The sequence below is a fragment of the Akebia trifoliata genome, chromosome 1, assembly GCF_017979445.1.
Source record: "Akebia trifoliata isolate Shusen 1 chromosome 1, ASM1797944v1, whole genome shotgun sequence".
NCBI classification, from domain to species: Eukaryota; Viridiplantae; Streptophyta; class Magnoliopsida; order Ranunculales; family Lardizabalaceae; genus Akebia; species Akebia trifoliata.
This window is the reverse complement of record NC_141375.1, coordinates 1,017,242-1,160,929: the sequence shown is the minus strand read 5'-3', so window position 1 is coordinate 1,160,929 and position 143,688 is coordinate 1,017,242. Positions and strand designations below refer to the sequence as shown.

The 143,688-nt window shown below is 34.7% G+C and overlaps 11 protein-coding genes and 1 pseudogene across 14 annotated transcripts; 6 read left to right on the top strand and 6 right to left on the bottom strand.

The window, feature by feature from the left end:
* Positions 1-24,947: 24,947 nt before the first annotated feature.
* LOC147410276 (auxin-responsive protein SAUR78 pseudogene) lies at positions 24,948-25,813 on the bottom strand (annotated as a pseudogene).
* A 9,162-nt stretch (positions 25,814-34,975) lies between these two features.
* LOC147410275 (HSP20-like chaperones superfamily protein) lies at positions 34,976-37,493 on the top strand. Its single transcript, XM_086433458.1, has 3 exons — positions 34,976-35,136; positions 35,870-36,089; positions 37,074-37,493. The coding sequence occupies exons 2-3, from the start codon at positions 35,871-35,873 to the stop codon at positions 37,332-37,334; spliced, it is 480 nt and encodes a 159-aa protein (XP_086289584.1). The 5' UTR covers positions 34,976-35,136; position 35,870; the 3' UTR covers positions 37,335-37,493.
* A 95-nt stretch (positions 37,494-37,588) lies between these two features.
* On the bottom strand, positions 37,589-46,644 carry LOC147410274 (initiation factor 4F subunit (DUF1350)). The gene is made up of 10 exons (XM_086433449.1): positions 46,489-46,644; positions 43,780-44,188; positions 42,672-42,875; positions 41,654-41,711; positions 41,385-41,447; positions 41,226-41,301; positions 39,710-39,825; positions 38,955-39,044; positions 38,728-38,859; positions 37,589-38,017 (listed from the first exon to the last, which is right to left on the bottom strand). Exons 2-10 carry the CDS (start codon positions 44,154-44,156, stop codon positions 37,880-37,882), a joined length of 1,254 nt encoding a protein of 417 aa, XP_086289575.1. The 5' UTR covers positions 44,157-44,188; positions 46,489-46,644; the 3' UTR covers positions 37,589-37,879.
* A 1,613-nt stretch (positions 46,645-48,257) lies between these two features.
* LOC147410273 (pectinesterase-like) lies at positions 48,258-53,958 on the bottom strand. The gene is made up of 3 exons (XM_086433438.1): positions 53,820-53,958; positions 50,324-53,184; positions 48,258-49,253 (listed from the first exon to the last, which is right to left on the bottom strand). The coding sequence occupies exons 2-3, from the start codon at positions 51,387-51,389 to the stop codon at positions 48,556-48,558; spliced, it is 1,764 nt and encodes a 587-aa protein (XP_086289564.1). The 5' UTR covers positions 51,390-53,184; positions 53,820-53,958; the 3' UTR covers positions 48,258-48,555.
* Positions 53,757-60,908, bottom strand: LOC147410272 (sucrose synthase-like). 2 transcript variants are annotated; one of them, XM_086433428.1, is made up of 13 exons: positions 59,507-60,907; positions 59,130-59,256; positions 58,907-59,058; positions 58,604-58,796; positions 57,654-57,989; positions 57,427-57,522; positions 57,156-57,329; positions 56,941-57,057; positions 55,826-55,992; positions 55,505-55,726; positions 54,857-55,420; positions 54,623-54,761; positions 53,757-54,032 (listed from the first exon to the last, which is right to left on the bottom strand). In XM_086433428.1, the coding sequence occupies exons 1-13, from the start codon at positions 59,602-59,604 to the stop codon at positions 54,000-54,002; spliced, it is 2,418 nt and encodes an 805-aa protein (XP_086289554.1). In that variant the 5' UTR covers positions 59,605-60,907; the 3' UTR covers positions 53,757-53,999. The 2 variants fall into 2 exon arrangements, with proteins under 2 accessions (XP_086289554.1, XP_086289555.1); XM_086433429.1 differs by lacking the exon at positions 53,757-54,032 and adding an exon at positions 54,105-54,444 and having other exon boundaries at positions 59,507-60,908.
* A 4,831-nt stretch (positions 60,909-65,739) lies between these two features.
* LOC147410271 (kinesin-like protein NACK2) lies at positions 65,740-75,885 on the top strand. The gene is made up of 15 exons (XM_086433427.1): positions 65,740-66,037; positions 66,997-67,250; positions 67,419-67,508; positions 67,620-67,720; positions 68,275-68,388; positions 68,469-68,550; positions 68,986-69,053; positions 69,439-69,498; positions 69,584-69,708; positions 70,035-70,233; positions 72,214-72,351; positions 72,565-72,654; positions 72,728-73,645; positions 74,185-74,486; positions 75,509-75,885. Exons 2-15 carry the CDS (start codon positions 67,019-67,021, stop codon positions 75,834-75,836), a joined length of 2,847 nt encoding a protein of 948 aa, XP_086289553.1. The 5' UTR covers positions 65,740-66,037; positions 66,997-67,018; the 3' UTR covers positions 75,837-75,885.
* A 2,975-nt stretch (positions 75,886-78,860) lies between these two features.
* Positions 78,861-93,121, top strand: LOC147410270 (eukaryotic translation initiation factor 3 subunit K-like). The gene is made up of 8 exons (XM_086433423.1): positions 78,861-79,090; positions 80,342-80,398; positions 80,550-80,600; positions 81,645-81,707; positions 89,733-89,783; positions 89,866-89,932; positions 91,670-91,752; positions 92,690-93,121. Exons 1-8 carry the CDS (start codon positions 78,971-78,973, stop codon positions 92,891-92,893), a joined length of 696 nt encoding a protein of 231 aa, XP_086289549.1. The 5' UTR covers positions 78,861-78,970; the 3' UTR covers positions 92,894-93,121.
* A 3,812-nt stretch (positions 93,122-96,933) lies between these two features.
* LOC147410269 (uncharacterized) lies at positions 96,934-101,215 on the top strand. Its single transcript, XM_086443691.1, has 3 exons — positions 96,934-97,844; positions 99,048-99,617; positions 99,733-101,215. The coding sequence occupies exons 1-3, from the start codon at positions 96,934-96,936 to the stop codon at positions 101,213-101,215; spliced, it is 2,964 nt and encodes a 987-aa protein (XP_086299817.1).
* A 1,004-nt stretch (positions 101,216-102,219) lies between these two features.
* On the top strand, positions 102,220-106,857 carry LOC147410268 (small ribosomal subunit protein uS2y-like). Its single transcript, XM_086433413.1, has 5 exons — positions 102,220-102,495; positions 103,847-104,109; positions 104,753-104,950; positions 105,184-105,403; positions 106,520-106,857. The coding sequence occupies exons 1-5, from the start codon at positions 102,369-102,371 to the stop codon at positions 106,642-106,644; spliced, it is 933 nt and encodes a 310-aa protein (XP_086289539.1). The 5' UTR covers positions 102,220-102,368; the 3' UTR covers positions 106,645-106,857.
* A 1,798-nt stretch (positions 106,858-108,655) lies between these two features.
* Positions 108,656-111,550, bottom strand: LOC147410267 (phosphoinositide phosphatase SAC3-like). The gene is made up of 4 exons (XM_086438965.1): positions 110,979-111,550; positions 109,945-110,097; positions 109,620-109,728; positions 108,656-109,284 (listed from the first exon to the last, which is right to left on the bottom strand). The coding sequence occupies exons 1-4, from the start codon at positions 111,110-111,112 to the stop codon at positions 109,057-109,059; spliced, it is 624 nt and encodes a 207-aa protein (XP_086295091.1). The 5' UTR covers positions 111,113-111,550; the 3' UTR covers positions 108,656-109,056.
* Positions 111,551-115,220: 3,670 nt separating this feature from the next.
* Positions 115,221-119,592, top strand: LOC147410266 (small ribosomal subunit protein uS2-like). The gene is made up of 5 exons (XM_086433401.1): positions 115,221-115,457; positions 116,653-116,915; positions 117,568-117,765; positions 118,000-118,219; positions 119,332-119,592. Exons 1-5 carry the CDS (start codon positions 115,322-115,324, stop codon positions 119,442-119,444), a joined length of 930 nt encoding a protein of 309 aa, XP_086289527.1. The 5' UTR covers positions 115,221-115,321; the 3' UTR covers positions 119,445-119,592.
* A 2,491-nt stretch (positions 119,593-122,083) lies between these two features.
* Positions 122,084-134,770, bottom strand: LOC147410265 (phosphoinositide phosphatase SAC2-like). Of its 3 annotated transcripts, none has more exons than XM_086433375.1 (16): positions 134,269-134,769; positions 132,839-133,043; positions 132,579-132,744; positions 131,829-132,051; positions 131,412-131,488; positions 130,937-131,124; positions 130,762-130,859; positions 130,467-130,600; positions 130,232-130,360; positions 129,564-129,927; positions 127,691-127,812; positions 126,776-126,889; positions 125,965-126,156; positions 123,300-123,452; positions 122,985-123,087; positions 122,084-122,574 (listed from the first exon to the last, which is right to left on the bottom strand). In XM_086433375.1, the coding sequence occupies exons 1-16, from the start codon at positions 134,362-134,364 to the stop codon at positions 122,455-122,457; spliced, it is 2,484 nt and encodes an 827-aa protein (XP_086289501.1). In that variant the 5' UTR covers positions 134,365-134,769; the 3' UTR covers positions 122,084-122,454. The 3 variants fall into 3 exon arrangements, with proteins under 3 accessions (XP_086289501.1, XP_086289509.1, XP_086289515.1); XM_086433383.1 differs by having other exon boundaries at positions 130,232-130,357; XM_086433389.1 differs by lacking the exon at positions 123,300-123,452 and having other exon boundaries at positions 134,269-134,770.
* Positions 134,771-143,688: the final 8,918 nt, after the last annotated feature.

The window sequence follows — 143,688 nt, the reverse complement described above, 5'->3', positions numbered from 1 at the left end:
TCCAACTTGCTTCTTTTAATAGACTTGTTGTTATATTAAGGTGCAATGTACACTAAATATATAAGGATTTTGTTAACATGTGCTCGTCGGATACGTGTTTAACCGCATTAAATACACCTTGGAAATTGAAGTTTATTCAACCTGACAGTGGCCAAGGTGGACAAATGTTACCAAGTGGACCCTATACAATAAAGATTAAAATGTGTTTGATAAATCTGAGCATGATTCTTCTGGACAATAAATAAATGAGAGATTTACTTGATAGACCCAACTGTTGCATTTTTATTATAAAAACTCCTTCAGAGCTCTGACAACTTCAAGGGAACCTTACTTTATCAAGTTTATTACCAAGTAAACCCTGGAATAGAGATCTACGTCATAAATTTCAAATTAATGGGTTATAAATGATAGAATTCTAAAAATTTTAAAAAGAAATTTCAAAAAAAAAAAAAAATATATATAATTTTCACTATTAAATTTTAAATTTAAATTTAGGAGTTTGGTAGTCATCTATTTTCAATACCTAGGATCAAGATTAAAAAGAATCTTTTTTTTATTATTATGAATTATTTTCATTTTAATATGATTTTTTTCATGAAATTTAGAAAGTATGTGATGTGGATTGCCAATTTTATAATATGTATGGGCACAAAGACCCTCTCTGCAAAGTTGTCAAATCCAATAATTAGCATTTAGAAACAGTCGATTGGGCTGACTTCTTGTGTGATGGACTGATGGTTCACCAACGATTTGAACCGAAAGTCCTTGACCCACGTGGATCAGAAGACAAAGATATGGACAGTATCGGCATGGGCCCAAAGGGAAATAATTTAAAAATACCACTCCATAATTAGGTAAATATTTGAGATACCCCTATTTTTTAAACTAGTTACGGATTATATATTAAAAGGGAAAAAACTTTGAAAGGGATGGGTGACTTCAAAATTTTGAAGAAACCCTCTTCGTAGTATGACATGTGACGTCTTCAAGGAGGTATCCCAAATATTGATGAAAAAATAAGAATATGAATTAAATATTATGAAAAACCACGTGTCATAGTTCCTTCTAAAATTTTGAAACAGGCTACTTGCTTTAAAGTCGAACTCTATAAAAGATGACATTACCTTTTACTTTTATCTAAAAATCTTTGAAATTTCATCTCAAAAGATCTATCATCTTTAATCTTTAGGTTAAACATATTGTTTTATCTGAAAATTTTTATTTTTTTTATTACTTTTTTTTTTCCCTAATAATTCATTGTGGAGAATATTTTTCGTAAGGCATCAAAAGATGACATGTGGCATATTGGGATCAGGAAAAATTAAAGGATGTCGAGCCTTCGTATCTGAGTCTGATAAAGAGAGGACTCTCGGGTAAGTTAGATTGCATCTCTCGAAAGGGGTTGAACCTCAGATGGTTAGGTAAATAGAATTGAAATATGATAGAGAGATTTGATCAATCAAATCTCTAAAGATCAAAGACGTGGTAGAGATGAATTCAAAAGATCTCTACTTTAGGGGAGAACCCCTAGATAGAAAGAAAGAATAAAAGTGAAATCTTAATTAGGTATATTCTTTATTAGAAACAACCTATTAAAACGATTTAAGATGGAATTGAATACATAGTCAAAAGGGATCCTAGGGTTGGAATCCTACAAATACATGTGAAAACACATCTAAAAGTACATTTTGGCATCCCTTATATTGTAACTATTTTTTTTTCTTTGATTTATCTGACTTGCATGTCGGAGGGATTGTACTGCAAGAACTCCAACACACCTAAGAGCACAAGAAGTTAACATTATCATCAGTTGTTGCAGATCCCAAAGTAATGCAAGTTTTTTGCATCTATATTCATCATTTTCAATCTTTAATTTATTTCGTAAAGTCATGTTAGACAAAAAAAAAATTATTCTCATAATTTGTATGATTGTAGGACAGTGCTTAAAATTAAATAAATGGTATCATTGAAGGAAAAAAAATCGTTTTAAACCAAAAAATGATTTTTCATGAAAAATGTGCAATCAAATACTTCAAGTTTATCTTTTACGGATATCCACTTTCTCGCCTATTTTTCATGTACAGTCATATAGACTCTCTTTAATTTTAAAGATGAATTAAGTAATTCATCAAATTGTCATTAAGAGCAAATGGCCCTCCAGATGATGTAAATTCTTGTAAAATCCGAAAGGATTGTTTCCAATGGGTTGAAGATAAGGGTATTGGAGTAATGTTCGGCTAGTTCACTTGTAAAGACCACAGTCAAGGGTATGTTATCAGTTTGGAAACATAGGGGTATCTCAAGTATTGGTCGAAATCCCGAGGCCTATGCCTTAATTTTCTGACACTTTGTCAGCAAACATCTATCTGAGTTTGCTCTGCTCATAATAAATAGGCAGAAATTGTTCCAATTTCCCAAAACATGTCCTTTCTGCGCCCAAGGTCCACTCATCGATGGGATGGGAGAGAAAATAACCGATACGATACTCCACACGAGTGTCGGCACTCACTTAAATACAAAATCGAAACGACACGACACGTGATGTCCCGACAATGAAACTCCTACTCATTCCATCAAATAGTCGGGTAAAGGCTTTTCCTTTGACATATTTAAGGCCACTAAATAAATATATATATATGAGAAATGTTTATCAACAAACATTTTGGAAAAACATTTTTCAAAACATGGGTTAGAGGTTTTGGAATGGGCTGATTTTTGGTGAGGATGATCTCTACAGTAAGGAGATCATCATCACCAAAAATCAGCACATTCCAAAACTTCTAACCCCATCAAAAATGATTTACAAAAATGGACGGTTCACGATTTTTTCAACTTGTAAACTGGGGCTAGAAGTTTTGGAATGGGCTGATTTTTGGTGAGGATGATCTCCTCACCGTAGAGATCCTACTCACCAAAAATCAGCCCATTCCAAAACCTCTAACCCATGTTTTGAAAAATGTTTTGCCAAAATGTTTGTCAAAATGTTTGTTGCTGAACGGGACCCTATATATATATAGGGGCGTTTAATGGCAAACTTTTTAGCAAACTTTTTGGCAAAACATTTTCAAAACATGAGTTAGAGGTTTTGGAATGGGCTGGTTTTTGGTGAGGATGATCTCTACGGTGAGGAGATCATCCTCACCAAAAATCAGCCCATTCCAAAACTTCTAACCCATGTTTACAAGCTGAAAAATCGTGGACCGTCCATTTTTGTAAATTGTTTTTAATGGGGTTAGAAGTTTTGGAATTGGCTGATTTTGGGTGATGATGATCTCCTCACCGTAGAGATCATCCTCACCAAAAATCAACCTATTCCAAAACCTCTAACTCATGTTTTGAAAAATGTTTTGCCAAAAAGTTTGCCCTTGAACGCTACCCATATATATATATGTGTGTGTGTGTGTGGGTCAAGTTATGTAGACACATAAAGTTACTCATAAAATTATAACATTTTTATCTTATATGGGCAAAAAGGTTTGGACTGGGCTGATTTTTTGTAAGGATGATCTTTTTGGTGAGGGAATCATCCTTGTAAAAAATTATTCCATTCCAAAATTTCTAACCCCATCAAAATTAATTTACGAAAATTGGACAATCTAAAAATTTTCAACTTGTAAACATGACTAGAAGTTTCATAATGAGTTGATTTTTGGCAAGGATGATCTCCTCACCATAGAGATCATCCTCACAAAAAATTAGTCCATTCCAAACATTTTTGCCCATATAAGACAAAACACGTTGTAGCTTTATGAGTAACTTTATGTGTATACGGATCCTAATCATATATATATAGACAATGTGTTTTGTCTTATATGGGCAAAAATGTTTGGAATGGGCTGATTTTTTGTGAGGATGATCTCTGTGGTGAGGAGATCATCTTTGCCAAAAATCAGCTCATTATGAAACTTTTAGACCGTCAATTTTTGTAAATCAATTTTGATGGGGTTACAAGTTTTTGAATGAGATGATTTTTTGCTAGGATGATCCCCTCATCACAGAGATCATCCTCACAAAAAATCAGCCCATTCCAAACATTTTTGCCCATATAAGACAAATACGTTGTCTATATGTGTGTCGTAATGTGTGTTGCAGGAACCCGACCCATATATATATATATAGGATTAGGATCCGTATACACATAAAGTTACTTATAAAGCTACAACGTGTTTTGTCTTATATGGGCAAAAATGTTTGGAATGGGCTGATTTTTTGTGAGGATGATCTCTATGGTGAGGAGATCATCTTTGCCAAAAATCAGCTCATTATGAAACTTCTAGCCCCATATTTACAAGTTGAAAATTTTTAAACCATCCAATTTTTGTAAATCACTTTTGATGGGGTTAGAAGTTTTGGAATGGACTGATTTTTTGCAAGGATGGTCCTCTCACCACAGAGATCATCATCACAAAAAATCAGCCCATTCCGAACCTTTTTACTCATATAAGACAAAAACATTATAACTTTATGAGTAGCTTTGTGTGTCTACGGAATCCGACCCTCTATATATATATATATATATATATATATATATATAGGGTCCCGTTCGCCACCCTTAGTTTTACCACACACTTTAACAAACGCGTTTTGTCTTACATGGGTTAGAAGTTTCGGAATGAGCTGATTTTTGGTGAGGATGATCTCTATGGAGAGGAGATCATCCTCACCAAAAATCAGCTCATTCCAAAACTTCTAACCCCATCAAAATTGATTTACAAAAAATGGACGGTCCACGATTTTTCAACGTGTAAACATGGGGCTAAACATTTCGGAATGGGCTGATTTTTGGGGAGGATGATCTTCTAATCATAGAGATCATCCTCACCAAAAATCAACTCATTCCAATACTTCTAACCCATGTAGGACAAAAAACGTTTGTTAAAGTGTGTGGTAAAACTTAGGGTGCTGAACATTTCCCATATATATATATATATATATATGGGTCCCGTTCAGCACCCTAAGTTTTACCACACACTTTAACAAACGCGTTTTGTCCTACATGGGTTAGAAGTTTCGGAATGGGTTGATTTTTGGTGAGGATGATCTCTATGGTGAGGAGATCATCCTCATCAAAAATCAGCTCATTCCAAAACTTCTAACCCCATCAAAATTGATTTACAAAAAATGGACGGTCCACGATTTTTCAATGTGTAAACATGGGGTTAAACATTTCGGAATGGGCTGATTTTTGGGGAGGATGATCTTCTAATCATAGAGATCATCCTCACCAAAAATTAACTCATTCCAAAACTTCTAACCCATGTAGGACAAAAAATGTTTGTTAAAGTGTGTGGTAAAACTTAGGGTGCTGAACATTTCCCTATATATATATAGAGGAAAGTAAACGCTGCAGAAACATTGAAATTGACATTGTTTTAAACATTGTTGACATGTATGTGTAGGCGTTTTCACATGGTTCTGCGCACGCCAATGTGCATTTCAATGTTACGCTAGCACACTCATATATAGATGTCCAAAACAAAATAAAATTATCTTTAAGAATTTAAAATTCTCTTCTTTCAACACCAATGAGACTTCGACATATGGAATCAAAAGTCACATATTATTATTAATTTTTTAAATCTTTCATTATAAAATAAAAATGAGCAGTGATAATATGACTCCCCCATGTGATCTACTCAATCGACTCTCCTAACACATGTGTCAGGACCATAGACTTTTTGCATCAAGATACACATGTGTAATTCTGTCTCCCGATGAAAGGAAATATATGATACTGACGCACACCCCACATCAGGGGAGTCCGGTTATCACTACTCAATAAAAATATAAAATAGATGGTAGATAATAGGCAAGCATTATTTTAAGTGTATGAAATCTAATACAATTTTATAATATATATTTTTATCAAATCAAAGAAGATTTATGCAAATTAGCATGCTAATTTAAAAAAGCAAGATTTCTATTGGGGGTAAAAATCCTCCCCACACCTCAAGATCTATAATATGAGATATGCGGGGTTTTAGAACTTCTAATAAAATTTACTTTTTTTTTTTTTCTCACTCTGATAGGGTGCTGGTAAATTACATTATGATATTCAAGTCAATTTTTTATTTAACAGCGTTTCTGCTTAGGATGTTGAGACATGGCAACATTTCTCAATGCATCAATCTGTTTTGCCCTTGGTAATGTATTTCCTTAGAACTAGGCGTGCAACTTGGTACAATTCAAATAAAAAATCGAACAAAACCAATAGTTTTGGGATGGTTCGAAACAAATTGTGGTTCAGTTCCGAGTTACAAAATTGGAGAATCAATAAATTTGATTCGATTCTCGGATCAAGCTTGTATAGAACCGAACTCCTATGCAATAAATAAATATATATGTATATAATTATTATTATGAATTATTTTAAGAGTTAGGACATAGATTGATGATCTTTTATAGATAAACTAATGACTTTTTATAGATAGATTTGTCATTTATTGTATGAAATTTTATGTTTGTTTTTTTTATAAAAAAATATTATTTACAATTTATAGAATATTGACAATCCATAGAATCAAACCGAACCAAACTGGCCGTAATTCAATTTGGGTTGATTTGGCTCCAATGAAATTTGGTTCAGTTCTGATTCTTATTTAGTGAAATCGACCTATGTCAGTTCGGTTCCAGTTTAACCTAAACCAAATCAAAATCGAACTAAGTTGCACACTTACTTAGAACTGCATGCACATAGGCGTGTTGTGGTGTTGGTGTAGGGATCCATCATGACTTCTCTACATGGATGTCATAATGTTGAAGTTTCTTTTAGTTATCGTCCTCCCATTTCAAAAAATATTATTTTTCATCTTTATATCTTACTTTCAAATTTGGTAGTTTAGTGACCATCATTTTTAAAAACCTATGGTAAGCCCAAAAAAGATTTTTTTTTTTTTTTTTAATATTTTATTAAAATCTCATTTATACCATGAAGCCTAAGGGCTGTGGTGTTGGATTGACATGTAACAATCCATGTGGACCCAACAACTCTAAGTAATATTTGAAATTTTACAAAGTTAGTCAGACTAAACGTACTCTTATTTTAATGACAGCTGTTACTTTGGTGAACCAAAGGGCACGACTTTGTCAAATCAGATTTTATTCTTCAAAGTATTTATTTTGCAAACGAAAATCTAGAAAGAATCTCATGGGCGGGACCATCCACGGAGCCCAAGTAAGATTTGTAGGGCAACTTCTCACATGGTGGGCCGGTCTAAGGCTCACATTATCCCTAATTTCAAGGATTGTTTTAGTAAAATGTTGTAAATTTCTGTGAAGAGTAACACTGGTGGGGTGCAAGGCAAGGTTGTGAATATTAATTAATTGTTTTTAAAATTGATTTTATATTCCTTGGTAAGATTAAATTTGTGCATCATTAATTCCATATGTCGATATTAATGTCATGAAAATCTACAACTCATTTTACATAAAAGATAGAGATAAGTTAAGGATAACAACATGGTTTTAGAACTCATTTTGACGTCTTGTCCATGAACGAGATCGAGTTGTCTCGGACGAGTTTTTTAATACATTTGACTCGTCTCTATCAACAATGAGACAAATGAACCATGGTTTTAAGTCTCGTATAATATGTTTGATTTGTCTATCTGTCTTGTTTGGTGGACGATACCGAGACATATCAGATGAGTCATCTTAGTGTCGGACTTGATTTAAAACAATTGATAACAAAGATAAATTAGAAAAAAAAAAAAAAAGAAGGTCCACAATGGTAGAAAGGAACGAAGCTAAGGTACAATTGATGGTGAGGCTACCTCCCTCCATTAGGACCAATGGCAAACATGAGTGGAGGTCAATGGCACACAGGTTGTTTGATGACCCATTCTAATACCATGTGATTAAAAAAAAAGTCATTTAAATTTTGGACACGATGACATTAATCTTATTGAAATATATAGACACAAAAGAGTCCAATAACATTAAAAAAAATGTCCAATCAATCTTATCTAATACAATCAATTGATCATTAAGATATGTGACTTTGCAAACATAATAACATTTTTTTTCTAACAGGTAAGCTGGACTTTAACCCACGACCTTAAAGTTGTTTTGCAATGTGTCAAACCAGCTGAACACCTCGCACACACGTTACAATGCATCTAATTTATCTCTATCCTCCGTAACTTATGCATATTAAGTTGATTGATGTTGCAAAGAATATGCAAGTCAATTTGAAGAATAATATCAAATCATTGAGACAATAAAATGAATAGAGATTTGTTGTTTTGAAAGTTATGTGCGAAGCCGATGAACCAATGGTATGAAGCCATGTGTATTGAAAAGTTACAAAAAATAAAGCACTTAAATTGATCCCAAATTTTCTCTCAGTAACCAATCACTTTTGCTCGTTTAATACACATGGCGTCATGCCATTGGTTCATCAATTTAGCGCATAACTTTCAAAACAACAAATCTTAGTTCCACTAAAATGATGGATTTGGTTAACGTGTGTCCTAAGGGCACATGTTAAGGTGTAATAAATACACTTTGGAAATTGGAATCTAAGGGTATTTTGATAAAAAAAATAATTATTTTAAGGTCATTTTCGATATAAAATTCAATTTTCAAACTGTATTTATAGCACTTTAATGCGTGGCACACATTAACAAGGCTCTAAAATGCTAGGGTAGAAGTTAAAGTAAAACACTATCTCAGGTTTTTTGTGCAACTTGAGATTTCCTTTATCTAAAAAATATTGAGTGAATCAGAAATAGCTTATGTTAAATTAGACAGTAAAAATAGTTGGAATGAACTTATCGATTTGATTGAGTAACTGAGGCACGGAGAAGCCGTTGTCCTTAAAATCAATTTCGCCCCCTTAGGATGATATCCACCGTGTAATCGATCCCAGGCAATCGGTTTTCAAGATTCATCAGTCACATGTCTTTTAACCGTACACTCGAAAATAATAGATATTCAATGAACTTGATTGAATTAGTCGATGTACGAGCAATGAAAATGAGAAGAATAAAAGAGAGGGAGTTCAGGCCAATATTTCTATTTACAATCTATATTTTTTACGTACAAAACTTTAGGGCACACATCTCTTTTATAATAGTTAAAGTCCATCGATTGAAATGAGATCTTTAAGTAAAAATGGATCAAACAAATTTGAGTAAAAGTAAGCTTTTCATGGGCACTCATGTGAGGATCCAAGATTTACACCCCTTCTGCGCACGCATCGCACGCACAACTGCGCACTAAGGGCTTTCAATGGGTTAGCCCTAAACATAATGAACTGCAGTCCCTTGGTGCCTTAGGCCCCCATTTGGGCACAGGCCTAGTCTCTTTCCCACTCACACTCAAACAAGTAGGAAAGTGGGAACATTTATAAGTTGAGCACAAATCTTATATTTACCCGATGTGGGACTAAATATTTAAAGAGTTATCTTTATAACTCTCGAGAGAAAGAAAATAAAAAATTCTTTGACTTTTTAACTATCATGAATCAGGAAAATGTTCTCTTAGCTAAGACTTCACCAAAGATAGAAAAACTCTACACCAACCACACTAAAAAGAAAATAAGGTCTTGAGTTCAAATCTTACTCCCAACAAAATTCAATAAATAATATTAACCATGAATCTTACAACAATCCCCCATAGATTCATAGTAAGAAGGAATAGGAAAGACTTCTCGTACAAGGTGAAATACCAAATATCTAATGTCGATATATTTTAGACTTAATCAACACTCAATCTAGATAAGTAAAACTTATTGGGATTTTGTGTAATTAGGTTACTTAATCTTTTCTTTGTTGGAGTAAGTTAATTACCATATCATACATATATATATTTTTTTCTTAGACTGATCGAGACCTTATGGTTTGACATTTTTCAACCATGTGTTGAATCTTGGTTCTTTTCATGACTGCTTTAGAATACTTGCCTACAATACTCATAAGGAACGGCCCTACTCCTACATTCATGTAGGTAATTCCATCAAATGTGTTATATGACTATTACACACTACTCAAGTATAGGTTATGGAATTTATTAAGAGTTTTTGCTCATTCTCACATCGTCATAGAATAACACTACTCAACACCATAGGAAGAGGACGAAGAGTTAAAATTCTTTTTCACTTATGCTTACCTATTAGTTTAGTGACTTGTTAGTACCTATTACATCTACTTATTGGAATCTCTATTCACATAGATTGGGTTTCTATCACAGACTAATTATTTACATAGACTTAAGTTCCATTCCCCTCGATGTATTACTTACTAATCCTTTAGTTAGTGGTTTCGTTAACGGGTCTTCTAGATTTCTTTCTGACCTCACAAAGTTAACAACAATCACACCATCCATCATTAGTTGTCTTACTATACTGTGTCTTAGACCAATGTGTCTACTTTTACCATTATATATTAAGACATGAATTTTTTGTTGAATACTCAATCTCTACCTGGATTTGGAGTCCTCGTCATTCTTTTTTAGAATAAGTTGTGAATGGGCACTTGAAAGATAGTTTTAAAAAAATTGATTTTCGTTGTAGTGAATCTTGTATGGATAGGGTACTAATCTACCTAAGATCTAGGTAAGGGGAGTCCATTTTAGGAAATAGGAAAGGTGTTAGCCACCCTATTTCCTCCACCTCTGGTAACTTATGCATTAATCATTTTTTTATTTTTTAAAAAAATTTAAAAGAGAAAGTTGATGAAAATAAAACTTGTACCCTTAATCTTTAAGGGATTTTATTTTAGACATCAATCATGGGGGTCACCTTATTAATAGATGGACCCCATTGTGCTTAGACCTCAAAGACTGACATTTTTAATGGAGATGAACCAAAATAAAGAAAAGTGAAATGGGGATATATGCGAAGGGAGAGAAGGAAAAATAAAAATAAAATTCTTATTCTAAACTTATCTTGAAGGTTGAATTTATTTATTTTTCTTTTCTTTGAGTTCTTGGTATTCTTATTTTAGATGGTGTATTTGTGTTAAACTTTTGGATAAGATAATATATATATATATATATATATATATATATATATAATATATATATATATATATATATATATATAGAGAGAGAGAGAGAGAGAGAGAGAGAGAGAGAGAGTTGAATGAGATTGATGAGAGTTTTTAGACTTTTGAGAGGGTTTGAGAGCATGTGAGGTGGGAGTGTTGAGGTTTGAGAGAGGGTTCAAGTCTTGCGGGGAGGGGTTGTGAGAGAGGGGTGGGTTTTTATAGATTTTTGAAGGACTTTTTAGGGTTAGAATGGGGTAAAAATAGGAAATGATGGTAAATAATTTGGGATTTGTGAATGAGGTGTGGAAAATTTGTAGTTAAGAGAAGGTAAACTTGGTAAAAAATGGTTGAAATGGATTACTTGAGCTATATAGGTTGGATCTCTCAACCCATATAGATTGAGTGTTAGGTGAGGTTAAAGGGTGTGGGTGTTGGTTGGAAGAATGATTATGTAAGGGAATAAGTATTTTGATTTTGAAAGGGTGAAGGGTATGATGACAATGGAAAAATGGTATGGAGGTGTATGGGTTAAGTGAGTTGATTAAGGAAATTGGGGTATGGAGATAATTTGTGAAATGTTTTGAGAAGAATGTGATGGAATTAAGTAGTGGCATGTGGTATAATGTGGGAATAATGATAGGGTGATGAGAATGATTTCTTTTGAGAGGTTAGTTATGGGGGTGATATATATCCACCTTGATAATTAAAGGTTGTATGAATTTTAATTGATTATGATCATGGACATGGGTATGGATTTGAGTTAGAGTATGTGTTTTAATTCGAATGGGTTTTTGTATGTTGGGTTTGAAATTGAGTTGTGAGTAGGTTAAGGATTAAATTTGAATTAAGGTGGGATCAAGATAAGATTTGGGTTTGATGGGTTTAAGGTTTTGTAAGCTTTTAAGAGATGTTAAAATGATAATGGGTTGAGAAGATGATGGGGTTTTGTAAGCCTTATTGTGGGGTTCATAGGACTATTGAGAGTCTTAAGGCCTTTGATTTAAACAAAAATGTTGAAATTTGAAGATTTGAGCACTTAGGCTCATTGACGATTTTTTGACAAAAATATAATTTTTTAACCCATTTTCAAGTGGGACCTATTCAAATTGGGGTGTCTACAATATATATGATTTTTAGCATTGCTTATAGTTGCTTGGTTATCACAATGAATGGATACTAAAGGTATTGATTTTTCTTATAAAAAAAATATCTAGTAAAAGATTTTTCAACCATTCTACTTCAGTTCCTGCCAATTCCAAAGCAATGAATTCTGATTTCATTGTTAATTTGGCTATATATGTTTGTTTAGAAGATTTCCAAAAGACAACTTCTATATCAAGTGTAAAGACATAACCACTGGTGGACTTAGCTTTATCGGATTCTGATATCCAAATAGCATCACTGTATCTTTCAAGTACATTTGGACTTCCATTAAAATGTAAGTCCAAATCCATGGTTCCCCTAAAAAAATCTAAGAACCCTCACTAAAATTGTCTAATAATTGCTCGTGTATCTACTTAACACCCCCACAACAAAAACAATGTCTGGGCGAGTATAGTTCATCAAATACAATAAACTTCCTACGATATTAATATATTCATTTTGTGACACACTATCACCTTTATTTTTCTTTAATTTCATGTTAATATCAAAAGGAGTTAAAATGAGTATACTATCAAAATGTTCAAACTTCTTAAGTATTATTCTTACATAATGACTTTGAGATAGGACATACCCTTCATCCTTTTTGTGATTTTAATTCCAAGCATGATATCAACTTCTCCTAAGTTTTTCATGACAAACTTAGACTTTAAAAAAATTTGGTATTTTCAACTAATTTAAGATTAGTTCTCATGATCAACATATCATCTACATACAAACAAATGATCATACTAGTCTTACCTTTAAATTTGTCACAAATACATTTATCACAGTCATTGAAGACATACCCACTAGATTTAAGCGCAAAATCAAATTTTTGATGCCATTGCTTGGATGTTTGTTTTAATTGCTTAGATGTATGTTTTAGTCCATATAAATATTTTACAAAGTTATAAACTTTATTCTCTTAACCATGTACCATATACTTTTTTGGTTGGTTCATATATATTTCTTCTTCTAAATCACCATTTAAGAATGTCATTTTAACATCCATTTGGTGAATAACTAGCTTATAGTCAAATCAACTAAGACTATAATTATACTAATTCTAGAGATTGGAGAATAAGTTTTAAAGAAATCTATCTTATCTTTTTGTTTAAAGCCTTTAGCTACTAACCTTGCTTTAAATTTATCTATGAATTTATCTACTCATAATTTCTTTCTAAAAATCCATTTGCAACCAATAGATTTGGTTCCTTAAGGTAAATCAACCAACTTTCAAGTATGGTTCAACATAATTGACTCTAGTTTACTATTGATAACTTATTTCTAAACGACTGCATCAGAAAAAGTCACAGCCTCTTGGTAAATCACAACTTCATCATCCACTAAGTATAAAACCCATCTCCTAAATTAGTTTCTTTTCTAACTCTCTTACTTCTTCTAGGTTATATTTTTTCTACTACCTTAGTGTGATCTTGTGAAGAAGATTCAATTATTTATTTTTCACTAATGTTTTCAACAGGAATATTTCTCTCTTTGGTATCCAAAGATGTTTTATCCTTCATTGGAAAAATATTTTCAATTTTTTTTTGCATCTCTAACTTCAATTATAACATTAACTTCATAATCATTTCCATTTGACCCTAGAGTTAAAAAATTTGTGTGAAGAACTGTTTTTGAAAATAATGCACAGTCAACGGTCTTAGGACCTATCTTTCTCTTTTTGATCTAGGAGTCCTACCTTACACAAACACCCCCACACTTTGAGGTAACTTAGGTTAGGTGCATAACCCTTTCATAACTCATAAGGAGTTTTTTAAATTTCTTATGAGGGATCCTATTAGTTATATGATAATCAGTTAAAATAGTCTCTTCCCACATGTTAATGGGCATTCCTAAATTTTTAAGTAAAGCATTCAACATCTTTTTAAGTGACATATTCTTTCTTTCTGCTATATCATTTGACTCGGGTGAATATATAGGAGTTACTTTATGAATAATTTCATTTTGTTCACAAAGTTGACTTAAAATATTTGACTCATATTCTTCTCCTCTATCTGATCTCAATTTCTTGATTTTCCTATTAAATTGTCTTATACTTAAAAAATATATCTTCTACTTCATTTTTTACTTCTAAGAAGATAAACTTACATATATCTAGAATAATCATCTATAAAGGTAATATAATACCTTTTACCTCCCCTAGACTCAAGGTTCTTAAAGTCTCCAAAATCACTATGTACAAGACTAAGAAGTTCTGACATGGTTTTAAATCCACTATAATGTGGTTTGTGGGTAAACTTTGATTCTACACAAACTTCACATTTTTTTTAATTCTTAAATTTTTAGATTTGGTAGAATTCTTAAATTTTTTAATTTCTTTAACTTTCTTATACTAGTGTGACATAGTCTAGCATGCCAAAGTGAAGTAGACTCGACAGGATACGCAGAAGAAATATGTTCATTCAGTACAAAAAGCCCCTGATTACAATATTCTTTTCCTAGAAATATCTCATTTTTAGTTAATACAAGTTTATCAAATTCAAAAACAAGTTTCACTCCTGTTTTATTCAAAAGAGAACTAGAAACTAAGCTTCTTCTCATAGTAAAGATGTGAAGAACATCAATAAGTGTCAATGTCTTTCCAGAAGTCAATTTGATTAGTACTTTACCTTTTCAGCAACTTGAGATGTCCTTGACTCTCTTAAATAGACTATCTCATCCCCTGGTAGATTGTAGGAGGTAAACATCTCTTTATTTCCACATATGTGCCTTGTAGCACCAGTGTCAATAGCCCAGTTCCTTATGTTTTTTATAAAGTTAACCTTTGAAAAAAATTGCCACTGTAGTGTCTTCGTCCGTCTCTATGAGGTTTACTACGTTCTGTTTTGACCTTTTTTTTGTCTTCTTGAACCTATACTCTGTAGAGAAATGTCCAAGCTTTCCATACGCATAACAATTTCCTTTGGGTTTCTTAAATCCACCAATGTTTTTTGCCTTAGTTCCATCCTTTTTGAATGTCTTTTTTAGCTTTAATAATGTGTAACATGTTCCTTCAATTTTTCTTTGCCTATTGGTTTCTTCTATATTGATGTAAACAATGAGATCTTCAAGGGTTTTATTTTTCTTTTTTCTACCTTAAATTTGTTTTGTACTCATTCTAACTCGGAGGTAATTTTTCAAATAAAGACTCCATAACAAATCGTTTAGGTAATTTAATACCTTCATAAATGATGTTCTGAAACTCGTTCACTTGGTCCATACCGACTTTCCATCTATAATGGTGAACTTTAAAAAATTATTGACTACTTATTTTTCATCCTGCAATTTTCAGTAACGTTATTCTTTTCTAAAGCATTTCACATTTCTTTAGCAGACTCATAAACATAGTAAATATCATAAAGTGTGTTCATAAGGCAAGACAGAATATAATTTAAGTAGATTCCATCTGCTATGTTCCAATTTTTTCAAATTAAGGTCGGTCTCTACAGGTTTTTCCATTTTATGTGCAAATACAACGTTCAAGGTTTTGAGAAAAAACAACATTTTTTGGCTCCACATACGGTAAAATTTTTCATTGAAAGGTTCTAGTTTTAGCATGTCTGGTCTAACGTGTTCAGGTTTGAAGTCCATGATTCAATATATGAACAATAGATAATGGAAAAAAAATTGGTTTTACGATTGTTGAACTTAATGTATAATCTGAATTAGAAATATGTTATGTTAAATCAAACAATAAGAATAATTGGAATGAATTTATCAGTTTGATTGAGTGATTGAAACACGAAGAATTCATTGTCCTTAAAACCAATTTCGCCCCCTTAGGATGATATCCACAGTGCAGTCAATTTTAGATGATCGATTTTCAAGATCCAACACTCACAAGTTTGTTAACTTCTCTTTTATAATAATTAAAATCCAATGGTACAAAGTAGCCCAATGATTGAGATGAGATCTTTAAGTAAAAATGATCAAACAAATTTGAGCAAAAGTGATTCTTTCACGCGCACTTACATGAGACTTAAATATGAGATTTGCAACCCTCCTACATGTGCATTAAGGATTTTCGATGGATTGGCCCCAAACACAATGGGTTGTAGTCCCATAGTGCATTGGCCCCCATGTGCACATGAGGCCTACACTCTTTCTCACTCACTCTAGAAAGTAAGAGAGTGGGAACATTTATAAATTGAGCACAAGTCTTATATTTATCCAGTGTGGGATTAGATATTTAGAGAGTTATCTCTACAATTCTCAAGAGAAAGAAAATCAAATAATCTTTAACTTTTCAACTATTACAGATAAGGAAAAAGTTATCTTAGCTAAAGTTTCATTAAAAATGAAAAAAAATCATACACCAACCACACTCAAGAGAAAATAAGGCCTTTAGTTCAAATCTTGCCCCCAACAAAATCTTATAAATAATATTAACTATGAATCCTACAACATAGGAAACTCTTGGGACTTATTGGTAGTAAAACCAACTTGAGCTTAATTACAACGATTAACATGAGTAATACACAGGCAATAGGTCATATTTCATGGTCAAAGAGTGTCAAATAGTCTTATACATTCATCTTCACACGCATATTATGACCTGAAATACTATATAATTTTTTTCTTGGCTACATTTGTCTAAAATATGGGGTTTTATTTTTACGTTTGGTTGTTTATAAATACATTACTATTGATGCATATGTTGCACATCTCATGTATCTTTTTAGGTATGTATAAACTATGTCAAGCAAATAAAGAGCATTAGAGACTACTAAAAGGTGGTATGTGCATTTACAAGAGTTACAAACATTTTATAGAAGAATAATGATTTTGTAACGCTTCCTCTAATATATGCTCTCTGGCGTGGCATGTGTTAGAACCAAAGATTTTCTTCAAGATACACAACTGCACATATTTATGGGGATGTACAGTTGTGTATACTGAGGAAAACTATGGTTCTAGCCCATGCCACTTCAGAAAGCACATGTCAAAGGGGGCGTCACAAAATCACGACTCTTTATAGAAAGGTTAGAAATGTTTTTATAACTAATTTAAGAGATTCTTTTAAAATTTTCAAATATATACCAGTATGTCATTTAATATAATGCAAGGACATTTTTTTAAAAATACTGACCCTACCCTAACCTTTATTATAATGGGTAAGGATGTTCCTTAAAAATGAAAGGATATGATTTCAACTCCAATAAACTAAGACATGTTTCTAACTAAATCAATCATTGCCTTATTCAATTTAAGAATTTTTTTTTTAATATCAAATAGATATTGTAAGCAAAAAAAAATTGCCTCACCCCCAATGTATTCCCAGAATGATATTCCTTCTATTTATCAAAAAGTCTCAAATAGATATTATGTGTTGATATCTTTATTTATAGAATTCAAGAGTCCTCATAATAAAAGCTTCATTTTTGAAGATCTTGTATATATTTATGTTAAACCAATGCTACAAGTTAAGCCATAATTCTCTCCACAAATTATGACTGGACTTATTTCCTTTTTTATTGTGTAATATTTTGTAATTACTCTACAAATATTTAGTTAACTTATTTAGATTAGGTTCTTGATTTGTATCTACTACAAACTTGTATAAATGTGTCTATTCTTAATGAAGATATATAACTTTTTTACATTCAATATTTGTGTAAAACCTTTATGGTATCAGAGCCCTGAAGCATACTCTTATTCTCCCAATTTCAACCATGACATAAACAAATAATGTCATGGTTATGTCTCGAAGTACAGCTACCTCCACTTCATCTCCATCTTCAGTCACCGCCTCTTCATCTCAAGTAATCTCTATCAACACTGCCACGTTAATTCTACGTAAGTTGTCCAAAGGTGGGAATTATTTGATGTGGTGTTCTCAAATGACTAATCTCTTTCTCGGTTATGATCTCATGGGATTCATAGATGGATTTAATCCTTGTCCTCCAGTTGATGATCAAGAACACAAACTTTGGATTCGACAAGATCGTCTCATTCTCCTCGCCATACAAACAACAGTCACAGGAACCGCTGCTCCTCTTATCTCTCATTACAAAAATTCTAAGGAAGCCTGGAACAAACTCAAGGCTACATATGCCAACAAGTCCAATACTCGAATGGTTGGTCTTTTTGATTCACTTACTAAGGTCAGTCAAGATAGGAAGAATATTTTTGAGTTTATGCAATCTGTCTATTATAGATGATCTTACAATGATTGGACATGAAACAAGCGATGGTGAGATTGTTGTACACACGTTCAACAGTCTCACGGATGATTACAAAGAAATCAAAGCTGTTTTACGAGCTTGAGAATCTCCTGTTGGCTTCGAAGAACTATTGGAAAAATTACTTGATTATGAAACTAGTCTTAAGCATAATAACTTAACGAAAGAATCATCTGTTGTCACTGCTCAGTATACTCAAAAGAACAAAAAAGGCTAAGGTGGAAAACATAACAATTCACAAGGACGACAAGGCAACACTAGCGAAAATCAAAATCAGTTCGAAAATCAAAATTAAGGCTTTGGACATCAACACTATCAATCCAATTAAGAAAATCTGTTCATTTCCAATACATACAATCAAAACTTCTCGTCAAAACAAACATGGAGACCCAATACTAATGGTGGACAACTATGGATAGTATGTCAGTTATGTGACAAAGTTGGTCACGTTGCTATGTTTTGCAGGTCTCGCCTTCTACCCTATGCTCCCTCTTGACCACAAGCAAATTTCACAACACATGACAATCTAGGAAATCAGTCAGGTTGGATTGTTGATTCTAGTGCATCACACCACATCACCTCAGACTTTCATAATCTATCTATCCATTCAGATTATGGTGGTAATGATGATGTTGTTGTCGAAGATGGTAAAAGCATTCCTATCACTCATATTGGATTTACTACTCTTACTTCTAATGACTCTATCTTTTAACTTAATAATGTTTTATGTGCTCTAAAAATTAAGCAAAATTTACTTTTTGTTTCTCAATTTTGTTCACAAAATGACACTTCCATTGAATTCTTTTTTGATTATTTTCTTGTGAAGGATCTAACTACGGGGGTATCTTTGGTGCGAGGCTGGAATAAAGGGCATGTGTATGAGTGGCCAAATTCAAAGAACCAGCTTGGTGATTCACGAACTCAAACACTCACGGCCACCTCCAACATGTCATCCTCTACAACTATCTCTTCTTGGCACCGTCGGTTTGGTCATCCGTCATCTAAAATTCTCCACAACATTATTGCTTCTCATAAATTACCTCTATCTAAGTCAAGTACTATTTCTTCTCATTGCAATTCTTGTTTATGTCATTAAAGCCATAAGCTTCCTTTTGACATTTCATTTTTAAGTTGTTCAAAACCTTTGGAGATTATCTTTATGAATGTTTGAGGACCAGCCCATATTATTTCTTTCAATAATTTATGCTATTATGTTGTTTTTGTAGATTACTTTAGCAAATATACATGGCTTTATACTCTCAAACACAATTCTGATGTAGTATTAGTTTTTAAACAATTTAAATCTTTAGTTGAATGTTACTTTACACTACCATTCAGACTGTCTATACAAATGGAAGTGGTGAAACAACAAGTCTTGGTCATTTTCAATCATAAAATGGCATTCAACATCTCAAATCACCTCCTTATACACCTGAACATGTAAGTACAACCGAACATAAACATCAACATATTGTTGAAACAGTGCTCACACTTCTTCACCATTCCTCAGTGCCTCTCAAATACTGGTCTTTAGCCTTTCAAACAGTAGTTTACCTTATCAATCGAATGTCATCACCCGTAACTCATAACCAATCACCTTTTTTCATTTATTTCATATGTCACCCAATTATTCCACCTTAAAAAAAATTAGTTGTCTATGCTACCCCTGGCTTCGACCCTACACCTCTCATAAATTGGAACCCAGGTCTGGTCCATGCATTTTTGTTGGGTACTCAGTTACTCACCATGCTTATATTTGTCTTGACCCAAACACCAGCAAGCTTTTTATCTCTCGTCATGTCCGCTTAGTAGAAAATATATTTCCTTTCCATTCACATAATTCTTCCAATATATCCACAGTCTTTCCAACTAGCAAAGATTGGATTTCTGATTCAACCATATCTCCTGTTATTAATTCTGATTATGAAAGTTCAACTCTCTCAACTGAAAAGTAATAAATTGTTACCATCTCCCTTAAAATATTTCCCTCTTCAGTCCACATCTTCCATACCAAATTCTTTCCAAAATGACACTTTAACATTACCTCTCTGTCACACAACCTTGTCAACTAGGTCAACATTTGGCTTCCTCAACTGCGACTTGCTTCGAGTCTCAATCCAAGGATGTTTTCTCTCTTTTACAAGAAAGTCACCAATCCTCTAACTCTAGTTTTTCCTCTTCATCACCTGAACCCCATCCTTATAACACCAGGTTAAGAAATAATATCATTAAGCCCGAACAAATTCTTGATCTTAACACCACAACAACTCCTTCACTTATTGAACGTTCCACCTACAAGCAAGCCCAAAAACATTCTACTTGGCATCAAGCCATGAGTGATGAATTTAATGCTCTTTTAACCAATAAAACTTGGGTCTTAATTCCTCGCATCCCTTCATAAAACATTATAGGTTGTAACTGTGTCTATAGAATTGAGAAAAATCCAAATGGGACTCTTGCTCGATATAAGGCCCGATTAGTCGCTAAAGGTTTTCATCAACGACCCGGGATCAATTTTTTTGAAACATACAGTCTCGTGGTTATGCCTGCTACTATTCATTTATTATTTGCACTTGCTATAACTAACAATTGGCATATCCATCAACTTGATGTAAATAATACTTTTTTATAGGGTTCCTCGTTTGATGAGGTACTCATGGATCAATCTCCGGGTTTAAAGATGCTACCTATCCCAACCATGTTTGCAAACTACAAAGATCAATCTATGGTCTTTGACAAGCCCCATGAGCATGGTACTATGAACTTTGAACCTTCCTTCTCTCTGTAAGCTTCACCAACTCTCACTCCAACGCTTCTCTTTTCATGTTTCATAGTGTAGACTCGATTCTTTATCTTCTTGTGTACATTGATGATATTATCATCACGGGGTCCTCTACTTCAGTTGTCAACAACTTTATTTCAGTACTTGCTTGACTTTTTTCACTCAAAGACCTTAGTACTCTCTCCCACTTCCTTGGAGTTGAAGCTCACTTTACTCCAATTGGTTTATATCTTTCTCAACGAAAGTATATTAGTCAGTGACCTTTTACATCGGGTGAACATTTCAAATGCTAAACTTGTTTCCACTCCCTTAGTTGTAGCTGGAACTTAAATTCTCGGATGGTAGCCCTCCCGTCGATGCTACTCTTTATCGACAAGTTCTTGGATCATTACAATATCTTTCCTTGACTCGTCCTGATGTGTCATTTGCAGTCAACAAATTGTCCCAATTTATGCACTTGCCCTCTATGCTTCATTGGTCTGTTGTAAAGCGTCTCCTTTGATATCTTGCAGGCACTCTTGACTTTGTTTTGATGCTTCGTAAGGGGTCTTCTTTAAATCTTCATGCTTTTACAGATACGGTTTGGGCAGGTGATCCCAATTATCGCACGTCTACTACTGCATATGTTGTGTTTCTTAGTTCCATTCCTATCTCATGGAGTTCCAAAAAGCAAAAAATTGTTGCTCACTCTTGTACCGAGGCTGAATATCGTACCATTGGTTTACTATTGCTGAAATCAATTGGTTGCTTAACTTACTCGGTGAATTACATATTGCTTTACCTTCCTCTCCGGTCATTTATTGTGAACCTATGTTTGTGCCAACCCGGTCTTTCATTCACGTATGAAACACATTGCCATCAATTTTCACTTTGTTCGAGATCAAGTTGCTACAGGTCGGTTACGAGTTTCTCATGTTCATACCTCCAATCAACTAGTTGATTCTCTCACCAAGCCCTTGCCACGTCTTCACTTTCACACTCATCAGTCCAAGATTGGAGTCCTCAATGGACACTCAATCTTACGGGAGCATGTTAAACCAATACCACAAGTCAAGCCATAATTCTCTCCACAAATTATGGTTGGACTTATTTCCTTCTTTATTGTGTAATATTTTGTAATTACTCTGCAAATATTTAGTTAACTTATTTCGATTAGATTCCTAATTTGTGTCTACTGCAAACATGTATAAATGTGTCTATTCTTAATGAAGATATATAGTTTTCTACATTCAATATTTGCATAAAACCTTTAATTTTAATATCCTATTTGAATTAGGGTCTTCCTATCTTGTATCTTATTGATTATGTATTGAATCACCATTCTTCCTTATGTTGATTTCCTAATTTGATCTATGACTTTTACGTTAATTAGAATCTTATGAAATCTTTGTAGAGATTTGCGCTGATTCTCTTGTTGATAACGTAACATTTCTTTAACGCACAAATGACTAACCACTCAGTCATGTCTAGTGAAGTTCAGTCATGTCTAGTGAAGTGCATTGGATTCTTCCATGCATTACTAAGGTTGAATCCTCTCAAGGAGTTGGTCGAGCTAACGTCTCGAATAGACAATTTACTTGTCTAGTGGGACGGTTTACTAACTTCAAAGATGTGTTACACATGACTCTATTGACTAAGTCTTACTTTATTTTTAGTAACCACGTCAAATCGTCTCATTGGTCTTTTTTTTTCTTATCAAACATAATTGTAGACCCACGGATATCTAATGTGTTAAGTGTTTAAGGTGATGCAAGGACATTTAAAAGAAAAAAAAAAAAAAAAATAGTGACCTAACCCTCAACCCCTACCTTCAGTATGATAGATAAAGATGTGTCCTTCCACCTTAAAAAGGAAAGGACATGATTTCAACCCCAATAAAATATAAACTGAGACATGTTTGTGAGTAAAACAATTATTGCCTTCATGAATCTTAAGTTATCACTGACATTTTTAAACTTTCAACTTCATTTTACCCTTTCTTTTTTTCCAATTTTGATTTCTTATAATGCTTAGGATCTCATAATTGGGGAGCGGATCCTCTGTAGTACTTTTTCTCTGTAGATTCCTATAGTGAATTTTCTCTATAGTGCCACACGTCATAAAGACGCAAAATCTAGTTATTAAAAAATCGAAGTTCAAGGACCACCCTTTTTCAAAACCTTAGATTAGGCTTAAAAAAATATTTTTTTTCAAATCTGATCTTCATCATAATCCTCACATGCCTAAAGTGTTTGATTTTCTTTTTATCCTTTAATTTTGTAGTATTTAACATTGACCACAAAGAACTATAGGAAATAGTACCAAGAGGATCCCTTCCTCTCATAATTGAACCCCATTTCTTCACTGTTGGGACAAAAATATAATTTTATCTTCCTCTCATAATTGAATCCCATGCCTTCACTGTTGGGACAAAAATATAATTTATCTTTAATATCATCGTACATGTGGCATCTTGAAATTAAAGATGATTTTGGGTGATTCAAACATTATCCTCCATATTTTGTTGAATATTTTGTGATCCTTAAGTTTTCAAACTAATGAGATACCTCTTAAGCTTGTTCTAGTCTTATAGACTTATAGAGAATGACTTAAACAATACCATCTTCAATTTCTAATCAAAACCCTAGATTTTTCTTCACAAATCTTCTGTGATCCGAAAATTTGCTCCCAATGGAGTTGATCTCAAATACTCATTCTTGAAATCATGTATGACTATGAATATTCATCTTATGGGGTGACAGATTCTTTACACAATCTTCCACTTTTTAAGCCGTGGCTTGGGACAAGCAACATAGTGTAATGCACCAAGTTATGATTCCTCATTTTGTTAATCATAAAAGGGCACTATAGCATTGTTACAAAATTCTTCGACCTTTACCTACCAAGGGGGTGGCTGAATGGTAGTAACATGGGGTCAAGGAATTTACTCTTTCTATGGTCTCAAGTTCAAATCCCACTACCCATAAAAAAATCTTGATGGTCACGCACCGCTCCACGTAGTGGGGTATAGCCTGAGTGCAGGGCGTAGGGACTAGTCTGGTGCGTGCAAGCTGGCCTGAATACCCTTTTTTATAAAAAAAAAAAAATTCTTCGACCTTTTCCAAAATTTCTCCGAATAAAAGACTAATTGATTAAATCACACTCAAAAATTTTATTTTTTTCAACATTCAAATGTGAAGATCACGATAGGGTTTCTAGGGAGGTTGAAGATTATGGATTTTGATAAGAAACCCAAAATAAGGACATTTGTATATCTTTCCAAAATATTTTCAATTTTTTATTTTTACAAAAATTTCCTATATTATCTGAATTAATCCAATTGCCCCCACCAAATAATACCGAATCCAACCTTTACTATGCAAGTCCGACTAGCCTTACTAAGTTAGTAAGGATTTCACCCTCACTAAAGGTCCTTGAGCTCCCGTTGTGGCATCCAAAAACACGATCCGCTATTTTCGGGTCATAGAGAGGACAAAATTCTATGAACTTCGAAAAAACAATCTATAAAAAGTTCCTTTTCACCAATGAATTTCAATTATAATCCTGAATAAAGTTCAAAAGATATATATATATATATATATATATTTTTTATATGAGCTTTTCAAAGAAACTTAGAGGGCTGTGATGTTGATCCATTTGAGGAATAACCGTTACTAAGTTAATAAGGAAAATGTTTCTCTTAATAGTCAGTATGCACACTAGTCTTTGTAGACTAAGGAGGTGCTTTGGCTGCAGAACTGATTCTAATCTGTTGTAGTTAATTGGGCATAAAGCCTATTAGAAGAGAAAACCATTAGAGAACAAAACCTGGTATCCAACCTCGACATTAGCCAAATTTCTAGAATATAATTATCAGATTACAAAATATAATATTAAATTAACAATATATAAAATATAACAATAAATTAAAATATTGACAAAAGAAGGGACAACAATAGTAAAAATCCCCATCGGGCCCACAAGATTAGCCGATGTGAAATGGGTTAATCCTCACCGTTCAAAGGGACTCTCCTCGTCTACCTTTCTACAATCTACATGGCTAATTAACCATTGGAGAGATTCTATAGACTCACAAACATTCACTTACAGCACACCAATTCTTTTCGAAATAAACTGTTGTTTTATACGTAAAATTGGTGTGTTATAAGTAAAAGTTGGTGTGTTAATAGAAGCTCTCAACCATTATTTCCTCCAAATTTTACAATTTTTTTACATACTGTAGAACTCGACGAGTTCTTCTAGAGATTCCGGTTGTGGGTCAGAATTCTGGAGCATCCAAAGCAAGTGTTCGAACAGTACAACTTCACATCCGACCGTTATTGCGTCAGATCCATCAGACCTGTCCACCAGTTCTCGGACGAGAGGGTGATCGATGATGTCAGACGTAATGAAGTAACGCCGACGAGATTTTCCGACGTAGATAGGGTGAAGTCCTCCAGGAATCTTATCTCCGGAGAAGAAGTCTTCTTCATCGGAAGGAGTTGCAGCGGCGATGGAGCTTCCTTGTGTACGGCCAAGACGACTCATGGACTGCCATTTCTTTAAAACCGATTTCAGCTTTGTTAGTTTACCGCTTTTTGCCATTTTTGAACAAAAAAAAATTTGTTTCTGGTTTCGAAGAGAAGTAGAATTAACGGAGTTATAACGGAGGAGAACTGAATGAGAAATAATGTGGACGGAAAACCAGAGAGAGAAAGAGAGGGGCTGAGAAAGGAGAGCGAAGGTTCGTTTATAAGGAGAAAGGATAGGGGTATTATTGGTATAAAAAAAAAGGTTGGTTACTTTTGGGTTCGAGAGCGGTTATTTTGAGCACGTGTGTGGGGCCCATTACAAAAGTTAAAAAGGAGGGAGATTTTGAGCAAAACCAGTTGGCTCTTACGTAGATCGGCGCAAAGTGATTGTAGGTAGTTAAGGACTTGTTTATGAGTTATTTACAAGCAGGCCATTAGGCATTTTTGAGAATTTCTATTGCCACACCAACCTGTTCTTATAATAAAATTAGAGAGATTCTATTGCCACACCCACTTTTGCTAATGTCATCCCAAGAAAAAGTTAGTGTATTTAATAGAATCTCTCTAAAATTATATTATATAATTTTCAAATTATTGAGATGTCCCTTCACTTCAATCTTCTCTTATAGTGTGATGAAAATGATCTCACTTCTCAGTCAAGTAGAGGTCTTGAGTTTGAACCCACCGGTTAGGATTTAAGGGCCACCCTAAATCCCAAAAATTACTTGGTGCATGTTGGGGAAGTGACTACATGTGCCCGACGATTAGTTTGGTGCTCTAAGGGGAGTGGATACCACAATTCCAACAAAAAAAAAAAATTATCTCAAAATTCTTGATTTTTCTTTTTGAAATAAGTTTTAGGGTGAATTACTATTTCATGAGCTGAAAATAAGTTATTTATGAATTTGGCCACTTTTCATTTTAACTATCAAAACGTGAACAATTACGTTTTTGTAAAAATAAAAAAATCAAAACGAAGTGACTATCTTACAATTTAAACTGACAATTTCGTAGGTTTAAAATAAATTCATTATCATTCACATTTTAGTGATTAATATGAACAGTGAGCCATAATCGTAAATTCGTCAAAAGTTGAACACTTTTTCGTAAATATCTCTAAGTTTTATAGATAAGACGGGGAGGACGAGGAGGACCTTAAGGTTACCTTTCATCAGTTTATACGAAGAAGATTGAAGTCAATGGGACGTGTCATCATTTTGTAAACATAAGGGGGTTTTCTCAAATATTCATAAAACTTATAAGGGCATGTCACTATTATGAAAACATAAGAGTATTTAAAATATTTATAAGGGGTCAGGATCAAGGGACGTATGAAAAAACATATGTAAAAACAATGTAACATTAATAAATTTTCAAAATATGGGTTAGAAGCATCGGATTGAGCTGATTTTTTGTGAGGATGATCTCTATGATGGGAAGATCATTCGAAAAAAAAAAGAAAAATCAATCCAATCTGAAACTTCTAACCCCATTAAAAATGATTTAGAATGTGGACTGTCGATTTTTTATCAATTTTTTCTAATAACTTGAAAATCACTTTTGATGGATTTAAAAGTTTTAGATTGAGTTGATTTTTTGTGAGGATGATCTTCTCATCATAGTGACCATCCTCGCAAAAAATCAGTTCAATCCAAAACCTCTAACCCGTAAATTGAAAAATCATTGTTTTTACATATGTCCCTTGAACCGCCCCATTTATAAGAAGTTCAATGTTCTCAAGAGAAGAGAGTTAGCTTAGAGAGAGGAAATAGATAGGAATAGAGGGAGAATGGGAAATGACTAAATAGAAGGGAAAGTAAGAAGGTTTGAGGAGAAGAACTATAGATAGTGAGAAAAAAGAGAGAACAAAAGAGAAAAAGAAATGGACAAAGAAGAAAAGTAGATCATTAAAATGGCTCATCTCTCTTTTCTCTTTCTCTCTATAACTTCTTAAAAAGTTCTAGACAAAAAAAAATTAGAGAAAAGTAGTGGGTATTTGTAATCTATATTTAGATACTATAAAAAGATAAGTTGGTGTGTCAATTAAATGTCTCCTCGGTATCTCCACCATATTTCTCCAAGTCTTCTTATTTCTTTTGATGCGTTTTAAGGAGAAGGGGAAAAGGAAAAAAATGTGGAGTGTAAGAATGAAAAATAAAGAATGGTTATCTACAACCAATAATTTTAGAGAGCTTCCATTCACACACCAATCTATATATAAACATTGATGTAATTTCAAAAGGATTGGTGTGTTGTGAGTAAGAGTTGGTGTGCCAATAGAATTTCTCTAATTTTATCATGGTTAATCTCCATTTTGTGCGTGAAATATGACAAAATTACAATTTCAATTCACTCTTCATTTTTACAGTGAATTCACTTTTATAATATATAAATTCATTGATTTTTATTAGCAATTTTATCTTAATAATGATATTATTGGTAATTTATCAACAAATTTGTTGATTATAAAAATGACGAATTCACTGGAAAAGTAAATTTTGAGAATTAAAATGAACAATGTGCCAAAATCGGAATTTGGACATATATTACGCACGTTTTGGGAAAAATGTTATCTTCATCGGTGTGGCAAGATAAGTTTGAAACAATTATGGATAACGTTGGTAAAAAAAATCACCAAACCAATTAAAGGCACTGTAATATTGAATAAGTTGAAGGGCATAGTAGTCCACACATAAATACCAAACCTTAAAAATTTACGGCGAAGTAATTTAATTTAGAAAAATGGTACTGAAAGCGACAGACATGTGCAAGCGTGTTTTAAAGGTCTCATTCTCAACTCTCAAACATATAAATTATCCAATTTATTTTTAGTTTTTTTTTTTAAATTTTAATATAATTAATAAAAGCTTATCTTAAAGAGGTTGAAAAGGTAAGAATAATAATAATAAAAGGAAGGCTCACCTTCCAGCATCTAGACCAACCAAAGGCCAATTAACTACCATTAATTGATAAAAAAAATACAATAATATGCATTATAATACTTTAATTATATTTTATTTTTAAATTATAATTTAATATTAATTTCAAGGTTAGGGTCAATTGACTTCTAAGAAAAATATGAAATACCAACCCTCAAAAAGGGTGAAATTCAACCATCAAGATTTATTATATGGATTCATGTTCTATCCCAATCATTGGATTTCACATTTAATTGGTTGGGAGTTCGTATTATTCTATATTTCTAACATTTTATTTTACCTTTGAAAAGATTCTAGCAATTTTTATTTTATTGTTTTGAAGACGGGAGTGTTCAGACTTACATCCGATGAAGGGGATTGAATGAGTCAGGACTGAAACCAAGGCATATGGGACCCTCCCTAGGCACGTGCAACACCCGCACATCACATGCATCAAGTAAGTGAGTGAACGCCCTTGTAGGTGGCCTCGAGGAAATATTTGGCATACTGGGTATCAAACACACAACCTACGGACTCTCACTACTTATTGGATTCAAAATTGCCATTGGATTCTGGCATTTCTAACTCATTAAGAATGCTTACACTAATCCCGAGTGGGTAGCTCAATGGTAATTTCGAATCCAATAAATAGTGAGAGTCTGTTGATTGTTTATTCGACACCCAGTATGAGCAATATTTCCTTGGGGCCACCTACAATGACGTTCCCTCACTTACCTAATGCGTGTGATATGTAGGCGTTGCATATGCCTGAGGGAGTCTCGTATGCCTTGATTTTGTCCCTAGCTCTTCTAATCCTCCCTAGTCGGACATAAGTCCGTACACCCCCGTTATATATATAAGAAAAAAAGAATATCTATGCTTTATTTTACTCGACAACTTAGAAAATGAATGACTTAGCCCCCTATATAAGTTTTCAAAATGTCAACATGCCCTCTTGATCTCAATTTTCCATTAAGAGATTTATAGAAAATGATTTAAATGTCTTCATCGTCAAATATTCATAAATAAGGTATCATTATTTATTTATTTTTAGCTTATTCAACTCGTCATGTTAGTCTATCCTGTTTTATCCTATTTGTGGAAATCTTTGCTTTTCTATAAAAAATAAAATAAAATAAATTTCGCCTTCCACATTTCCAAGATTTTTTTATTGAATTTTGAGAGATGGAATCTTGGGATTAAAGGGAGAGGGTCAAATAAAGATTGAAGATGATGGATTTAAACGTTTTGTTAATTACTTTCTGTATCGAGAATTGACTAGAGTGTCGTAATGCAGATAATAAGTAATATATGAATACAAGCCACATTTTTAAAAGTAGAACACGTCTTTGTGAAGTATAAGTTAAATGCAACCTTATTTTTTCCATGTTTTTTTTTTCCCCGATTTTTTTCAGATCATGTGGGCACAAAGCAGACTTACTATTGATGGGACGCGTGGGGGACCGATTAGTCTTTAGTTTATATTTAAGATCAACAATATATATGCGAGATTAATCATATAGCTTAATTTTGAATGATAATGATCAACTAAGTGTATGCTTGAAACTATTTTTATTTTGTTCATTTGTTCATTTCCTTTTGTTCCACATTGCTTTAGTAGAGACAAATCATGGGATTTTAAAAAAATTTAAAAAAAATGCGTTACTATTTTTTTTTCTAACAAAGTGTCCAGGCCAGCTTGCGCGCACCATGACTAATCTCGAAGAAGACTACCATAACAACTCACCGCCATGGTCCCCCAGTTAAATCATGAGAAAATTCCAAGAGGGGAATCAAACCCGAGATATGCGCCTAACCCACACTTCATGTGCTCGCCCTTACCACTTAAGCGTGACTATTGGTAAATTTATAATTAATATATAATGAGGGACCATGGTAACCACATGAGCACACTTACGTTGCATGTAAACTTTGTCGAATGATGAATTTTCTTTGTTATTTTTTAAAAAAAAGATGATTTTTTAAGAAAATTTCTAGTATGTATGTATCTTTTCAAATGCCCTTGTGTTAAAGAAGAGTAATTCTAACATTTTACCATTGAAATGCAATACTGAATTGAGAATATGCAGGTAGTTAATATAGTTAGAACCGTTCTACACTGCCTTTGTTAGATACTGTGTTCAACACTGAACTGACATGGCAATGTGCAGATAACCACATATTCCTTTGCTCAAGATGCAAATAAAGAAGTCTATGGTTCTTTATGCACTACCACATCATCTCAATGTTAACACAATGTCCAACGAAAGAAGTTCAATATTTTCCGTATAATTATGATTCATTTTCATTAAGAATAGTAATGGTGTATCACATGGGATCACAATGTGAAGAAAAATTCAAATTTGACGAACCAAGAGGTAGAATTGGTGTCGCATTTTTCATTGTTAATTTTTTTTTTTTCGATGGGCCGAAACTGTCAAATTAATAAAGGATGGGAGAATTTTAAAAACTCTAAGCCGTCAAATCTGAAAACATCAAGAATTTCAACGTCAAAATTCAGTTTCTAAAATTCGCGGGCTTTGGCCCATTAATTTTTTTTTTATCAAATTTTCTAGTTTTCAAATAATGGACATTTGTTAAACACAAGTTATGTGATTGTTAGGTCATTACAAATCTACATAAAAACACCGCTCCCTATTTTTAGGTTCGTATATAATATACAATGATTTTACTTTCTGACTCTTCACCTTAATTTCCCTCAATTGATTGAACATTCAATTACATGTATACGGAGGTTGTTTTCTTCCAATCTTTGTATTTTAATCTCTCATAGTATCTCATTCTCACGAAACTTCTAAATTTCTCATTTAAATAGTTATGATTGTAAAAAGATGAATCGTTGAATCATAAGAAGTAATTATTGATTTCAAACAACATCATCTCATAAATAAGTAAGGCACGAATCTAACAATTAGGAAAACAAGCCAAGCTCGATTAACCCTATTTGGATCTACAAATCGAAGAAAGTTGCATCTCAACATGTATTAGATATGTGATCTATATACATGAACACAAAATTAGTATTAATGGAAAATGGTATCTTCTTATAACCATATAAAGTTAAAATGTGATTTATATTAATCAAATAGTATCATGTATGTGTTTTGTTCCCCTAAAATTAAGGGCACCTACCTACTAAAAAAAATGTAAGAAAGTACAACAAAGAGATAAACATGATTATTAAAATTAAAATAAAGAAAAACTAAAAAAAAGGTATGAATGTGTAGTTTAATTAGTAAACATGAAGATGGGAAGACAAAATGAAGATTTTGAAGATTCTCTCTTTCTAGTCTAAGCTTGTCCTCCAATTATTTTTATATTTTAAGAAACTTTATAGGCTTTTTTTTTTTTTTAATTGAAAGAAAAAGTAGAAGTTGGGTTTGTGAAAATCCAACAGATGTTTTTCTTGGAAGCTAGTGCAATTTGATTCTCTCTTGACAACACAAAACAGTCCTCTCTCTCTCTCTCTCACAGGCCTTGAGGTTGAGAAGGAAAGAAAAGACATGTAAAGAAGAAGAATTAGGACTATAGACTGACAATGATACATAGAGCACATGGTCCTAAGTTATCCATATCTTAGAGAGATCTCTTGTGAGATCCTGAAGCACATGTTCCTACTCCTACAAATCCTACGTGAAAGATTTGTCCTACCAGAGTGAGAGAGATTGTGTTAAGTAATTAAATTAGAGAGCTATTATTGGAACTCCAACTTTTACTTCTTACGCACAAATTAAAATAAAAAAAATAAAAAACAATGGGTGAGAATTAGTAAAAGTTGGGGTGCTAATAGAAACTCTCTCTCTCTCTCTCTCTCTCAGATTTCTATTTGCAAGATTTGGAATTTTCTGTAATGTTTTCTAATGTTGAGGTAATTACTTGAACCTAACTTTTGTAATGTCCGAATGGTGTGTTCTAATTTTTTAATTAGTGTATGATAAATAATATAAGAAATTTGGGTGTAATAACTTATAAGTCAAAGTTGGGGTTCTAATAGCAGCTCTCTGAAAGTAATAGGTTCATTTTCTTTAAATTTTTTGTTTGCTGGAAAATCGAATTTTGGATTTAATTTAATTTTCCCTGGCTTGTTTTGGAAATTTGTAAGAAAATAATTTTTCCATAGAAATTTGTTTTTTCCAATAATAGAAATTATGTTTTTAAAACCTAGGGAAAATGATTTTTTTTCATGGGCAAGAAATTTTGAGTCTGATTCTCTGATATTGGCTAGCAAATAAATATTAATTCATTGGAATCCAATTTTCCAGATATAATCAAACTCGGGCGATCCATTTTTATGTCAAAATCATTGGTCACCAAATACTTTTCCTGGAAAAGTATTTTGTCAATGAAAATATATATTCTTTCTAGGGTAAATTTTTCTGCCAAGAAAATTTGTCGGCCCACCCGAAAAATAAATATTAGGGCCTCGAAAAATGGTTTCAAATCTTGATCGAGACCAAGATGACTCACTCAAGTCATCTTCGTATCATCGAGGAGCGAGACAGTTATCAAACGTTAGTCACAACTCATGTTGTCTCATTTAACAATCGAGTTGATCTTGGTATCATTGAGGAATGAGATGGATATCAAACGTGAATCATAATACATGTTCGTTTAATAATAGTGTTGATTCTGACGATATTTTGAAAATCTCAGTTGAACCAGTAAAACTCGATCGTATCGAACAAGATTTTGTATTTGTATTGAAATAATTAAAAAAAAAATTTTAATTTAATCTAAGTAAAAAAATATGATCCAGGGATTAGACATTCTAATCTTTCTTATCTTATAAAATAAATAAATAATTATTTGCACAAAAAATATTATTAAATAATTTTAAAATCTGAGTTAAATGGTTCATCTCATCCAAGAAGAGATTACTATTCCAAGATGGAACGAGACATCAAACCAAGATTTGAAACCATGGTTTCGCCCTCCCCCAAAGCTGTCATAAAGTTTCGTTGTTCATTTCACTGTTGACCTTATCTATGTTTATACGATGGCCCAAGAACACGCTCATTCTACAATCATAGAGAGACTTTTGAATTGCTCAGTATTGTTACGAGCTCAATATATACGAAGTTAATTCCGTGAAATAACTCGAGTTTCAAATCGTTTGCTATCCATTTTCCTTATATTGAATTGAAATACATCGGTAAAGGGACATGAAGATGAAAACAAAGAGCACTAATTTTTTAACTCAACTTGACAGAATAACTCAAAAACTCACTAACATGGCATGGGCAAGAACCATAGATTTTTCCCTCAAGATACACAACTTCACATGTTTTGTGGGAATGTGTAATTGAGTATCTCGATGGAAAAATCTACGGTTCTTGCACATGCCCTGTCAATGAGTTTTTGAGTTAGTTTGTCAGAGGTGAATTAGAAAATCATTACAAAAAAAAATTGACCATAAAGGTTTTAGGTAAAGATTGAAGTGGAGGGTATTTAGGTCATTTTCATTAATTTTATAAGAGAAGAATGAGGTCAAGGGAGCATGAGATCATTTAGAAAATTAATCACCATAGGGGTTAAGCCGTTAAGGGCGCAACTTAGATCAATTTGGGGTCAAATCAAAACTAAATTGACTTAAGTCAATTCCATTAAATGAGAATCGGAACTGAACCAAATTGCCATAGAACCAAATCAACTCAAACCAAGCTAAAGTCAGTTTGATTCGATTTTATGGGTTGTCAATATTTTAAAAATCTAATTGAATCAATATATTTTTAATAAAAATAAATAAATATGAATATAAAATCTCATATGATGAGTCATTAATCTATTCACCAATAATAATAATAATAATAATAAATCGTTAATGTATCCATTAAAAAAAAAAAGTCAATAGTTTTTCATCTATTAGAGAAAGTCATTAATCCATCCATCTAAAAAAATGTCATTAATCCATCCATTAAAAAAAAATATCAATTTATTCATAAAAATAGGTTTAATTTATAAAAATAAATTAATAATATTTATTTATAATTTTATTAATATAAAGATTTAGTTCTCGATTTGATTCGATTTTATACAAAACATGAATTAAGAATCGAATTAAATTGATCGGTTCTGTATTTTATTAACCGGGAATCAAAGCAAAATTCATTATCAACCGAACCAAATCAATTGAAAGCTCTCGGTTTGATGCGATTTTGGGTATGAAGCGGACCAAGGTGCACCCGTAGCAGGGGTAATGTTTAATTAACTGCTGATAAGTGTGGGGTCAGGATTCAGCGAAAGGATCTTATTTTGTCTTTCCAAGAAAATATATGGTTGGGTGGCTGTATCTTCACCACGTGTCTACGTATGGCCACGTGTCTAAATCTGATAAACTGTTGTGCATCTGGAGATAATAATTACACGTACGTGGATTCGACAACGCAACCCGTAGATTGTTCTGGATCTTTCTGGCGGGAAAGCGTTCCTCTCTCTCTCTCTCTCTCGAACTTTCTTCTTGAGCATTTAAATAAGATTCTCTCCTACAACTTTTTCAACAATTCGATTAGTTCTTCAGTTTAGCGTTAAGTTTGATTTTCCCTCCAATTTTACTGGCTTTTAACCTAAAGAACAAACAGAATTTTACAGGTAAGATTAGAAGCTTTTAATTTCAGTGTTTCTGAGTTGCCATTTGAGAATTTGTGTCAATTACCAGATTGTCTTTATTGGAGAAAAAAAAAGGAGAAATCTTTGTATTAAATTGGTTTTTTTTTGGGTAGTTTTGAGGTCTCTATTTGCTCAATTTCAAAGTCATCAAACACGTTACTGACTACTGAGGGGTCTTGTTTATTTGATTTCTTTCTTTCTACAATTTTATCGATTATTGGGTTTTCAGATGTTAGAATCTGTAGGTTTGCCCTTTGTTCCAATTTCTAGGTTAAGTTTTTTAGTCTTTAATTTTTTGCAAAAAAAGGAGAAATCTGTGTGAAATTGATTTTTTTTTTTTTTTTTTTTTTCCGGCAGTTTGATTTGGTTACAGAAATATTTTGTTCATTTGAGTTCTTTCTTTCAACGATTTTCGTGACTTAATAAGTTCTTAGAGTCTAGTTGTAGTTTTCCCCCAATTTCTAGGGTAAGTTTTCCAGTCCTCAATTTTTCGCAAAAATGATGAATTTTTTTTTAATGAAATTGAGTTTTTTGGTTGATTGAGATTTCCATTTGTTCGATTACAAGATCATCAAGCTCGCCTCTGAGAGATCATGTTCATTCGAGTTATTTCTTTCAACAATTCTAGAGATATTTGGGTTTTAAGATTCCCATTTCTAGGGTTTTTGCTCCAAATCTGTTTCTAGGGTCTAAAGAAATCTCTTTTGCTTCTCAGAATGAGCATCATTGCTGATGGAAACTTGGCTTCTGCCATTAATGGATTACTCCATTTCCCCGAAGGTATTGAGAAGATCGTGTTTCCTTCACGGAATCACGCTCACACTAGCACCCATGAAAGCAAGGAGATTTTGAGTGTCCCGGTCGACATTCTTGATACCCCAAAGGAGTACATCTTCTACCTAGATGTGCCTGGTCTCTCTAAGTCTGATATTCAGGTACCTTTCATTCTCCTCTTGAGCTTCAAATTCTCTCAATTTGAATGTTAATGTGGATGATAGTTTTATAATTGATTAATCTAAGTAGATGTCGGCCTCTTTCAAAGTGTAGAAAGAGCTACATTTTGGTTTATGATACCGGGTTGCAATCCATTGGCGCCTAATGACATGGGCCAACGCCTGTGCGGTACTTACGCTAATCCCACAGGCACATAAGCTAATCCCCTCAATGTAGCTCAAGTAGGTCTTTCCCCCAAGTTCCTTTGGAGTCACCCCAACCCAAATAAGGTGCACATACATTCAAGTGATTGCCCACACACTTATATTGAGCTTGAAAGTTATAGCTCTCAAGAGACTTTGGGGAAAGCTGGCTTGAGCTATGGATCATGGGGATTAGCTCGAGTGCCGCATAGGTCTTAGGTAACAAGGAATGTGCATTATCCGAATGTATCAGCTAATACGTATCAGTATCGGCCAAAACCGATATGAAACATTGACCCCAAAACATTTAAGGTTCTGGGTGTGTGTCAGTTTGTATCCAACGATACCATGTTGGTTTTTTCATTAAGTTGAATTGTTGCTCTGTACTACTACAAAGGGACTACGTGAATTGTTGCTCCTTTTTAGGACTCCTTGACCTACATTTCAGCCTTTAAGGTGTTGGGTTGTCATGAACAATGTGGGAGCGCTGTAATCACTAAGTCTTCTGTATAGGATCTGGAAATTTCATTTCTGATTTATCTATTCAGACACTGTAGCAATTCCCATGTAAACTAATAGTATCTATGGTTTCTGTTGAATTCTGATTTTCTTTCAAATTTTGATAGATTAGTGTGGTAATTACGCTCTTCTAGTTTGTACGAGTTGTGAACTCCATTCCCGTTTTATCAAACCTGTTACTGATCCCACGTACCCTTAAGAGTTAGTAGCTTTGTTTTTTTTTTTTTCTATGGAATTCTTATCTGATGTACAAATAAAACACAGGTGACTGTTGAGGATGAGAACACATTGGTGATCCGAAGTAGCAGTGGGAAGAGGAAGCGAGAGGATGGAGAGGAGGAAGGAGTGAAATACATAAGGCTGGAGAGGAGGGCATCACCCAAGTTTCTCAGGAAGTTTCGTTTGCCCGAGAATTCTAACTTGTCTGCAATATCTGCCAAATGTGAGAATGGGGTGTTGACTGTAACAATTGAAAAACTTCCTCCACCTCCCAAGGCCAAGACTGTTGAAGTCTCCATATCTTAAGAAGATAGAAAGGTTTCTAATCTTTTTTGTATCTTGTTTTGAGGAGGAACTACTTGGTAGACATAGAAGAAGGTGTTATAAGTTGTATTCTGTGGGCTGTTTTCAAGTTTATGTTGTGTAGATTCAAGTTATGGAAAAGATGGGTATTGTTCCTCAAAATATCTAGTATTTTTTCTCAATACTTACAGAAAGATCAAGCAGAGTACATCATAGATAGTTTTCAAATCTCGAAAACAAAAAATAAGTAGAATATATGAAGAGTAAACCACCGACTAAATATGTTAGACTACTAATATCAAACAATACATGCATTTTATACTTTCTGTTTTTGGTTTGCAATTACATTTTTGCTCAACAACTTTATGTTGTATATGTATATCACACTAGCTAGTCCAACACAACAAAATACCTTAACTGTTGTGGCATTACATAGTAACAGAAGAACACTGACAGCAGAGGGGTAACATAGGCTATCTGAGCTGAATTCGAGTTGTAAACCAGGACATATTGCAGGATCTGAGTCTGACCCATTATTTCTTCCAGTCTCACTGACTTTCAAGGCTTTTGAACCAGTCAGAAATGGTCCTGGCAAGCACCCTTGTATCGTTTAGTGAGAGAGCTTTTAATCCCTGAGCAATGGCATCTGCTGGAGTATATGCATAGCCCACTTGCCATCTCAGATCCTGCATTGCAGAAGAAAATACCTGATGGTTAGAGAACCGTCCAGCCGGGCATGCATGCAAGTCATAGTAAACGTAGAACCCGGTATCATACGTATGCAGGCAAAAATATGGATACAGACATGTAGCACTGAATGGTTGGAGATGACCCTGCTAAGCAAAATAAGAACTATCCAAGTCTCAACCCCATATATTAAGTTCAAAATTGATCCTGAAAATAGGGCATTCTCTTCTATTCAAGAGTAAACCAACAGATTGGTAGTTAATACGGATGAGTTGGCAAGCCTGGCATTCAATATAAATGTCTAGTTCATCAAGGAATGTGCACCTTAGTTCATGGGCCATGTCCTCTAGATGATCCTTTCTAGAACAGAGCAAATCTTGGGAGATACTTGTAAAATGCCGTATCTGTGCAGTATCAGAGCCATATCCCTAGAGTGGTGATATACATTTGAACTTTTCTCGGGCATTTTATCTCCCATTTTAATTATCCATTTGCCAAGAAAGTGAATAATTTCCAGCACTCATTACAAAGGTCATTAATAAAACCATGGAACTCATTTTCTTTGGAAACAGCTATACTCATAGTGGGTCAGCTACCACTGCCTCTCCACTTAGGTCTACGAATTTGTTCAACCGATAATAAATTCTCATTGAATGTACAACTAATTAAACGACAAAATATTGAGCAATGGAATCAACAGGGTTTATACCTGTACACATGGTGTGAGATGGTTCCCACTTAATGAGACTTTTTCTAGTGTTCCACCTATAGACTCCACACGAGGCTTCAAGATCTCTTCAACTATATCAGTATCATCAATGGCGTCTAAGTTGAATTTCACCTGAGAAGTGAAATGTAATCAATAAATCATAGGAGATTAACTACTGATAGCCTTCCCTTCTCGAAATATCAGAACAGAAAGATCCGTTTAAGTACCAGTAGTGTGTGAGGGATGTTATAAGAGTTCTTGAAATAATCACGGTTTTCAGACGGTGTTGGCCTGAACTCTGATATCCCTTGGGTGACCTGAAAATAGAAGTGCAGATCATTTATTCAAATTCATCTTTTTGGATAATATATTTAATAGAGCTCGCCTGTGTTCATCCTCTTTAAGGTTAAGAGAGGTAAAAATGAAAAAATAATAAAGTTGGAGGGGTATTATTAGAAAAAATTGAGGTTAAGGGGTCAAAAAAGAAAAATAATAAAATTGACATATAATATTAAGAAAGGGGGAGATGAGGAAAGACAATAGAGTAGGTTAAAAGGGTAAAAGAGGAAAGATAGCATAATTAGAGGGATATTATTGAAAAAATGAGAAAGAGGAGAGGTAAGACAGCAAAGTTGAAGAAGTGAAGAGGAAAGACAATAAAGTGAGGTAATATAGACCCCAATCTACTGCAGTTGGAGTAGGACATTTATCCTCACAAAATTATAGTAGAGTGGGACCCACAGTTGTTTTTTATTATATAGATGTGAACTAAAGAATTAAAAAAAAGGTAACAGATTGTTTGTGGGGATCAGTGTGTCATTGTAAACCGATGTTGACTCCAATCCATGTGTTGACTTTATCGTATATTTACCAACTATAAAATCCTATGTAATGAATTGGATGGTTTGGATTGTTGGGCAGTTAATTTTATTTTCCTTTATTATGTCTCGAAAAGATATATCATACAGTTACCAAAAATGACCTGATTCATAACAGAGGGCAACTGATCAACAAACTTTGTCAAAGAAACCATTGCTTCTCGATCGTATTCTTGTATCATTGCTCCAGCTGTACCAAGCAGTGTGTTCCATGCATCTCCTACAAAACAATTCCATGACAAAGCCAAACATAAACTGAAGCACATAGAATCTCATTGAGGAGTACATGTTTATGTAGAACCAATTTAACATATTTCTTAAGTTGCTTGATAATGAAATATATCAATTTCCCTACTAGTTTGATTTCTGTTCATTACTCCCTCTCCCCTCAAAACTTCCTCTTTCTTCCCTTCAGGATATTCTTTCAATTGCCTTCTTATTCCCCCGCCCTCTCGGACATGTTGTAAGAGAGTTGTGTTTCTAATAATTTTGAAGATCAATGCAACTCTATACCATTGGTCCATCATTGTCTCTGACTGCAAAGGAGTGTATTGTGAGGACTTCATTTTTAAATGGAGGGACCGGCGTAATCCATGTGAGTTTGGCCTTTTTGTTTTCTTTTGGGGTCTGTGAGTGAGATGCTTTCACACTCATTTCTTTGTATTTTTTACGTAATTGTACATAGGGCTTTGTCCCTCTACTCTATCTCTCAATATAATTTTCTATTTTACTAATCAAAACTGAAACTGACCTATTGAGATCTGTTTCTAAAGATAATAAATCCATGGTTAATGATAAGAAATGGTAGGGGAAGTCCCTACAACTGCAAATGAAAAGTTTCCCAGTTATATTGCATAGGGTTTTTTCCTGTAAACCAGAAACTGATAAAGGAAAAAAGCAATAATAGGAAATGAGTCTAAATGAAACAAGGTTCTTTGACAATAAGGAAACATTGACATGGAAGTTAAAGTATGAATGTGAGATCCAAACAGCAGAAAACCAAAATAAATACAATTTAATAAATATTAGGGTAAATTACACTTAGACCCCCTGTGGTTTGGCATATTTCATGTTGGCCCCCTAACATTTTGACAATTGCATTTACCTCCCCTCTCACATACGGTGTTAAAATTCAGATGTTATTTTATTATCTTACCCTCTTATTTATAATGTATATATATCTTTTTAAAAAAAAAACTATAAAAATGTCTGTGTCTAAGCATCTACACTCTCATGCGTAAACCCATTTATTCACAGGGATATTTTTGTTTATAAAAAAGATAACATTTTAAAAAGGGTAAAATTCTCTTTACAAAAAGTAAAAAAATCATTTTTTAACTGTTTGATTGACGAAAAGTAGACAAGAGGGAGGTAAGTGAGCCTGTTAGTTAAACTATGGGGGAGATAAGTGCAATTTTCAAAATGTTAGGGGACATAGAATTATGCCAAACCACAGGGGGTGAAAGTGTAATTTACCCTAAATATTAAAAGAGTAAACTATGGGGGAGATAAGTGCAATTTTCAAAACGTTAGGGGACATAGAATTATGCCAAACCACAGGGGGTGAAAGTGTAATTTACCCTAAATATTAAAAGTTGTTACTTAGATGCGACCAAGTACCTGAAGCACTTTGAGCCACTGAATAGATTGGAGATGACTCCATAATAGGCACCATCTGATTAACTAGAGGACCCAACTACACAATAGCTCTACAAACACTCAGAATGCACTAGTTAAATGAAATAAGAAAAGAAAATATATATCACAAATGATAAATACCTGCTCAAAGTATGGGACTGCCTCTGCTGCCGGCCTATTGTTGAACGAAATTATGGCATTAGCCTTCCACAACAGATACATGAAATTTCTTTGTTACACTCCAAGAATAGCTTCATTTATTCTATACTAAAGGGAACTTCGGAATCAGAATTCTGATTTCAGAAACTAAATAATGAGTTCCTCCTTGGTAAACCATTTAAAATGCCCCCCCCGCCTAAAAACAAAAGGTAGGTACTCCTGAAAACTGGATATGAAAAGTAAAACCAAACCTTTGGTATCTTCTCGGAAAAATTGCTTCCTATGAGCAGTTGGAGCAGAGCACCGTTGCTGTAATTTACCATTAATAATGAAAAAGAGAGTAAGAGATACTGGTGAACCACAGTTGAAGTCAGTAAAGACACAACATGGCCTGTACTATTGTGACAACAAAGACAAAGAATATAGCCATTGATCATTATAATTGTTTAAGCATGGGATACATTTCTATCAGCATCCTCAAAGTAGGAAAGTAGAATTGTGAGGGCTTAGGGCCACCTAACTTCATTGTTAACCAACTACTTCAAAAGATCGATCTGTTGGAGAGGGGGAGAACAATGAATATAAGAGGGTCGTGGGGATTAACTGGGATTATGACACTCCCGAGAGTGAAGGAAAATATACACTCAACACTCCCACTCATCCATAAGGTTGAAAACCTGTGACCTATATGAACCTAGTGCTCTGATACCATGTTAACCAACCAACTACTCCAAAAGACTGATCTGTTGAACAATGAATATGAGAGGGTCACGGGGCTTAACTGGGGTATGACACACCCAAGAGTGGAGGAAAATATACATTCAATACTCCCCCTCACCCATAAGGGTGGAAAGAATCGAACCCATGACTTATACGAACCTAGCACTCTGATACCATGTTAACCAACCAACTACTCCAAAATACCGATCTGGTGGAGAGGGGAAATTTTTCTTTCTAAACCCTCACCTTATAAACATTATATATGAAGCAATCTAGCATCTAAGAAAGATGTTCATGTGCTTCCATTTTTCTTTTTCACTTTTGTTTTGTTCTGGCAGAAGCACAAAAATTTTCCCTAGATGATGCAGACAGATCAAATTTGTGCCCATCCCACACCCAACGGCGGACAACAGGACTGCACATTTGTATGTTTTCTACTTTTACATCGTGCGGGTTCCACCATGAAATGATTAAATTGACAGAAACAGCTACATTATCGGCAAATGAAAAGCTCGAGATATTGTTTCAATGAAAAAGCTGTGAACTCACCTGTGACCAACGGAATAAATTGGAAGATGAGCAAGCTCTCCACCTGTTAGATTAGCATCGGGTAATCCAGATGTTAAAATCATATCCAAGCAAGCATTGAATCGCTCGTATACTTCCCTGGTAGCTTGCAAATGATCAAACGTCACATTGTACGGTACAGAAATTATAAGATAGCCTTCCTTCGCCAAAAGCTCTATTAAATGGCTACAAAAACAATAGAGATAAATGCAAAGTTAGGAAATGCAGTATACAACATTCAACAACTGATAAAATTTGGGTCCTATATGGAAGCTTAGAGAACTATTCGTTGGAAAAAATTTCCTAAAATACTTCCTTAAAAATAAATTTATTCTATTTTGAAAATAGCAGAAAATGAGAAATTTCTGTAAAAAAAATATTAAGGAAACATTTTCTAAGCCCCTCCATATAGGACCTCATTATGAATTAAGAAAATATATAACACTCAATAAGACAAGATTTACTTCTCATTTAATAAAATATAGAAACAAAAATTATGTTTAAAATTAACTTGATCATGAAATTACCTTGGAATCTTGATTAAATACTGGGGTCCTATAAGGAAGCTTAGAAAACTTTTCACTGGAAAAATTTTCCTAAAATACTTCCTTAAAAAAAAATTTCTTCTATTTTAAAAATACCAGAACAGGAGAAATTTCTGTTAAAAAAATATTAAGGAAACATTTTCTAAGCCTCCATATAGGGCTTCATTATGAATTAAGAAAATATAAAAAAACTCAATAAAACAAGATTTGCTTCTCATTTAATAAGATATAGCAACAAAAGTTATGTATATAATTAACTTGATCACGAAATTACCTTGGAATCATGATTAATGATTAAATACATGGAGACCCAAAATATTCTAATTTTGCAAAACTTGGATTAGCTATGAAAAAATTAAAAAGTTGTACTATCCATGCATAAAAATGAACAAAATTGAGGTGAAGAAAATATACTAACGAGTAAACTAAAAAGTTGTTAATTCCAATTGTTTCAATTCAGTTTTAAGTCCATATATAGTAACGATCGAATCCTTCACGGAATGTTCTAATGCGTATAATTTAAAATGAGAAAGGTATGTCTTTACCTATATGTAACTTCGGGAACTGCTCCGACAAATGCGCCTCCCAAGAATTTAATAATTGCACGAGGCTTCTTACCATTCAATGGGGGAATTACCAAACAAGAATCTTGTCTTCTATAAATTTTATTTTTGTATGCATCCCTCCCTACATATCCATTAGAAACCATCTTCCAGGAGGGACTTGTTGAAAGGGCTCTGTGTTTTACAAATGATGGAGAACCAGCCCAAGAGTATCTGCATAATTCCCGATTATGCAATCTAGGAGAAAGTCCATAGTAGATAAACTTGACATCAGAGCATTGATACCCACATACTGGGACATTCTTCATATAGGATCCCTTTACATCCATTTGTGGCATTAGTGAAGTAATCAGTGCCATATTATACCTTTTTAGAATGACTTTCCCAGTTTCTGCATTCAAAAACCATGAAAAAGAAGACATTTTCATCAGAAATTATATTTTCGACAGCACTTTTTCTTCTATTTCTCAAGGATATTATGGAAGGAGAAAGTAATTTCCTGCTTATTATATAAAAGTTTGACTGCAAGTTCACACATGCACACCAAACACCATTGCCTCTTTAGAAGAATTTATGCAAAATATAGGGTAGAATCTAATGTCTAAGCTCAACCTCTAACTAACTGTCCTTTGGCATAAAAAGTGGATGCATGGATGGCATACAAAAGTTTAGGGACTGAACTATTATTGGATCTCAACCAAGCTACATAGCATGGAATCTTCTGAAAAGTTAAGTACATGGATCATACTCATGTTGGATTCTGAAATTGAATCTAGTGCTACAATTCCATTTTTTCCCCTAGTTAAAATAAATAAAGTATTGAAATGCAAATATTTGCAGACATTATTATTACTCTATCCTAAACTATTTAAAATATGATGTTGAGCTCATGACCCCTATTTTTGGGGTTTTGTGCAAAAAATCAGCATGATTAGATCATCCCAACCACTCAATTATGTTCTGTTTCTTTGAAAAAAGAAAATCTGAAAAAACTTCAAGCAATTTCTACAGATCAGATCATTAAAAAATATGACTCCTAAGGAAAACTCCCCAATGGAACACAGTCAGTAGTGGGTGTTGACTTTATATAATGAGACGTGTTAAGACTTGGTTCTTAAGGATGGACATTTTGGGTCTAAGTACTCAAGGAAATAATCTCCGATAAGAAAATAGTAAAATGACTAAGGATTGTTTGAATCACCATTTTCACGCCAAAAGAAAGATTTAAGGAAATTAATACTCTATCCTATCATGAAGGGAATAACTTTGGACCAAACAGACCTTAAATCTAATGCAACAGGTGCTTCATCTGTACATAAGAAGAAGAGCAATTTCAAACAAAATAAAACAAAACAAATACAATCAGTAGCTTTGGAGGCCAAATGGAATGACGCTAGTCAAAAGCATTTGATGGAATCAAGTCTTCTATCCTAAACCCAACAGTAGTCTCACCCCCTGTCCAAGGGGCGAGAGTATTGTATCGATTTCTATCAGATAAGGCAATGGACACACAACATGATGGAGGAAAGAAAGAGAAAATCGTTTATTACCAAAGAAAATCCTTCTTGGAATATGAAAATCAATATATTGCTACGAAGAAAACATGCCTGAGGAACTTGTGTGGGCTACTCAGAAGCTAAGGCATTCTTTTTAATCCCATCCTATGAAAATTCTTAGCTCGAATATTACTCTTGGAAATGTGGGAGTATCCAATCCCAATGTAAAATCATCCGTGCATTCAAATATCTTGTTAAAATCTATCTAAAAATTAAAATATTCCAATAACTATAGTAGATAGCCATCCATGGCGGCCCTAATGGTGCCTATGATGACTCCAATGGTGTCGTCTCTATAGGCATAACTAAAAGACCATGCTTGACATAGACACCCCAAGAGAAAAGGATGTTATTTAACCTTTGTAGTAAGCACACTAGACCTATGTTACCTGGTTCGTCGGTTCATTCAATTCAAATTCGGGTTCACGGTTTGCCAGTCTAGAACGAACTTGGTTCGTAGAGTTAGTTTTGTAGAGGAAACTTATGCCATTTACGTTAGTCTCACAGAAGAAGACCTAGGTCAAGGGAGCAATGTCATCAGTTTGAAAACATAGGGTATCTCACTATCTCTAATATTGACCAAAACCTAAAACCAAGGATATCTCTATTATTGACCCAAAAACATGGGGGGGATCTAGTGTTGACCAAAACAACTAGTTCATAGTTTTTCATGAACCCAATACAAATCAAATACGAATTGGTTTGCTTTGTATCAATTTGTGGTTCAGCATGGTAGGAGCGAATTTGGTAACGCAACACTAGTACACTATATAAAATTTTCCAGAATAAAACAATCTTGAATTGTGAATTTAAACATTCAAATAAGAAATATTTCCGAATATTCTTCTTTGGTTGATTAAAAAAAACTAGAATTTCATCACCAAACAAAAAATATCACTGAATAAGAAAATTTAACATAATTAACTATTTAACTACCAATAATTTACATCACAAGTAATCACAGACAAGATTTCCAAGATAGATTTTTTCCATCACTGAAACTCTAAACTAAAAAGAAAGTAACAGATTGTAAGCTACAGATCAAAAGCAGTTTCTCGAATATTTTCATTTCGATTATAATGAGAGAATCAAGAACACAGTCACTATTACATCAAAAGAAAGAACAGAGACTTACAGAGATTTTTAGGGTTCAAAGAAACTTTGTTCGGAGAGGTTTAGTTTTCTTCGATTTATATGCAGATCTCAGAGAACTAAAACATAAGCTAATGGTTTCGCCACGATTACGGATTACAGCATTGCAGCTTTGTCTTTTATCTTTCTTCTTAGTATTTTATTTAGATATATACCCCTAAGATTTTGAAAACTATTTTTTATTTTTTTTCCTTTTTTTAACCCAAAAGTCTGTAATTTTGGAAACTTTCGTTTTCAAGGAAAATGAATTCTGCTGGAAAATGAATTCTTTTAATTGATTGAAACAAGGAAAATGTCAAAAGGAGAGTTGGTTATTAGTTTTTGGGCACAAGAGTTATCAAGGTAGAAAATCATAAGGAGACAAGAAAATTAATTTTCCTTTGGGTTGATACTTTTCCTCCAAAGGTGGAAAATTGTTTTAACCAAAAAAACTAAATTTAAGGAAAATAGGCAATTAGGGCTATCGATGGGTGGGTTCAAGCCTGTCTTGGTTGAGCCCTAACTTGTCGTAAAGAGACGGGCAATACCTTAGACCAACCTTGTCCTACGCCCTTTTTTGTAAATCACTTTTGATGGGGTTAGAAGTTTTAGAATAGACTGATCTCCTCACCATAGAGATCATCCTCATAAAAAAATCAACTCATTCCGAAACTTTCCAACCCATATAGGACAAAAACTTTGGCTATGGTGTGAGTGCCCTGGCTAAATTGCTAGGCGCCTTTAATACACACCAAAAAAATAAATCAAAACCTAACCTACTTGGATTTGGGCCTAGAGTTAGAAGTTTCGAAATAGGCTGATTTTTAGTGAGATGACCTCCTCACCAAAAATCAGCAATCCATTCTAAAACTTTTAACTCATATAAGACAAAAACATTAGTATATGGTGTGGGCTCCTTTACTAAGAACTAGACTGCCTTTAACACGTGCCTTATTTTTTAGATTTTATATTAAAAAATAATAATAAAATTTATATTGGACTCATGGTTTTTAAACTCATTTTTGACGTCTTGTCTCGTCCATGATCGGACGAGTTTTCTGATAAGTTTGAGTCATCTCGTTCAACAATGAGAAAAAATTAACAGTGGTTTTAAATCTCGTCCGATACGTTTGACTTGATATTTGTCTCGTTTGTGAATGATATCGAGACATATCGGACAAGTCTTCTCGGTCTCGGTCTCGGATGAGATTTTAAAATATGATTGGATTATAATCCATGTTCTTTTGTTTGTTATGATATATTGAACCAAATATGTAAACTTCAACTAAATTTTCCCTTTTTTATAATATACTTTGTGTAACCAAGTAATCAAGTGATAAAACATTTCACAAGTTCTCAAATCATTTCTATTAATATATTTTTTTGCTTGTATCAAACATTGAACCAAACTCGTAACGTTCAATGAGTTTCCTTTTTGTTTTTTCCACTACATATTGTGCTAAATACACAATCAGTAATAATGTGTGATGTTATATATCAGATAATATTTTTCAGTTAAGGAGGGAAAATCATTTCCTAAGGAGAATTGATTTTCCTGCAAAAATGAGAAATCATACATTAACAAATCCCAATTTTCTGCCTACTTTGCCTTTCAAGCATACAGATCCTTAGTTCAAGTTTGTCACCCAAAGAAAATATGAAAAAAGAAAAAAAAAAAAAAAAGTCACGATCGAGAATGGTGCCCCGTTCCTATAGTAAAATATGGTGTCTAAGTGGCAAGGGTGCGTGCCATACAAAAAACAGCTTGGTTAGGAGTCCAATGTGTCTTAAACTCCTACCGAAACACGTCACGTAGACACCATTTTTACGCTATAGGAATGAGACACCGTTCTGGATCCTAAATCCAAGAAGAAAAAAAATTAATGTCAAAGAAAGTTCTGATGCAAACCACAATTGTATACAATGGAAGAGAAATTTACAAAACCCAAATTTTACTCTCTACAATCACTCATAACCATCCAAATTTCTGCAAACTTTTGCTGTTTGTGTAAGATATGAACAAGTCTTCTCCACAGACATATAGATGTTTCCGTTTCATTTAACTAATTTCTTAAGCAGCATAAGAGGAGGAAAGAAAACCAGTAGACTCAAGCCAATCACCAGCTCCATGTAAGAACATACCCACTGTAAACTGATTAACTATCTCCTCACTACAATTCCTTTTGTACCCTCCCCATGTCACTCTCCCTCTAGTATCCGATCCCGGCCCCACATTCATGTACTCGATGTACTCGACCGTGTCCAATGAACTATATTGATTCCACTTATACCACCCTTGGGGATGTATAAGATCCCCCAAATAACTCTTCATAACAATAGTCCTTGAATAGTTCCTCCACGGTCGACCCAAGAACGTAGAAAAGCTTCCCATCCTAGCCATCTTGAGTTCGGGTGCAGCCACAATGCTGCAATTTTGTAATGAGATGCCAGTGTTTTGATTTGGGTCTTCTCTACCTTGAGCTGTGATCATGTTTTTTTGACCCGGGTTTGGTTTACGAACGAGGATAAGGCAGTTTTGGAAAACTGCGGCGGCGTTCCCGAAGATGAAATCTATTGTGCCTTGGATGGTGCATTCGCGGTAGAATTGGCGAAGAGAGTGAGCGTATAGGGTGTCCTGATAAGAGGTGAAGTTGCATTTGTAGAATGCGGAGTTTGAGGTTACTCGAAGAGCGACTGCTTGGTGCTTTTGTGGACCTGATGTGTTGATAATGGCTAGGTCTCTTGCTAAGAATTTGTCACCAATTACAGCTGCAAATATCGAATTAGCCTCGAGTATTAGATAGTCTATAAAGAAAAACTTCAGGAAAATGAATACAAGGGAAGAACCAAAGAACACATAAAAACCAAGGTATTAAATTTCAATTTCGATTAGTTTGGAAATGAAATATTTCGATCAATGAGAAAATTAATACAATTTTTGGAAATGATGGAAATGACAAAAATATTGAAGAAGTTTTCATTGACCTTGTAGAAAATGATAAAATAGGCATTAAAACACATTCCTTAAGTCATCGACATATAATAAATTACCATATGGAGTGTGAAATTGAAGATCAATAACATTTTGCTACATAAACGCGCAAATATTCAGAGTTCAACAATGAAAATAAGAATAATAATGTTGCATTAACTACATAAAACTTAATATGTAAAACAATAAAAGGAAAAAAATATTAAGTGTTGCATTCATGTACTATTATATTTCTTTGATCTTTTGAGTAAGTATAAATAAATTGCTAATGTATCCAACTAATAAAAATATGTATGATTGTATGCGTGCTTATATAAACATACTAATATGATTAGAACACATTAAAATAAAATGAAATAAATAAATAACTAATCATAATACTTATACTAATAGAAGAATGTTATATGCAATTTTTTATTAGTAACTATCACATGTAATTTACAAGTTCTTTTAAAAGAAATTATATTTTTTTAAAGAATATTTCGGTTGAAAGTTACTATTCATCAAAATATTTCCACTGAAATATTCCATTTTTTATACCTAAAATTTGATAATTTCGATCAAATTCACTATTCATCAAAATATTTTGTGAAATGGACAGTGATTTCCACCGAAAAATATACAAAAAAGAAATTATCGGTTAAATTTTCTGTTGGAACTTGTAGAAATATATTTCCACGAAATACATCGAAATTTAATACTGAGAAAAGAAGGAACATGTAGAACAAGAGATACAAAGGTCGAAAACCCATCAAAAGATTTATTGGGGAAGATAACACATGAAAAGTTGTCTAAAAATTAAAAAAGATAAGCAAAAGAAAGAAGGAAAATGTAGAACAAAACATACTTAAGGTAGCCGAATTGAAGGTTGAATAGCCATCATTGAAGTTTCTGGAACCTGTGATCACTGTTGAATCCATCCCGTCTCCGACCAACATAATATTAGTCTTCTCCCTTGATATCTCCACGTTCTCCTTGTATATCCCTGCCTTTACTCTGATTATGAACCTGTTCATACTCATGTTTGCTGCTATCTTTACTGCCTCCCCAATTGTTCGATAATCTCCACTACCATCACTTGCAACGATAACATTCGGTCTTATATATTGAGTCAACTTCATCAGTTTTCGATCACTGGTTGTCATCCATAGAGGGAACCCATCTTTGGGTACTCTTTTAATCTTAATTTTTGCAACATTGACATCCTCCTTTCTTGTGATGATCTCCATGTGTTTGACCATGGCCAGACAATTACTGATCTTTCGAGAAATCGGAGTCAATAAACTTTGGAGGTATACTTTGAGACCTTTTTGATCATTTGGGTTTGCTTCTTCCACATCTGATATTCCTTCAATGCAAGTGTTCTCATTTGTCATGGCTGCACTCAATAAGGTCTTGAGGTCATTAAAGACTCGATGAACGTGAACGAATCCTGACAATTCTGATAATCGTTGAAGCTCATTTATAGCTTGTCTGAACTCATAAAGTGTCTGATCCAACATCTCTACACAATCATTTAGAGCATTCTTTTCCTGTGAATTCAAATCTTGACGTGTTAAAAGACCCGTAATCTTTGATTGCGAGCTCTTGACGGATTTCACCGTTTGATTGATTGAAATTTCAAGAATCTGTTGTGGGGTGGTGATTGTCATAGAAGGGAGTGAAGAGAGGGTGGTGATGCAGAGTGAGGAGTAGAGGGTCTTAGAACATGTGTTCTTGATAATTGAATGTGGAGATGGAATCATAGAGGCGGTGTTGGGGTCTTCTTCATGGAAATGTGATCCTTTAAGAATTGAAGCAATGAGAAACATTGAAAGGGCGAGAAAGACGACGAGTAAGATCATCTTTTTTTGACTTGATGATGGGTTCTTGATGGTTTCAGCAGAATTCTTGATGGTTATCTTTGGTTCCATTTTTTTCTTGGAAGTCAAAGAGGAGAGAAGAAAAATGTTGATAGGCAAATAAGGTGTATAAGAGGGAAATACTGTTACATATAAGATTTCAAAGAGAGAGATTATCAAAAACTAACAAATAGAAGTAACTGTGGTTCATCAGTTGGACAGTTTGATTGGTTCTCAGTGTGATATATTTTCTATTGCCACACCAAAAAAATTTGGGTGTGGATGACCTTTCCTATATTTTCAATGACAATCTCAGTCTAGGTCTTCAAATTAGGTTTCTATTAGATAAGAAAAACTCTTCTAACTCTAAAGAAACTGTTTATGGAAACAGAGAGAGAGAGAGAGAGGAAGGAATCACAGGTTGGCTGCTATAAGATTGTTGTCACAGCTGCTCCACTCTTTTTCTTTCTTTTCTTGTTCCAGAATCCTGTTTTGGCCAGTTTATAACCTCATTTGATGTGTGTAAATAATTTCGTTAATTGGTGTGTTATAAAAAAAATATGGTTTGTCAATATAAACTATTTTAATTGGTTAGACGAGTGCCAGCATCATGCCAAGTTGGACAGTATTTCTAATTATTTTTCAGGCAGAATTGTCCCAGACCCGACCAAATAAATCAGGTCCACTAAGGTAACTCGGATTCGGGTCTGGGCAATGGGCATGAATAGAAAACTTGCATACTAGAGTAACATTAGATCGAACATAATAGGGTCCAAATGATGGACCCAACAAAATCCAACTAAAAGGCATCAATTCGATTAGTTTGGCAGACGCTCCTAGTCAGAAGCGTAAAAAAAAACAGAGCAACAACAACAACAATAATAATAACAATAACAAGAGAAATAAATAAAAGAACGGAAGAAATTTTAAGAAATTTTTTTTATGATAAATTTTCCATTTGATATTAGTATTACATTACATAAGTCTCACTGCATCGAGATTGAAATGCGTAAAGAAGCTAAACTTGATTTGGATTCAAAGAGTACCACAGTTTGAACTTAGTTGAAGAAAAGGACCTTAGCAAGTTCAATTTGGGTATCACCATGCCAGGTGCTTGGTTTCGGTTTCTTCTGCTGACAACCATTTACTCCAAAAGATTGATCTGATGGGGAAGGCACAACTATGAATATAAGAGGGCCACTGGTCGAACTGGGGCAAGATATGTGAGCACGTGACACCCGGGAGTGGAGGTGGATAACACAATATTCAACACTCCCCCTCACCCATAAGGGTGGAAAATTTCTTTGAGGAGACTCGAACCCATGACCAATATGAACCTAGCACTCTGATATCATGTTGACGAACCATTTACCCAAAATGACCGTACTGATGGGGAAGGCGCAACTATGAATATAAGAGGGACACTGGTCGAACTGGGGCACAATACGTGAGCACGTGACACCCGGGAGCGGAGGCGGATAACACAACACTCAACATCTTCTCCATGAACTTGTTCAGAAAAGCAGTAACTGATAAATCGTTTGAAGAGTGCCCCTTGTAGACAATGTTGCATCCATGAAGGGGTTCCAGCCACGGTTGCAACCAATGGGTGCATATGATTCTCACCAGCTCCTCGCATGGTCTACACCAAAATAGAAACAATTAAATTGCAGTAAATGTAATCTCGTTCATATTGAAATCATAGTGAAGTTGATTTCAAGATTTTAAGCTCGTCGATTTGAAAGAAATGGGTGTTTGAACCTCAGTAACGACATTGGCCTCATAACTAGAAACAAAAAAGAAATGTTCTTTCCTCTCTCTTTGTGGATGATGGAGAAGTCAACTTTAGAATCCAATGAATCATGTCCTGTATTACAATAGTCAAATTAGTATTAAGAGAACAAGCTCATGAAGGGGAAAAAAATCTGTATGAGTCATTATCAATTGTACAAAAATTGTCTGAATCTCGCAAATAGAATTTTCCATACAAAGCAAAGCAATAGATTTTCAAAACTTACAGCCACATGATTAGCTTTAGGGGATTATGTGTGGTCCTACAAATCCATTTCTCAAGAAAACCCAAATGTTCTAAATTCTAACCAACTACAGTAGAGGAGGCACATAGTTAATTGAATGTGTATCTTACATTAGATGCAATTCTTTATTGATTATCTGACTTATTGAACACGAGTAATATTTTTAATACATCCATCTATCTATCAGGCCATCTTGGTGAAATAGATAACCATAATTCAAGTTGATACTGCAAAGGATGTGGACAAGGATAGAAGTTCGCCAAATTTCTTTGAATCGATGAAGTAACATCACTGATCCAATGGAACCAGACATCTCAACAACTAATTTAGAATTGACCAAGATTAATCCCAAGACAAAGAAGAGAAGAAGGTCTAATAGAGGAATTGTTAAAAACAGTCATGATAAATGGAGAATTGTGATTTGATCTCTTTTATTCATGTAATCTTAAAGCATTAAACATCTTACCAAACTCAGGACTAATAAAAGAAAATACAAGCAGCACTTCTTCTGTAGGTAAATGGGGATCGAAGGCATGAAAACATCGTAGCCAGTTGAGAGAAAAAAAGGGTTTCTAATTACAATCTCAAGCAGTGAAAATTTATTCCATATGACACAGCATACTTCACTCGTACTCCCAACCTTGGTCTACTCATCAACAGCGAGTGGAACTGAACGTGCCTGAAATTAATAACATCATAAGAAGAAAGAAATGATCAGCTGAAAGAGAGGAAAACTAACACATGACATTGCAGAATACAAAGCTAAAGAGTGTAGGAGACTCCAAAAACACTTTATTCAAGGGGCAAAACAGTATCAAAGGGTACCTTTTCCGAAGCGGAGTGGGCTTGGCCCAGTTCAGGCTACCCGACTAGACCCCGAAGTATATATATATATGTAATTTCGGGGTAGGGTTTTTAATGTTTTTGCTCAGTGAGGTTTCTTGCTGCTGAGAGAGTTGTAGAGGACAGAGAGGGTGTAATCTTTATCGCTGATCGTGGATTTTGTTACCTCTCCTCCATGGACTTAGACAATTTGCCAAGCCACGTAAATCTTATGTTCTTTGTTAACCAACCAACTACTCAAGACCGATCTGTTGGAGAGGAGGAAAACTATGAATATAAGAGGGTCATGGGGCTTAACTGGGGTATGACACACCTGAGAGTGTAGGAAAATATACACTCAACATTCGTTTATCATTATTTGTTTTCTTTTGTCACACTTCCGAGCATCACATAGTTTGAGTATGGGGGATGAAGAGAGGAGCTCACCAATTTACGATACTTGAGAGCATGAAACATCTCAAGATAGCGTCGGGTTTCACGACGTTCGAGTTTGGAGACATACTTCCAGAAACCATAAACGCCAGCGAGCGTCATCAACCTCTCGGAGTAGATCTGCCATGTGTACCTGTGAAATAGGCAAGCAAGAAATAGGAAAACTATAGCAAACCCATTTTCCCATCAACATGTAACTTTTTAACAAAATTAAGATAACTTGGTTACTTCTCGTTGATGCGCTTTAGGCCTTCTTGTGAGATTCTGTCCCAGTGTAATGGGTCTTCCTTACACTTCTCGAAGAAGCTGACAATGATCTCAGCTGCCTTCTCACCTTGATAGGGATCAATATGAAAGCCAGATTTTCCATGCACTATGATCTCTGCTGGACCTCCATGAAGAGTCGCAAACGTGGGCAGGCCACATGTCATGGCTTCCACAACTGTGAGCCCGAAAGCCTCATATAAGGCAGGTTGTACAAAGGCGCCCTTTGTGTCTGCTATGTAACGGTAGAGTTCACCATTTCGCACCCGATTCATCTGGGAAGAAAGCCATCGGAATTGGCCATTCAGGTTGTACGTCTCAATAAGCCGATACATTTTCTTCATCTCCTCTTTTTCTTCCAAGTCCTCTGATTCCTTCCTTCGGTCACCAGCTACCACAACTAGGTTAACCAACTCTCTAAGTCGAGAATTCTTTCCATACCACTCAACCAATCCAGTTATGTTCTTCACATGGTCTAATCTCGCCATTGAGAATATTATTGGCTTGGTATGGTCATTCAATACACCCCTGTGGGACACCAGAATCACAATCACCATTTATTAAAACAGGAGAAAAGAAAAATAAAGAGCAGACAAAGAAAGAGAAACGCACGTGTGTTCATTTTGAATATGACTATAAAGAAGCTCCTCAATTTCTGGGTGGAGGGTTGTGAGTCGCTTTTGCTCCTCTGTATAGGGGAAGTAGACAGTCATATCAGCTCCTGGAGAGACAATGTTGAATTTGGGGTCAAAGACATCGATTCCATGGACAACTCGATAGAGCCCAGGGAGAGTGAAGGCAGTGTGACTCTCATATTGCCCAACAGTATCCTTGCTGAAAAAAAAATAAATAAATAAAGCGAAAACATTAAGAAATTATGTCGCAAAAGGTTTTTTTTAAGAAGATTGGAGACCGAATGTCGTATGATAATACCTTCCAGCAATCTCTTGAAATGTACTAGTGATAATAAAATCTGAATGGTTCATGGCAATTAAATCCGCTGTAAACTGGCATGAGAAGTGGTACTTGTCCTCAAAATTTTTCCAATATATATCAGAATCTGGATACTTTGTTTTCTCAAGGGCATGAGCAATGGTACACTGCAGAAGAAAGCAAACAAGAGAAAAATAAAAGGAAACACTCAGTTCTGAGGGGTGAAATGGGAGCAACCCTGTTAACCAACCAACTACTCCAAAAGACCAATCTTTTGGAAAGGGGGACTACTATGAATATGACAGGATCACGAGGCTTAAATGGGGTATGGCACGCCTGACAGTGGAGGAAAATATACACTCAACACTTCCCATCACCCACAATGGTGGAAAGAATATAACCTGTGACCTATACGAACCCAGCGCTTTGATACCACGTTAACCAACCAACTACTCCAAAAGGCCGATCTGTTGGAGAGGGGGTGAACTATGAATATAAGAAGGTCACGGGGTTTAACCGGTGTATGACATACCCAAGAGTGGAGGAAAATATACACTCTGCACTCCCCCTCACCCATAAGCATAGTCACTAAAGTCGCCGACTTTTTCAAAAAATCTTGTTTAAATCGCAATTTTAAAGACTGATGATTAAATCACGACTTTTTGAAAAATTCACGATTTAAACGTAAGTCGCGATTTAAATGCACAAAAATGTGATTTTTTTTTTGTTGCTGAGCAAGCTATTTTAAAAGGGCTTTTTCAAAGACCATTTATTCTCTAAGGGGGCTTTTTCAAAGACCATTTATTCTTATAGTTTAAAATAGGATTTGATGATCTTAACACTATTTCGATTTTTTCCTGCTTTTTTCGTTTTTTCGACTTTTTCCTTTGCCGACTTATTCCAGAACCCCGACTTGGTGACTATGCCCATAAGGGTGGAAAGAATCAAACCCGTGACCTATATGAATCTAGAGGTCTGATACCATTTTAATCAACCAACTACTCCAAAGGACCGATCTGTAGGAGAGGGGGAGAACTATGAATATAAGATGGTCACGGGCTTAACTGGGCTATGACACACCCGAGAGTGGAGGAAAATATACACTCAATACAGACCTGCGTGACCCCTAATTTTTGTGCTAGCAAAGATGCAACAAGATTTCCATCAGTGTAGTTGCCGATTATCAGATCTGGCTTTGCCTGCAACTCTCCAGCAATTTCATTTGCAACGTCCTAACAACAGGTGAGAGCTATTAGAAATGTCAAGTGGAACAATATTAAAATTAAGAATCTTTGGGTCACAGGTAAGATAAGTCTGAAACAAATGTTACCTCTGCGAATGTCTCCAAGTATGGCCATACTTCAAACCGCGATATCCATTTACGAACAATTCCCTTCTCAGTTCTGAAGGGAATTCGGAGGATACTTGTGTGCTCCGATCCAAAGACTTTCTCAATACGTTGATTGCAAGTAGTCCCCACGGCATCGGGTAGTAATCGGGTCACCTGGATTTGTCAGCAAAGTTAAGAATCAAATATGAGGGCACAGAATACCGGCAAGCATGATTACACATGAAAAAATTGCCAAAAAAGAAAATTTTACAATGAGAATTTGAGGTATGATGTCAAGTCCTTGCTGTTTAATACGTTGAAGCATCTCACTCTCCAAGGCACGGACTTGATCCAAAATGTAAACAATCTGCAAACCAGGTTTCAAAGGGAAAAACGTGAAATCAAAACCGATAGAGTTTAAGTTTTGAGTAGCAATGTTATTTAATGCCAATATAGTGTTTAAGTTTTGAGTAGCAATATTATTTAATGCCAATATACCTGGCCACCAGTGTCAGGATAACCTAGAACATTGGCTTGTGCAAAGTAGCCATGTGGAGAAAGAATTACAACATTGAAAACCATTGGGACTCTCCCAAGGAATTTCTCTAAGGTACATGGATCGGGTGCCTCAAGAAGATCTAAGAGTAGATGAATCATCTCCAATACATGCTCAGCAGTATCACCCCACCCTCTCTCCAAACCAATCTCTTGGAACTTAAGATCAAACTCTGAGTATGGGGTATCTGGTGGGAGAGTCGATAGATATTCCACTGCCTTCCTCAAAACCGACTGGAAGACATTGAGGTTTTTTACTCTGTCATTCAGCATCATTATCTGCACAATTATCAAACATTAAATATGTTGGATTTATTAACTATGTTATGAGATGTCTAGGATTCTTATTGAGCTTGGGCTTCACGATGTAAAACAGTATCAAAGAGGACCTTTTCCGAAGCGGAGTGGGATATATATATATATATATATATATATATATATATATATATATATATATGTGTGTGTGTGTGTGTGTGTGTGTGTTTTCGGACTAGGGTTTTGATGGTTTTTGCTCTGTGATGCTCCTTGCGGATGAGTGAGTTGCAAGTTTGTAATTTTTATCGTTGATAGTGGATTTTTCTCCCGCTCTTCCGTGGACATAGGCAATTTTCTGAACCATGTAAATTTTCTATTCTTTGTGTGTTCATTTTCTTCCTTATTTGTCCTCTTGTTATGCTTCCGTACAACAATATGTGCTTAAGAAAGACCTCATCAAATTTATCCAATTTGCTGTTTAAAAATGAATTTATTTTTTAATATTCCTTCTGTTTACTAATATTGTGCTCCTCTTTTCAACTAATAACTTAGTAATATTTAGAAGCCAAAAACTAAAAGGAAAAATATATATATAACAGAAGAAAGATTGAAGCAGTGTAAGATTGTCAAGATTTTACCTTCCCCTTGTAGTGGTGTACTCGAAGAAAATCAAGCAGCGGGTGCATGCTATCCCTACCATGAAACATTTTCGCAGAAAGGTGCCGGTTAAGGAACTCCACACCATTGCCGATGAACTTTGAAAGTGTTGGACGGGGAAAAGAATCATTGAAGGGCTCAAAGTCCAACTCAAACGTATAGTTTCCATTGTGGCTGCATCAGAGCAAGCAACATTCTTGGAAATGAAATTCTGAGAGAATAGGCGTGTAATAATAAAGAAAAATAATGGGCAACTAAAGTTCTCTTCTCAGGCTTCTAATTACCTTCCATTCACAAGCTCTTCTTTGAACATCAAATATTCAGAAGCAGACAACTGTTCTGCAACCAGTGCATTCACATTCACCCTTATATATTCCCATACTCCAGGCTGCGGGCGAAAAGCCAGAGCAACCCACGGAGGTAAGACTATTGCTTCCTACACAACAGAAATAAATTAAATTGTAATTCAAGAGGCCTATATAAAGTTACATGTGTCATTAATCTCACCTGTGTGGATCTTAAAACATCTCCGAACACCCCTTCTGTTAGTTTTTTCCTGTCGTGTTCGGATATCGATTCAATCTCATCTAAGAGATGATGGGGCTGCAAAATTCCTTTTCCTTGGCTTTCAATCCTTCATATTCAAGCAAAAAACATAATAAGCAAACATTGGATAATCCTATAAATCTCAAATCAATCCTACATTCATAAACATAAATAGATGATTTAAGCTGCATGTTACAGATGTGCGAGTAGGGTAATTTTTCATGGCAATTTAGTTTGAGCAGAATGGAATCACAATGCTGTATTAATTATGTATTTCATTGGTGTAAAATATTGAAACCTAGAAAACAACAAAATGGGCGAAAAGAATTAACAAAAACCTTGACAGTAAAGTCAAAAATTCATTCCGGAAAGAAGAAAGAGTTTCCTCCAAGCGCTCACGAAGGATATGAACGTGACTCGGTACATATTCTCCCATGGCTTCTCTCTTGAACTCTCAAGCCTCCCAAGGCCTCAGAATCTCTGAATGCAACATAGAAACATAAGAAAACAATAATCCTGAAAACCCCAAATCCAAAAATCTATTTAAAAGGGATAAGGGTTGACTACAAAGTCATATATGATCTGATTCCAAACAAATCGTTCCTCTCTTTTTTCTGAAACAATGAAAATTCAATCAAATAGTGACAATCCAGCGTTAGAAAGCCACACTGAAACAAAGTTGAAAGGTGAAGTGCATGTGCAAGATGAACAGACCTTTTCAATCAGTCAGAAGAGTGAGGGAAAGAGGAGAAAATTCAGCGGAAAAAAATCCAAATTTTTCTACCAAGAAACCCCACAATAGAGAGAATAGAGAGGAAGGTCAATGATCTAAAACAAAAAAATACTCGAATTAACTTGCATAAATGGTACTTTTCAACCCTAGTATGAACAATGATAGAAAGAGAAAAAATTCGAAGTCCAAATTTTCAGCCAAACATGTTAAATTACAGACTGAAATGGATGATCTTTAACAAAAGTATTCACATTAGTATGTTAGAAAGATAATTCCTGGTACTTTTGAACGTAAGACTAGAATCGAAAGGATGTATTATCCTAAGAAGAGATAAATGGTCAGATACAAAATCTCCAGTAATTTCAACAAAATTTGTTTGAATCAATCTCACTTAAGACAAAGTAACAATTATCGATCTTTGATCAACCGATATCAACTGAGATGAGGGGACTGCAATTTTCAAGACTAAAGTACTGTAGCATTACTTTCATTCTGTTCGCATACACAAAGAAGAGATCACATTCTGAAAATCTTTAGTCCAATTTGTGAAAATCAGTCATATTTCGGAGAAAAAGGCACTGATCCACAACTGATGATCTAGAAAAAGATTTTTTTTTTTTAACGGAGATTTAACAAAAAACTCCAAAATTTCTAGCTCACAATCTGAATCAAGTCCGAAAATCACAACAAATTCCAATCCGATTTGAGAAAATTGACCATATTTCAGAGAAAAGGGCACCGATACACAACTGATGATTTCTGAAAAGAGAAAAAGTGGAGATTTAACCAAAAATTTCAAGCTCGCAATCTAAATCAATTTGTAGACGCAACTTCAAAAGAAAATATTATCGAACGAATTATTTTCCTTAAAATTAAAAAATTCAATACAAGCATGATTGCCAGAGAAAATCCGAAGGAGTTTCAACAAAATTTCCACCACATTGTAGTGAAAAACATGGATCCAGAAATAGAAAAGGTAAAATTTTCAGGTTCAAATCTACAACGAAACTCAGATTTACCTTCAAATAAGCAAAACTAGTTATTAAAACAAACAAAAATAACGAAAATATGATCTTCTACAGAAAATGCACTATGGAGAAGTGATTCTCCCTCCCTTTATATACCAATAAATAAACCACCTTAGCTGCTCTTCTAAGATTCCAGGGACGAGCCTCTGTTTCTGTGAAAAAGCTGTAACAAATTGCTTTATTTGTTTCACAAAACTGGTTTTCTCCATTACTGGTTTCACTTTTGCAGAACGGTTGCACCAATAATTTATCGTTTTAAGCTTTTTTCTTTTCTACAGTAGGGGTTTGGTTGGTATTTTGTAGAACGAGCAACACAAGTCGAGTTTTGGCGCGAAAATCGTGTTGAAGTTTATGTGAGTATCCTACACTTCTGGGAGTTGAGTAGTTATCCAATTTCACATCTCATTTGTTTGAAACGTGGCATACTGTTAAAACTCACTGCTCCATGAATGTTTTATCCAACCTTTGATATAGAGAAACAGGAGAACCAGCTTTTTTATGATTCTAAGTTTGTAAAAATAAATTGCTACGTGTCGATAAAAAGAGGTGTATTGATTTTAACTATCTTACTTCTTGTACTACTAGATATGGACATTTGTAGCTCTTTATTTCAACGATTTTCTTTGGATCATTAATGATTCTGTGGTTAGCGAGCTACCAAGTTACATTACTCTCTTGCAAACTGCGGCTATTCGCGGTTTAATTTTAAAACGGTTGGCTAATGAGTGTTTATTTTCACGCCACGTGGCACTCAAGCGTGTTTCGTCGTGCCGGGGAATCCTTGGTGGGGCTCACACAATTTGGGTTTTTTTCCACGTGGCATGTTACATGTGTTTAGTGCTGCTCTATGAAAATCCATTAGCTTGGGTGCTGTGGTTTTGTGGGGTGTGCGTTTTGTAGATCTACGTGGTACCGTGGTCCCATCAAGTACGGGAATAGCTCTCCATTGTACCGAAATTAGTGTCTACCATAGGCCTTATTAGTTCCATTTTTATTATAAAAACTCCCTTACTTTGTCAACTTTGTTACCCAACAAATTGTGAGCGGGATCTACATCATTTTACATAATTAAATATGTATAATACACTCGATTCTTTATCAAAATATATTATACTTAGAATATTATAAGTATTTAACCTTTTTAAAAAATGTGAGTCGTGATACAAGAAAAAAAATCACTTTACTTACTAAGTTATAAGGGAAGTTTCCTACATCAATTGTTGGCATCCAAAAACATAATCTGATCTCACAGGGTTGTAGAGGTCAAACTTTTAAGAACTTCGAAGAAAAAAAAAAAGTTAATTTTCAATGTTAGATTGTAATTTTAAATTTGAGAGTTTGGCAGTCATACATTTTCAGCACCATGGATTAAGTTCTGAAGCGATTTTTTTTCCTCTTTTGAATATGAGTTTTTTCATGAAATCTAAAAGATTGTGGTGTTGGATTACAAATTTGATAATCCAAGTGGGCCCAACGATCATTTGTAAGATTTCAAATCATATTATGTGTGGTAACCATTTTTGTCCCTACCTAAGATCGTAATATGTACTCCAAATATGAAATTATTCTCACGTAACAAAGTAGAGTCTGAGTTTATTCAAATTAATATGTTAAAACAATTCACATATAAATGATAACACAAGGACCTAAGATCCCTAGATTATATTTGATCTGAACTCGAACTCGTATTTAATCTAAACCCAAGCCCATGTATAATCCCTAGCTCATATCTAATCTGACCATGAGCTCGTATTTGATTCTAACTCGTTTTTAATTTGATCATTAGTTTCTATTTGATCTAATCCCTAGCTCATATCTGATTCAATCCATAACTTGTATCGCACTTGATCCCTAGCACATATATAATCCCTAGGACATATCTAAATTCAAACATATTCTTTCACATTAAAAGTTCACTATTCATCATCTTCCCCATATTTTCATTTTTTGTTTCACTAGTTACTAACTTAAACTTCGGAAGATCTTCGACAAGCATTACACCAGGGCCTCACCCTTATCTCATTCTTACCTTTTATCAACCAAAAAGTGATGAAAGAGCGGAGATCAAACATCGTCAATGAAAAAAGGGATCGTTAGATCAAGATCAAATCCACCATAAAAAAAAAAGGTAAACTAAGTCAGCACCAACAAAGGAGGAAGATATTTAGATCAAACAATAGACAATTCTTGTCTCAAGGAGTGGAAGCCCAAAAAACCTCCCCACTATGTAAGTACGGCTAGTCTATTTTTATAAATAAATAAATAAAAGGCTTGTTGAGTAACAAACTTGATAAAGTAGGGGAGTTTTTGTAATTGAATGCAACGATAGTTTTGCTCGATAAATCTCTCTTTAAATTTTTGATGTTTTTGATTCTTTATATATTTAAGAGTACATATGAAAAATCATTAGTAATTTTAAACTAATGATAAACTAACTCAAAAAAAAATCCACTTGTTAGAGGTGGCATGTACATAGAACCATAAATCTTTTTTCCTTGTGTATCCCAAACAAAAATCCATGATTCTATGCACATGCCACATCAAGTGAGTGAAAAGTGAATAGTTTTTTTCGAATTAGTTTATCGTGACTCATAATTTTACATTTATAAATTTAGGAAAATGCTAGAGTGATATTAAAATTCACATTGTTTCACACATTACTGGTGTAGATGTGTATACGAAACCATAGATGCTTTTCATTGAGATAAGAGGGAAAAGCATATATGATTTTGTGCACACCTCCACGTTAGCAATGTATGAAACGATGTCAATTTTAACGTCTCTCCTAGACAACTTATACATTTAATAATGTGGGTGTAGCCAATATGGGATTTTTGAGAAATCCAAATAAAAATAAATTTATTGTCTCTCCTTTACTGCATTTTTTCAATTTATTTTCTATCTTAATTAATGATTCCCCGGAAGACTTCTTTAAGAGTTCGCAGGGTTAACGTCAGGGAAACCTGTTTTTACTCTTTTTTTCTTGGTGGTGGTGGAGGCGTTGAGAAGAATGATTGGAACAATGGTGGAGAATGGGGATTTGGAAAGTTTTCGATCAAGTGCAGGGGGCTCTGGTGACCCAATTGCAGTTTTGCGGATGATACATTGTTTTTCTTGGACGTGGACATAGATTAGGAAAGGTTTCTTTGGGAACCGATGGTTGAGAAAAAGACTAGGCTCGTGGCAAGCAAATTACTTATTCAAGGGTGGAAAGTTAACATAGATTAAAAGTGTATTGTTTAGCTTTCCAGTATACTACCTTTCTTTGTTATCAATTCTTAGAAGTATGGAATTGAAATTGAACAAGTTATTTAGAGATTTCTTTTGGCATGATAAGGAAGGTAGAAGCAAATTTCACTAAGTCACCTGAAAAAATACATGTAAGGTTAAAAGTTTGGGGGGTATCGACTTTAGAAAATTAGGGACCCTCAATGGGGCATTGTTGGGGAAATGGATATGGAGGTTCGAACTAGATCAAAAGGGATTTGCGGAAGGTAATAGTGGCAAAATTTGGGGAGGATCCTTTGAATTAGGAAAGTGGTATAGCGAATAATCTATATCGAATGGGGTATGGAAGGGTATTTAAAAGGTTCTCCCTCAATTTAAAAAGACGATAACCTTTGAGGTATAGAAGAGTGATAAAGTAAGGTTTTAGGAAGATGCGTGATACGCCAAGCAAGGGTTGATCCACATAAACTTGTGATTATTCTCAGAGAGACAAAATCACTATTAACAAAGCATGATTTAAACTGATCTAAGTCTAAATCATCAATACTAAGGTAACCGATGATAAATTCAATGATTAGTTACTAAAAACCGATCACATGAAAACATTAAGCACAATCAACAAAACATAGATCAACCAAATATGATTACTTTGCTCTTGGCTTCCTCAACCTCTCTAACAAATCATTACAAATTAATGAAAATCATAAAATAAAAGATAAAATAAGATTAAAAAAAGAAAATAGAAACGATGCTTCTTATTAATCTTGATTTGAAAACTAGTTGTTTGCTCTTTCTAATCACAAAGCTTAAAAGAAAAGAAAGAAACTACAGAGAAAAACTAAAGGAAAAATAAAATAAAGATAAAATGATCTTCTGACTTAGATGTGGTCTCTATTTACAAAGATGGTTAAGTTTATCTCTAAGCTTCCAATATCTTGTGATATCTTCAATTTAACAATTATTATGTAAGGAGCAAGTTAGCGCCGCCTCATTAATTGATTTTCCATCTTCACTGCGATGTGGTAAATATGGGCCAAAAAAGCCTAGAACTTGGACTAGGCCTTTATTTCGGACTTTGGGTTGTAATTGAAGCACGAAGCTCTCTTGAATTATCCAATTGACTCATGTGTCTTTTGACCTATCAAAATAAACAACTAAAAGTAAGCCCAAAACAAGATTAACACAAAATACTCAATAATTAATTACAGACAATGCATTAGGTCAAATTAGGGGAATTATCAAATAATTCTTCTTAAAATCTGTGTAAATCGACCCTTATGGACAATTTTCTAGGCCTTGATCACTAAACAGTCCAACAAGGGACTTAATTAGATTTTGGTTATTTAAAATTTAATAATTTCTATATTATAAATCTTAAAATATTTAATCCACTTTTAGTAATTTTTAAAATTAAAAGAAAAATTACAGAGTGAGAGAATCAAAGAAAGTATGGTAAATAATAAAGTTATTATGATTTGACGGTAGAATGATAATTTTGAAAAAAAAAAAAAAAAAAAAGAGGAATCAGATCTTTTTTTCATCACTTTTCAGGTCCACGAGCCGCGCGAGAAACGGAAAACGTAATAAAAAAACGATAAATTAAAAACTAGACGTTACATTTCTCTTTTGAAAAACACAATTTCGAAACCTAGACGCTCTTCGTAACGCTCCAATCCATCATTCTTTTTGCAAATGTTTACAAGCATTCACTCTTATTTTCGTTTTTCACAGTTCTCTACGAAGTTTCATTTGTTCGAATTCGAATTTCGCGTCAAAAACATCTCATTTGGCCGAATTTCGCCGTGTCCGTCGGCATTTTTGGATTTTGAAAGAACGTGCGCCTCTCGATCGCTACATTTCGAAGGGTTTTGAATTTGAATGTAAATAATTTAATTTTTACTTTTTCTTGTGTTCTGGATTTGTTGATGTTCAATCTGAGGTGATATTTGTTGTTTTGAAATGAAACATAATCGAGGAGATTAGGATTTCAGATTTAAGTGAAGGAAGTCAAGAAAGCTCGATTTTTCTTGAAGGATCGGTTCTTTTTGATTGCTACATTTCAAATTTTTGAATTTTACTGTTACTCCTCACATGTTCTGGATTTGTTGTTGTTCATCTCAGGTGATTTTTGTTGATTTGAAATAACACAAAATTTGAGGAGATTAGGATTTTGGATTCAAGTGAAAGTAGTCAAGAAAGCTCGATCTCTCAAAGAATTGATTCTTTTTCTGTGTTTCAGTGCTCTTCTTTTTTAAATGTGATCTGTATTGAATTGAAATGAGATATGGAAAAGTGATTCTTTAAATTCTTTTGGAGAAAGTTTTGTTATTTTTTTAAGGTCTATTTGAAATTTTGATCAGACGATCACCCTTTTTACACGAAGAATCTCTTTTTTTTTATCATAAGTTCTGGAAAAATTAGTTAAAAGGTTTATTATTATTTTTTTATGAGTTATTGTTCCCTGTAGTCCTTACTGACGGTGGATCTAACTTTCATTCTTATGGATTTTAAAGTCTATGGCCTGTTTGGATGCCCTTTTTTTTTGTCAGAAAAAGAAATGATAATTAGTGCTTAAGAAAAGAACTTAAAGTTGTCATCTTTTGGCACACAAGTTGCTTATTAAATGTTTTCTTTTTTGTTTCCCATATTCTTTGGAGAACTTGGGAATCTGTTCCCTTTGATTTTGGAAGTCTTTGTTGTATGTGTTATTTGCTTATCTTGAATCTAACTTGAGAGTCTCTTATTGGTTTTTTATGCCAACATGTGTCAAATTTATTACATTTTGGTGGTCAATTTCTATTTTTCTATCATGATCTAAATGCTCAAATTTTCATCACAGTCATTCTTTAAAATCAATAGAGATGATTAGAACACCCACCACACCGGCATCAAAGGTCGAGAGAACTCATGTATCAGTTACACCTGGAGGAACCAAGTCTCGCGAGGAGAAAATATTTGTTACAGTCCGAGTGAGGCCTCTGAGCCGTAAGGAGCAGGCAATGAATGATCAAGTTGCTTGGGATTGCACAGATGAACACACCATTTTGTTTAAAAACATAAAGCATGAGCGGTCTATTGTCCCATTCACTTTTGGTAATAATTATATCTCCCTTACTATTGCACAATCAAGCAATTGTCCACGTAGAAATCTTCTGATTTAAGTATGTTTTCTGTTTAGAGTTTCAAATTGTTTACAACATTGATAAAAGCTTTTAATGTATTTATTTCTTTTTTTTACTCTTTAATGTCTCTGTGTTACAGACAGAGTATTTGATCCAACTTGCCTAACTCAGAAAGTTTATGAAGAAGGGGCTAAGGACGTTGCATTATCAGCCCTTACAGGAATTAATGGTAAGTAGAGATGCTCATATATAAATGGCGAATTCAAATTATTTCTTCCTTACAGTAGGTGTGTTATACATGTGGACAGTCTTAAGAGTCGACCCATTTCATCTTTTGCAGCAACAATATTTGCGTATGGACAGACTAGCAGTGGTAAGACATTTACCATGAGAGGGATTACTGAAAATGCTGTCGAGGACATATATGAGCACATTAGGAATGTAAGTGTTTTTTTTTTTTTTTTTTTGGTTGACAAATAAGCAGTTTAGTGGTTAGTAATTAGTGGCTGTAGATGGGTTTTGAACCTAGGCCATGGTATCAAAACTCAGACTTTACCAACTTAGCAAGTTGACAAATTAAGAATGTAATTTTTAGTTTATACTCAATGTTGTTAAAACAATCCTGGGTAGACCTGTCTTTTTTTTTTGTTTTTTTTGTTTTTTTAATTCTATGAAATACAGTCACAGAAAATTGAATGAAGACTCATTTATCTGACCCCATATTTTTGGGATAAGGCTTTGATGACGATGATGAAAAAATGTAGTCATGGTTAATTGTCAAGTTTAATGATTGGATTCAATCCTGCCATCTTATGATTTTACAATTTTCAGTACATTTTTTTTTAAATTTAGTATTTTTTTCTTTCCGTTGCCAAACTTTGTCTTTTCTACAAACTAGTGTCTTTTTGTATTTGGAGACTTCATCTTATGCTTGCGATTCTTTCCAATAAGAACTCTTAATTTTTATTTATTTTTTATTTTGACATGCTTCACAGACTCCAGAGAGGGATTTTATTTTAAAATTTTCTGCCTTGGAGATCTACAATGAGACAGTCATGGACCTGTTGAATCGGGAATCTGGTCCTCTTAGGCTTCTGGATGATCCCGAGGTATTTTCTACTGGACGTTTGAGATTCAGACAAGTCCTTTTTGGTATCCAAGTTGTTTTACACTCTTCCTTTGAATGCAGAAAGGGATAATTGTAGAAAAACTAGTTGAAGAAGTAGCTAAGGACAGTCGGCATTTGAGAAGCTTGATTGGAATATGTGAAGGTATGCAACCTCGTCTGCGAGTTTATGATCATGATATGTTATGTGATAATGCTTGAAAAAACACAAGAATTCATGCTTCCTCACCCATCCACCTGGAAAGTATGTATGGTAGTTTGAACCAATCAGTCATTTGCACCAACCTCAGATATCTTCCAGCCCACAAATATGGTAATAAAGAGACTTTTCCCCGAGTATCTAAGTGTAATAATTACCACTATAGATGGTTAGGACTTAAGACCATCAATAGAGTTGAGGTTTTTTTCTTAATATATATTTTTTATGCTTAATCCAACTGAATTGTGTCTACTCAATGCGGATCATGTATAGATGAGAAAAGATAAAATTCATGCTGCATTTTGTTAACAAATATGCTTTTTTATCATCTAATGTTTATTTAACCTGATATTCACCAATAACCACAATTTCTATTTGCAGCTCAAAGACAAGTGGGTGAAACTGCCTTAAATGACACAAGTTCGAGATCACATCAGATAATCCGGCTGGTGGGTTTAATTAATTGGTTCAATAAATTAGGCAGTAGTCAAAAATGTGACGCACCATCATGCTTCCTCCCCAATCATTTATCTGTGGGCCCCACCTAGTATACCTTGTGTACCAAAAGTCGGTCCAAGCCGATCTTTCTACCATCATTTAAATGGAGTTTTCCTGCCACAGTGCCATCCAACCAATGGACCAGAAAATGTACAGCTTGTTGGATTGTTAGGCTTTTGGGTTTCTAGTATTCTAAGTGATTTTTGTTTTGATTTACATTCCTTGTTCTACTGCCATGTGGATGATGAATGAGGGAGGAAGCATGAAGTTTCATGTTATGCACATTCATGCACAAGGCTAACATCTTCTATGCGCTATTTTTGCTATTGATTTCAGACTGTAGAGAGTAGTCTCCGAGAATACTCCAGCCATGTAAAGTCATATATATCCACTCTGGTATGTTTTCCCCTTTTCCGTCTTTATATGAAACTCATGAATTTAGAATTTAATGATGTTAACTAGGTTACTGGAAAATTTGCAGAATCTTGTGGACCTTGCTGGAAGTGAGCGAGCTTCTCAAACAAGTGTGGTTGGTATCAGACTGAAGGAAGGTTCTCATATTAACCGCAGCTTACTGACTCTTACAACAGTGATAAGGAAACTCAGGTCAGCTAGTGGAAAGATTAAAACTCAATAGAAATTTCTTTAGGACTAACATACCCTACTAAAAAACAAGTAATGGATAAGCAAAAAATATAAATGGCTTCTTTGTCACTTGAATTCTGATCTGAGAGTAGAAAGCTTTCCTAAGAGATTTTGTGGACAAGATTGTGTACTATTGAGAACCCACAATGTTATCAAGTTATATACTGTGGTGATATGCGATATCCCTCTATACAATTAGTAACTAAAATGTGTTTATTACTAATTGTTATTCACTGTTAGTAGAGATTATAGAGTTCTTTGTCTTATTCCGTTTTATCTATTTACAGCGGTGGAAAAAGGAGTGGTCACATACCATACCGGGATTCAAAGCTTACACGCATACTGCAGCCTTCACTAGGGGGGAATTCTCGAACTGCGATCATATGTACAATGAGCCCAGCTTTAAGTCATGTGGAACAATCTAGGAACACACTTTCTTTTGCAACTCGTGCAAAGGAAGTCACTAACACTGCCAAAGTAAACATGGTATGCATTACATAACAAGGGGTATTTCAATTTTTAAGGATTTTCTTCTTGGACTTGAGCATCAAACACTTATTTAGTTTCCATAATTGGTTATCTTCCCTCTGGTTTTCTGAATCTATGTTGTATCTTGTGTTTCTCTAGATGTGTCTTGTATATTTGTACTCAGGATACGTTCTTAAGCAATGGCTAACAGAATGTTCTCTTAGTCACCTTAGTTATGGCCATTTGCCAGTTTGATAGGAGTCCAAACACACTAACAGGATCTCTCCTGGGAGATTGCAATGAAGGAAATAAGCTGATTGGATGTCTTACACAGAAACCATTAACTCCATTACTAGATCCATTTACAATCCATTTTTCATGAATGCATTGTTTATGATTTTAGGTTTTCTTAGTTTCTCCATTCATCCATCTCAGCATCTTCATCTTTACTATGCTCATATTTTGATCATCTTTCTTGATTGCTCATCCAGCTCCATAAATCATAGCTGATCATGTTGCTCTTTCGCAGAAATTCCTTCTAACTTGATTGGAATGCTTTAGTCTCTTGCACTCCAAAAGCACACCTCCACTTTAACCACCACCCAACTCTAATTCAATTTGAAATTTTCTCACCAATCTTTTCATCCTTATGGATAATAGAACCAAGATAACAAGAATGTTTAGTTCAAGGTACTTTCATGTCATCTGTTTTCATTAGTACATCATCCTTATGTGTCTAGAATAAAGTCGCACGCCATATATTATGTCCTGGTCAATCATACTCTGAAGTAGTGGTAGTCTCACTCTTATTGACTAGTATATTATATCTTTGCTAATAACATGCACAGTTACTTCACCTATAACTAGATACAGAAAAAATGTTTAGTTACTTCTTTATAAATTGATAAAAAAAAATTTATTAGTAGATGAAAAAAATATGGCTTAGGTATAATTCAACTGTAATTGGGAACTCATTTGTATCGTCACCATTTGTGTTCACACTAGTTGTCGCTTGCTCATACATGTCCTTATCTTTTCTTGTATCCACTTGGCTCTGTCTTTCCCTATATCCCTTGAATGAATTCTATTGTATGTTTATTCTAATTCAGTAAAAACCATGTGGAGTTCCTATCGTCTCCAAACTCTTCCATTGTTTGTCCAACTAGGAATATTTCCTTGATGATTGGCATCCCTAACAAAAAATGAACTAGTTCTAAGATATCCTTGTTTATTGTCTTAATCTTTGTTCCATCCCTATTTCCACAGTTTTATAATATGGCTCATGAGTTTTATGTCTCCAAGGTTGGTGCAACTCTGTAGCTCTTTTTATCATTTTTTTATATAGGTATTGTTATAAATTCTCTCCATTTATTGTTTGCTTTCTAAGTCTAAATTATTATCAACCTAGTTAGCCATGACAATACAGTTTTTTCATGCATTATCGGACCATGTGATTCTAAAGCACTATGTCCCTTCATCTATGTTAAAGTTTCATTCACTTATGGTATCTAATTCTAAAAATGTATATGTGCCCAACTTTCCTTCATATTTATTGAAGTTGCTTTCACTTCTAATACCTAATTCAACAAAAAATGTGTGTCGCACCTCTTTCATCTTCTGCTAATATTGCTTTCACTTATGATGCTCTGATTCTACAAAATTATGTGTGCTCTTTAGTCTCTAATGCATTTCATCCTAGTCCTAAGCTTCCTCACAGTCTTTTACTAATTTCTGCAAATAACTCCACTTTTTTAAATCTTGCCATTGTTTACCAAGGCTCTCTTATTGTCTCCCTTTACACATCAAATATGATATAAAGCTTTAGTTTGCATCTCTGTTATTCGTGAGAACTTATAACATCGTCCTTATCCTCTATAGTTCCCAACCTAGCTATTTCATTGATAATACGCCTTAGCTTCACTGCCACTTTCTTTGCTTACCATAGATATTTAATTGCATTTATGATTTCTTTCATTGAATGGACTTTCTTTTGATCAGGTTGTTGCGGAGAGGCAATTAGTTAAGCATTTGCTGAAAGAAGTGACAAGACTTGAAGCAGAGCTGCGATCTCCAGAACCCTCTTCATCTTCGTGCTTAAAATCCCAATTAATAGAAAGAGAGTTGAAAATCCAGCAGGTATGATAATGCATATTTAGTATGAAATAATTTAACAAGGAGACTCTATTATGAAATAATTTAACAAGGAGACTCCATTTAGGATATTAGAAGTTAAGTCCATTAAAAGATTTTTTCGTGCCACAAGTATGAAATGTTCATCTACCTATTAGAAGACAATTGACATTTCCATTGAATTTGTTTTTTTTCTTTGGTGGAGCTTTTGATGTGCAGATGATGTTGGAAATGGAAGAGCTGAAGCGTCAGAGAGACCTTGCACAATCCGAGCTTGAATCAGAAAGAACAACGCATAAGAAGCAAAAGGTATGAATTACTTGTCTTCTATTTAGTCTTTATTTATGTTGTTTTATATAACTTTGTTATTTATATCTTTCAGGGGTTAAACCCATTTGAGTCTTCTCGTCCTGTTGCGAAATGCCTTTCATTTTCCATCGAAAATGGGCCAGTTTTGTGTACACCCAGTTCATTGAATGTAACCGAAAACAAAGTGGGAAGGTATGCAATGTTGAGGCGATCAATTACTTCTACAGATCCTTCCATGCTTATGCATGAAATCAGAAAGCTTGACCAGCGGCAGAGACAGCTTGGAGAAGAAGCAAACCGAGCACTTGAAGTACTCCATAAGGAGGTTGCCTCCCACAGATTGGGAAGCCACGATGCCGCAGAAACCATTGCAAAACTTTTGGCTGAGATTAAGGACATGAGGGTTGTCAGTTCCATCCCCGAGGTGGTCGAAGTTAGAGAAAATACCAACCTCAAAGAAGAGATCACTCGGTTGAACTCTCAAGGAATCACAATTGCAACTCTAGAAGAGAAACTCGATAACGTTCAGAAGTCCATTGACAATATAATGATGTCTCTTCCAAATGATGGGGACACTCCCGAGTCTAAGACCCAATCATGGAAAAAGAAAATGCTTCCCTTCCCCTTAAGAAATAGCACCAACAGACCACATATAACACGGTCTCCATGCTCACCTATGTCTTCTTCTCGGAACAACACGGAGTCTGAGCAGGAGAACAAGTCCCCACTGAATGAGGATCCTGTATTTGATTGTGATACTTCACTTGAACAACGTAAAGCTACTCCTCTAAAAAGTGAAGACAGTGATGGTATCTCATCAAGGGAAGGTACACCTGTTCCACGACGATCGAATTCTGTTAACATGAAGAAAATGCAGCAGATGTTCAAGAATGCAGCCAATGAAAACATAAGGAGTATAAGAGCTTATGTGACTGAGTTGAAAGAAAGGGTTGCGAAACTGCAATACCAAAAACAGCTCCTAGTTTGCCAGGTGAGTGATGTGGATTTCTTTTATTTCATGCAGTCTTTGAGATTTCTTGATTCTTGATTTAAATACTAAATTGAATGCCAAGGAATTTATATAATTCAACTAAATTAGACTATTAAAACAAAAATCTTTTCTCTATCATTGAAATAAAACACTATCCCATACAGTAATGCTTCTATCTTACATATAATATTTTTCTATACTTTATGAAAAATCAAACTAAATCCTATAATCTAGAATTCAATTGATTTTATCATGCCCTATTAACAGTTTGCAGTCTTTACTAGGCTCTTACAACATTATAATTTTAGAGAGCTTGTATTGCCACACCAAGTTTTACTAAGAGCACCCCAAGATGTGTGCTAATTCTTTGGTGATTTCATAGAATCTCTCAAATTTCCCAACCTGGATAAAAGAGGGGGTTAAGTCAGATTGGCTAGTGGTGTAGAAACTTCTCCATCTCCTAACATGAATCCTGGTGATGATGATACTTTCGTATTCCTACAGTTACAATTATTTATTTATTTATTTACTGCTATTAGGTGTTGGAAATGGAAGATGAGGTTTCAGCCTCTGAAACCAGAGTACCAGATCAATCTCCCGTCCCATGGTGCCTAGTGTTCGAGGACCAAAGAAAGCAGATTATCATGCTATGGCACTTGTGTCATGTTTCAATAGTACACCGTACACAATTCTACTTGTTGTTCAGAGGTGACCAGGATGATGAGATGTATATGGAAGTTGAGCTTCGAAGGTTGACATGGCTGGAGCAGCAATTGTCAGAGGTTGGCAATGCAAGCCCAGCCCTCTTGGGAGATGAACCTGCAGGATCTGTTACCTCAAGGTATGTCATTGGTCCATTATCGACTTTATTAATTTTTGTTGTGTAACCCAATGTTCAGAAGCATGAACTTTGCTTGGGACTAATCTAAATATTTGGGCGAGTCGTCTTGGCCAACTTGGACAATTAGAGAGCAAGTTAGGTGGTCAATATGATCACTACAAATATTTGTATACACTCTCCAAAACTTGCTTAAATTTGTCTTGGCCAACTTGAATTTTGACAAGCTTTGGCTTGACCAGTGTATGAAATGTTTGGCTATATGCATGCTCACTTGACCATCACATTGTAGAATCAATTTTACTTACATCAGAACCAGAAATTGGCTGAAATCAGTTTCTCAAATCACTTTCCAGAAAATAGCGATTTTGGAATCAGTTTCCATAATCTGATTCTGACAATCCAAAATCATAATCTGGAATTGGAATCAGAATCTAACAATTGAAACAAACTACCCCCAGCATTAAGTGACTTGCCATGTTTTTTTAAATCTGTTTAGAATAAGGCTAGCCTTACTAACTTAGTAAGATTTGCAATCTTACTAAGGATCGTTGAGCTCACATTGTGGCATCCAAAAACATGATCCAATGCCACAGGGGATGTAGAGAACAAAATTCTATAAACTGATTTTAATTTAAAAAGATTATTTTTCACTGTTAAATTTTAATTTTAAATTTGAGAGTTTAGTGGCCGTAGACTTTGAAAACCTTGGATCAAGCCCAAGGAAAGAGTTATTTTGCTATTAAAGAAGAGATGCCGTTACTTGCAATCATATAAATGGCTGATTACTTCCTTTACATCTGAATACTGTGGGTATAACTTCTATGACTTTTTAGAGTTGTGCTGCACTGACTTTGTTCCACACTGCGCTGACATGGCTGTGCACAGAGAAGCTTAGATTTCTTTCCTCAAGATACAAGGCAAGAAATCTATGGCTGTCTGCACACTGCCACGTCAGTGCAGTGTCGTACGAAGTCAGTTCAGCATTTCCCTATTTTTGATATTATGTTGTATTTAATGTGCAGTATCAGGGCTCTGAAGCAAGAAAGAGAACAACTTGCAAAGAGGGCGAGTTCAAGACTAACAACACAGGAACTTGAAATGCTTTACATGAAATGGGAAGTCCCACCTGGTGGAAAGCAGAGGAGATTGCAGCTGGTGAACAAGCTCTGGACAGACCCACATAGCATGCACCATGTACGAGATAGCGCTGAAGTCGTGGCAAAGCTCGTGGGTTTCTGTGAATCCGGACAACAAGTGTCGAAAGAAATGTTTGAGCTTAATTTTGCACTACCTTCTGATAAAAAATCATGGATGGGTTGGAACCTGATCTCAAATTTACTAAATCTGTAACAAACAAATAAGTATAGAACTAAGAAAAACAAAGAGAAAAGCTTCTTCATGAGCTTCAATTTTTTATTTCTTTTTTGGCTCTGGCTTCTTTGTGAAACATTGTGATTTAGTAATGCATACGAAGTAGATTGCCTATAATGACATGTTGAGTGTATATCTTCCTTCACACTCAGGTGTGTCATACCCCAGTTAAGCCCCATAAATCCTTTTATATTCCTAGTTCTCCTCCTCTCCAGCAGATTGGTCTTTTGAAGTAGTTGGTTGGTTAACGAGGTGTCAGAGTGCTACATTCGTATGGGTCACGGGTTTGATTCTTTCCACTCTTATAGGGGGAGTGTTGAGTGTATATTTTCCTCTACTCTCAGGTGTTTCATACCCCAGTTAAGCCTCGTGAGCTGTGAGCCCTTTAACTGATATCTGAACTGAAAATGTACTGTTCCGCCAATATCTTTGGAATGGTACAAAACTTTGAAAATGTACCTCACCTAGGAGTCTACTTGCTCAAAACCAGCATGATTGAACAATCCAAACAACATAATATCTCGAATTATTATAATATTTACAGGGTTTTATAAATAAAAAACATATAATATTGCTGAGTAATTTTAAGTTTTGGAATAATTCACAATTTTTTCGACGCAAGAATAGTAATCTTACGTTTCTTGGATTCTTCTTGAATTTATAATTATATTTTTTTACAATAAACAATGAAAATATCTTCTATTTTTTTTTACTTGTTGTGCGGAAGTGTAACAAGAGTAAAGATAAAATAAGCAAAATGAACACACAAGATTTATGTGGTTCAGCAAATTGCCTACATCCATGGAGGAGAGGGAGAAAAAATCCACTATAACAATAAAGATTACTAACTTTCTGTCCTCAAGCACAAGGAACCTCATAGAGAAGAAAAAAAAAAAAAAAACAATCAGAAATCCTACTCAAAAATATAATATATATACCAAAAAAAAAAAAAAAATCACCTTGGGGATGCTGCCCCAAACTCTCACGTGGCCTCAATCAAGTAACCTGAGCCCACTACACATCGGGAAAGGTCCCTTTCGATACTTCCTTTCCTCTTGAAGTCCAAACCTAATAAGAATAATATACATCTTTCATCCAACACCATGAGATCTTTAGAACGATCAACCCAAATCCCATGTTTTAGAGTAATCAGGTGTGGTATCAACCGTCAAAGTTCTGATGCTTAAGTCAGATTCACATATCATATATTTTTTCCTTGATTCGCCTAAAATAACTTTTTAATCTAATTACCTCCCTTTTAAAAGTTTTCTTTTCATTATCATTTGGGTTGATGTCCCACCATATGCTTTAGGACTCGTGCCTTCCATGTATCCAAACTAGGGTTGTTAATGGGCCAAGTTTTAGCCCAATTCGGTGCGGATTAGATTTGGGTAGTTTTACTAGGTATGTTTATTATCGGGCCAGGCCTGTGTAAAGAAATTTCCGGGCCGCTCCAGACTGTTAATTGGCCCGAATACTTGCTATCGGGCCGATTATCACCCGGTCCATTGACATAACCCAATTTGCTCTCAAGAAATAGTTTCTTTCGTGAGGGCATAATGGCCATGCAAGAGAGTTTTCTTCTTTCTGACTTTTTTCAAGCCATCCGAAGATTAGAGACATTTTATTTCCACACCAACTTTTACTAAGAACACACTACAATTATATATTTACTATTGTAACGAGAGAAAGCAGAGTAAAAGTTTCAATAGCATATTTTGGATTTCAATGCCCCCAACCTTTACATTTACACTAAGTATAATGAGGGGCATTTTGGTTAAAAATCAATATAATTGCTTTCCATGACCCTAGAATCGGTTGTTGGATAAAAAACACTGACTTGCATCCTTGATGATTAAAACGATAATAAATAAATAATAATAATAATAATTAAAAAAAAAACACGACTTTACCATTCGTAACAAAAGTCGTTATTTTTATTTTATATTTTTTATTTGTGTGTGTGTGTGTGTGTGTGCGTGACTTTTTCCCATTATTTTTAACATGGATAAAAAATTAAACTTTTTCTCTCTTTTTTTAAATGTGGGATTTGATACTTAATATAATTTGGTAGTTCATAAATGTAAACATATGAGATTTGATGATAATAAATTGATTTTATGAATTTTCATTAAATATATATTTATTCATAATTTTTAATCTATTTTTTAATCTTATAGTTTTATCATTTTTTTTTTCGGTTTATTATCCATTTTTAACGTTTTTTCCAAAGTTTTCCTTTCCTGTTTTAAACTCATTCTCAACTTTATGACTATGGTTGGAGGTTGGTTAGTTTTTAAAATTACAAAAATATCTTTTTTACCATTAATAAATATTAAAAGAGAAATGTTAAATTGACATTGTTTTTAGCCAATGCCCCAAACGTCCTATGACATGTTTGCTCACAACCCAACAAACGTTTAACATGTGACGCAATGACATCAGCAATAGAGAGAGCTTCTCCCTCTTCCCAGTTGTCCATATATTTATTTTTTTAAATTTCAAATCTTAAAAAAAGGTTGTTAGGCTTACATTGATTATCACATTGACAATTCAACACCACAGGCTTTTAGATTTCATGAAAATATTCATATTAAAAAAAAAAAAAAAATTTCGAGCTTGATCCAAGCTGTTGAAAATGGATGGTTACTAAACACCTAAATTTAAAAATAAAATTTAACTATGAAAATTAATTTTTTTGTTTTTTTTAAAGTTCATATAATTTTATCCTCTATAACTCCATTGCATCGAATCATGTTTTTGAATGCCATAAAATGATTAAATCAGAAAATTTACTTTTTTTCCACTATGGGCAAGAAAGAGAAAGGGGCGTTTGTAAAAAAACAGGGTGCATTTAGCATCACTCATATTAAAAATAGGGGGCATTTTAAATTGCCTTTCCATGTGTCACGTTCAAGGGATTTTAATGAAAAATTAGCACGCTTGTTGGGGTGCTCTTAGTAAAAGTTGGCGTGGCAACAGAATATCTCTAGTTTTATCTCTCGAATCTGAAACCTAAAAACCCCTCCCAGATTCAAGTCTGTTCTTGCGAGGACTCTGGTTCATATTCGAAGATTTTAGGGTTTCTTCAATCGAATCTCAAAGAGACGAAGATGGGTAGAGAACTTGAAGTTTCAAAGCAGACAATCTCGTACACGGTCGAGCAGCTCGTTGCTGTGAATCCGTACAATCCAGACATCCTTCCTGACCTCGAAAGCTACGTGAACGAGCAGGTGAGATCGTTTCTTCGATCGATCTTTTTTTAATTTTCTTTGACATTAAGCTCTTTTGATCTAGTAATTTATGTTCTCTCGAGAGTAAATCAGTTGAGATCGATTAGGAGCTCTGGGCGTGTTGGGTTTCCAATTTCATATAAAAATGACATTTTTTGAATAAAAAATTATCATTTTGAATTGTACATCGATGCAGCATAAGTTATTCGATCAAAGAAACGATAATGGTGGGACGAGTTGGAGATTAACTCTCCTTCTGTGTTTAGTGTAGTCTTCACGTGGCTGATAAAAGCACCTAAGCGTTTATATTATGGAAATTTACGCTTTTTTCACTTCGGGGATGTAACACACCACCACACTCTGTCACGTTGCGGGCGGGCTGTCTTTGATGCCATTTAATCAAAACCTAAAGAGTACACCAAAAGTACATTAGAATTAATGGTGTGGAAAGTTAAGATCTTATCTCTTTGGGTTCGTATTAGAGAGCATGTAATTTGAATTATAAACAATTTGTATACCATGTGGTGATATTTCAATGCATATGTGATTTTGCGTCTTTATCAAGTTGAGAAGTCATTGAATTGTTGTGGATTTTGTGGGTACAATCAGAGCAACTCCAATGCACTCGGGCTCGGGCTTTGTATCCTCTCCCAACTGCCATTTTACAAAGCCAAAGCCCTCCGAAATCTCTCTAATGCACTCGGGCTGAGGCTCTCTAGTTTGAAATATTTTGGAGAGAGAGAAAGTGGGAGAGGCAAAAGAAGAGAGAGTCTCTCTCTCTCTCCCTATATATATATATATAAACATTTTACTGTAGCTGAATTTTTGGAGAGTCATGTTGGCTTGTACAATTGGAGTGAAGACCCCTTGAATACGCAAAAATGATTCTCCATAATAAAATGGTTCGTGGATGTCCCTATTTGGTTGGAGTTGCTCTTATAAGATAATATTTTCTTTGATACATTCTCAAATAATACAAATGAGTGATTTTCGAGTGCACCATGAAGTATTTGATAATATTCTTCTAGACATAAAATTATGTGTAGAGTATTGATGGACCCTTAACAACCCATGTTTCAATTTTTTAGTTTGAATGTAGTTGTTTTAGTCTGAGATTTTTTGGGCATTGTCCCTTGTTTCTTGGTTGTTATAATGTAGTTTGTGTTTACATGTGTGTTTGCATATCCTTACATATTAATAATCAACTTTATTGACTTGAGACTTCTTTTTTTTTTTGGTTATAAAAAATAGGTTTCATCTCAAACATATAGTTTGGATGCAAATTTGTGCCTACTTCGACTCTATCAGGTCATCTCTCTCTCTCATACACATACTGTTATATAAGTGTACACAGTGATGGTTACTTCCTAGATTTTCTTTATTTTGATATTTATTTATTATATGTCTAGCTGATGAACCATTTTGAGGTATATCACTACAATGTTTTTACGCTTTGCAGTTTGAACCAGAGAGGATGAGCACCCAGATTGTTGCTCGTATTTTGGTTAAGGTATTGTGAATTTTTTTCCTTAAACGAGGCAATTGCACATGATTCATGAAATTTTCTGAAGGGTTGTTATAGTGTTTATGGCCTGCACTTGGTTTGGCAAAATTTTCTTGAGGTTGCAACTCATGTGCATATTATATGTGAAGCAACATCACGTTGTATGTGTTTAAATCAATGAGTTGGTGGCTGTGTCAATGATCGCATCACGTCAGACACCACCCAAATTATATGTGGACAATGTGTATTGGATTTGGCACACTTTATGTGTGCATAATGTCTCTTTAAAGAAATGCCGTTGATGACCAAATGCAATTGAATAAGAAACTTTGTAGCTGTGAGTTATGAATATTCATTATGGGTTATAAAAAACTGTATTACCTTTAAAATTTAGAACATAAAATACAAATTATGAAGTCTTACAAAGTTATATTTGCAAACTTTGGCAACCTACAAGTCCATTTGTTCCAGTGTAAAATCTGTGCTCTGTAAAAGAAGAATAATGAAAAAAGTATTTTCAATTTTTTTTATCCAAAGCAATTTTCAAAAAGTAAATAAAATGTGTGAAAGTAAATACTCAAGAAACTCAAATGTTTTATTTTCCCCGAAACCATCACGATATGATATTTCTCCAAACTGATTAATTTTCTGGCTTGAGATCTCTAGTGTAAGGTGGCCATATTTCCCATCTTGTGTTTTTGGTTGTTTGGTCACGTGGTGATAGAATTAAAATGCTAGAAATTAACCAATAAGTCTTCATTTTTTTCCATTAGCACAAACAATTGGCATGCAAATAGGAGAAAAACCTTTGTGTGCCTAGACATTTTTTTATTCATTACAAACGGAGCCTTGATGTGTGCTCTTGGCATAAAAGAGTCTGATTCTGTATAGAAATATGGTTTTTTTATTTATTTTGGACAACTAAAATCTCACGTGGTCAATCCGTGTTTTTGCCTTCAGTGGAAAAGATAAAAGTTGTTTTCCCTATTACTTGGCGCCTATTTTCATTTCTAATCCCTCAATTTTTTCCATCTGTTTCCTTTTGAACAGGCTCTTATGGCAATGCCAGCTCCAGATTTCAGCCTTTGTCTTTTCTTAATTCCAGAACGAGTGGTATTATTTTATTTCTTATTGCCAGCCATTTTCTTTTCTCAGTTCCTTCTTTTCATTTTTATTTCTTTTGGTATGTTAAATAGTAGTGTTCATGGTTCTGTTATCTGATTTGTTAGGCCTAGCTTATCAGCTACTTGAAAGCAAAAAATAGATTCACAAGTTATTAAAAAAAATTAGTTTCTTGCATTAATTTTTTTTTTTAATAAAAGAACTACTTGGTTGTTTTTTTTTTATAGATCATGTGTATTCAAATTTTCGTGGACAGTTCTTGACTGTTTATGGTGGGTGCTGACTAATACTTCTAAATTCGCCAAAGAAGTCTTAAGTATTTCTAGTCTTCTAGAAATTCATCCCTTGGCAAGATGAGGAGTGTTCCATCATCCGAGTCCCCTGAAATTTTGAATAATGGGCACCATTGGAAAGCCCTCAACCATTGTTTAGAATAACATTCCAGATTGGTAATGCCATTATAACGATAAATCCCCTGCCTCTTTCCCTTTGTTGATGATAATTGTGTTCTGTTATTGGGCTATTTGACCGTCCATAATGGTGATTATGTTATAAATTGGTGCTATAGGAAGGTTTTGTTTTTTTGGAATTGAAAAAACCGTTATTTTGAAAGCAATATGAGGTTTTTTTTAATATTATATTTAAGTTTAGCTTCAAATTTAGAGCTTTTTTTTTGGGGGGGGGGGTGAACTTTTTTTTTTTTTTTGATAATTGTAATATATTAATAAAAAGGAGAGAAACAACAATCAAGGAGGCCGAGATGGCCTCAAAAAGAAACCAAACAAGGAAAAAAATCAAAAATCACAAAAAAGTGTTCCATCTAAAAACAAAGTCTTCAAAAGTAATCCCAGCAAAGTCTATGTTTTGTTTTGACCAATGGTACAATAGGCCCAAGATCTCCAAAAAACCACCGTGAGAGCTTCTACTCTTACTATTGAACACCCTGTTATTTCTTTCGGTCCAAACCCCCCAAGCAATAGCCGATGGAAGCATCACCCAAAGGAATCTTTTTTTGGATGAAAAGACATTACTATCCCACTCTTCTAACAGCGAGGAGAACTTACAAGGAAAGACCCAATTGATTCGAAAAAGATCAAGGAAAAAAGACCAAATAGTATAAGAATAAGAGCAATGAATTAATATATGATCAACAGATTCCCCATCCCCTAGACAAAGTGGACAACAGTTTGGAGTGATCCAACCCCGAGCAATCAAGTTATCCAAAGTAAGAATCCTCCCGAGGGATGCTAACCAAACAAAAAAGCAGATTTTAGAAGGAATTGATTTGGACCAAATGAGGGACCTCGAGGATGCTCGCTCATCTAAAGGGATGAGTGACCTATGAAATGATCTGACAGAGAATCTCACATCCTTAGCCCTCGTCCATTCCCACCTGTCCTGTTCGCTCTCGTTGAGTTGAAACGAATGCAAGAGATCAAGGAAAGATGTTACCTCAGTTAGCTCCCAATCATTAAAGTTCCTTCTAAAACCCAGGTCCCAGGTAGAGTTAGAATCGTTGCGAATCACACACTGCTGGATCGAACGGTTCTTTTTCAAAGAACAGGCGTACAAGGACGGAAATTGAGCTGCCAGAGACGATGTGCCGCACCACCTATCCTCCCAGAATCTGATTTTGTCTCCCATGCCCACTTTAAATCTAATCCCTCTCTCGAAATCCTCACTCACTTTAAGAATCCCCTTCCAAACGCTACACCCGTATGAACCTTTCGCCTCACCACTATACCAACCTAGCCTCTTCTCCCCGTACTTAGCCATTATGACCCTCCTCCACAAACTATCCCTTTCTTCACCGAACCTCCAAAGCCATTTTCCTAAAAGTGCTCTATTGGCTAGTCTAAGACCCCTAATCCCCAGACCTCCATTCTTCTTGGGCGTGCAAATAACCTTCCATCTAACCAAATGATATTTCTTCTTACCATTCTTATCATTCCATAGAAAATTTCTCATGAGCTTTTCCAACTTATTTTCAACGGACCTAGGAAGCGTAAAAAGGGAAAGAAAGTACACTGGGATACTCGTCAAAGTGCTTTTAATCAAGGTAACTTTCCCTCCTTTAGAAAGGTATTTGGCTTTCCATGTGCTCAATCTCTTTTCCAATCTCTCAATCACCCCTTCCCAAATTTTGACACTATTGTAGGGTGCTCCTAATGGTAATCCCAAGTAAGTCGTGGGTAAGGTGTCATACCCACATCCCAAAGTTGCGGCCATCAAATGCATGTCATTCATTTCACCTACTCCAAACAGCTTACTTTTCTGCAGATTGATATGTAAACCTGAAATAGCCTCAAAGCAGCAAAGTAAAACCCGCAAAACTCTCACTTGATCCCTCGAGTGTTCCAAGAAAACCAGAGTATCGTCCGCAAATTGTAAGTGAGAAATTAAAGGACCATCATTCACTCTAAACCCCGAAAGCTTACCTAACTCAACCGCTCTTCTAAACAGTCTACCCAGAGCTTCTGCAACAATAAGGAATAGAAATGGGGACAATGGATCCCCCTGCCTCAACCCTCTCGAACCCCTAAAGAAACCAGCTGGACTCCCGTTGACTAGGATCGAATAAGACACTGTTGTAACACATTTCATAATCCAACTGATCCACTTCACTCCAAAACCCATCCTGCCCATCATGTATTCTAAGAAATTCCAACTCACATGATCATAAGCCTTCTGCAAGTCAATTTTCCCAATTATCCCATTTTTTTTGTCCTTAATCCTCGAGTCAAGGCATTCATTGGCCATCAATACTCCATCCAAAATTTGTCTCCCCTTAATGAAGGCCCCTTGCTCATTATCGATAAGATTCGGTAGAACTACTTTCAACCGCGAAGCAAGCACTTTAGATATTATCTTGTACACCGAACTCACTAAACTAATGGGTCTGAAATCTCCTAGCTTGTTCGCCCCTACTCTCTTTGGGATTAGAGCCACAAAAGTACTATTAAAACTATAATCCAAACACTTCTTATCTTGCAACTCCTTGATAACTTCCATGAAATCCTTCGAGACAACCTCCCAACAATGTTTGAAGAATTCCATTGAAAAGCCATCCGGTCCCGGCGCCTTATCCCCACTCATCGAAGCAAGAATAGCTTTGACTTCCTCCTCCTCGATTTGCCTCTCCAACCACATCCTATCTTCCTGATTTAACACTTTAAACTCTAGATTATCTGGCCGTGGTCTTGAGGGTTCTTTTTCCTTGTACAGATCTTTGTAAAATCCTACCACACCTTCCCGTATCTCCTCTTCTCCTACCACCAAGACCTGCTCAATATGCAATTTATCGAGATGATTACTTCTTCTATTCGAATTGGCCACTTTGTGGAAAAATTTCGTATTGTTATCCCCTTCTTTCAACCATTTGACCCTCGATTTTTGTTTCCAACTTATCTCTTCCATAAGCGCCGTTCGTTGAAATTCCAATTTCAACTCCATTCTTTCGCTTCTTTCTTCCAAACTCAAATTCCCTTCTTCCTCCTTTTTGTCCAGAGTTTCAATGTCTATCAAGATTTTCTTTTTTTTCACATCTATTCTTCCCAAGACCTCTTTATTCCACACCTTCAACTTTTCTTTCAAGAACTTGAGCTTATTCTTAAAAACTCTGCCCGGGTTTCCTATTGAGGGACACTCATTCCACCAATTCCTAACAAAGTCTAAGAAGTTTGGTTGGATTAGCCACATATTCTCAAATCTGAAAGGAAGAGGGTAATTCCTAGCACATCCAGCTTCCAAAAAAATGGGAGTATGATCTGAAACTAGACTAGGACTTGCCGAATGGATCGCATTATGAAACTTTTCCTCCCATAAGTTATCAACCAGAAACCTGTCTAATCTGGACATCCTTGTATCACCTTGATTATTAGACCACGTGAACCGTCTACCCGAAAGAGGAAGGTCCATAAGGCAATGTCTACCGATAAAATCATTGAACTGCCTCATGCCCTTAGATATGTTTGAGCCCCTATTCTTCTCGTGGGTAAATCTGATAACATTGAAATCCCCACCTAATGCCCAAGGTTTCTCCCAATAACCTGCGACATCATCAAGCTCCTCCCAAAATTGATCTCTTTCCTTATTGATAGTAGGCCCGTAAATCCCGGAGAAAACCCATTGAAAATCATCATCCCTATACTTGCATAAGATAGACACCGAGAAAGCCCCTACCAAGTTGTCTGTCACTTGAATAAAATCCTTGTTCCACATCATAAGAATCCCACCGGCTGATCCTATAGCAGGGAGGGCTATCCAATCAATGTTTCTTCCCCAAATTTCGTTAATGATTTGCTCGTCACAGTTCCCTAATTTCGATTCCTGAAGCGTAACAATGAGGGGATTTATGCCTCTAATGAAAGCTTTCACTGCTGCCCTTTTACTCCTATCACCCAACCCTCTAACATTCCAAGATAAAACTTTTAGCGACATTGGAAACCTAAAGAAGACCCCACATGGTCGGAAACAACCTGCCTCTTTTCCTTCCTAACCACTTCCTTCTCCGCTCGTGGTCTGAGTAAGCTCCTTGTCATCTCCAAGGGTGCGACTACCACCAACTCATTGCTTTCTCCAATCCTATAACTTCTGATTTCCTGACTATTCTCATAATCTAGGTGTTCGCTCTGCTCTTCTAATCCGTACTCTCTGAAAGTGTGATTAAGTTCGTCCTCAAGAATAATTCTCTCTCTCCGGTCCCCAACCGCCACTCTCAAAATCAAGGAAGCCTCACTATCCCTTGTCTCGGGAACTATACCAAAATCTTCCGCCAAATTAAGGGCTTCACTTGCTAGCCATTCCACCGTTTCCAATTCTGTCCTGACTATCCCTTCCTCGTGCGTTTCCACTAGCGACTCACCCTTTTCTCTAACAACCCAATTTCCATCGTTATACCCCTCTGTCCAATTAACAACTTCCATCTCCCCTGGAATCTGAGTAGGAATGAAAGATACCGGAGCTAACTGACTAAAATCTTCCCCGTTCTCTGCTCTTCCTTTCTTTTCTCGGACAAGCTCACAGGAAAGAAGGGAACCAAAGGGAGCTGCAGAAACTTGAGACCTGCTTAGAGAGACAATACCACGAGGAACAAACAACGATACATCCAAAGAAAACAACAGAGACTCATCTGACGAACAAAAAAAAACAGCTAGTTTAGATTTCTCACCAGGGTACCAAGTAAGGATCTGAGGAAAGGAGAGTGGATCAGTAAAATCTCTAACCCTCAAAACTCCCGGGCTGACAATTACACTATTGCTGTTGCTTGGAGGTTCTGAACCTTTCGATCTACCGGGGTGGTTCCAAATAGTAACCCGAAATCTGTCCCAAATTCTAGATACTGCGATTAGGTGGTGCTTGGAGTTCTCCTCTCTTCCTTTGTCCTGCCTAACAACTTCTGATGTCTCCAATTGACTCACTCCCTGTGTGTATAGATTTGTTTGAGAAGTCAAACAGGCTGCCGTGTATTCTTTATTGCAATAGTCTGAATTCATCTCCCCAAATTTCAATCTGACTCTAACACACTCCATCTCAGTCTCCTCAGCGGCATCTACAACAACTTGCGATGACAGATTTGATGGTAAAGAACGTGGCTCGAGAATCACCCTTTGATGAGAGCTGTAAGGACTTGGTTCTATTAATGTTACTCTTTGGGCTGCAACATTGCAACTCTCCGTTAGATCCTCCTCGCCCAAACCTCCCACTGAAGTCGGATTACCCTCGACGTCGATACCCAACCGAATCGCAAGGTCACACCCGCTGTCCCCAAGATCTGCTGAAACTTCGTCTGTCTTTCTCTCGCTCATACCCAAAGAATGAGAAGATGGATGCTGAACTTTAACTGCTGCAGGCTGCTTAATGGATCCCCTCTTAAGGGATAACACCCGCTTGATTATATGACGAGCCTGTTTCATATGCAGCCCAGCCCCAGATTGCTTCATTTTTGGGCCCACATTGGCCTTAGAACACATCTTCTGTAGGTTAGGCTTACTACCGGGCTGTAGTTCTACAAAACTCGAGTCCAGGCCTTCTACCAATGCAATCTCACTGCCCAGCCCAACAGCAAGCATATGATGGGCTTCTGCTTCCTTTAATGTAATAGGCCCAGCTTTCCCATGATGGACCTCTGTACCTTTCACCCCCAATCCACTATCTTTGGGCTTGTCAGACTCCACTAACACATTCTGCCTTAACCATCTCCTATAGTCCAGAATTTTAGAGGCCTTAGCTAACAACTGCACCGTACGAGAATGCTCTAGGTCCCATCTACGTGGCCTTGAACATTTATTGTGTAGCCCACTTGTTCCTGTGCAGTGGCAGAGTTTGAATTTTAAAAAATTAGATAACTTGCTACACACGCATTCTACCCCTGGTTTTGCTAACTCCCGGACCAAAACTTTAGTTCCAAGTCTCTCCTTTTCCGACTGTCCCTCCCCTTCCTCCGGCTGAAAACTCTCCTCAGCCACCTGGATTCCTTTTTCTGATGAACTATTGGACTCGGCTTTATTTCCTATCCGAGTCTCCGTTGAAAGAAGCTGCCCCTCCGGTTCATCACCTGCCACATCGATCCCTATCATATATCGGAAGCCATCTACCCAGAGATACAATCTTCGAGGCAATTTCCACGGAGAGCATCCAACCCTTAATCTCGCTCTGTCCAGTCTAGCCCGAAGTAAGGTGCTTGACTCCACCTCCAAAAGTCCGCCTAGTTGGGCCCCAATCTTCTTGAAGGCATGATTGATCCATAAATGAAATGGTAACCCGCTGATGCTAATCCAAGTCCCACCTTCCTTCCTAGCCGATTTTATGGTGTTGCAATCTGCAAACCATGGGCGAAGGCTGAAAGAACAGTTTCCAGCCAAGATAGACCTCCTTAAGTTTATTTTCTGAAATTCTACTCTGCTACCCAGCAACAAAACACGAGTAAAGGGCTCCCACTCTAACAATTTTATCTTCGAAGAATGAGATAACTCAAGCTTGATAATGGATATAAAGCCATCCCAATCTACCTCCGATGAACTCGAACTGCAAATAAATGCCCACCTCCATTTTCCGAATACTGTACCATTATTGTGTGCTTGCTTAGCCACAGGAATGGATCTCACCTCCTTGTCTGATACTTCGGCGGATTTTAGCATTGAGACAGGAGATTCCTTTAAAACCTCAGCCCACGACTTGACCTTTCCTCCCTCTACCAATGGTGCTTTCATCTTCTCGTCCGGACTTACCAATGTTTTCAAAGCTAAACTTACTTCCCCCCATCCATTACCTTCAACACCTTCTGGGAACACAATCCCTCGATATCGTGACCTCTCCGAAAATTGTTGAAGTTTCAAGAATCTTCCATAAGGGTTCTGCTCTGCCTGGATCAGAAAGATTCTGCCCTCCTTCGAATACTTAGCCCTGAGAATTTTCGATGATGTTCGCGCTAGATCAAGTTGATTAGATACCCAAAGAGTCTCCTCCTCTAGTAGCCTAAGGGAAGATTCAAATCTATTTCCTTTTTCCTTTATCTCAAACCCTCTTCTACGCTGATCCCATGATTCCTTTAACTCGAATACCTTGCGTTCCACCATTATCTCTACCTTGCGTTCCACCATTATTGCATCATGACTCTTAATACCTTGCGTTCCACCATTATCTCTACCTTGCGTTCCACCATTATTGCATCATTTTCTCCGGGGGGTGAACTTTAATATATCTGTTTTGGGGCTCACTGTTACATAATGCCATTTGATTACCAGTATGACAAAATAAGGTAACAGTACATTGGCTATTACACCACCCAATAACGTTATTCCCGAGGGCGTACAATTTCAGGATGCTGACACATCCAAGGTGTTTTGTTTTTTGCACTGTTTGAGGGTGCTGGGACCAATCGGTGGTCAAATTCTGCTAGACAGCATTTCTACTCTTTAATAACTGTGTTTTTTTCGTTTTTTTTTTTTTAAATTAAATTTGGATTATTCAAGGTTGTGATGTGGTTTTTCTATTTACTTCTGCCTTGATTATCAGCAAATGGAGGAACAGTTCAAGACACTGATTGTTCTTTCACACTATCTGGAGGTATGTCTGCATGGTATAATCCTTAATACACTTATTAAAAAAAAAAAAAAACATTCTATACTTCCCTCATTGTTGTCTGTAGACAGCAAGATTCCGCCAATTCTGGGATGAAGCAGCTAAGAATCGCAGCATACTTGAAGTCGTGCCAGGTAACAATTAAATTCATTCTTACGTTTGCATTTCTCATATAAGCAAAATTTGTCAGGCTGGATTTGATACTATTAATGCTTGCTAGTGGCTGTGATTCGTACAATATGTAATGATAGTTCATCAATTGCATTTTAAATAGATTTACTTATATAAAAAAAAAAGTATTTGAAATAGATTGATAATTATTGCAAAGACGGAAATTCCTCGCGACGGAGAATGTATTGGGAAACATCATTTTGATGTCTCGAAAAAAGATGTTGATAGAATACAAGGAACATAACCATTATTAACTGAGAAAATTGTTTTTGCCATCAGGGCTATTAAATAGATACTAGAAGGCGTGTTATTTGGAAACAACGACTCAGCATTCTTAACATCTTAGGTTTCATATTCTTTTGGTGTAAACTGTGGCCTGACTTTAAAGGCGTGTTTTTTGAAGATGTCATTTTTAGATGGGAGTCGATGTGTAATAGTTAGTGCTGGCTTTCTTTGTGGCTGGACAGCTCGTCTGCCTTCATTTTACTTTGTATCTTCTTTCTCATTAATAAATTAACTTATCAAAAAATAAATAAAAAATGATACTAGAACCACAAGGGATATTCTTTTGTAAATGTGATGCACGAATTGATTGATCTGGAAATTCCTTACAACCGTTGGCTGCCACATGAATATCCTAATCATCAAAAATACATGGTCAGATTGGATCAATGTATTAAATTTCGATTTCGATCATCTTGGAAATAGAAATGTTTTGTGGAAATATTCCGACCCATGTAGAAATCAATGCAATTTCCAGGAAATGATGGAAATATTTTGAAATGATAAAAATGTGAGTTTTCATTGAAAATGTAGAAATGATAGAACATACATGAAAACGCACTTATAGGTCATCAAACTATATTAAATAGTTATATGAACTATAAAAAATTAAAGTTGGGAACATTTTGTAACACGTTGGCATGAGTATCTAAGAGTCTGATACCTAAAAAAACTATATTCTTCTTGGAAATGAGAATAATAATATCTCCTAACTACAAATACTTTAGTATGTACCACTTTCTTAAATGAGCAGCTATTATGAACTACATCATAATATTACTATGATTTGTAAAAAAAATGCATTCTCACACTAGTATTTTTTTTTTTTTTATCTTTTAAATATGTAGGAACAAGTTACTAATAACTAATTAGAACATGAGCAATTGTATGTGCATACTTGTATGGATATTTTGGTTGAAGTGTACTATTTATTGAAATATTTTCCGCCGAAATTTTGCATTTTTATAGCTAAATTTTGATTATTTCGGTTGAAATTCACTATTCATCGAAATGTTTTGAAAAATGAATAGTGATTTCCACTGAAATTAATACAGAAAGGAACTGTCAATTAAATTGTGTGTCAGACCTTGTGGGAATGAAAATATTTTGGATTGGATATTATTAACATCAGACTTACGGATTATAGTGATGGTGCATGAATTGGATAGTCTTGTGCTTGGCATTTCTGCAACCCTGCAGTTACAAATTAGGGGCTTGGAACCATTGATAAATAAATTGTGTGGAGGTGTTCAAGTCCAGCTCGCCTATCAAAAATAAAATTGCGTCTCTTATTAAAATCTAGAGCTGGTTAACACATGCACACAAAAGAAAGAAAATGGGGAAAATGATTAGCTTTTCGAACAAAGTTGAAATATTTCTTTCCTTTATTGTTGTGATTACAAGAAGATACCATGCAGGTTTTGAGCAAGCAATCCAAGCTTATGCGATTCATGTCCTTTCTCTGACTTATCAGAAGGTTCCTAGGCCTGTACTTGCAGAGGTACGCTAGTTTACATTTCCATTTAATGTTGGGAAAATTGCTTAAAATTTTAGAGCCATGCTAGAGTGACTGTGCAGGACACTGTGCTGACGTGGAAGTGTGCACATAAGCATATATACTTTTTTACTTGTATCTCAAGGAAAAGCATTTATGGTTCCGTTCACACCTCCACATCAGCACAGTGTTCGGCAAAGTCACTTCAGCATTTTCCAAAATTTTATAATGACCTGAACATTGCTTAACTGAGGATCCGATTTTTTAGAAATAATTTCCTGCAAGTATTTTCTTTTACCTCTCTCAAATGCCAGGTTTGCCTCCCATTTTACTCATCTTTATTTTAGCAATTTATGAAGAAATTCTGCAAAATATGTGCTCGAGATGTGAACCCCAAGGTGTTGGTCTAGTGGCAAGCCGAGCCTTGATAAGCTCCTCAGAAAGGTTAGGTCAAGTGTTCGAAACCACCCCACGAAGCAATGAATTCCTTGGGGCCATCCTCCAGGGTCTGGTTGACCCTCGACTCAACCAATTGCATGTAGGAGTTTCCGGGGGGGGGAGGCTGAGCATGTGACAGTGGGATTAGTCTCACCCGAAGGGTGGGGTTACCCACGATAAGCAAAAAAAAAAAATGTCCATGAGATGGGCACTCTTTTAGTATAATATTTGATGATTATTTAGTGTAGATTAGCCCAATTATGCATGCAAGCACAGTCGAAGTCTGGCACCAGTATGTTAGCATCTTCAGAAAATTTTTATTTTATAGTACAATTCTCCTTTTTAAAATTTTGAAATTTGCTCGTCACTGAAGTTTACACTTTATTTTTCTCATTGAAATACCTGCATGTCCTAAGCATGATCTATCATTGTTTTGTAATTTGAGACATTTGTTGTTTGATTTTGCTTTACAAGAACACTGAGAAGCATAGTTGTGTTTTAACAGGCTATAAACATCGAAGGCCTCTCCCTGGACAAGTTCCTTGAGCACCATGTTGCCAACTCTGGTTGGGTTCTTGAGAAGGGCCACGACCGAGGCCAACTCATTGTCCTCCCTCGCAGCGAGTTCAACCAACCCGAGCTCAAGAAAAACACTGCTGACAGCATCCCATTGGACCACATTACCCGAATCTTCCCCATTCTCGGCTGATAGTTCCACAAAAGGACCTAACATGAAAGTTTTGCATTTCTCCTCATTGTTTGTAGCTCAAGTTTGAAATAGTGAATACTTCTCAGTTGGATAAGCCCTCTTATTTTGGCCGCTTGTGCGGCACTAAACCTATTCCTCCAATATATGTAGTCTTTAAGATGGATTTTCAACAATGATTTAGATGAGAACAAAATTTACCAAAATTTCAATTGGAACTTTTAGTAACCATTTTTTTTTGTTGGCTAAGAAAAGAAAACAAGGATTTAAATTAAAAGGTACTAATGGGAAGCTTAAGAAGTTATAACTTGGCCTGGTGAAAGTTCAACAAATCCAAAATATCTTACATGACAACTTTTCATAGACATTAGACCTATGTTGCCTAGTTCATGGTTCACTACTCTTGAACGAACCTGATTCGTAGAGGATATTTAAATCATGAGATGCTATAACGCCACATCAACTTGGCAATGGGTCACTACTCTTGAATGAACATGATTCGTAGAGGATATTTAAATCATGAGAGATGCTATTGCCACATTAACTTTTGCTAATGCTACCCCAATTGTGTATTAATTTTTTCTTTGCTAATGCTACCCCAATTGTGTATTAATTTTTTCTTTGTTGTTGATTTACAAATGAATGGGGTGGCATTATCCAAAGTTGGTGTGGCAATAGCATCTCTCCAAAACATTTATGTTAATCTCATAAAAGAAAACTCAGGTCAATGGGACATGTCATTCCTTTGAAAATAAAGGGTTATCTTTAATATTGACCAAATATTCGGATTTTCAAAAGAATGACGATTTTCTGACGCTCCCATCATAGAATCGTAGATCATTTGCCTTGGGATATGTAGAATCATAAATCTTATTTTTGTGTATCTCGAGGCAAATGATCTACGATTTTATGATGGGGTGTATGTCAGAGGCGGTCGTGATAATAAGGGCTATGTTAAGTATTGATCAAAGCATGGGGGCATCTCTAAAATTGACCAAAATTAGGGGGTTCGTCAAGTTCATTGTTTTTTATTAACCCACTACATATTGAACCTCAATCAAGTTCGATTTACAAGTTTGTGGTCCGACAATATATCAATGAAATCAGTACACGAGTGTTAGAGAAATTCCAACCATCCTTCAAATCCCTAAATATAGAGATGAAGGCGTCTGAACCGAGCTCTAATTTCTTTCAAAATGAAGGAAAATCTTCTAAAACACTGTTCATAGATTCAAATATAGAGGGGAGAGAGAATTTGAAGGTTGACCTCTATCACTAACCACCTCTTTCAACAAATCCTTTTTTAACTAAAGTTCACCTTTTTCAACAAACCCTAATGTGAGTGAATCATGTTTCAAAGGAAGGAATAATAATTTGAAGGTGAGTCAAAAAATGAAGAAGATGCCAATTTGAAGACAAAAAATGAAGGCCTCGGTTAGAGTTGCTCTTAAACCGTTAAAATTTTTTTGATGTATGACTATTGTTATCATCGTTAATGACAATATCTTTTCTTTTTTTGGCTTTGACGGGCTGCACATACCATCCACCCCGCATGTGTACAACATTAAATAACTACCTCTTTGGTGGAAGGGCATATAGAGATTTGAAGGTATAATCTGGGGAGCAAATCCAACCAGCTTTACCAACTCAACTAACCCTTGATAGTTTTCATTACGACAATATCAAAATTGTAATAAGTAATTTCTTCACAAAAAATTCTTTTAATAATTAATATATTCAAATTGTCAACAAAAAAAATTTTTAGTCAAAATACTTGTAAGATCATACATTAAGAGCAAGAGTCGTGATAATTGTACACGCTAACACATACGTGAACTGTACACAGCAGATGTGGCAAAGGCACAAAACCATAGATCTTTTTCTTTGGAATACACAATGAAATGATCTAGGGTTCTGTGCCCTTGCCACATCAGCTGTGTATAGATCTCGTCTGAGTTGTTTTATCATTAGTGTAAGAACTATGATATTTTTCATGAAGGGTATATTGTACCAAAAAGTTTATTCCTTGATCTATCATATTTAAATACTTGATTAGTTTGTTATTTAAAATTTTTATGATATCTTGCAAACTATGTGCTTCAAATTGTCGATCACATGCAATAATGAATTATAAAAATCATTCTAACTCTTCATTAGCATGTTAATTTGAAAATAAAGTTTTTTCCATTATTGTTCATAAATATAAGAGTCGTGATAAATCGAATAAAAAAACATACTCAATTGACATGGCATGTGCATAGATCCATAGATTTTTTTACTCAAGATACACAACGGAAATATGGTTTTGTGCACATTCCACGTCAGGTGAGCGTATTTGAGTTTTCTTAGTTAGTTTATCATTATTCTAAACATAATTTTATGAAACACAAATTATAGTCCATTTATTTGTAGTTGAGTCGTGATTTTCTAGTGCTCCCTCTGACACACACCCCAGAGGTGGCATGGGTTAGAACCATAGATTTTTCCCTTAGGATACACAATTGCACGTCCCCCATAAATATGTGCAGTTGTGTATCCCAAGGAAAAAAATCTATGATTTTAGCACATGCCATGTCAGAGGGGGCATCAAAAAATCATTATTCTTTGTAATTTGATATATAAAAGGAAGAACATGCCTAAAATTTCTATTGAATGTGACCACCTTACCTCCAAAATATTGAAATCTTTATTATCTTTTTTTAGAGCGAGTCAAATTCCTCTTAACTTAATTATTTTAATCTTTATTGTCTAATATAAAATGTCATATAATATTTTAAACTTTTTTCTAAAATGTTCGTCTTCTTAAGACATCCCTATTTTTTTGTTTTGTTTTTTTTTTTTTTCTATAGTTTCTTAGTTAATAAAATATTTTTATTTTGTCAAAATTCACATTAAATAATTTTCTTTTTACATTATAAAAAATATCTTTAAATAAATTTATTAATGCATTAAAATAATTTATTTATAATAATAAAAGTAAAAATATCTTTTCAAAATATCTTTTTTTTATTCGAGGTACTTGTCCTCTTAGAGCAGTTGTCTAATTCTCGAGGCGCATGCAATCCCCTCCCCCACACTCCTACCAAGTAATTTTGGGGATAAATCCCCAGAGAGGGATTCGAACTCATGATCTCTGCATTGTAAGGCATGGTCTTGGCCATCTCATCAATCTCTCGAAAGTTCAAATTATCTATATTTTATTTTTTTTATGGTTTAGTTGGACTTAGACCATCATTTCAAATCTCATCCAAGATCGAGATGACTAACCGAAGTCAATATGATTCACCATTGAGATGAATTTAAACTGCGTCTCAAGTTTCACACCATCGAGATGAGACAATCTTCAGATGTCATTTTGAAATAGTAACCAAGTCAACAAACTCAATCGAGTCAATTGGAATTATGTATATTTTAATCAAAATAATAATAATTTTTTAAATTTAAATATTTATTATATAATAAAACATGACTTTATAATTAAATATCTTTTAACCAACTTTATTTAATAAAAAAGTCACAATTATTATCTTATAAGTATATATAAATAAATAATTGTTAATTTTTTTTTTTGAAAGGTCGACAGGGTTAAGATTGACCTAAACCAGCATACGAAGAGGTACAAGGGGTTTGAATCTGTTAAGAATAATACTCAATTGAATTCAAACTTAGCAGATAATGAAGATCACGGCATAAAGTATATAGATAGAGATCATCTCTCTACAAAGTAGTGATCTTATCTTGTTGTGGTTGTTATAACAAACCTTTATCTCCGTTGTGGTTGTTATGATAACCATCCACTTTAATCTCTTGTAAATATCTTCTCTGTACATCAATATAAATAAAGCAGCAACCTTAACCAATTGGTAAGGCAGAACATACACTATACTCTCTATATTCTCAAGTTTAACATGGTATCAAGCCATTACAAGACTAACATCTTTTCTTTCGTCTTTTCAAACACCTTAACTACAATGACCACTTCTACCCCTTCCTCTACTCTTTCCTTGCTGCTTACCCCTACTCATCTTCCTATTGTTCATCACATGGTCACTATCAAATTAACCCATGACAACTACTTGCTTTGGAAAGCTCAGATTGTTCCTTACCTCCGTGGTCAACACCTTTTTGGTTTCCTCGATGCTTCCCGGCCAGCCCCTCCTCAAACAATCACTGTCACCACCGATGGAATTTCCACGCTTCAACCCAATCCCGAGTTTCAAACATGGCTTATTCAAGATCAGATGATTCTTAGCGCCTTGATCTCCTCTTTATCTGAAAATATTCTAGCTTATGTTGTCAAATGCACAACATCTCGAGAAGTTTGGCTCACTCTTGAAAGAATGTTCACCGCTCATTCACGGGCTTGTGTTATGAACATTCACTATCAGCTCTCCACTTTGAAGAAGGGAGATTCTTCTATAGATGATTATTTTCACAAGCTTATTGGCCTTATTGCCACACTAGCTGCCATTGATAAACCTCTCACTGAAGAAGAACAAGTCTCCTTTCTTCTTGCTGGTCTTGGCTCCGAATTTGAGTCTTTTGTCACCACGGTTCAAATGAGAACCAACCTTCTCTCTATTGAAGCTCTCTATGGGCATCTCCTTTCCCATGAACTTCGTATGGCTCAAGCACAACCCAAGGTGGATTTATCTCTTTCTAGCGCACATTTTGCCACTCGTGGTGGTTCTGTTTCTCATGGAAGTCGTGGTGGAAGGTTCTCTAATACCTCTCAAACTAGTCGCACTTCCACCTCTTCTGGCCAACGGACCAATCGTGGTCGTAGTCAAGGTCGTGGCTCCTCTAACAATGGCTCTCGTCCTACCTGCCAAGTCTGTGGTAAGCTTGGCCACATGGCCTTAACTTGTTATCATCGGTTTGATAACTCGTATTCCAGTGATTCCAACATGAAGGCTCTTCTTGCAACGCCTCAACCTCCTGTTGATGAAAACTAGTATGCTGATTCTGGTGCCACTCATCACCTCACAGCTGATCTTGCGAACCTGAATGTTCATGCTGATAAGTATCACGGCCAGGAACAAATCCGTGTGGACAATGGTAAAGGCCTTCCTATTAATCATGTTGGGACCACCCAACTTCTTTCTCCTACTTCTTCTTTTCAATTACATAATGTTTTGCATGTTCCCCAAATTTCTCAAAATTTGTTATCTATTCAGAAATTTACTACTGATACTCATACCTTTGTTGAACTTCACCCCAACTTTTTCAATGTGAAGGATCAGGCAACGAGGAACCTTTTGCTGCACGGCCTGAGTAGAAATGGACTCTATCCCTTTCTGTTTCTCATCAATAAATTCCGCAGGTCAAATAAAAATTTGGTTTCTCCTACAACATTTGTTGGTGAACGCGTGTCGCATCATCAATGGCATTCTAGGTTTGGGCATCCTGCCCTTCGTACTATTTCTAGGATTGTTTCTCGTTTTGGTCTCCCTGTAATTCCAACTTCAAATAAAAATTCAAATAAATTTTTTTGTTTTGCATGTCTCAATTCCAAAAGCAAGCAACTCTCTTTCTCTCCATCTCCTTCTCAATATCATTATCCTTTGGATTTAATTTTTACTGATGTTTGGGGACCATCTCCAATTTGTTCTCAACATGGTTTTAAATATTATGTTTCCTTTTTAGATGCTTCTAGTCGTTACACTTGGTTATATCCCATGACTAAAAAGAGTGATGCTTTTAATATTTTTCTTCAATTTCAAAAATATGTTGAGAGATTTTTTAATTCTAAAATTAAATCCGTTCAATCTGATTGGGGTGGAGAGTATCGTTCCATCTCAACCTTTTTTCAACAATGTGGCATTGTTCACCGTGTGTCTTGTCCTCACACTCATCAACAACAAGGCTCCATTGAGCGCAAACATCGTCATATTGTCAAAACAGGTCTCTCTCTCCTCTCACATGCTCACATGCCTCTTCGATATTGGGATGATGCTTTTCAAACTGCTTGCTATCTTATTAACCGTCTTCCTACATCAGTTATTCAAAATCAATCCCCTTTTGAAAAATTGTTTCACTGTGCTCCTGATTATTTATTTCTTAAAACTTTTGGGTGTGCTTGTTGGCCTAACCTTAGGCCATATAATTCTCATAAACTTCAACCCCGTTTTCTCCAATGTGTTTTCTTGGGTTATAGTCTTCTTCATCGTGGGTACAAATGTCTTCACATTCCCACTGGTCGTCTCTACATTTCTCGTGATGTCATCTTTCTTGAAACTTTATTTCCATTTTCTCAAACTAATTCTTCTCCTACACTTTCTGGTCAGTCCACATCTATTTTTGGGCCGTCTCCAATGGTTTCTTTGCAGGCCCGATCACTCACAACTGCTTCAGCCCAAGCTCCTACTCCCTCATGGGCCTCTACCATCAACACACAAGCTATCCCACATGAGCCCATACAAGCTGACCCACATGAGCCCATTATATCATCCCAACCCGAGCCCACAACTGATAATATTTCTCAATCCCATCTTCTCCCGCCTGTCTCCATCAATGTAACTTCTCCAGAAAATTCCCCAACCCCTGTTACCATCTCCACACCTCATCCCATGGTTACTCGCTCCAAAAACCTTATCACCAAACCAAAAATTCCCACGGATGGCACTGTTCGGTACCCTCTGCCCAAGGCGCTCCTCGCCATTGCTCACAACTCTCTCTCCGAGCCTGAGCCCACGTGTTACACCATGGCTATCAAAAGTCGTGAATGGTGCCAAGCCATGAACCTAGAATTCGATGCTCTGTTACAGAATCATACCTGGACATTGGTTCCCTCACATCCCTCTCAGAACCTCATTGGCTGCAAATGGGTTTTTCGGGTGAAGCGCAAAGCCGATGGTTCCTGTTGAACGGCACAAAGCTCGGCTGGTTGCAAAGGGTTTTCATCAACAGTCTGGAGTTGATTATGACGAGACTTACAGCCCTGTGATCAAGCCCACTATTGTACGCACTGTGCTTTCTATTGCTATCTCCTCTGGCTGGTCAATTCGTCAAATTGATATACAAAATGCATTTCTTCACGGTACTCTTTCCGAAAAGGTGTTTATGTCTCAACCCCCAGGTTATCAACATCCCATTTATCCAGATCATGTCTGTAAGTTACAAAGAGCTATCTATGGGTTAAAACAGGCTCCATGGGCTTGGTTCTCTCGTCTCAACACCAAACTTTTGGAATTGGGTTTTCATGGGTCTCGTTCAAACTCTTCCTTGTTCATCTACAAGACCGAGTCTCTCACAATGTTCATTTTGATTTACGTTGATGATATTATCATCACTTTATCACAACCCTCGGCAATTGATGATCTACTTCACTCACTCACTCATGACTTCGCTGTTAAAGACTTAGGCCCGCTTAATTTCTTTTTGGGTGTTGAAGTTCTGTCCACTCCTCATGGCATTCTTCTATCTCAGCAACGATACATTATGGATTTGCTAATTCGAACCAAAATGAATGAAGCTAAACCCATCACTACTCCCATGGCATCAACTACCAGTCTATTTGCTTTTGAGGGTGAACCTTTCCCTGATCATACTCTCTACAGAAGCACTGTGGGTGCTCTTCAATATTTGAGTCTCACACGACCTGACATTGCTTTCCCAGTCAACAAATTGTCTCAATTTATGCAAAAGCCCACGCTTCTTCACTGGCAGTCCGTCAAACGTCTCTTACATTATTTGAAGCACACCATTCACTTTGGTCTTCATATTTCTCGTAGCTTTGTTCCCTTGATTCAAGCCTTTTCTGATGCTGATTGGGCTGGCTCTCGTGATGATCGTCGCTCTACAAGTAGTTATTGTATTTTCTTGGGTAAGAATCTTATTTCCTGGAGTTGCAAAAAGCAAGCCACAGTTGCTCGCTCCAGCATTGAAGCTGAGTACAAAGCTCTAGCTAATGCTGCTGCTGAGATGAAATGGCTTCAATCTCTCCTGCATGAACTTGGGCAATCATGTTCATCTTCGCCTGTTCTTTGGTGTGACAACATTGGAGCCACCTATCTCTCCACAAATCCGGTCTTTCATGCTAGAACCAAACACATTGAAATTGACTTTCATTTTGTTCGTGACATGGTGGCTTCCAAATCTCTTTTGGTTCGGTTTGTCTCCACACGTGATCAACTTGCCGATCTCTTGACCAAACCACTATCTTCCTCCCAATTTACCTTCTTGTGTTCCAAGCTCAACGTTCTTCCCATACCGTTGGACTTGAGGGGGAGTGTTAAGAATAATACTCAATTGAATTCAAACTCAGCAGATAATGAAGATCACGGCATAAAGTATATAGATAGAGATCATCTCTCTACAAAGTAGTGATCTTATCTTGTTGTGGTTGTTATAACAAACATTTATCTCCGTTGTGGTTGTTATGATAACCATCCACTTTAATCTCTTGTAAATATCTTCTCTGTACATCAATATAAATAAAGCAGTAACCTTAACCAATTGGTAAGGTAGAACATACACTATACTCTCTATATTCTCAAGTTTAACAGAATCTAAGACCTTGGGAACAACCTCCATAAGATCTTACCATTGAACTAAGTGGCCCTTCTTCCAATTGCTAATATTCATCTTCACTTCATGCATAAATAGCACAATGTATCCATTATAAGTTTATGACCATTTCATTTACATACATTTTTTATGAGAGTCTCATTTTACAATACATCTTGTATGACATGTCTCACTTGTTGTAGTTGATTTACAATACATTTTGAATGACATGTTTCATTAATGGAAGTTATATCATGTTCATATTCAAGTTATATAGATTCTACTTTTTGTTTCATAGCTGAGATGAGTTCTCGCAACAACAAAAAAAAAAAATGATGTTGATTGAGATATCGGAGTAAACTAATAATACATAATCTGAATGGTTTAAGCATTTTGTGTTTTTTAACTTTTATAATGGTAAGTTCAACTTGATGGCTTAAAACAAAATGAAAATATAATCATCATTGCTGCAACCAACTTCCCAACGTAAATGTGGAGTTGAAAAACGGACGGTAGATTGTCGAAGAATGTCAAAGGTATGTGCTCATACATACTAACTGTCAACTGGTCTTCCAAGGATTTATTTACCAAATAGACAGAATTAAATTTTTTATCTCGTCCATGAACGAGACGAGGCGTCAAACCGGACATCTAAGGATTTATTTGCCAAATGGACAGAATTAAATTTTTTATCTCGTCCATTAACGAGACGAGGCGCCAAACCGAGATCTGATAAGGGTGTTTTGGTCATTAAACCCTTTAAGCTATTCTAGTCTTCCACTATAAATAATATTCGTTCAAGGAAAGTAATCATCTCAAAACTCCAAATCATCATCTGTCTCGTTGTCTTCTAGAATTTCAACTCTTAAAATCTTATCTCTCTGGTTCTCTTCTAGAGTTTATAGAGTTTCAACTCTTAAAACCCTACTTTTTTAGGGTTTCACAGAGATCACCAAAACAAATCTCAGCCATGGCGACTGCTATCCTCTCTCAGAAAGAGGCAGACATACAGATGATGTTAGCTGCTGATGTTCATTTAGGGACCAAAAACTGTGATTATCAAATGGAAAGATATGTGTTTAAGAGAAGGACTGATGGTTAGATCTCTTTATCTCTATAAAATTTTCTTCTAAGATGATAGTTATTTGATCTTGCGTCATTTCTTTGTGGTTGTTTATTTTTTTATTTTCTGATTTTTGATTTTCATGTTAGATTTGATAGTGAAGAAAAACCTTCAAAAAAAAAAATAATAATAATAATAAGTGGATTATTATGAGAGGTTTAGTCGCACAAATGAGACGTGAATCTGACATGAAGAGATAGACTTTATATGAGTGTTCATGTTTAGTTAGATTTGATAATGTTCACATTTAGATCTTCAAACCTCATGTGAATTTATATGAATGTAACATAAAAAAGATAGATTGCGAATTTGGAAGAATTATATATAGTATCAGATTTGTGAATTAAGCAGAAAAATCGTTTTCTGGGGAGATTTGGGCTTAAGGTGTAATGGGTATTTTTTGACGTTTGGACTTGAGGTGATTGTCAATTAATTTTCGAGAACTATAGTTTTTAATAAATTAGAAGGGAAATAAAGGTGAAATTATTTCTTGAGATTTGTGGCAGGATTAAATCCACCCCCCACCCTACTTATGTGGTGGACAAATGTTGGGATGAGAACTGTTGTGTTTTATTTATATAAATATGAGGATGAGTGCTAGTAAGCTACACAAATAACTGTTTCTTAAAGAATTGCTGCGTGGTGGTATATTGTATTGCTTAACACTTAGCAAAAGACCAATGCCTATGCCTTGTATATAAGAACTGATCGTAGGTAGTTCAGTACCCAATGAGAGCATCTTGAATGATGAAAATTTAGGGTTTTTTTTTCTAATTAATTTATTATTATTATTATTATTTTTTAATGAGGTTTGAAACTGAATTGGCCTGTTTAATTATTATTTGGATGCAATATACATGTTCTTGTCAAAAATAGCCACAGGGGGTCTTTCAACATTGATACTTGAATTATGTTAGTGGTATTTGTTTTGAGAGCTGCTATTGGCACCCCAACGTTTACTTTTTACACCCCAATTAAAAATAAAGAAAATAAGTGAATGGTTGAGAATAAGTAAAAGTTGGAGTGTCAATAGAAGTTCTCTAGGAATTTTTTGGCTGGATTGCTATTTTTTGGTTTTGGATTTTATATGAGCCCAATCATAATTGTAAACAACTACTGAAATTGTTTGATTCTAATGTTTTGTAATGTTGAGATTATAATTTGAGCCAAATCTTTGTAATGTTTGAAAAGTGTGTTTTTATCTTTAATTAGGTTAAGAAATCGGGGTGTAATAAGTAAAAGTTGGGGTGCCAATAACAGTTCTCTTTGTTTTTCAGCTTGAGATTCTTATGCACAAACTGTTCTGCTTTGCTTTTGATTGTCAGGTATCTACATTATTAATCTTGGTAAGACATGGGAGAAGCTACAGTTGGCTGCGAGGGTTATTGTTGCCATAGAAAACCCTCAAGACATCATTGTCCAATCCGCTAGGCCATACGGTCAGAGAGCTGTATTGAAGTTTGCACAGTACACAGGCGCTCACCCAATTGCAGGGCGACACACTCCTGGTACTTTTACCAATCAGCTTCAAACCTCCTTCAGTGAGCCCCGTCTGCTCATCCTCACTGACCCCAGAACTGATCACCAGGTAAATCTTTCCTTAGTGGTGTCTGATCGCCAATAAGTTCACCCGTAGGAGTAGAGTTTGTAACCCTCCACCTGATGACATGTCTAATATAGTACTTTCCAGGCGTATTAATTTTGAGAGCTGCCAGTGGCACCCCAACTTTTACTTATTACACCCAAATTAGAATCCCAAAAATAAATCAATGGATGAGATTAAGTAAAAGTTGGGGTGCCAATCTTTTTTTTTTCAAAGATTTAAGAAATTGGAGTATATTAGTTAAGCGGAGTCACTAACAGAAGCCAATGATTGAAACTCATACCAATGGAGTATAGATCATCTTCTGGATTTTTCCATATCTGCTTTTTTTTTTGAAAAAAATGGGATGAATTTAATTATTTAAGACCAATTTGTCACAATATGCTTGGTGTCATAGCAGATCTATTTTGTGAGATCCATTACATAATATCCTGTCTATAATGTGTTTTTTTCCTTCATGGTGCAATGCTGTGTGTCCATTAGAGCCCTTGGTTAGGTAGTTCTTCTCGACCACCTATCATATGCATATTCTCTTGTTTGAATTGGGATTTTTATACTTTGTTTCATTGCAAACTGTATTTCATGCTTAGGAACCTATTTCTAACGAGTGGCCATTAAAATATTGCAGCCAATCAAGGAAGCCTCACTTGGAAACATTCCAACCATTGCCTTCTGCGATACTGACTCCCCAATGAGGTATGTCGATATTGGGATCCCTGCCAATAACAAGGGGAAGCACAGTATTGGCTGTCTATTCTGGTTGTTGGCGAGGATGGTCCTTCAGATGCGTGGAACTATTCTTCCCGGACAGAAATGGGATGTGATGGTAATATTAATAACGTTCATGGTTTTGTTTATTCACGTGGACAATGAATTCTTTTATTTTAAGAGAGCTTCTATGGTCATACCAACTTTTAAATAACAGCACCCCAAAATGTGTGTTAATTCTATAGTGATTTACATATGAAATGGGGGTGCTGTTAGCAAAAGTTGGTGGGGCAATAGAATATCTCTATATTGATTGTGATGGTTTTTAACCCCTACCTTTACTATGTTCAGGTTGATTTATTTTTCTACCGCGAGCCCGAGGAAGCCAAAGAACAGGAAGAAGAAGATGTTATTGCTGCTCCTGATTATGGAATAACAGATTATTCAGCAGCAGCACTTGGTCTTGGAGGTGATCAATGGCCTAGTCAAATTGCTGATGCACAATGGGCTCCGGAAATGGCTGCTCCTCCAGCCATTCCTGTTCCAGGCGATGATTGGACTGCGGCTGCAGGTCAAAACATTTACTTAACCTACTACCCTTGTTATCGTTTTACTATCTTAACCTACAAGTTGATTGAAGTAATGGGAATATCAAAATTAGCTTCTTACCTTCTTCCTTCGTTTTTTTTCCACATTTTATCTTTGCTGTGAAAATTCATTTGAACATGTTTTAATCTGTTGTTTAGTGTGGTCCTGCTTTCATATGTCATTTGTGCCCTCTTACATCTGATTTCTAATGGCAATGTGTGTCAGAGGCTTTTATTCCGTGGTGCCCCTTGTTAGCAATCACCTGTTTATTTGTGAAAAATTCACCAATGTTCCTGTTTTTAAAGAAAGTATTATTCGTACGAATTATTGAATTATTTGGAACAATTCACATTTTTAAGTAAAAAAAAAAATAGAACATTTTTTTATGAGTAAAAAAAAGACGCAATTGTAGTGTGTCCCCTTTAATGTTTAAAAAAAATGACATGCCCCTGCACATCCATGGGAGATGCCACCTTAATTTTCTAAACTGATGATTTGCCCATTTACTTGTCTTATAAAAATCAATGAAAATAACCTCAACGCCCTCGTTGTTATCACCATCATATTACCTAATAATTGGTTTTTGAATTTTTGAAGTGGGGTACCATGTGGTACACTTAAAAATCATATGCTGCATATTTTTTCATTTATGGAATTTTTGCAATCCAAAATCGAGTAGAACTCTAATTTTTCACATATGTAATCTGAATTTCTAACAAGGGTGGTGCTGCCTGGTAGTCATTTATTGTTAAGTGGTTGATCTGTTACATCTTTGTGGTTATTCGTGTCACCCTAAGTTGATTTATCATCCTCCTACCATCTGTAAGATTTCCATTGGTACAAAAACAATTTATAGTAATGCTATTAGAGAGATCGTTGAAATATGTTTTATCAATATAACATATGAGAGATAGATTAAGTTGAGTGGTGGAATCATTGTTTACATGTTAGAATCTCCCTTTATTTATTACGGTCAAAGTATTCTACTTATTATTTATACTGATTTTTTTTTTTTTTTTTTTTTAATTTATATGAACTTTGCTTTTAACAAGTTTCCTTAATCATCTGATTTTGTTTTTCTATTCCTTGTGGTTAACAGTACCTTTGTCGGGCGATGGGTGGGATGCAGCAGCTGCACCTCCACCACCAATGGTTATACCAGGAATCGATAGCATTCCGGCCCCAGCCCCAGCCCCAGCCCCAAGCGCTACAGGTTGGGAATGAGTGGAGAATGAGCAAGGCTTTACTTCAAGAAGCAACAATGAGTTAGAGCTAGTTTTTTTTTTTTTTTTTTCCACCTAGAATTTTTTTTGGCCCAGTTGTCTTTCAAATGGAGAGAGTACTACTTTGAGTTTATAATGATATTTCAATTTTAAACCATCATCACTCTATAATTATAACTGTGGTTAATACATTTTTTCTTTTTTAATTGTTTGATTGGCGTTAGTTGGACCATTATGTATTAAGGATTTTATTTTAAATTTTTAGTCCTCTTGTTATATATTTAAAAATAATTGCTCCATCAAAACTCTGACAGAAGAGTGTGGAGATCATGTGTGTTTTTTAATTGCAAATGATGTTTTGGGTTGTCTTTAAATGCTTCTAGTGTGGAAAGGAGATTTTAAATCAACCTTCATTTGAAGGTGGAATGATTATAGAATAATTCTACTGTAGCAGTGCAAATTTGGGGATTTCATTCAGTTCAGTTGAAGTACAATGTTTTTGGCTCTTCATTTACAGCAAAAATTGGTTTGATTGGTTATTTTTTATTTTGGATTTGAGCTTTGGACTAAACTTTCACGTCAAAATAAATGTGGGATATGAGGTCCAATCTTGAGGTCACTTCATCATCATTCAAATGCAAAATTAACAAATTTGATTCCAAAAATATTATATGGATGGATATTCTAAATAAGCCATAGAATTCGATATTAAGTTAATATTTTGATCTCAGAATTCATATTCAATTTTAAAATAAAATTTGATCCAGATTATGACAATTGACAGGATATTCAACAATACATAATTTGTAACAGTTGGGGTGGGGTTATCTTTACTCCTGGAAAACACTAGATTGAAGATGATTGGTTTTGGGAACAAATCAAAGGTTTTGGCAAAATATATTGAAAATGAGGGCCTTTGGGTAATTTTAATTAGTCTGGAAGTTTGAGATAATGGAATGCATCTCATGAGTGTCTCATTAGGTAACTAAGTTATTCATTTCTAATTTGGTAATGATTTTCTGATTTGAAAATTTCCACTCGGTCTGTACTTACGTGACAAGGGCACAATATTTTTCCTTGTATATCCCGAAGAAAAAGAATTATGATTCTGTGCCCTTGCCACGGTACAGACCCAATGAAAATTTTGGAATTATAAAATCACTGACTCTAATTTTCTTGTGTCAATCATAATCCTCATAAAAGTTTCTACTTGATTGGGATGCTCGTAACACCCTAAAAACATACTTCCACTTCTCAAATGTTGTCATTGTATTTCAACCCTGGTTTCAGAACTACAGTCAATAATCTCACAAGCTCAACATATTTCTTTCACTAGAAATTATAAGATCAAATACGTATCCCAAGAACCTGGATCTTCTCGTCACTCTTTAAAGACCTTTAGCACCAATATTTTTTTCCCAACTGGGACTGTTAGTCAGTCTTTGTTAAACATGCATAAACCATCTCAATTGGCTTTCTCTTAGTTCTACTACATTTTTTTTTCAAAGAGTCAGTGATTTTCTGACACCCCCTCTGACATAAGCTCCCAGACGCCCTTGACGTGGCATGGGCTAGAACCATTAATATGTGCAGTTGTTTATCCCGAGGAAAAAGACATTGTTCTTGCACATGCCATGTCAGAGGGCATATGCGGGGAGCATATGTCAGAGGGGGACATCCGAAAATCATTAATCTTTTTCAAATGTGTTCGTTTCTAACATTGGAGTCAAAGCTATTCCTTAGCTTAACATAGAAAGAATTTGGAAAATGGGAGATATCAAAAACCCTGCTTTACATGTTTACGTAGAAAATTGCAGTATAAACGTTAGGAGTTTCAGCCATATAGAACCTCATTTGACTGAAATCACAAAAATCCATCACCACGACACGCAACTCAACGTTAAATAGCCACCCAAACATTTACAATAACCTCTGGTAATGCAACTTTTTTTTTTTTTTTTTTGCAAACACACATCCATTGTTGCCACATTAAAATGATTAATAGACACCGGGCAAAGCCTTCCAGAACTTGGTGATCCTCTCTTCTAAGAGTTTCAAACTCATCATGCTCCAAAAGGGAAGACAACTTCAATTTCAAAATAAGCAAAAAAAATTTGAGCTGAACCAATTTTCGGGGGTCTGGGATATCCTGACCAAGTGCTGTGGATGACTGCAACGATACAGACGTCAGCAACAGATTCATTGAGGTGGGTCTTCAGTCTGGATTGATCTTTGTGCAATCAGATTTTTCTCTCACCACATTAGTGGCATAAAGAAATGTCAAGTAAAAAAACAATGATTTACTGTGTGTGGAGCTTGAACCAGCAGAATGTATATGAAGAAAGTTTGCAATTGAATCTGTGCAGCCGATGATGATGCTTTAATTTTATTCTGTTGTCATTTTATTCACTCTTTATGTATACTTCTCTTCTGGGATCACGCATTCTTGTAACAGATTTGAGTCAGATGGGAATGAGAAATACACATTTGATTTTGAGGAAAATTTTGAACCTAGAAGCATCAGCGGCACAGTGTCTCTCCATGGTTTACCCAATGCACAAAGCTGTCGGGAAAATCGCCAAAAACTTTCAGAATTCTGGGCTGTGCCATATGACAGTTCTGTCTCTGTTTGCTCTCGTTCCTACATGATTTAAAAAAGAAAAAAGGTAAATGTCTTTTCAAGTGCCACCCCATTACGAATGTACAAGAAAACACCGCTATATCATGGTAATTCATATGGGTGTCCCATTCCAAAAGCAAAATACGGTGTATACATGGCACATTTTCATCGGTTAGCAAACACATTGGCTTGGTTAGGAGTCCAATGTGTCTTAAACACCTACGAAAAGGTGCCACTAGACTACATTCTGGATCCTGATTCTTTGTAGAATGGATACTCAATATTTTCTCAGAATTAAATAATGCACCATTTTGTTCATAGAAATGCTGCAACCGTGATACAATGGGATACCCTACCTTGACACTGGATCCATTTTCACTCGAAGTTGGGGTTGTTTCCACTATTATTCCATTTACAACATTCTCTGATGACATGCGATTGATCAGAGGGTTTAAGAACGCAAACCTGAATCCATTAAAAACAAAGGTGAATTCTTAAATTTCTCCACAAATATCAGGTATAAAACTTGTGCTTCCTCCTAAATTATTTGAAAAAAATAATAATGGGTTAGATAGAAATTTTCATTTTCTAATTGGTTGGTTCATAGGAAATTTCACAATACAAGAAACATCTTGCATAACATTTTCCAGGTTAGAGTTAGGCAAAAAATCACAAAATTACCTGTTGCATGGTTCTTCCTCACATGAATTCCCAGAGGAAGAAAGCCAGTCAACATCAAGAAAATTTGAGCAGTTAAATGCATCTTCATTGAAATAAGTCTGAGAGTTTTGCAGGTCTGGGAAAAGTTGCGTGCGAGTCATTGAAGGAGTGTACCTAAACAAAGACAGTTACGAAGTTGAATCAGGCATTAAGACATTTTAGGATTAATTATGGAAGGCACCATTAGAAAAAAAAAAAAAAAACCCAAAAAAAATGATGTCTATCACCAAATACTATGCATGTGATATACATCAGATGCTACGGTAGCAAGGAAATGGTTTCCTTAAAGGCAGATTTACCAAAACATGCACAACTTTTCATTTATTTCCCAAAACAGTATACTGTAGCAATTAATTCCGAAAACGGTAAATTTACCGTTTTCGGAATTAATTTTTTTTACCAAAACGTAAAAACAGTAAAATGTATTTTTTTATACCAAAAATACCCTTTTTTATTTTTGACTGAAATTACAAAAATAAAATTGATTTCGGTAAAAAAAAATTATAAATATATATGATTGATGGATTACCGAAAGAGAGTGAATCTTTTTAGTTGGATTTTCATTTTTTTAAGGTTAAAATTGTAAATATATATGTAAAACAAAAAAAGGGTATTTTCGGTATTAAAAAAAAATATTTTACTGTTTTTACTGTTTTGGTAAAAAATATTAATTCCGAAAACGGTAAATTTACCGTTTTCGGAATTAATTGCTACAGTGTACCGTTTTCGGAATTAATTTCGAAAACTCTACCGTTTTGGTAAATTATTAGAAGAGAATGGATAAGCATCAAACAATAAAATCAGTGATATTTTTCGTATAAATATCTATGAATAAATAATTGTAAACCGAGTTAAATGGCTTATCTCATCCGAGACAACTCGGTATCGTCCATGAACTAGGCAAGAAGTTAAACCAAGTTTTGAAACCATGGATCAGATATATTCAGATAATAAAGCACCACTCAAAGCATCAAATAGAGGCAAAATAAGCCAACCTGGAACACGATATATCACTTTCGCAAGTTGAGATTTCTGATGAGCAATCAAAAAGACTGTTGCTACCTTCTCCTTGTGTTCTTGCAGGCAAGACTGAGTTAGGAATTTTCTTTCCAACAATTGAGGCTGTCATAGGAGTGTCAGTTTCACAAAGAATGTTACCATCTGATAAGGATCTTTTGAAGAGTGACCTACAGGCACAGAAACACTTTTGATTACAGATCAAGAATGTGTAATCCAAATAGACATAAAAAATTCACAATCAATTCTCATTCTTATACATTTCTCCTGAATCATCACTAAACACATGACACAAATTGACACTTTCTATTAGAAAATAACCCTATGATCCGAAGTATAAAATCAACAAGAACACAAGAATCACGCTAGACATAAGATATACGTGGTTCGGTCAAAGCATCGACCTACGTCCACGGGCGAAAAACGGCGATTTCACTATATTAACCAAAGAAGAACTAGGTTACAATTTCTCTCTATCTCTCGTATATCTCTCACATCCTTTCGGATTTCATCTCTTACCCTTTATATACTTAGGGTTACAAAGAGGTTAAACGGGTCAGATCCAAAACCAAACCAACTGAGCCCAATATTTTGCCCTCATGCAGGTCGTTAACGGATCATCAAAAGATCCGGTTTGAATCCACGACAATCTCCATATACAAGAATAGAAGACATAACCCAACACTTTCCAAATGATTCCAAACATATGAAAGATATGCAAATTATGTTTAATAAATGATGAAAATTGGGTTGTGTGAAGATGCGAATGATGCTGGCCTTCCCAAATGAAAGATTCCTGGAATAATGAAGATAGGCCATATCAGATGATCATAATCATCCAATTTACAAACTTCCACAAAAGCTGATATAACAGATGTTATGATCATCTGACATCAACATGTGCCCTTTAGATGACATAGAAAAAGAATGAATCCATACATAATCTCTCTCAAGGCCATCTCAATGCTTTGCAGGACATGTACCAGTATTCCTAGGTAGGATCAACCATTTGCTTATCTCAATGCTTTGCTTGTGCACAAACGTGTCAGTGTGATACTGTAGGCCATCATAATAGTCTGTGCCCGACGGTTGACAGGTACTCTATAATTCCTCATAAGGTGGAAACATAAACATGTTGATGAATTTAAGAATTTCTTATACCAATACCTTGCATTTTCATCTCCAAAAGTATGATCACAGTTCTCAACATTGTAATGCTGGTCTGAATCCAGCTCCCAGAGTGCGGGTTTACCTTGTTGTGGTTGGAAGTGCCCCAGGAATCTGCTCATCCAAATAAAGCCAAAAGCACACAGCGGAATAAATATTTGATGCTAAAAATATTAGATATAAATAGTCATATACAATGGGTTAGCATGGACTGAGCTGACTGGATACATGCATGGTAACAAAGTTGGGATTTGGGAAATTCAGTAAGAAAAAAATTGAGAAAAAAATCAGGGAAAAAATAAAAATATATTGCTATTTAACAAAATATAAAAAAAAAAATACAAATTTTCATATTAAAATATCATATAAAATTGTATTTTTCGAAGTTTTGTGAATAAGTCGGGATTAAATCACCGACTGAAAGAATCGTGAATTAATCGCGATTTTTTCAAAAACAATCAGAGAATTATGTCACTATGGATACATGTTATGCAACTTTGGCAATGGTAGTCGTAAGGATGTGATACTGTTTAAGATTGGTGACAAGAACATACCTGAAAACGATCACTTTCTTCATTTAGGTTTGATTATCCATAAGGAAAAGAAAAGATAGAATGTAATTTTATTCATAGTAAGAGTTAAATTTGACACTGGGCTTAGACCCATAGCTCAGTTGGTTTGACACATTGCAAAACAACATTGAGGTCTTGGGCTCAAGTCAGCTTACCCATAAAAGAAAAAAGTTACATTCGACACTCGTTTCTCTATCACTGACCACCTCTTTCAACAAATCCTTTTTCAACTATGGGTTACCTTTTTCAACAAACCCTAATGTGAGTGAATCACGTTTCAGAGGAACGAATAATAATTTGAAGGTGAGTCAAAAAATGAAGAAGATGCCAACTAGAAGACAAAAAAAAAAAAAAAAAAAAAGAAGGCCTCGGTTGGAGTTGTTCTTAAACCTTGGAAATTTTTTCGATGTATGACTATTGTTAGCATCGTTAACGACAATATCTTTTTTTTTTTTTTTTTTACTTTGACTTTGACTTTGACGGGCGCACGTGTACAACATTAAATAGCCACCTTTTTTGTGGAAGGGCAAATCCCGTCAGCTTTACCAACTCAGCTAACCTCTGATAGTTTTCGTTTACGACAATATCAAAATTGTAATAAGTAATTTCTTCACAAAAAATTATTTTAATAATTAATATATTCAAATTGTCATTTTTGTTTTCGTAATCAAAATACTTGTAAGATCGTACATTAAGAACAAGAGTCATGATAAACGTACACGCTAACACATATATCCCGAAGAAAAAGATCTATGGTTTTGTGCCTTTGCCACATCAGCTGTGTACAGTTCTCATCGAGTTGTTTTATCATTAGTGTAAAAACAATGATCTTTTTCATGAAGGGTATATTGTACCAAAAAGTTTATTCCTTGATCTATCATCTTTAAATACTTGATTAGTTTAATATTGAAAACTTCTATAATATCTTGCAAAATATGTGATTAAATATCGTCGCTCACATGCAATAATGAATTATAAAAATCATTCTAACTCTTCATTAGCATGTTAATTTGAAAATAAAGGTTTTTCCATTCTTGTTCATAAATATAAGAGTGGTGATAAACCAACTAAAAAAACATACTCAATTGACGTGGCATGCGCATAGAATCATAGATTTTTTTTACTCAAGATACACAAGGAAAAATATGGTTTTGTTCCCATTCCACGTCAGGTGAGCATATTTGAGTTTTTTTAGTCAATTTATCATTATTCTAAACATAATTTTACGAAACACAAATTATAGTCTATCTATTTGTAGTTGAGTAGTGATTTTTTGACGTCCCCTCTGACACATGCCTCCATATGCCCCCGAGGTGGCATGGGCTAAAACCATAGATTTTTCCCATGGGATACACAATTGTACGTCTTCATAAATATGTGCAGTTGTGTATCCCAAGGAAAAAAATTTATGGTTCTAACACATGTCATGTTAGAGGGGGCGTCAGAAAATCATTATTCTTTGTAATTTGATGTATAAAAGGAAGAACATGCCTAAAATTTCAATGGAATGTAACCACTTTACCTCCAAAAAAATAGAAATCTCTATTATCTTTTTTTTAGAGTGAGTCAAATACCACTTAACTTAATTACTTTTTAAAATTTTGTCTAATATAAAATGTCATCATATTTTAGACTTTTTTTGTTTTCTAAATCTCCATTTTCTTAGGACATCCCTATTTTTTGTTATTCTTTTTCTATAGTTTCTTAGTTAATAAAATATTTTTATTTTATCAAAATTCATATTAAATATATTTTTTACATTATAAAAATATCTTCAAATAAATTTATTAATGCATTTAAAATAATTTATTTATAATAATAAAAGTAAAAATATATTTTCAAAATATATTTTTTTATTCAAGGTACTTGTCCTCTTATAGCACTTGTGAGGATAAGTACCTCGAATAAATAATTCAAGATCTCCACATCATGACACATGGTCTTGGCCATCTGATCAATCTCTTGAAAGTTCAAATTATCTATATTTTGCTTTTGATGGATAAGCTAGATTTAGACCATCATTTCAAATCTCATCCGAGATCGAGATGGCTAACCAAAATCATTTCGGTATAATTCACCATTGAGATGAATTTACAGTGTCTCAAGTTTCACACCATCTCACGAGATAACTTGTAGATGGCATTTTGAAATAGCAGCCGAGTCAACAAAACTCGATTGAGTTAATTAGAATTTTATATATTTTAATCAAAATAATAATAATTTTTTAAATTTAAATATTTTTTATAAAAATAAAACATTACTTTATAATTAAATATCTTCTAATAAACTTTATTCTATATAAAAAAAAAGGCACAATTATTATCTTGTAAGTATATGTAAATAAATAAGTGAAACAGAGTAAATTTTTTATCTCGTCCACGAAGGAGACGAGGCGCAAACGAGATCTGATAAGGGTGTTTTGGTCATTAAACCCTTTAAGTTATTCTAGGTTTCCACTATAAATAATATTGTTTTGAGGGAAGTATTCTACCCAAAACTCCAGCTGTCTCGTTGTCTTCCAGAGTTTCGACTCTTAAAACCCTAATCTTTTAGGGTTTCAATCACCAAAACAAATCTCAGCCATGGCGACAGCAACTGCGAAGGGCCTCTCTCAGAAAGAGGCAGACATACAGATGATGTTAGCAGCCGATGTTCATTTAGGGACCAAAAACTGCGATTATCAAATGGAAAGATATGTGTTTAAGAGAAGGACCGATGGTTAGATCTCTCTATCTCTCTTAATTTTTCTTCTAAGATGATAGTGATTTGATCTTGCGTTATTCCTTTGTGGTTGTTTTTTATTTTTTTTCTGATTTTCCATTGTCATTTTAGATTTGATAGTGGAGGAAAATCTTCAACAAAAAAAAAAGTTGATTATTGTGAGGTTTAGTCGCACAGATGAGACATGAATCTAACATAAAGATATAGACTTTATATGAGTGTTCATGTTTAGTTGGATTTGATAATGTTCACATTTAGATCTTCAAAGCACATGTGAATTTATATGAATGTAACATTAAAAAGAGAGATTGCGAATTTGGAAGAATTATATATAGTATCAGATTTGTGAACTAAGGAGAAAAATCGTTTTCTGGGGAGATTTGGGCTTAAGGCGTAATGGGTATTTTTTGATGTTTGGAGTTGAGGTGACTGTTAATTAATTTTCGAGAACTATAGTTGATAATAAATTAGATGGGAATAAAGGTGAAATTATTTCTTGAGATTTGTGGCAAGATACACAAATAACCGTTTCTTAAAGAATTGCTGCTTTGTGATATATTGTATTACTCAACACTTAGCAAAAGACCAATGCCTATGCCTTGTATATAAGAACTGATCGTAGGTAGTTCAGTACCCAATGAGAGTGTCTTGAATGATGAAAATTTAGGGTTTTTTTATGACGTTTGAAACTGAATTGGCCAGTTTAATTATTATTTGGATGCAATGTACATGTTCTTGTCAAAAATAGCCACTGGGGATCTTTCACCATTGATACTTGAATTATGTTAGTGGTATTTGTTTTGAGAGCTGCTATTGGCACCCCAACGTTTACTTTTTACACCCCAATTAAAAGTAAAGAAAATAAGTGAATGGTTGAGAATAAGTAAAAGTTGGAGTGTCAATAGAAGTTCTCTAGGATTTTTTTGGCTGGATTGCTATTTTTTGGTTTTGGATTTTATACGAGCCTAATCATAATTGTAAACAACTACTGAAATTGTTTCATTCTAATGTTTTGTAATTTTGAGATTATAATTTGAGCCAAATCTTTGTAATGTTTAAAAAGTGTGTTTTTATCTTTAATTAGGTTTAGAAATTGGGGTGTAATAAGTAAAAGTTGGGGTGCCAATAATAGCTCTCTTTGTTTTTCAGCTTGAGATTCTTATGCACAAACGGTTCTGCTTTTGATGGTCAGGTATCTACATTATTAATCTTGGTAAGACATGGGAGAAGCTACAGTTGGCTGCGAGGGTTATTGTTGCCATAGAAAACCCTCAAGACATTATTGTCCAATCCGCTAGGCCATACGGTCAGAGAGCTGTATTGAAGTTTGCACAGTACACAGGCGCTCACCCAATTGCAGGGCGACACACTCCTGGTACTTTTACCAATCAACTTCAAACCTCCTTCAGTGAGCCTCGTCTGCTCATCCTGACTGACCCCAGAACTGATCACCAGGTAAATCTTTCCTGAGTGGTGTCTGATTGCCAATAAGTTCACCCGTAGGAGTAGAGTTTGTAACCCTCCACCTGATGACATGTCTAATATGTTATTTTCCAGGCTTATTAATTTTGAGAGCTGCTAGTGGCCCCCCAACTTTTACTTATTACATCCCAATTAGAATCCCAAAAATAAATCAATGGATGAGATTAAGTAAAAGTTGGGGTGCCAATAGAATCTCTCTTTTTATCAATAAAAGATTTAAGAAATTGGAGTATATTAGTTAAGCGGAGTCACTAACAGAAGCCAATGATTGAAATTACTACCAATTGAGTATAGATCATCTTCTGATTTTTCCATATCTGCTTTTACTTTTGAAAAAAATGGGATGAATTTAATTATTTAAGACCAATTTGTCACAATATGCTTGGTGTCATAGCAGATCTATTTTGTGAGATCCATTACATAATATCCTGTCTATAATGTGTTTTTTTCCTTCATGGTGCAATGCTGTGTGTCCATTAGAGCCCTTGGTTAGGTAGTTCTTCTCGACCACCTATCATATGCATATTCTCTTGTTTGAATTGGGATTTTTATACTTTGTTTCATTGCAAACTGTATTTCATGCTTAGGAACCTATTTCTAACGAGTGGCCATTAAAATATTGCAGCCAATCAAGGAAGCCTCACTTGGAAACATTCCAACCATTGCCTTCTGCGATACTGACTCCCCAATGAGGTATGTCGATATTGGGATCCCTGCCAATAACAAGGGGAAGCACAGTATTGGCTGTCTATTCTGGTTGTTGGCGAGGATGGTCCTTCAGATGCGTGGAACTATTCTTCCCGGACAGAAATGGGATGTGATGGTAATATTAATAACGTTCATGGTTTTGTTTATTCACGTGGACAATGAATTCTTTTATTTTAAGAGAGTTTCTATTGTTATACCAACTTTTAACCTACAGCACCCCAAAATGTGTGTTAATTCTATAGTGATTTACATATGAAATGCGGGGTGCTGTTAGCAAAAGTTGGTGAAGCAATAGAATCTCTCCATTTTGATTGTGATGTTTTTTAACCCCTACCTTTACTATGTTCAGGTTGATTTATTTTTCTACCGGGAGCCCGAGGAAGCCAAAGAACAGGAAGAAGAAGATGCTATTGCTGCTCCTGATTATGGAATAACAGATTATTCAGCAGCAGCACTTGGTCTTGGAGGTGATCAATGGCCTAGTCAAATTGCTGATGCACAATGGGCTCCGGAAATGGCTGCTCCTCCAGCCATTCCTGTCCCAGGCAATGATTGGACTGCGGCTGCAGGTCAAAACATTTGCTTAACCTACTACCCTTGTTATCGTTTTACTATCTTAACCTGCACAAGTAGATTGACGTAATGGGAATATCAAAATTAGCTTCTTACCTTATTCCTTTGTTTTTTTTTCCACATTTTATCTTTGCTGTGAAAATTCATTTGAACATGTTTTAATCTGTTGTTTAGTGTGGCCCTGCTTTCATATGTCATTCGTGCCCTTTTACATCTGATTTCTAGTGGCTTGTGTGTCAGAGGCTTTTATTCCGTGGTGCCCCTTGTTAGCAATCACCTGTTTTATTTGTGAAAAATTCGCAAATGTTTTTCTGTTTTTAAAGAAAGTATTATTCGTATGGATTATTGAATTATTTGGAACAATTCACGTTTTTAAGTAAAAAAAATAGAACATTTTTTTATGTGTAAAAAAAAGACACTATTGTAGCATGTCCCCTTTAATGTTCTAAAAAAATGACATGCCCCTGCACATCTTTGGGAGATACCATCTTAATTTTCTAAACTGATGATTTGCCCGTTTACTTGTCTTATAAAAACCAATGAAAATAACCTCAATGCCCTTGTTGTCATCACCATCATATTATCCGATAATTGGTTTTTGAATTTTTGAAGTGGGGTATATGGTACACTTAAAAAATCATATGCTGCATGTTTTTTCATTTATGGAATTTTTGCAATCCAAAATCGAGTAGAACTCTAATTTTTCACATATGTAATCTGAATTTCTAACAAGGGTGGTACTGCCTGGTAGTCATTTATTGTTAAGTGGTTGATCTGTTACATCGTAGTGGTTATTTGTGTCACCCTAAGTTGATTTATCATCCTCCTACCATCTATATGATGTTCCATTGGTACAAAAACAATTTATAGTAATGCTATTAGAGAAATCATTGAAATATGTCTTTTCAATATAACATATGATAGATAGATTAAATTGAGTGGTGGAATCATTGTTTACATGTTAGAATCTCTCTCTATTTATTATGGTGAAAGTATTACTTATTATTTATACTGATTTTTTTTTTTTTTTTTTAATTTATATAAAGTTTTCATTTAACAAGTTTCCTTAATCATCTTTTTTTGTTTTTCTATTCTTTGTGATTAACAGTACCTTTGTCTGGCGATGGGTGGGATGCAGCAGCCGCACCTCCACCACCAATGGTTATACCAGGAATCGATAGCATTCCTGCCCCAGCCCCAAGCGCTACAGGTTGGGAATGAGAGTCTTTACTTCAAGAAACAACAATGAGCTAGAACTAGTTTTTTTTTTTTTGTTTTCCGCCTAGATTTGTTTTTGGCCCAGTTGTCTTTCAAATGGAGAGAGAGTACTACTTTGAGTTTATAATGATATTTTAGTTTTAAACCATCACTCTATACCACAATACATTTTTTCTTTTTTAATTGTTTGATTGGCGTTAGTTGGACCATTATGTATTAAGGATTTTATTTTAAATTTTTAGCCCTCTTGTTATATCTAGAAATAATTGCTCCGTCAAAACTGACTGAAGCCGCCGCCACCACTACGTCTCCTAATATAGAAGAGGGTTGAGGTCGTGTGTGTGTGTTTTTTTTTTAAATTGCAAATGATGTTTTGGGTTGTTTTTAAATGCTTCGATTGTGGAAAGGAGATTTTAAATCCACCTTCATTTGAAGGTGGAATGATGATAGAATAATTCTACTGGAGCAGTGCAAATGTGGGGCTTTGATTCGGTTGGAAGTACAATGGTTTTGGCTCTTCATTTACAGCAAAATGAAGAGCTTTGGACCCAACTTTCACACCAAAATGTGCGATATGATGCCCGATCTTGAGGTCACTGCATCATTATTCAAATGAAAAATTAGTAAATTTGATTCCAAAAATATTATATGTATGGATATTTTAAATATACCATAAAATTCGATCGTTGATATTTTGATCTCAGAATTCATATTCGATTCTTAAATAAAATTTGATCCAGATTCGGACAATTGTCTGGATATTCAACAATTCAACATTTGCAATCTACCAATTAAATTTTTTTCCAATAACAAATTTGGAAATTAGAATCTTGGCAACAATTGTCGGATGTATATCTCTGGTGAATCTTGGAGATATCCCAATGAAACACAGCTTGACCTTGGTCTCTTCTGCTAAACACTAATAAGAATGATTTTTATTTTTATTTTTTGATAGATACAATAATTGGAATGATCCAAATACCCTTGTTTTCAACCTCTCTATCAAAAAGTCCCTTTTTTGTCCTAAACAATTCCGTCATCTTCAAGTTTTAACAACCTTTGGCTACTGCCACACCAACTTTTGCTAATGCCTCACCAATTCCTCTGTAAGTTTTGCTAATGCCTCACCAATTCCTCTGTAAATCACCCAAGAATTGCACAGTTGGGGTGGGGTTAGTAAAAGTTGTGTGAATAGCAGCTCTCTTGTTTTTCACCCATTCAATCATTATTGGTTTAGTTCTTACCTTAACTCCTGGAGACCACACTAGATTGAAGTTGACTGGTTTTGGGAACAAATCAAGGGTTTTGGCAAAATATATTGAAAATGAGGGCATTTGGGTAATTTTAATTAATCTTCTCTGCAAGTTCGAGATAATGGGATGCATCTCATGAGTGTATCTCATTTAGGTAACCAAGTTATTCATTTCTAATTTGCTAATGATTTTCTGATTCAAAAATTTCCACTTGATCTGTAGTTGGCTGATGTGGTAAGGGCAAAGAATCATTCATCGTTTTCCTTGTGTATCCCGAAGAAAAAGACCTATGATCCTGTGCCATTACCACATACAGACCCAAGGAAAAATTTTGAATCAGAAAATCACCGACTTTAATTTTCTTGAATCAATCATAATCCTCATAAAAGTTTCCACTTGATTAGGATGGCTCATTACACCCTGGAAACATACTTCCACTCTCAAATGTTGTTCATTGTAATTCAACCCTGGTTTCAGAACTACAGTCAATAATCTCACAAGCTCAAAATAATTCTTTCACTAGAAATTATAAGATCAGATATGTATCTCAAGAACCTGGATCTTCAAACACCTTTTAACCATCTCAATTAAATTTCTCTTAATTCGCTGCACATTATAGCTACTGCATTTTTTCAAAGAGTCATAATTTTCTGACGCTCCCTCTCACATAAGCTCCCAGATACTCTGACGTGGCATGGGCTAAAATCATTAATATGTGCAGGTGTTTATCCCGAGAAAAAAGATATATTGTTCTAGCACATGCCATGTCAGAGGGCATATGCGGGAGCATATGTTAGAGGGGTACATCAGAAAATCATTAATCTTTTTCAAATGTGTTCGTTACTAACATTGGAGTCGAAGCCATTCCCAAACTGAAAATAGAAAGAATTCGGTAAATGGGAGATATCATAAACCCTGCTTTACATGTTTAACTAGAAAATTGCAGTATTAAACATTAGGAGTTTCAGCCATATAGAACCTCATTTGACTGAAATCACAAAAATCTGTCACCACAACACCCAACTCAATGTTAAATAGCCGCCTGAACATTTACAATAACCTCTGGTAACACACAATTTTTTTGCAAACGCACATCGATTGTTGCCACATTAAAATAATCAATAGACACTGGGTGCAGCCTTCCAGAACTTGGTGACCTTCTCTTCTAAAAGTTTCAAACTCATCATGCTCCAAAGGGAAGACAACTTCAATTCAAAATAAGCAAAAAAAAAAAAAAAAAATTGAGCGCAACTACTTTTCGGGAGCCTGGGATATCCTGACCAAGTGCTGTGGATGACTGCAACAGATGCATTGAGGTGGGTCTTCAGTCTGGATGGATCTTTGTGCAATCAGATTTTTCTCTCACCACCAGTGGCATAAAGAAATGTAAAGTGAAAAAAACAATGGTTTACTGTATGTGGAGCTTGAACCAGCAGAATGTATATGAAGTATTTACAGGATTGAAAATTCAGAAGACGTTCACAAAATGGGGGAAAATATAGAACTAGAGATCTCGAAAAATAATTTTACTATCTATCTACTCTGTCGTACTTACATATCAGACTCTGATAGAAAGTTCGCAATTGAATCTGTGCAGACAAAGAATGCCGGTGATGTTGCTTTAGTTTTATTCTCTTGTCGTTTTATTCACTCTTTATGTATACTTCTCTTCTGGGGTCGGGCATTCTTAGAACAGATCGAGTCAGATGGGAATGAGAAATATACATTTGATTTTGAGGAAAATTTTGAACCTACAAGCATCAGCGGCACAGTGTCTCTCCATGGTTTACCCAATGCACAAAGCTGTCGGGAAAATCGCCAAAAACATCAGAATTCTGGGCTGTGCCATATGACAGTTCTGTCTCTGTCTGCTCTCGTTCCTGCATGATTTAAAAAAGAAAAAGAAAAAAAGGTAAATGTCTTTTCAAGTGCCACCCCATTACGAATGTACAAGAAAACACCGCTATATCATGGTAATTCATAAGGGTGTCCCATTCCTATGGCAAAATACAGCGTATACATGGCACATTTTCATCGGTTAACAAACACATTGGCTTGGTTAGGAGTCCAATGTGTCTTAAACTCCTACCAAAAGGTGCCATGTAGACTTCATTCTGGATCCTGATTCTTTGTAGAATGGATACTTGATATTTTCTTAGAATTGAATAATTCACCATTTTTTATGAACAAAATGGTGCATTATTTTTTTTTTTTTTCCTTTTCAAAAAAAAAATAACGCACCATTTTGTTCATAGAAATGCTGTTACCGTGATACAATGGGATACCCTACCTTGACACTGGATCCATTTTCACTCGAAGTTGGGGTTGTTTCCACTATTATGCCATTCACAACATTCTCTGATGACATGCGATTGAATTGAGGGAACGCAGACCTGAATCCATTAAAAACAACGGTGAATTCTTAAATTTCTCCACAAATATCAGGTATAAAACTTGTGCTTCCTCCTAAATTATTTTATAAAAAAATGGGTTAGATAGAAATTTTCTTTTTCTAATAGATTGGTTCATAGGAAATTTCACAATACAAGAAACATCTCGCATAACATTTTCCAGGTTAGAGTTGGGCAAAAAATCACAAAATTACCTATCGCATGGTTCTTCCTCACATGAATTCCCAGAGGAAGAAAGCCAGTCAACATCAAGAAAATTTGAGCAGTTAAATGCATCTTCATTGAAATAAGTCTGAGAGTTTTGCAGGTCTGGGAAAAGTTGTGTGCGAGTCATTGAAGGAGTGTACCTAACAAAGACGGTTACGAAGCTGAATCAGGCATTAAGACATTTTAGGATTAATTATGGAAGGCACCATTAGAAGAAAAAAAAAAAACCCAAAAAAAAAATGATGTCTATCATCAAATACAATTCATGTGATATACATCAGATGCTACGGTAGCAAGGAAATGGTTTCCTTAAATGCATAGGTTTTATTAAAAGAGAATTGATAAGCATCAAACAATAAAATCAGTATTCATGTGATTAAAAACGATATTCATTTGAAGGCTGCTACCTTGGGCTGTGGGTATGATTTATTACCCACGTCTTATTTGGGCTTACTGCTGGGAGCACCCTACAATAGTATCAAAATCTGGGAAGGGGTGATTGAGAGACTGGAGAAAAGGCTGAGTACGTGGAAGGCCAATTACCTATCTAAAGGAGGGAAAGTAACCTTGATAAAAAGTACCATGACGAGTATCCCGATTTACTTTCTCTTCCTGTTCACGCTTCCGAGGTCCGTTGAAATCAAATTGGAAAGACTTATAAGAAATTTATTGAGGAATAATAGGAGAAAGCATCACCAGTAAGATGGAAGGTTATCTGCATGCCTAAGAAGAATGGGGCGTTGGGGATTAGTGGTCTTAGATTAGCTAATAGGGCGCTGTTAGGGAAGTGGCTTTGGAGGCTTGGGAAGGAAAGGAGAAGTCTATGGAGGAGGGTCATTAAGGCCAAGTACGGGGAAAAAATACTAGGCTGGTATAGTGACGAGGCTAAAAGCTCATATGGATGTAGTGTTTGGAAGGGGATTCTCAAAGTGAGGGAGAAGTTTGAGAAAGGGATTAGATTCAAAGCGGGTACAAGAGACAAGTTTAAATTTTGGGAGGATAATTGATGTGGCACATCACCTCTAACAGCTCAATTTCCGTCATTGTATGCCTGTTCGTTGAAAAATGATCATTTGATCCAGCAGTGTTTGATTCGCAATGATTCCATCTCTACTTGGGATTTGAGGTTCAGGAGAAATTTTAATGATTGGGAACTAACAAATGTGACATCTTTCCTTGATCTACTGCATTCGTCTCTTCTCGATGAAAGTGAATAGGACAGGTGGGAATGGACGAGGGCTAAGGATTTGAGATTCTCTGTCAAATCCTTCCATAAGTGGCTCAACCCTTATGCAGAGCGACCCTTTCTCGGGTCCATTATTTGGTCCAACTTAGTTCCCTCTAAAATTTCTTCTTTAATTGGTTGGCTTTCCTTGGGAAGATTCTTACGATGGACAATTTGATGACTAAGGGTTGGATCACACCCAATTGTTGTCCCCTCTGTATGAAGGATGGAGAGTCTGTCGACCATATTTTAATTCATTTGCCCCTACTCTCATAATATTTGGTCAACTTTCCTTGGTCTATTCCGTATTCAATGGGTCTTTCCTCATAAGTTCTCCTCGTTGTTAGAGTGGTGAGCTAGTAATGATTTTTTTCAAGAGAGATATCTTTGGACTATTCTTCCCTCGGCTATTGCTTGGAAGGTGTGGAACAAAAGAACTAACAGGGTGTTCAATAATAAGATGAGAGGCTCTCATGTCAGTTTCATGGAGATCTTGGGCCTGATGTATCTTTGATCGAAACAGAATATAGAGTTCACGGGAACTACTTTTGATGACTTTGTTTTTAGATGGAACTCTTTATATAATCATTGATGTATTAGCTTTCCTTTGTTTTTTGCTTTTGAGAAGCTTCCTCAACCTCCTTGTATTGTGTTTTCCCTCTTTTCATCAATATATTATTTTTATCAAAAAATAAAAAATCAGTTTTCCATACACTACCATATGTGTCACATATACTAACCATCATCAGATTTCCTGACTTTCGCAATCTATCCACTATTTATTTATTTTAACTCTCTGTAAGAGTATGATAGACCAAACAACTATTCTCATCTAATAGAATACATTTGATATACATAGGCTGTTGTGGTAGCAAGGGAACGGTTTCCTTACTCAGTGAAGAAGGGTTTTATGAGAAAAATTGTATAAGCAAATATAAGTGATAACTGATATTGGCACTCCAACTTTTACTTATTACAGCCCATTAAAAAGAAGTGAATTATTGAGAATAAGTAAAAGTTGGGGTGCCAAATAGAAATGCCACTTTTTTAAGATGTGCAAAATCTTACGAGACAAAAGAGATGACTTGGACGATATTTTCAAAATCTAGGACGAGTCAAGCAGGATTTTGTATATTTTAATTAAAATAATTATTTTTTGTAATTTTAAATTATATAAATAAAATATAATTTTCTTATTAAACAGCTTATAATCTACCTTATTTTCTAAAAATATTATAATTTTTTTCATAAAAATATCTATGAATAAACAATTGTAAACCGAGTTAAATGGCTTATCTCGTCCGAGACAACTCGGTATCGTCCATGAACGAGCCGAGACGTTAAACCAAGTTTTGAAACCATGGATCAGATATATTCCGATAATAAAGCACTACTCAAAGTATCAAATAGAGGCAAAATAAGCCAACCTGGAACACGATATATCACTTTCGCAAGTTGAGATTTCTGATGAGCAATCAAAAAGACTGTTGCTACCTTCTCCTTGTGTTCTTTCAGTCAAGACTGAGTTAGGAATTTTCTTTCCAACAATTGTGGCTGTCATAGGAGTGTCAGTTTCACAAAGAATGTTACCATCTGATAAGGATCTTTTGAAAAGTGACCTACAGGCACAGAAACACTTTTGATTACCGATCAAGAATGTGTAATCATCCACATAGACATAAAAAAATTCACAATCAACTCTCAGTCTTATACATTTCTCCTGAATCATCACTAAACACATGTCAAACACAAATTGACACTTTCTAATGATTCCAAACATACGAAAGATATGCAAATTATGTTTAATAAATGATGAAAATTGGGTTGTGTGAAGATGCCAATGATGCTGGCCTTCCCAAATGAAAGATTCCTGGAATAATGAAGATAGGCCATATCAGATGATCATAATCATCCGATTTACAAACTTCCACAAAAGCTGATATAACAGATGTTATGATCATCTGACATCACCACGTGCCCTTTAGATGACATAGAAAAAGAATGAATCCATAAATAATCTCTCTCAAGGCCATCTCAATGCTTTGCAGGACATGTACCAGTATTCCTAGGTAGGATCAACCATTTGCTTAACTCAATGCTTTGCTTGTGCACAAACGTGTCAGTATATTACTGTAGGCCATCCTAATAGTCTGTGCCCGGTTGACAGGTACTCTATAATTCCTCATAAGGTGGAAACATAAACATGTTGATGAATTTAAGAATTTCTTATACCAATACCTTGCATTTTCATCTCCAAAAGTATGATCACGGTTCCCAACATTGTAATGCTGGTCTGAATCCAGCTCCCAGAGTGCGGGTTTACCTTGTTGTGGTTGGAAGTGCCCCAGGAATCTGCTCATCCAAATAAGGCCAAATGCATGCAGTGGAATAAATATTTGATGCTAAAAATATTCTATATAAATAGCCATATGCAATGGGTTAGCATGGACTGAGCTGACTGGATACATGCATAGTAACAAAATCGGGATTTAGGAAAATTCAGGAAGGGAAAAATTCAAAAAAAAAAAAAAAGGGCAAAATTGAGAAAAAAATCAGGGAAAAAATAAAATATATTGCTATTTAACATAATATTAAAAAAATAAAATTTTTCATATTAAAATATCATATAAAATTGTATTTTTCGAAGTTTTGTGAATAAGTTGGGATTAAATCACCCGACTGAAAGAATCGTGAATTAATCGCATTTTTTTCAAAAACAATCAGAGAATTATGTCACTATGGATACATGTTATGCAACTTTGGCAATGGCAGTCATAAGGATGTGATACTGGTTACGATTGGTGACAAGAACATACCCGAAAACGATCACTTTCTTCATTTAGGTTTGATTATCCATAAGAAAAAGAAAATATTAGAATGTAATTTTATTCATAGTAAGAGTTACATTTGACACTGGGCTTAGACACATAGCTCAGCTGGTTTGACACATTGCAAAACAACATTGAGGTCTTGGGTTCAAGTCCAGCTTTACCCATTAAAAAAAAAGTTACATTCGACACTCGTTTCTGTGGCTATGGGTCATAGGTGGTGTTGTAAGCCAATAGAACAATACTTAAGGTGTTATAAACAGATGGTCATATATTTCCTCTCCCATAAGCAATGCAGGAATTACGAGACAAATAGGTCACTTACACGTTTATTGCATCTTGCTTCTCAGCATCCAGGTAGGTGTTGCTGTAATAACGTTGAAGTGTCCTGAAGAACTCTTGGGACTGGGTTGCTGCTTTCCATTGACCTCTTTTCTCAGAGAATATCTATTTAGTATCATAAATGCAAAAAATTACTTGTTATTAATAAACTATAGGAAAAAAAATGTAAACAGTTGCAGATGGACGATGTTATAAATCTATTCATGGGCTAGAAGGAAAACAAGCTTTTTATTTGATAGGAACATGGGTTAGTGGTTAATAATTAGTGGATGCAGACAGATTTTGAACCCAGGTCATGGTATCAACACTCACAAACCTTACTAACTTAGCAAACTGACACTTTCAAAGAAGGGAAAAAGTTAACCCATGAAAACCTGAATAAAAAAGAGAACCCCAAGTAGATACCACACAAAATATGTATTGCAAATCAACTAGAGTTTGCGGCATCCTCTTTGGGGTGAAAGAGGAAAAACAATAAATTTGGAAGGGTATTATTGGAAGAGGAGAAAAGATGATAAAGTAATATAGAAAGGTATAGTGGGGGTATAGAAGAGAAAAGACAATAAAGTTATATTCTTGGGAAGGGGAAGAAGAGAGAAGACAGAGGAGGAGGGACAACCGTCTTCAAGATACGTTGTTTATGGGGGTAAAATCTTGAGACAAAGGAGTGGGGTCCAATGTTGTGTTTGATAATATAAATATAACATCACAAAGAAAAAGGAGATGATGTCTAGAATGCAGGGCAGAATGATGCTCTAACGGAAGTGCTGAAATTTATTTGGCCATCCTATTCAATTGAGAAGTTGCACATGTATCAATTTAACCCAAAGAACAGAACTTGAAACGAAATAATGGTATCCAAGTATGTAGCAAGAAAATTCACGGTTGAATGTTTGACTAACAATTCCCAAGAACAAAATTCTCACCCTAACTTTGGCCAACTAAAAAAGTAGTCATAAATATAACTCAACTTGCCGCTTGCCACTGAGATCCCCAGTAGACAGGATTGACATTGGCATGATATAAGCCACCAGGGCATAACAGGTAAGAAAATTTGCATTTTTAGTCAAACTAGCAACTATTTGGCTCCATAATTCAAAGAAAAAATTAGTGTAATCATCATCATCACCATCATTATTGAATTCTTATCTTCTTTTTTTAGATAAATATATATACATTATCGAAGTCTTATCCTAAATGAACTTAAAAAATGCCCATATTTCCTCTAAGAGACAAACCCGAACCTACAAAAACATGACGATAAAAGTGAGCATCCATCCATTACTGTCACAGAACATTTGAAGTTTAATACTTCATGCAAAAGGCATACACTGAATGCTGAGTATACACTTAAGTTTAATACTTCATTCAACAGGCATACACTGAATGCTGAGTATACACTTAAGTTTAATACTTCATTCAACAGGCATACACTGAATGCTGAGTATATTTATTTCTGGTACAAAAAAGAAGCAACATCACTACATTGCTGCAGAGATGTTATTTATAATAAATTAGAAGAGCTCAAGTTGGAAGAAGACATCGCACATAGTTCGATTGGCTGAGGTAATAATGCTATTTTTCCTACTCTTTTTTATTTAATTGTCGGTGAGTAAGCTGGGAGGATAATCTTCTCTCTCATTCTTTTCCCTTTATATTTTCTTTGCAACCATAATATTATTCTGGAATATTAGTCATAATCTCTCTTGCCATAAAAAAAGAATGTAGCATATAACATTATTCCTAAATTTAATCTCTTGAATTTTCCCTTACCATCGGACAGAAACCAACACAAAGTTCAACCGGTCTTCAGAAACAATGTAAATTTCCAAGCATTCGGAGTGTAGGAGGAATACCTTTTTGTGGGCAGGAGACCCAACGTATTGGAATGCAAGTGTGTCACCCATTATCTCATAAAACCGCATCAAATCATCAGCCAAAGGGGCATCCAGATCAATTTTTGGGACATCTATAAATCCCAAGGCATGAAGTTGATGTCCTAAAGCAGCCAAACCATAGGAATATTGTGCCACATTTGTGCGATCCAAGCAGTCTATACAATTGGTTCTAAGCACACCTTTTTGAAACATGGGTGGTTTGACCGTGTGGTTTTCGTCACCATAACCATTATCTTCACCAGGTCCCACTTCTGTGACATCCCCATTCTCCAGTTTATTATCACAACAATTTGGTTCAGATGAGTCGCCAACACAATTATTCCTGTGACACAGCATTTTATCAGTGTGAACAATAAATAAGAATCAGTCATCAAACAAAGCAGCAAAGTTTCCAAATAAAATTAAAATTTAAGGTAATCATCATGAAGAATCAAGGATGAACTAAAGACATGATAGGGGTACATTCGCCATGTAATTAAGAGTTACTAAATATTTTACACCTTAATATGTTTTACCATATTGTACCATATGATACATTATTTGAGGTATGATTTCAAACAATAATTTATCTAAAGAATAGTAAATTCAACCACATAAGAGCTAATTCCCTTTTGAGTCAAACTTACTTGCAATGCGGCCATTTTAAAGATCCCTCAAATCTCAACTCAGGTGTAACTTGACAATATAAGTAACCTGTCAAATCCAATGCGTATGCGGCCACTTTGCCAAGTAGTGCCAACGCATTTGTGCCTCTGCTGGGAAAAAGTAAGGTTCTTGTCTAGTTAGAATTATATAAGATATAAACACGTCATCAAAAACATAATATCTTTAACCAAAGATTGAATATAGAAGCCAAGTAACCTTCTAGAATGTTTGTGAAGGTCCCAATGAAGGAACTTTAGACGGCTCTCCTCTGATAGATCTTTATTAATAAATTCAATTGCATTAGCAAACTCTGCACGAAGTATAGATTCTCGAGGCTTCTTCTCACGTGTCTGTTAAGAACCAGCCAAGACAACCAAAACAACAAAGGAAACCCAGGGAAGATTCATCAAATGATTGTTGAGTTTCAGAAACCAAAAAGTTTTTTCAATTAAAATTGAGTAAAAATGCTTGCAAAATGGTTGGTTTCATAATCAATTATAGAAGGACCTACCTTAATCAAATTCAAAATGATTATTGGGTTTCCATATCTCTCGACAAGGTTCTCAAAATGAAGTCTAGTAGCTTCATACTTTTGATCCTTCTTTGACACTGAAATTAGGAATGTCTGTTAAAAGATGACAATGCGTTACTACCATACTACAATTTTAATGTGTTAAGAGACTCACATATGATATCAGGTCTAATATTTAAGCGTGAAGTTTCCTGGGACCAGAATAGGGGTATAGAACCTCGGTTCTGCACAACAGAACTTATTCGTAATGAACATCCTTCAGGAACATCTTCAAACACAATCTGTTCGGTCTCAACATCGTTAGTTACTCTGCCTTTCTTGTTTACACCTCGTTTCAGATACCTACACCACGGAACGGGAACAATAATGACAAACAAGAAGCATCTCAACTTTAAAGGTCAACTTTAAAATTAATGTATCAACCCAATAAGATGACTAATTGGGTACTTAGGAGCAACAGTTGGCTTAATTTCAAGTTCTCCCGCTTAGAACCATCAATCTAGACATACTGCAGGTGCACCACACAAGGTGAAACTTCCAGCTTTATAATTTTTCTTTTTCAAAAAGTACCCCATGCTTCCTTGAAAGCATAGTTGTGATAAGTTATAAAAACACAAATTAATTTGAACCTGGTGCCAGCATAATGACGTGAGCGCCTAGCAATGAGTGTCAACTTGAAGTCCCTCCCAGATATTGAAAGTTTGGTCTGGATTCATAAAAGCAGAAATGAATCAGTTGAACACTAAACTTTTCAGTCCTAAACAAAGAGTACACAAACAACCATCTCAATCCATGCCAATTTTCGGCCTAAATCATCAAATAGGATAGATTTGGCATTCAAGGTTTGGGGCAAGCACAAACGCAACTGGGTCTAAGAGAGATCAGTCATACCACTTAAGTACTAAACAGAAAATTAAATTTATGCATAAATAACACACCAATTAATTATGTTTTTTGGGGTAAGTCACATCATTTGATTTTTTTTCTTATTTACTAATTATTCCAATATTAAACAACATAGGCAAACCATTCATTTGATGCCTTACCTGTTTAAAGAAGCCATACACCAATGCTACTGTCCAGAGAGTATTCTTGAGGTGATTCCGGATCCCTCTTGTCAAGAACTCATTCCAGACAAACATTTTCTCATAGATAACTTGCCCTGTCAAACGTTCAGATAAGTTCTTTTGAAGACTAAGCATAACATGGTATGAGTAGCTGAAAAAGAAGTCCTTTGTAAGGTCCACTGTGCATAGGAGCTTTTTGTATCTATGTCATTGATAAGAAAACAAAAAAAACACGGAATCCATAAATACTTTTCCACCAAAAATGTTATAAAAACTAAAAGAGTAATGACAGAACATAAATCAGCTATTTATAAAATATAGCATAACAAAATATTAAAAAGAAAATTTGTAACCCTCAAACCCTTGTAACTTGTTTCATTTGAACATTTGCAGAACTGAACAGGCATATAGTTTCTATTAAATTGTGGTAACTAAAAGGATGCTATAAATATGATACAACATTTACAGAGGTGACGTTACTTCATCTTTAAGAAAAATAACCATAACTGCCAGAAACACGTAGGATCATTTTGAGGCGAATGAGCCCACACCACTGATTGACAACGGAGGACGTATGAGACGTGTACTAGTAAGAATAAAACAGACATAAGAACACATTTCTTGATCTATATACATAGGGACAAGGAATAATTCTGAAAACTAATTTCCAAGGTCTCTTTCAAAACTACCAACGACATTATACATTTACAGACAGAATGGACAAAAGACCTGTTTTCATTCCTAGAATAAGCCATATTGGATAGCACAGTAGAATTTGGAATTGGAATCATCTCGCTCTTGCTGATTGAATATATTGTATGGGAACCAATTGCACCAATCTTCCTTCTTTTCTTGATAAGCAACATGTAATAAGGCCCCAAAAATTTAACGAATCCTGAAAAAGCAAAAAACAATGTGAGTCTTATGATGAAAATAAATATAATATGTAAAGGCATTACACAAAAACTTTTTTATTGAATGTGCCGTACCAATGATTCCATAACATGTGGTAACAAATTTAAGTCCACCAGTGGGCCTGTTTCCTTCATGAATCCGCTTCAATAGGTCGTAACATTCGGCTTCAGAGTACGTGGTAGAATCTTCACGAATGCTTAGCTCAGTAGGATCTAATCTGTCAATCTTCAACACTCTCCATAGCGTTCTACTCTTGTCCCTTCCTATCATATAAAATTTCTGTCACATAAAATATTATATTAGATATGCATCGTGGAAGTTCTAATGATGACAAACAGAAAAATAGATACTCATCTGAAGGTAAGAAAACACGTTTGAAACCCAAACTACCTTAAAGGCATGCTTATTACTGTCATACATTACTAAGCTGAGTTTGAGATGTTTGAATCAGTTTGAAGAACTCCACAATAGAACAAAATAAAAAACCATACCAACACCAAAAATATTTAAAACCTTTTACCATCAAAAAGTTCCATTCCAAATGTTAGCAACTTAGCATAATTTTTAAAAGCTCAATTAAGCTCTTGAAACAACTCTCTGGGTTGAATCATTCAAGAACCCAAATAAATTAACAGAGTAGTTTGCATATTAGAAAGAAAACTAAAAAAAACTAAATCAAGAACTGAGATGACCAACAATATTTATTGCGACACAAGAACTACGATAATATCAGCTGAGATCATGAAGAACGCAGAATAAATTGATTAAACAATAAGCCCTTTGTACATGAAATTCCCTAGATTTTTTCGTAGAGTTTTGCTTACTAAGAAACTAGAAATCTTAACACAATTTCCGACTGAATGAAGGTCAAATGTCAATTCTGTATGCAAAATACTCATATCAAACTAGAATATAGCGTTTTATTTAAAATAAAAAAACTCGTTTAAGTTCTCAACCTAACTTTGAGTCAATTTGGCCTCACCCTTCACCAATTCCATTTCTGGCTTCTTGGATTCAAACATTTCTGTCTGAATGCCCACACAATTCTGAGGAGAATTGAATATTAACGAAAAAACAAAAAAATAGAAGATTTTCAGCACTGTGAGACTATAAATCACCATAAAAGGTATAGAATTGAGAAGAAAAATGGGAAAAAAAAATGGGAAATTTCTTGGCAGAAATAACTTCGTAACTAAATAAAATTAAGAAAAAGTTCAAAAAATAGTTAAGGTCGCCATCTGTTCCACAAAAAGAAAATTCAATCTGAAATTACAACTAACAAATAAAGCAGAAAAATTTAAAAATCGAACAAATTCTTCTACAGATCAACCATCCAAACAATACTAAAAATAAAAATAAAAAAAACATAAAAGGCATTTTTCCATAAATAACTCCTAATTAGATCTTGAAAGTTACCTATAAACCGAGCTACCAAATTAAAAAAAACTGAGCAAAGTAGAATCCAAATTCTTCAACCAAAAAAAAAAAGAACAATTATTATTACCGATCGAGTCTCGTAGAGTCTGAATTTCTGGAGAAAATAGTCCCTCGGTTCCTGCTCATCTTCAATCCGAACCTTCAGCTCGTTATCTGAATCCATTGGTTCGGATCCCAAGCCTCAGGCGCGGAAAGAACTCAAAAAAGATCAGACAGACACACGAGAGAAGATCACTCGAGTTCCAAGCTCCAACACAATAAAATGGCTTTCGGTTGCTTCAAATAGAGCATTTTCTTCCAAATCCCTTACTTGTTCTGCAACTCGTTCTCTTCCATTAACAACCAAAATCTTCTACTAAGCGACCGAACCAAATCGAATCACAGAGAGAGATAAAGAGAAATACAGATCTTCGAAATCTCTGAAAAACAGAGTAGAAAGCAAGAGAGGATCGAAATCGAAACTGAGAGAACTTGGAATCGAAGCTCTTAAAAGAGGGAGAGAGAGAACCACAACTTCGATGACCGCTCAAATCCACAAAAAAACCAGAGTGAAAAAAAAAAATCGATTATTTTTATCAACGTTCTTTCTTACCATATAATATAAAACGATCTTCAACTCGTTTCTCTTTCAAGATGCTGAGTGGAGCCTTGAATCGGGCGAGTTACAGTTAGTAAATTCGGTCGATTCCAAAATTTTAGGAAATTTAAAGCTTCAAGAAATGATCTAGTGCAACTCATCACACTCTGCGCTACCGTACATTTTTTTGAATCATATATATGTATATATGATTAATTAAATAAATCAGTTTCTTCGGGTTACATCTGGAAGGAAATTGGTGGAAAGGGTTTGGGCGGAAAGCCTCCAACACTATATTAGCAGCATAATCTACGGCGTGAATTTACACAATAACTTACTAGGTGAAGTGGGCCATTATTAGGTGTGTTCATGGTTCACCAAAGAAAATGATTAAAACTAAGTCAATAAATCGGATGAACATAGACATCTACTCTCTATATTTTATTATTACTCAGGACCTAATAAAATTGATTAGGTGTCTACATGGCACAATTTAGATAGTGTTTGAAACACTTTGGACTCCTAATCAAGCTATGCCCCATAGACACTATTTCATCAATAGAATCTTCACTCGTTTCATTTTAACCTAAAAGTGATATTGTCATGTAGATTTCAATTAGTTTAATTGGAAAAGTCTTTAGATAATGATGTCAGAGATTTATGTTCAAATCTCATAAGCACCAAGTTACTGAACTCATGAAAAATAAGCTTATCAATCAAAAATTGTACGGTTTTGAATATTGACACATGGCAACTGTGAGATATATCCATCGAGTCCCCGTGTTTGAGAAGTAAAGAAAATCTAACCTAAATATTTTTAAGATCGAAATAACAAAGTGCTAAGGATTGAGGTAATAAGTCGATTCTATCGAATCCCTAAAAATCAGGAATTCAACCATATTCGCGAGGATCAAGGAAAATCCCTAAAAAAAATGAACCACTTAAACAAAAATAACTAATTAAAATCAAAGAGAATATCAGAGAGGAAATCTCTATAAATACATAGAAAGAGATATTAAAATGTTTGAAATCTTTTCTACTAAAAATTGAATATTACTTTTTTGCATTAAGATTCTGATTTGGGTGTCGGAGATGTGTTGTTGCAAGCACACTTAGAAGCATAAAAAGACAAAGTCAATAATCGAGTGAAAATCTCAAAGTAGTGCAAGTCTTTGCCTCTACAGTTATCATATTCAATCATGTTAATTTCAACGTAAATTGAAAATCAATCAATCTTTCTAGGTCCCACACTTAAGCATGTCATAGTAATCGTTCGATAATCATATATCAATTCAAGTCAACTCAAATGATATCGAGTCAACCCAATGAATCGGTAACCTTTTTATCCCATTGTCGTAAGCGTTAAAATCTTAAAACTTTTCAAATTCTACATAAAAGCAGCCAATGCAACAGAATCCGTTTTTCAATCTACCCTTTTTGGCTTTTTGGTTCCCACCATTTTTGCCAAAGCCATTACTGTTTTACTCATAAAAAATGCGAATATGCCGTCCTACCTTTATTTACTCACTTTTCATATAAGAAAATAAATAACTTTATATTTTAATTTGAGGTTGGAAATCGTTGACTCGTGCAACAATAAGAAATTCTACCATTTGACTTTATATGGAGATACACATTTATCCTACTTATTAGATTTTAATGGTCAAGATTTCAATTTTTTTTTCACTTCGACCTTCAATTTAAAGTATAAAAATACTCCCATCTTTCTTCCAAGAACAACTTGCTATTAGAGGTAAATATGAAATTTGGAATTTAGGAAAGAGAGAACAAGTTTTCAAAAGTGCCACACCGAACACATGAATTTTGCATTCATGTATAAAAGAAAACGCATCATTTATGATATCCAACCATCGTATTTGAATATTTTTATCACAATAAAAAAAAATTAGGATTTCAAATCCTTGAGAAAAATATGCTAAAAATCAAAATCAAAAATTAGAAAATGTCAATTTTACAAATTATTTGTGCCATAGTCTTTCAAAGCGTGTGGCAATAAGGATTGTTAAGTCATTTGAAGGTCTTGTTGGAATTGGCTTTCAATTATTATATTGTGAAACATGGAGTGCAAGCTTCTTATAAAAATGAGAAGATTACGTTTTGACTTCTTGTGGAGGTATTTTAGTTTTTCGCCCATTGAAAATAAATTTGAATTCCAAAATCTTGTCTAATAAGCACTCAACTTCAATTACATCCTAGTTACGTGTAGGATGCATTATTACTTGCACGTGTTCTTGTTGTTCTAGATGGTTTTGACAGCCAATTAAGCATCATAACTTGGATTCTTATACTCATTCTTGATGCACTTGAAAATTGAACTACCTAGTTAATATATGTTTAACGTATCAGAGACACATCCATGTGACCTTCCCAATTCATATGTCTTCCCATCCAGAAAGTTCTTTTTCACGATGTCTGACTTGTGTCGCCATACATCATAGACTAATTATAAAATGACTTGTTAAAATGTATACAGTCTGTGTGCAATTGACGTGACAAGTGCACAAAACTGTAGATCTTTTTCTTTGCGTATCCTGAAGAAATAATATCTATGGTTTTGTACACTTGTCACGTCAATCGTTTATAAATCGCGTATGTTTTTCGAGTCAGATTATCACAACTCTACATCATATTATAACTATATGTACATTAAAAATTATATATGCCTTTTATTCTTGAGTAAAATATAGAAATCTTGTATTTAATATTATAGGTATTGTTATCATATAATTGCCCTTATATTTATGTAAAATTATTTTTAAAAAAATTATCATGGATATGATGATGGTTTACCTTATTTGCCATGGTCCATTAAATAATGCATATCAATGATTTATTACAATAATGAGTTTGCCAATACCATTCACATACCTTAGATGTATTTCCCACCTAACACATCATATCAGCTTGACTAACATACATACACCTATACTATTAAAATAAACATTTTAATTACTTTTCATTAGGTGGCACCCCCATAAGCTGCCACCTGTAATTTATTTGCATAATTAAAAATTATAATAATTATGTTTTTAACTTTTGTACAAGTCAAAGCTTTGCAAGCTGTTTCACTTCGTTTCCATCCCCAAACGTTTCCAAAAGTACGTCCTTTTCAGAAACGTACTATTATTATTATTAATTAATTAATTAAATCTTGAGAAAGACTTAATAAGGAGTCTTCGATCAAAAAAGCCACGTGTCTTCTTGAAATTAACAACCGTCTTGATGGATTGAAATGGATGTTTAAGATTGAATGTGAAATTATAGGTGTGAAAGGCCGGTCTTGGTCGCATCAGGAATAGACAAGTGGGTTGAAATCCACGTGGATAGATTAGACCTAGCTGGATACAGCCAATGAGTGACGTGGCGTTATAAAGACGTTTCATCTCAAAACACGTGAAACAAGCTTCGTATCATATTCCGTTCCTTGTGCCGACAGCGATGCAACCCTCAGTGGGAATATAATAATGCCAAAGACAAGTCTAATAAGAAAGAAAAAAATATGTATATATATTGAGAAAGAGTGGCAATCATTGAGAACGTGGAGTGAAGAACCACAATGGAGAAAATGTCAAATATAACTTTCTTTTTTAAACCTTTTTTCTAACATGTTTAGATTAATAAGAGATTTACCCTTTTTTGTGTTTTCAAATTAATAACAAGACCCCTTGATTCAATGTAAAATAATCGAAATACCCTTATTTTAAATTTCTGATTAAAAAATAAGATATGTATAGAATCATAGATGTTTTTTATCGAAATACGAGTGAAAAACTTTTATGAGTCAACAATATGTGAATTGATGCCAATTTTAATGGCACTTTAGAGTAAATTATTCTTAATTAATTCAATCTACCCAAATTTCTCATGTTGTTCTTGAGACATGAAGGTTGTAATAGATTAGATATTATGATAAAAGATGAGTTTATCCTAAAATTTTGTCATCTTCAAATTATTAATTTCTAAGGTAAATTATTTTTGATCATTTGAATTCAAATCCTAAAAATATATTTTTCTATTTCTCAAAAATGAAAAAAAAAAAAAATTATGTTGTTCTTAACGATCGAAGATAGATATTAAAGTTGCAAGAGAGGGTAAAAAAGTGAGAGATGTTTAGAGAAAATCAAGAAGAATTTTTTTTTTTTTTTTTTTCACAGATGTTAGATATGAGGGCATTTAAGTCATTTACATTAATCTCGTAGAAGAAACCTATGTCAAGGGTCATAAGTTTGAAGAAACCGGGGTATCTACAAGATCGAGGGAAACGTTGAGGGGCAGGTCTATGTCACCTTATTTTTTTATCGTTCTAATCATGTAATGTGTTCGGTAACCTTTCTATTTTCCACGTCAGCATCTAATTATTTTAAGATAGGCCCGGTGGACCGAAGTTCTAAGGTCTAGATAACTTGACAATCTTGAAGTATTCAAACTTGAATCCCACAAACAATCCAATGGTTTGAGCCTTGGAAGTATAAAATAGCGAAAGTTTATGAAATTATACAGCTCAGAACTCTTCAACATTTGTGGAGGATGACGTGGCCATCCTAGTCCTGCTGATGTGGGGTCCCTCCTTCACCTATCAAGTATCTGTTTGGATGAACGTTTTAAAAAGCATTTTTTTTTTTTGTGTACATTTAGCATTCAAAAGCACTTTCAAATTGAAATTACTATTTGGTAAATAACTGAGAAGTGCTTGAATTAGAAAAGGTAAAATTACTTAAAGGACCTTGGCGGAGAGATTTATTTCTAAATAGTATCTAAGTTTTGGATGAAAGCTTGATAGGATAATTAGTAAATTTTTTATTTCTTAATGATCCATTATTGACGAACCCATCACTTTGTATTTATTATTAAGTTCACCACTTTTTATTTATTGTCGAACTTGACATTGGTAAAATCCACCAATTTTTTCGATTTTCGACTAAAATACATGGGAAGATCAACTATAAACTTGAGATAACGACTTGTCTAGATGATTTTAAACCAAAAGAATAATTCTTGATTGATCTTCATTCAAAAACTAAGAAAAAAAATAAAAAAATCCTAATTTTTTTTCATATATTTTCAAAATGTTTGAAAAATCCCTTGAAAATGGTTTTTTCTTCATTCTTAAGTCTTTTTCGATGGAATTGAGTATCTGAAATTCGATTGAGATGTCAAAAATTCAATTATTATTTTTTATATGAAAAAAATGAGTTTGAACAATTAAGACATTCAATCGTGAGAAATGTGGGAGATGAGGTTCAGGGACTGTTAAGAAAAGAAAAATTTACTAAATAGATTATTAAGAGACCGCCAAAACTTAGGGACTATTTAGAAAAAGTCCTTCCACCACATCCCTTTAAGTAATTTTCCCATTGAAAAATGTAAAGTGACATGACTTTTGGATATATTATTTTTCTAAGCGGATTTTTGGATATCAATAATATTTGTATTTTTTTTCTTTAATAACTTACCCTTCGATGACACTAAGATATTAAATTAATAATCAAAACTTTTATATAACTATCAATACGTATAAAGAAGCTACTTTTGAAAAAGGCACCTCCCACCAAATGATAATTTTGCAACAGTTTTTCGACAGTTTTTAGTTGTCTTATTCTTGAAAGTAGAAGCTCACAACAAATACAAAAAGTGTCACATATGATGCTTTTATTTGTATCAATCAATAATAGCTACTTTCAGTAGATAAGGGCATTTTCTTCTAGTCTTCTTAAAAAGATTACAATCAAATGATATTATTTCATCGATTTAAAAGTATGGGTTTATCTCAAATATTCACCAAATTTTTTGAGGGGCATCTCCTCACACTGTAACTAAACCTTAGTTAATGTAGAGCCTTTCCTTGCTATGATAATGAGGAAAAAAGCCTCACTAAGCCTCATCTAACGTCAAAAGACCTCGAGACTTGTAAAACAAGATTTCAAGATTTATTAGGAATCTAGAGGATTTGTTTTATGAATCTTGAGGTCTTTTTGATGGTGATGAGGTTTAGTAAGGCCTTTTTTCCTCACTATGTTAGTAAGGCTACTCGGAATCTATAAATTATAATATTGGCAGGTGATGATGAGGTGGTAAGAATGGCCGATTTTGGACTATCTCAGGTGATACGTCTTTATCATTATAAAAAGAAAACACGGAAAAAAGTGGTTTGGCACCAAAATTTGGAAGGCTAAAGATGCCTCATATTTTGTTTTAATTTTAATATTATTAAGACTATTTCCATCAAAACAAATAAGATTACAATCCTAGATCCACGTGAATTAATTTTCAAAAATTATAAAAGTATCTTATTATCTTCAAAATTACCTTAATTAATATTTAAAAACACTTTCCTTACTTTCAAATCTTGCTAAGGGTTGTTGGGCCAACATGGATTGTCACATTGGCAATCCTACACCAAAGCCTTCTAAATCTCATCCAAAATCTCAGATTTAAAAAATAAAAAAATCTGTTTTGAACTTCATCCAAGATGTTTAAAATGGACGGCTACTGAATCCCTAACTTTAAAAGTAAAATTCAACGATGAAAAATTACTCATCTTTTTTTTTTTTTTTTTTTTAATTTTATAAATGTTATCCTCACATCCCTGTGGCTCACGACAATTCGTAAGATTTAAAATCTAACTAAGTTAGTTGAACAAGCCTAATTCATTAATATTTAAAGGAAAAATTACCTAATTGTCCCTAATGCAAAATTTTATTTCAATTTAGTCCTTAATTTTTGCGGGTTATCAAAATAGTCCATTTGGTAATTTTTATTTTCAAAATAGTTCTTCAACACCACTCTAGACATTTCACACGATTGATCTATTGAAATTTCCTTAACCATTCAAAATCACCATTTTCGTCCCAAAAAATTGAATTTTCGACAACCTGGACAAGTTTTGGAGGCTCCATTCCAATGAAAATTATTTGAGAAGGAAGAATAAACCATTTTCAAGTATTTTGAAGATGTATGCAAAAACTACGATTTTTTTCTATTATTTTGCTTCCTTTTAGATGAAAATTGATTAAAGATTGATTTTTTGATTTGAAATCTTCTACACAAGTCGTTATGTCAGTTTTAAGTCGATCATTTCATGTATTTTAATTGGAGAAAACTCAAAAAAACAAAATCGGATGGATTTTACAAGGTCGAGGTCAACAATTTTTTTAAATTATTGTCGAGGTCAAATTTAAAAGAAAAAATTTGTTGACCTTGACAATAATAAAAAATTGGTGACCTCGATAATAATTAAAAAAAAAAAAAATTTTATAGACCTCGATGCTATAAAACCCACTTGATTTCAATTTTTTTTTTTTTTATTGAATTTTTCCAACTAAAATACATAGAGAGATCAACTTAAAACTTGACATAATGACTTGTGTAGATGATTTCAAACAAAAGAACCATCCTTGATCGATTTTCATAAAAAAAGAAGCAAAACCATTGAAAAACCATAGTTTTTTTTTTTCTTTTTAACTTACATCTTCAAAATGCTTGACAACATAAAAAAAAAAAAAAATTCTTTTGAAAATGGATTCTTCTTCCTTCTCAAATCCTTTTAATCGGAATGAAGTCTCCAAAATTGAACGGAGCGCCAGAAATTCAATTTTTTTGGATGAAAAATGGTGAGTTTTAATGGCTAGGGCAATATTAACATTTCAATTAGTAGAACTGTCTAGAGTAAGGTTCAGGAACTGATTTGGAAAGAGGGATGTATTAAATGAACTATTTTGATAACCCGCAAAAGTCAACAACTAAATTGAGAGAAAAATTAACATTAGAGACTATTAAGTAATTTTTCTTATTTTAAATTACATAATGACTCTTACACATAAATCCTCGTTTTTGTAATACTCGGGCATTTCCACATGCATGGTACTAGACTAGTGTAATTTTTTTTTACTTCTAAGGGATCGACATCTTGTCTAATTATCTAGTCAAGGATACCAACAAGAAGGGTTAATTAATGTTTCACATAATATCACACAAATTATGATTTAAAGTCTTTGTCTTGATGTAAATTAAATATAATTGGATGATATATCCAAATCAATCAAGGTCATTAAGTTAGGCCAAGCTGACCTCATTTAATTTGAAGTCAACATGAGTCATGCCAAATTAACTTCAAGGAAAGTTCGAGTATTATTTGAATTTTATTAACAAATCGGCATACAAAAAAACCATAGTGCAAGGAAAGTTCAACTATTATTATTATTATTATATATACTAGAAGGTTTGCACATGCCTCTAATGGGTTTATTTATTTAAATTATTAATTAAGAAGTGGTTTGGAAGAGTAGTATAATGGATATTTTTATAATTTTGAAAATTAATCAAGGTGATTTTAAGGATGTGAGATTGTTATTTTCTTGATTTTTGACTTGAATGATCTATTATATTAAGTTCAAATGTTAGGGTGGCGGTATTTTTGGAATCAAAATTTTGATGTCGAACCACTTCTATTGTTCCTTCTCTCATTATAATAGTATAGACATGGTAGAAGGTGGCATGTGCAAACCCACGTTTGTTTCTCTGGTGTAATTTTTTAATTAAAAGGTGATTTTGAAGATTACATACTTAAAAAAAGATATTTTTTAACTTTGAAAACCAAATTAGGACACAAGATTGCAATTTTCTTGAATTTTGATCAAAATGACCTTTATTATATTAAATTTAAATGTTAAATTGAGGGTATTTTTGAAATCCAAATTTTTGTGTTGAACTACTTCTAGTACGCCTTCTCTCATATATATATATATATATATAATATAATATAAAATTTAATGATTTTATAAGGCTTTTATTATTCTTTTTGAATAATATATAAATAAGGAGTATCCTATGGTTAGACCAAAAATGTTTTATTAATTTTTTGTATTATTTTTAGAATAATATAAAAATAAT

Coding starts and splice junctions, on each gene's coding strand:
- LOC147410275 (XM_086433458.1), top strand. CDS start 35,871: ATGAGCATCATTGCTGATGGAAACTTGGCTTCTGCCATTAATGGATTA. Junction 36,090..37,073: donor TCTCTAAGTCTGATATTCAG/GTACCTTTCATT, acceptor AATAAAACACAG/GTGACTGTTGAGGATGAGAA.
- LOC147410274 (XM_086433449.1), bottom strand. CDS start 44,156: ATGGCACTGATTACTTCACTAATGCCACAAATGGATGTAAAGGGATCC. Junction 41,448..41,653: donor TTTCCGAGAAGATACCAAAG/GTTTGGTTTTAC, acceptor CTGTTGTGGAAG/GCTAATGCCATAATTTCGTT. Junction 39,045..39,709: donor TGCCCTCTGTTATGAATCAG/GTCATTTTTGGT, acceptor TTCTATTTTCAG/GTCACCCAAGGGATATCAGA.
- LOC147410273 (XM_086433438.1), bottom strand. CDS start 51,389: ATGGAACCAAAGATAACCATCAAGAATTCTGCTGAAACCATCAAGAAC. Junction 49,254..50,323: donor CTTCAATTCGGCTACCTTAA/GTATGTTTTGTT, acceptor CGATATTTGCAG/CTGTAATTGGTGACAAATTC.
- LOC147410272 (XM_086433428.1), bottom strand. CDS start 59,604: ATGGGAGAATATGTACCGAGTCACGTTCATATCCTTCGTGAGCGCTTG. Junction 59,059..59,129: donor ATGTTTTAAGATCCACACAG/GTGAGATTAATG, acceptor TCTGTTGTGTAG/GAAGCAATAGTCTTACCTCC. Junction 57,523..57,653: donor ATCCTGACACTGGTGGCCAG/GTATATTGGCAT, acceptor CCTGGTTTGCAG/ATTGTTTACATTTTGGATCA.
- LOC147410271 (XM_086433427.1), top strand. CDS start 67,019: ATGATTAGAACACCCACCACACCGGCATCAAAGGTCGAGAGAACTCAT. Junction 67,509..67,619: donor AGCCCTTACAGGAATTAATG/GTAAGTAGAGAT, acceptor CATCTTTTGCAG/CAACAATATTTGCGTATGGA. Junction 69,709..70,034: donor ACAGTGATAAGGAAACTCAG/GTCAGCTAGTGG, acceptor ATCTATTTACAG/CGGTGGAAAAAGGAGTGGTC.
- LOC147410270 (XM_086433423.1), top strand. CDS start 78,971: ATGGGTAGAGAACTTGAAGTTTCAAAGCAGACAATCTCGTACACGGTC. Junction 79,091..80,341: donor AAAGCTACGTGAACGAGCAG/GTGAGATCGTTT, acceptor TATAAAAAATAG/GTTTCATCTCAAACATATAG. Junction 80,399..80,549: donor GCCTACTTCGACTCTATCAG/GTCATCTCTCTC, acceptor TACGCTTTGCAG/TTTGAACCAGAGAGGATGAG.
- LOC147410269 (XM_086443691.1), top strand. CDS start 96,934: ATGGTCACTATCAAATTAACCCATGACAACTACTTGCTTTGGAAAGCT. Junction 97,845..99,047: donor CCTCCTGTTGATGAAAACTA/GTATGCTGATTC, acceptor CTTGGGTTATAG/TCTTCTTCATCGTGGGTACA. Junction 99,618..99,732: donor GCTATCAAAAGTCGTGAATG/GTGCCAAGCCAT, acceptor TTTCGGGTGAAG/CGCAAAGCCGATGGTTCCTG.
- LOC147410268 (XM_086433413.1), top strand. CDS start 102,369: ATGGCGACTGCTATCCTCTCTCAGAAAGAGGCAGACATACAGATGATG. Junction 104,110..104,752: donor ACCCCAGAACTGATCACCAG/GTAAATCTTTCC, acceptor AAAATATTGCAG/CCAATCAAGGAAGCCTCACT. Junction 104,951..105,183: donor GACAGAAATGGGATGTGATG/GTAATATTAATA, acceptor TACTATGTTCAG/GTTGATTTATTTTTCTACCG.
- LOC147410267 (XM_086438965.1), bottom strand. CDS start 111,112: ATGACAGCCTCAATTGTTGGAAAGAAAATTCCTAACTCAGTCTTGCCT. Junction 110,098..110,978: donor AGTGATATATCGTGTTCCAG/GTTGGCTTATTT, acceptor GTCTTTGTTTAG/GTACACTCCTTCAATGACTC. Junction 109,729..109,944: donor GAGGAAGAACCATGCAACAG/GTAATTTTGTGA, acceptor TAATGGATTCAG/GTTTGCGTTCTTAAACCCTC.
- LOC147410266 (XM_086433401.1), top strand. CDS start 115,322: ATGGCGACAGCAACTGCGAAGGGCCTCTCTCAGAAAGAGGCAGACATA. Junction 115,458..116,652: donor GTTTAAGAGAAGGACCGATG/GTTAGATCTCTC, acceptor TTTGATGGTCAG/GTATCTACATTATTAATCTT. Junction 118,220..119,331: donor TGATTGGACTGCGGCTGCAG/GTCAAAACATTT, acceptor TGTGATTAACAG/TACCTTTGTCTGGCGATGGG.
- LOC147410265 (XM_086433375.1), bottom strand. CDS start 134,364: ATGGATTCAGATAACGAGCTGAAGGTTCGGATTGAAGATGAGCAGGAA. Junction 132,052..132,578: donor TATTCTAGGAATGAAAACAG/GTCTTTTGTCCA, acceptor TCAATGACATAG/ATACAAAAAGCTCCTATGCA. Junction 130,361..130,466: donor CTTCACAAACATTCTAGAAG/GTTACTTGGCTT, acceptor ACTTTTTCCCAG/CAGAGGCACAAATGCGTTGG.